This window comes from Nuphar pumila, chromosome 6, assembly GCF_984573655.1.
Source record: "Nuphar pumila chromosome 6, dmNupPumi1.hap1.1, whole genome shotgun sequence".
Lineage (NCBI taxonomy): Eukaryota > Viridiplantae > Streptophyta > Magnoliopsida > Nymphaeales > Nymphaeaceae > Nuphar > Nuphar pumila.
The window spans coordinates 132,881,384-133,025,562 of NC_143254.1; the positions used below are offsets into that span (position 1 = coordinate 132,881,384).

The following is a 144,179-nucleotide window of genomic DNA, read 5'->3' on the forward strand; positions in this document are numbered from 1 at the left end:
TTCGTAACAAAGGCAAATCGTTGTGGCAATTTATGATTTACACATTTAAAGCAACAATGATTTATACATTTGATGCAGTAGAGATTTATGATTTATAAAGTTACCGAAATTTGTAATCAAGTTTGCTAAATCGTACAACGATGTTTAATGTTGAAGTCTAAACGTTACAACTATATGTACTTATGAACGTTGTGATATCTACATCGATTTGTACGTTGGAAGCAACGATTTGTACATTTAAAGGAGGAACCCTAAAACCCTTAATGCCTAAACCCTAACCTTAAAACCTAAAACATAAACCTAAACCTAAACCCTTAATTCTAACCCTAAACCCTTGACCTAAACCATAATTGTATAGCAATTACTGGTTTACGATTTATTATTTATAGCATTTTTTGTGATAGCAATTACTTAGTATAGCGATTAATAAGTATAGAGATTATGAAGTTACCATAAATTGTACTTACGTTTGCTAAATCATATAGTGATTACTGGTTTTGAGTTTATTATGTATAGTGATTCCTATAATAGCGATTACTAGGTAGAGCGATTATGAAGTTACCACAATTTGTACGTAGGTTTGCTCAACCATTAAGCGATTTCTGGTTTAGGGTTTATTATTTGTAGGATTTTCTTTAAGTGCAAGGAATGTCGCATAAGATTAGTTTTGGGTTTGGGTCTAGAGTTTAGGTAAACGTCATCTGACACACTACTGATGTTAAGCGACATGTCATTCATTTACACGTACTAACGTTGTTGCGATAATACTAGCAAATGAAATGACGTCTTTTATTTAATGTGTAATTTAATTAATTTATTTAATATAATCTTTGGAGGCAGTATTTTTGAAAACGGGTAGGAAGTGAAATGACGTGAAATGATTAACTTTGGTAGTGTGTTTCGCAAGGAACACACGACGTTTCCTTTAAGAGCAAGGAACAAGCGACGTTTCATTTTCTTGCTTCATGAACAACGAACAGAAAACCTGACGTTTCAGTTAACCACCGTCGTCGCAAAAACTGTATCGATGTCAAAGAAGGAAGTTGTGATTCAGTCGACCGTCCACAAAAAAGGTACCTTCAATTGCTTTAACCTGCCTCATTTTTTTTTATGTAGTTTACATTTCGCTTACTGAATACAATGCAACAGTTCCTTTACTAAATATTCAGGTGATTTCAATGCAACATCCGCAAAATAAGGTGTCCAAAAACTCAATAAAATGCTCAAAGAGAACATAGACCAGATACAAGATGAATTTGCAGAAGGACACACTATCAGTAATTTTGTACATATGAAAGCACTATCAATTATACATTTACGTATGTCATGGTCATGTATATTAACAAGTGCATATTTGTTGTAAACAGACTATACATGATTTCATCATGTATATTCAAAGCAATGGATTATCCATGCCGGTACACGTCGTCACTCCTTATTTTATGGTATATTGGTTATCTTATATGGTCATTTTCTTTTTTGATTTACTAATGTACTTGCATGTTTTAAACTTACTATTATTACTATTTTGTTCGATAGAGTATTGTCCGCCGAATGTCATATGCGACTGGATTTCTAGATGAACTACAATACTAGGGTGATGATGACCAAATGGAAGACTTTTCATCGAGTGAAAAGGTTTATAACCATATCGATTTGCAATCAATAAGATATCAATAGGAATTTACATATCCATTTAAGATATTGTTCTGATTCTTAATATCGATTTATATGTTGGATCCTAATATCTATTTAAGATATTGTTTTGATTATTAATATCGATTTATATGTTGATTCTTAATATCTAATTTAAGCTATTAATATGAATTTATATATATATATCAATTTAAGATATTTTTCTAATTCTTAATATCGATTTATATGTTGAACCCTAATATCAATTTAAGATATTGTTTTAATTCTTAATATTGATTTCTATGTTGATTCTTAACATCAATTTTCAGATATTGATTCCTACATTATGGCAATCGGAAAAGCATTGGGTCTTATACATGTTAGATGTACGAAAAAAAATATGGTTATACAACTTCTTGGACTATAACATTGATATAGATCATGACATTATGCATTTGGTAATTTTCTATCTATAAGATTATTGTATCTTCTACCGTGGCCCGAAATTTACTTATTTTTGCATAAACCACAGGTTGGATTTTTCAGAGACATGTTGGGTGTCGATATTAGCCCATGGAGGATTCACGTCGTCAACGATGCTCCTTTACAAAATAATGGCATCGATTGTGGTGCCTTTGTAATGAAGTATATTGAAGCAATATACTATGGACGAGTATCAGAGTTCACCATTGTATGTTGTACACTTAAACGTGTTTTATTATCCTATATTATTACTGAGTACATTTCTATATTGGTTTGACTATCGGTTTTTATTTTTTCAGGATGATATTCCTAGATTCCACACAAAACTATGCAAAAAACTGATGGATTTTCTAATTGTGATGGATACAAAACCCCAGACTGCAGGAATACCTAGAAAACAATGAAAGATGCGAGACCCCCAGGAGTAAGAGGAAGCCATTTTAAACGTCTATCTGTTCTTAAGGATAACATGAAGAGGGTTACGTTCTACTGCTGAGAGAGAGAGATAGCAATTTTTTGTTTAACATTCAATTTCCTGAACAGAAGAAATTTTTTGTGTACAGACATTTGTAACAGATTTTGTAGACTGTGTATACAAATTTTATAAGACTGTTCAAAATTTACATTGATCCATAAACCAATATTACACACTGGCACATGTATGTTGAATACGCAAATCGCCACTTCAAGCACGCAAATTGCAATAATGTCAATTGCGCAGGCACACATTTCAAAATCATAATACAAATATCTTAAAAATTGAAACATCTTACAAAATTATGCAACTGACACTTGTTAATATCGATTAGTAAGATATTATGTTGATATAGTGTCGATTTGTGAGATATTGTTTTGTTTGTTAATATCGATTAGTAAGCTATTATGGTGAATTGCCGTATATTGATTTGTAAGATATTATATGTTTTCTAGTATTGATTTGTGAGATATTGTTCTGTTTGTTAATACCAATTTGTAAGCTATTACGTTGAATTGCGGTATATCGATTTGTAAGATATTATGTGTTTTCGAATGTCAATTTGGTGATATTGTTTTGTTTGTGAATATCGATTTGTAATATATTATGTTGATTTGTCGTATATCGATTTAGAAGATATTATGCTGAATTATCGTAAATCAATTTGTAAGATATCAAGCCAAAGAGAATTATGAGTTTTCTTAGAAATTATCACTTTTAGGTCATTAATTGATGAAATAGGAAAATGTTCATCAACGGGTTTAATCTTTGGCTTCTTAATGTCAGTCTGATAACTGTTTTTGTTAGCACGCCCTCTCTTCTCTTGAGGAAATTGATGAGACAAAACCTCATCCGCAACACGCCTTTTTTAGAATGAAGCTTTCCGATATAGTGTCGATTTGTTGATATTGTTCTGTTTGTTAATATCAATTTGTAATATTATGTTGAATTGTTGTATATCGATTTGTAAGATGTTATGTGTTTTCTAGTGTCGATTTGTGAGATATTTTTTTTATTTGTTAATATCGATTAGTAGGCTATTATGGTGAATTGTCGTATATCGATTTAAAAGTTATTGTGTGTTTTCTAGTGTCGATTTGTGAGATATTGTTTTGCTTGTTTATATCGATTTGTAAGCTATTACGCTGAATTGCGGTATATCAATTTGTAAGACATTATGTGTTTTCGAATGTCAATTTGGTGATATTGTTTTGTTTGTGAATATCGATTTGTAATATATTATGTTGATTTGCCGTATATCGATTTGGGAGATATTATGTTGAATTGTCGTAAATCAATTTGTAAGATATCAAGCCAAAGAGAATTACGAGCTTTCTTAGAAATGGTCACTTTTAGGTCATTAATTGATGAAATAGGGAAAGGTTCATCAGTGGGTTCAATCTTTGGCTTCTTAATGTCAGTCTGATTACTGTTTTTGTCAGCACACCTTCTCTTCTCTCGAGAAAATTAATGAGGCAAAACCGCATCCGCAACACGCCTTTTTTAGAATGAAGTTTCTCGATATAATGTCGATTTGTTGATATTGTTCTGTTTATTAATATCGATTTGTAATATTATGTTGAATTGTTGTATATCGATTTGTAAGATATTATGTGTTTTCTAGTATCGATTTGTGAGATATTGTTTTGTTCGTTAATATCGATTAGTAGGCTATTATGGTAAATTACCGTATATCGATTTGTAAGCTATTATGCACAATTGTTGTATATTGATTTGTGAGATATTATATGTTTTCTAGGGACGAGTTTTATGATATTTGTAGTATGATTTCTATTGTAGAATTATAACATTATAACAAAGAATTATAGATTTACAACAAAGAATTATAGAATTACAAAAAAGAATTATCGATTTACAACAAAGAATTATAAAATTCCAACAAAAAATTACAGAATGCTAAACATTACAACGATTTACACTAATGAAAGTTAAATGCTACAACTATTTTGTAGCTGAAAAATACACACATGATTGATGTGTTGTGTTGCTCACTTTTGAATTGAACTGAGCCTGTCATTAAACAGAACAATATCAGGCACTACAATAAGTTTAACAAGAAATGCAAACATCATCCCAAAATTGGTATATACCAAAAGACTTGTCAAACTCATGCCATCATTCCACTCAAACAAGTCGGGTGGATTGCAGGTTCTAGCGTTGTAATGCATGTCTGTAGGGTATTGCTGCATGTTGAAAATTACAGAAGTTAGATATTGATAGGTTGCACATAATACAATTTACATAGGAAGCAATATACTGTATTACATATATGTTCATGTGAAGGGCTTGGTTGCTTAAGGGTTAGTTGTTTCTTAGATATTTTCTTGCAAACCAATTCCAGTGAACCCTTTGTCTTCCGATGACTATGATCATATGCAAGTTTCCTTTTAATACCCTTCGCTAGGTGAATATTTTCATCATAATCTACAAGGTTTATTCCTGACTTGTCGACGATGTTTACGTTTCGGCGCAACTTCTCACAAGGGTTAGGGGAAGCATGATTTTCACCTATGTTGTTCGATCCTGTTATCTTAGATTGGTCTTCACGAGCTGCAACAGACTCATGGTGAATTAACTGCACTTTTTCAAGCAATTTCCTTAACATTTTTCTCATACATATATAGGCTTCTTCACTTTTCGATGCCAAATCTGCAACATGCATAAGTAACCTACATAGTTGTTGGTAACGGGAGGCTATGTGGCACTTCTCATCAACACCAAATGGACTGACATTATTTTTATCCAGCAGTTCAATCTTTACTTGTTTCGTCCATCTTCGCATTATATATGACTTAGGTTTTTCTTGTATCATCTCTTGATTAGGTGCCTTTAATGCATGACGACATAAAATACTTTTGAATTCAAACATTTTGCACGTACATTCAATTGTTTAATTGTCAACATTGTACGTAACATGTGCTTCTTGCCTTTTTTGATGCTCTTCGCCCACCTATACAACATGGTATTTGTGCATATTCCTATATTGCACACATCCTTCTATGTTGCAATTTATGACCTGTATAACCTCTTTCTTAGTCCATTTAAATACAGTTAGTGTATACAGATCTGCAGGTAGCATCTATATTTTCATGCCCAAAAGTTACAGGGTAGGTGTTGAAGCATTTCACATCTTGTTCAAGCTCATTGTGTCTAAGACCGTCTATAAATAATTTATATTGTTCCATGAAGCAAAACATTATTAAACATGAATACAAGGTTTTTTCAGTGTGATATGCATTGATTCAGTTCTTTGTGTGCTTATTATACATGCACAAAAGTATTGTCTTCCATATGCCAATGCTCACTTCTCTTTGTCTGCATAGGGTGTTTCTCATTCCTTGCCTGTGTAAATACTCTAAATAACCACTCAAAAGTTTCCTTGGTCTGGTCATACAACTACCTAATATGCAACTCCATGAGTAATGGTTCACTCCAACAAACTGCACAAATGGCCACTGTTCTGTATTAATCTTCACTGTCATATAAAAAATAAGCACATCATTGAAGCATTCATAATCTACTATTGACTTTGAATCTTCCCAAAACATATTCACAACAAAACCATCTTCATCCAGTTGCATTGCACTAAAAAAAACATAGTCATTGCTTGAATTCTTCTATAGGTAATCAACCAAAGAACATATTTCTTCATTCTTCATGTTGTCTGACCTCTCCCTTCTCGAATGGTTTCTTAGATCCATAGGTGTGAATGGTACATTCTTGAGACCACCATCTATGTGCACGCACAAATTGTATATCTTTCTTTGTGCAATATCGGCGCTATCAGCTATTTCAGCAACTGCAACATGCACTTCAGTTACTTTACGATGTGACCTTAACATAGGAGTCATAAAAGAAGAGGTTAATTCATGGTTATGATCATTGATTAAAGTATGAACTACATATTTTCCATTCGAAAGTCGTCTTAACACCATTATTGCTAGACAATCACATCTTGAATCTGGTTTGCTCCTTGTTGAATTTCCACTTAACTTCTTCCAACCTTGCTTAGAACAAACATATGCCTTTCTCACCATGACACCCTGTGCATTTTTTGCCCAAGAATACCTTCTAACACTGAATCTAAGTTTTAAGGCATAATCATTGTAAAATTTGTATGCAACTTCCTCATTATTAAATTGCAGTCCCTCTAGGGGAACATAGTCAAGTGTAATATCATGTCGACTTGAGGTGCCTGCACCTTTATCAAGTGCATTGTCATGATCGTCTACCTCATTATCAAATTGCATTTCGTCTGATGGAGTAGCATTATCGAATTTCATTTCGTCTGCTGGAATATTCAAGTCTAGAGTGAATTCAATGCCTGCACCTTTATTATCATGTGCATCAATAGTGCACATATTCACTTCTTCAGGTGCGTCGATAGTGCGGATGTCTGTTGCTCCATGACTTTTCAGTGATTGAGACACATCATTTTCACTGCAACCAGTTGATATGCTCAACACTGTCCTGAGCAAAACATTAATTTGTGTTAGTCAGCGCATACATTTACAGCAATTCAGAAAAATATATTACAAATCGATAATAACAATCAAAACAATATCTCAAAAATCGATACTGAAAAACAAATAACATCTTATAAATTGATTTACGGAAATTCAACATAATATATTACAAATCGAGATTAACAAACAAAACAATATCTTATAAATCGACACTAGAAAACACATAATATCTTACAGATCGATATACGACAATTCAACATAATATATTACAAATCGATATTAACAAACAAAACAATATCTCATAAATCGACACTGGAAAACATATAACATCTTGAAAATCAATATATGGAAATTCAACAAAATATATTATAAATCGAGATTTTCAACCGAAACAATATCTCATAAATGAATCTAGAAAATACATAATATCTTATAAATCCATATACGACAATTCAGCATAATATATTATAAATCGATATTATCAAGCAAAAAAAATATCTCACAAATCGACACTAGAAAATACATAATATATTATAAATTGATATACGACATTTCAGCATAATATATTACAAATCCAAATTAATAAAAAAAAATATCTCACAAATCAATATATATATGTTACTACAACCACAATTCACGTTATATTGAATATACTGAGTGAATGAACGATACCGAATGGGGTAGAGGCCCTTGCTCGCATCTGTAACCAAGCATTTTTGTCAACAGATCCCAACGTCTTACAAATGTCTTCAAGTTTCCAATCGTTAAAATAATAAAATCTACCTCCAATAACAAAATAACACCTTAATGATACTCACCACGACATACGTTCTTCAACAATAGCATGATGACATGGAAAGATACTCACGATGTGACCTTAATGGCACTTATTGGAATGTTTGTGCATCATTGCTTTTTTTCATACTGCCTAAGAAAAATGAAGAAGAAGAGAAGACTGTAAAAAGAGATGGCCGACAAATCCCCCTATGACGCCCACCAATGATCAAACCAGTCGTTCAATTTATAGTTATCTCTATGAGGTAGGAATGAACCCGAAAAAGTTTTCTATCTAACACAAGGTAGGAACGAGAAGGCGACCATGTGTTGTAACAAAGGCGGAACGTGCAAATCTATTTACGAGGAGCGGGAGGACATTTTTGTCCAACGTATATCTATCTTACGAGAGGACATTTCCGTCAAACGCATATCTACCTTTTTTATATGTTTATTTTATTATAAAGTCATCATGGGCAACATTGGCATATGAATTATCGCGGGTCCCAAAATATTCCTCTGTACACACCGGAACACGCAATTTGTGTTCCGGGGAGAACACACAACACCCTCCCCCACAAGGGTCGAAGGACTCACAGGCAGCAGAGTCCTCATGGAGAGACTTTCACCCCTTACAATGCTACTGATGGAGGGGAATCGATGACAGGGAGTCATCGTCACCGACGACATTTTATGCCAGTCACCGGTGCTGGTGATAGTGAGTAGTATGAACGGGGTCGACATGCAGAAATCCTCATCTACTATTGGTATTTTTTGTCAGTACTATGGTAGACGATGCGTTTGTAGGCGCCATCGCCTATCCTCGTCAGCTGGGCTGGCGACGGCAAGCCGCCAATGGCAACAGCAGCCCTAGCAGCAGTATACATCAAATTTTTTTTTGTTACAAACCCTTACCTGCGGCGATCCGACTGTTGTTGGAGGGGAAGGGTGTTGATCGCCGTTGCCAGCGAGGTCCACCCAATTCCCATTGTCGACGGCCTTGCCAGTCATCGTTGCTAGCGGCTTCGTCGGAGTCGTCCTCTGCAATTGGGGAGGGCGACAACTTTTGTTTAAAGAAATGCAGGTGGGGGTGCAATTGCCCTGATCACCGTCACTAATGAGGCATATGTCAGGGATGGAAGGGAGAGTCGGTCATTGTCGGCCTCACCGGTGCCATTCTCTACAACGGGAAAGCGAGAGGCTTTTGCCCTAAACCAAAATGATCAGTTTCTCATAAATTGAAAGGGCAAACTCATTCTTATCGTTCCCTGGTCCCGGTGGATTGGGCGCAGATCCGGACTCGACATCTGGACCCAATCCCGAAGACTGGAACAGACCCGTTCTGAGGATTTGGACCAGACCCAGATCCATTTGGGATCTTGGGTCTAGGTTAAATCTGAATCCCTCGATAAGACCCAGAATCATTTGGGTTTTGGGTCTGGGTTTGATCTGAACAATGGGTCGATGATCTGATCTGACCCGATTGGATTGGACTTGGACCCATTTGAGTCCCAGGTTTGGTTTGATTTGGATAGATCGAGTCATGATTCAGATCCAATCAGATCTGGGTTTGGTCTGATCCGATTAGACCATGTAGAGATCCAGATTCGGGTAATGTTTATGGACCCGACCCAAGTCATGTTATGGACCAGATATGGATCTGGGTTTGGATCATTGGATCCAATCTAGGACCCAATCATTATGGGTCAGTATTCATATTGGATCCGAACCAAGGAATCCAATTTGAGATCCATTAGAATTGGATCTCGAGCCGAATTGGATTGGATCAGATCTGAAAACCAGTTTTATGATCGATACGACACTTTTCAGGATCGGTTCAAAGTCATTTTTGATTGGTTCCTATCGATTTTTCATCGGTTTTGGGATGTAGAGACCTTATTTTCATGAATCTGTGAAAGAACAATTTTTTTTTCATTCGGTTATAGGGCTTTATGAGATTTTTTCATGTTTTAGACCGATTCATAAGTTCCAAAATCGGTTCAGACCCTTAGATGACCGGTTCAGGGTCATTTTAGATCGATTCATATTACCTTTTAGACTAGTTCCAGCTTAAGGACCTCGGGTTTTACCCATAAGTGTATGAATATATTTTAAGTAAAAGATTTTGATTGACTGACTCATGCAATCATCAAAGTAATTTGAGTTGTGTTGATTGAGGATTCTTTAGACCGTATTGAAATTCGATATTATGATTGTATGTGATTTTATGAAACAATGATTCTACCCAAAGGTAGGTGATTGTATTCTAAATTTACACAGGGTTAATAGTAGATGTGTATATAAGCACATGAAGCATGTTCGTACCCAAATGTATAATGTTTAATTGACTATGATTACATGATCTGCTACCAATTGAAGTCAATTCTTTATGAATTGAGGAGACAAAACAACTATAAGTATTATCGTTTTCACCAAAGTGGAACGATAATGACCCAATTATGCTTGTCTCAGAAAAGATGAATAATAAGGAGTCTCACATTTACCTTTTCAATATAAATTTTGTATAGAGCGATAAATCTCTCACTCATATGGAGAATAGAACATTCACTATAAAGGTTGTCTATGAGAAGTAAGAGCGCTTAAAAGGATGTTTATAAGAAGTGAGAGTGCTCGAATAATCTTAGCATGTTGCTTTTGCAATCGTTAGTGGCTAAGAATATTCGAGGTGCCATATCTCACTGCAGAACAGTGAAAGAATTTCTGAAATTCATTGGGGCAAAAATTATTGATTTTATAAAAGATCTTGTCTCAGGCCATGTGAATTGGAAGCTTTATTATGGATCTTGAGATTGTTGACTCTATTGAGAGACCACTAATGATCTTTTGTGATAATGAAGTAGTTGTGTCATTCTCAAATAACTACAAGAGTTCAACCTCGTATCGACAAATGGAGTTAAAGTACTTTGTTGTTAAAGAAATGACTGAGAATCATCTGGTATATATTGATACAATCGGTATGAAGAAAATGACTGTGGATCCCTTTACTAAAGGGTGAGTGAGATTATATTCCTAATATATAAAGGGGATAGGTTTGTTTGACTCCTTCTGATATATGAAAATGCATTATGGTTACATGTGATCACATTTGTAAAACTAAATTGATTCTTTATAGCTTTATGTATTGTTGATTTTGCATAAAGGATCTCTCATTTGGCTAGAGAGAATAGCAAAATAACAATATTAAAAGAATCAATAAAATGGGTTAGAGACTAACATATTTATAAAGATAATTTAACACTGAAAATAAATTATATTGTAGTACATGAAAATATGATATTTCATAAAAAAGTGTTCATTTTCATGACTCATATGATTCATTCTTGTGATACTGGATAACATGTGAACCCATATGAAGAATTAAGTCGAGATAACGGCATGAACCTCGATTTTGTGCCTTTATGTGTCAATGGGTCAAGTGGGAGAATGTTGGATATTTCGGATCGGGTTCAACCTTATGTGTGACCCGGTTTGACACTAATGAAGGGGTTAGTGTGTAATTAGTCAGAATTAGTGGGGAAGGGGTTATATGAATGTGAAAGAGATTCTGTAGCCCTCCACTTTCCTTTCACTATGAATAGAGGTATGGTTGCTTGATGAGTGTAGCCAAGGTATCCTTGTTTTTTTAATTGGATTCAGGGTCTTGGTCACCATCGACTTAAAGGCCTGGGCTCATCATAGGTGTTGATAAGCTGAGGAGAACGTCATGCACCCACACTTCGCTTCGTCCACGGTGTCTACCGATATGTATCATTTTCACATTCCGATTGTGTTTAAAGATATGCCAACACATTTGTCCCCTGCTCTTTCTTTTTTACTATTTTTGCTCTCAATTTTTTATTTACTTATAATTATAAATCTTTTTTGCTTTCTAATCCATTTTTTTTAATGGCTAAAGCCCAAGGTGGCTCATTAATTGGACCGGGTTTGACCCAAACCATTAAGATCCAAACATGGATTAGCCCAAGAAAAAGAATCTCTGTCATAGGGATGCGCCATCTTTTATGTCGCGTCCCCCCAATAGGAGAGGACACACTTCTAAAAGAATGTGGGCCCTATTATATGAACCCTCAAGGGTTTGACGTGAGCCACTACCAAATCCTATAGGGTCAGGGTTTGGTGATCATAAATAACAAAGTCTGATTAGAATTTGGTTCGGACTCAAAAGGTTCAATTAGTATATGTATCCGGGTATGGTTTGTGAAATTTCATAAGAACGACAAGTCTGACTCTAGTTCCAATTAAGATCTGTAATTTTTCAATATATATATATATATATATATATATATATATATATATATATATATATATATATATATATATATATATATATATATATATATATATATATATATATATAATTTTACTGAGAATAAACTGGGTCTCGTTCATGTTATCCTTATAGGACCCGGGTATGTTTTTTCTTAAGATGGATCCGATTGAAACCTAGGTCCAGACCCGGTACCAGCAGCTCAAATTCAAATCCAAGTTCAGTCTCACCTGAGTCCAAATCAAGATCTGATCCATTGACATCCCTACCCACGAGGCAATCCTTTTACGGTTTACCATATGCTTGTAAAAGGCCCTCTTTCGTATTAAAGAGGGCCTCTATCTCACGTTTTGAGGTGAAACTGTAGGACCCGAATCCAGCTATCATGACCTGCTATGAAAGTTGGATTTCGTCTCATAGTACCAGACATGAGTCACACCAGGATACACCAGAGACGTGAGGCCCAATACTCAGCCTGGTATTTGGATTGCAGATCTTGGTGAGTCCCGTGTTGTTGGATCTGATAGATCCAAACAGTTGAAGGTTGGACTGATTGAAAAAAATAGCATAGCATTGAACACTTTGCAAATCCTTGCACGTAAGATTATAGCCATCCCCATTTGTACCTGGATCCAGGTCCAGATCCGCTTGAACCCAATGGGTACCATTGATCAGTACGCAGAAGAGGAACAGAGTAATCCTAATACTTGGAGTTGCAATTAGGGCTGGAAAACAAGCTGAGCAGCTCGTGGCTCAGCTCATGTTTTGGCTCTTAATGAGCTCTTTCAAACTCGTAAAATAGGCTCGGCAAGCTAAATATGAATAATAGCGACACAGATAAACTCCTATAAGCTCCTTGTTAGGTATTAAAATATATATTTTACATATATTTTTTTTGTAATCCTATTTCTTTCCGCTCTAAACCAATGTATTTTTTCTATAAACAAGCTTCTAACTCAGCTCGGTTAACTCAGACTCACTCTGAGCTTGAACTTGGAAATGTTCTCCACAAGAATGAGCCAAGCTTGAACACTTCAAGCTCAGCTCGTTTACCAATCCTAGTTGAAACGGTCATCACGGTGACAACACAGAATATCTTGGCCCACCCACTCAAGCATACCAACCATTATGAGTCTATCGACGTGCCAAGTATGGCCCGAAACCATCTTGGACCGGGTCATATATTGATGATGGTGCTTATATAGGATAAAGAAAATAAAAGTTTGAGCCTAACCCATATTTTAAAGCATCTAAAATATATAATTTTACTTAAAGACACGTACAAAACACTTGTGTTTGCAAGGTCGTGCCAAGATATCTGACAAAAATTATAGCTATGACCAACATTAATCGGGTTGGATGTCGGCCATTCATCATTCTATGTCTCTTTCAGAATCCCTTTCTGATTCGACCCTTCAAAGCTTAAAGGCCAGATCCACTAAGCTTTCTTTGCTTCTGCAAACCTGGCAGATCAAGGATGAAATTCGACAGAAACAATGGGTGAGAGTGCATTGACTTGCGGCTGGTGATGACAATACTAGATTCTTCCACTCCTACGTTTCGCACTGCCACAGGAGGAACGTTATTCCCTCTATTTTCATTGGGAGAGTCAGCTACTCAGCCGACAATGTCTTACCAGCGGTTTCTCACCATTTCAAGACTCTTTATGCTGCCCAGACCTTCGTCGATGGCACTATTGGTCCTCGTCTAGTCCAGGCTATTGATCAAGCTCAAGCCAGAGCTATGCAATCTAAGTTTGCTGACGCTGAAATCATTTTGGCTATCAATGGTCTTTCAGGATGGAAAGCTCCTGGCTATGACGACTTTTTTCGTAGATTTCTTTCGTATCTTTTGGTCTTGCATTCAGCATGACGTTATCAATGTCTTTGCTGAGTTCCATCACAACTGTCGGCTGCCGATTCACACGCACTTAGCCATTGTCTCTCTCATCCCGAAGGACGTGGCAGCCTCTTATATCTTGAGGTTTTGTTCGATTTCGATTATGAGTGCGCTCTACCGCATTATTGCTAAGGCTTTGGCCAATAAGCTCAGAGCCGTTACTGTTTAAATCTTCTCAGACTCCTAGTTCGCTTTTATCCCCCACAAGCGGATTCATCACTCCTTCATCTTGGCCTTGGAAGTTCTTCACTCTTTGTATATTAGCGGCCAACCTTTCTTCTCTCTCAAGCTTGACATAAAGCCTTTGACTCAATCCATTGGCCTTTCTTATTTCACATGCTAGCCAACTTCGGTATCGGTCACCGTTTCTCTTGATGGGTGCACGAGCTGGTTTCAAATGCTCATTCTTTGATTAAGCTTAACGGAGCAAGAGGTAGGCAATTCAAGCATGGGCACAGTATTCAACAAGGTTGCCTTCTCTCCCATTTGTTATTTAATGCCATTGCTGAGGGCCTCGTGGTGTTGTTCAAGAGGGCTGCAGATAAAGGCATTATTGATCCCATCAGCATCCAGGATTTCTCCCATCATATTCTCACCTATGCTGACGATATGATCCTTTTCGGTCGCGCTTCCGTTCAACAAATGTTGAGATTCAAGCTCACCCTTTACCTTTTCCTCTCTCTTTCTGGTTTATCTCTTAATGACAGTAAATGTTGTCTATCCATGTTCAATGCCCCCTTCATTGCTGACCGTCGGATAACTCATTTTTAGCTGCGTAACTTCGGATTTACCTATTTCTTATCTGGGTCTCCCTTTGCAAATAAAGTGTATCCCCTCAGCCGCTTGGACTGCTACTATCCAAAAAGTCTAGACCAAGATTTCTTCCTGACAGGCTTCCTACCTTTTCATCGTCGGTCGGCTTACCCTTATTAGGCACGTCTTGTCCTCTATCCTGAAATTTTTTATGCCCATGATTCTGATGCCCTTAGGTGTGGAGAAGAAGTTCTCCCATTTGATGGCAGATTTCCTTTGGTCTGGCTACCAACCTCGAACTAAGTGCCACCTGGTTGGATGGAACTCGTTGGTGTTACCAAGGTGTATGGTTGATCTTGGAATCGTTGCTCCCAGACTAAGAAGTATTGCTCTCATCGTGAAGCAATGCTGGATGGCGCATCGTCCAGGCAATCCGTATGCTCCTCTGCTCTATGCTAAGTACGGTTCCCTTGAGTCGATCCACTTTAGTCCTTATCCCAACAGACTTAATATTTTGCACCTGCGTCACATGTGGCTTAAGGCCATGTCTTTCGTCCTCATGCAAGATGGTGATTCCAGACCTGACGCACAACTTTTGCAATGGACAATTGCGCCTAGCGGCGCTTTTTGCACCAAAACTCTTTATCGGTCTCTTCTTCCTCCTGGGGCTGACTGGCTTCCTGAGTGTTTTTTATGGGCTAATGGCTCAACTCCTCACTCTCGGTTCTTAGCCTGGTTAATTTTGCACGACAGGGTCCAAACAGACAGCTTCCTAAAGAAGTTGTGGGTTTTCAGTATCCGAGTAGGTGCGTCCTTTGCCAAGCGGCGAAATAATCTACTTACCACCTCTTTTGGACTTGCCCAATTTTTGTGGATCTCTTTAAAAGTATGTGGAATCAGCCTAAAGACATCGTGAGACAAGAATCCTTTGCGCTCGACCTTCTATGAGGCCCACCGCAGGTTCGTAGTTGCAAGCAGTGGCGACTGATCTGGAGAACTTGGCTTTTTACTTCCTGGTGGGTTGTGTGGATGACTCGCAACAATGTGATCTTTTGTGTTGCCTTAAATAAGCTCGTCCATTGCATCTTGGCTGATGTGTATACAATTTTGCACCTCTCTTCCCATGTTATCTACCCCCTTCAGCCGCCCTCTCTTCCTAAAGACCCTTACTGATCTCTGTGTTCTTTTTTTTTCTCTGTTTTGCCTTCATGCTTTCGGCCCTTTGTTTTAGGTCTGTTGTTTGCTTGCTGGCTCAACTCTTTGTTGATCCCCTGCCTTAGTAATGTTGATGTTTCTTTTGGCTCTCTCTCTCTCAAAGTATTGGAAGTTTTATGAAGGATGGATGTGAAAGCTTCCAAATTAAAAGGTGGTTCTCACCACTAGGGTATCAACGGATCATGTTTATTTAGACCCGACCCATACCAAACCCTTACCTGTACGGATTTTCTCCCCAAACCCTTTTCTCTCTCTCCCTCTCTAAAAGTATTGCGAGTTTTGGGAAGGATGGATGTGAAAGCCTCCAAATTAAAAGGTGGCGACCCATACCAAACCCTATAAGGTTCAGGTACAGTGATAAATAATAAGACCCGATTAAGACTCGGGTCTGGGCTCAAAGGTCCGATTAATACATGAGTACATGTATAGTTTGTGAAATTTTAGTTTGGATTAAGACCCACAAATTGTCAATGTAAAAATAATAAAAAATAATATTTTACCAGGTATGGCCTGGGTCTGGTTCACGTGGTTCTTATCGGGTTCGGGAATGAATTTTCTTATGGTGAGTCCAATTAAACTTAGGTCCGGACATGATACTATAACCGAAAATCAAGATCAGGTCTGATTCTACATGGGTCCGAACCAAACCCGATCATACTCACCACCAACGCCAAAACTAACAACACCAACATGGTGGTCGAAGGCCTAAAACCGGCAAGCCCACCGAGAAGAACCCCCAAAAAACTGATAGCCAACTCAAAATATCATCACCCACTAAGCCTCTTCTTCCAATTGAGACTGCTATGAGGAGGAGGAACCGGAAGGGGTGGTGGTGGGTGAATCTGGTTCAGAAAACCGATCTTACCAACCTTTCAAGCAAGAAAACGTGGTCCCCAAAAGTAAAGGTGCTTCCTATTCGTATTTGATCTATGAGGCCAATCTCGCTCCCTTGGGCTTCAAGGTTCATGGTTGTCTTTTTTCAGTTTTCTGATTTTGAATGATTTTTTTTTTGTCTCTTTTCATGAAGTGAATAAGTTCAATTTCTTGAGATGGGTTCGTGTGTTTTGTATATTTTGTTTTTGGTTTGGATTTGCAAATTAGTTCCTACCTTATTAATGTTTTGCAAAATGGTCCTCGGTAAAAGCAAAACTGTCAGTTTACCTGCTCTACCGTCAGAAAATATAACAGATGTTAACCTCAGAGAATAATAATTTGCTACACTTCATATAAAGGTGAGAACCGAATTGCAAAATCGCAAAAGCCAAGTATTGATTTCCAAATCCCTGAAAAAGGCAGGCACCATTTTGCAAAATACCCTAATATTTAAGCCAGAACTTTTATGTCGAGACCCAAGTATATGACTCGGGTTAAATCTGATACCCTACACAAATCCAACCCAAACCCGCCTGATTAGGCCAATGGAGATAACTTTGTTCTGCTACTATTTTATAGAATACAACAAGGACATTCAGATCATCAATCTTGAGAGAGAAGACTATAGATACTGTTATGCAGAACTACAATCAAAATGAAGCAAACCACAAAATAAATAAGAGAAGACAATATTTACGTGGTTCAACACTCAATCTTACATCCATGGGGAAGGGAGAAGCGAAAAATCTAATAGTTAAAAATTCCTATTGTATGGTCAGCAAAATATTTTTAGACCGGGTCATGGATCAAAAGGGGTTCAGGCTTCAAGATACCCACAACAGATATGCACTAGGATTGAGATCTCCATTTCATCAAAAAATGTCAGCTTGCAATATCTAAGACACCGATAGATACAAACCTTTCTCATTGCTGATTCCCACAATGAATCTGCAGGCCATTTTCTATGGCCCAAGAAAGATTGTGATGAAGCAGATCAATGTCTTCAATGATATAGGGACCATAGAACACAAGATCTTTAGCCCAACAAACGATTGCACCTGCTACCCCAAAGGGGTTTGGCGTAGTGGGATGGGGGCCTAGGCCTCTAGACGGGTGGTATAGGTTCAAATCCTATAGGCATTACTTCCTTGTATTGTAACCGAAGCAAGGCAACTCCTTGAGTATTGAGGGGTGCACTACGGTTTTACGCTGTCGGAGAAGCGATCACATGTTGGCCGGCACGGCCAGGTCTCTCACTCCGAGGGTGGTTTCTCCATTTCTCATGGAAAAAAAAAAAATGAGTGCACCTGCTTCTTAAGTCAATTCATAGGATATCAAAAACAATTTGTGTGGACACGAAAGACGTGCAGACACAAAATGCAATGAATGAACAAGAAATCAATCAACCACACAAGACACCGTCGACGTGGTTAGACAAAAACTTACATTCACAAGAAGAGTACAAAGAAAACTTTATTGAAACTGATAAGTATAGAACAATAAAAAATACATTAATATGCAGCTAATGGGGATTATAAAGAATCCTCAAAGACTTCTCCTGGAAAATCGTTTATTGGAACCACTCTCTATACCTCTTATATATAAGTATAACACTTGCTTTTCAAAAAAAAAAGTCTTAACACTTAGTTTCCAGAACAAAGAGGAAAACCCCTAATACAGGGTTTCTCTTTGCCCCAACAATTTGCAAATGACCTATGTAATTCAGCCAACAACTTGGATTGTGTATTTCATCAAGAAACTCCATTTACTTCCACTGGTTATGTTGAGGAGTTTCTTCTTAATTAAACAGTTTGCGAAGAACTTGTGTCGAATGAGATAGCTGGATGGTTAAGTCACTCTTTCATAACCGAGGGGTCTTGGGTTCAAATAATGAGGTATATAGCAACACCAACAACTAACAAATAATGTGGTGAGACCAACGTTCTTGATGCATTCACAAATTTTGTGCAATGTGCCTTCCCTACTGACAAGTGAAAAACTTCCCAATATGCTCCTCCAAAATCAGGAAAAGTTTCACACCCTCAAGAGCATTCACCTTACCCCAATCACCAACCATGACAGGGTACTTGTGAAGATGGCCCCTCATTTTTGTCACATCTTCTGCCACATACTGTTTCCAGTTCATCTCTGCCAGCTGCTTAACTCTTCCTACACATGCTCCGCCCAAAGTGACATTCTGTAGCCATAAGCCTTCAGGCACGCAATCAATTAATTCTATGACAAAAATCATGAAAGAGTTTGAATGTTTGAATTTTTTAATAAAATTTTCTTCCATGGAAAAATGTTTGAATAATGAGAGAATCTCACAGAGGGCAGGTTGAAGAATTTTGTGGTTGTTTTTCCAACTGCAATATGCTGCTGCTTGCTAAATGTGTTTTAGATTCTATAACCCTTGTCTTAGAGAAGTAATCTGATCAAGTGGTAGGATTGAAGATTCATTTGTATAATCTGATAAGTTCAGTTTGTCATGAAATGGCAGTTCATCAGCTTATTTTTATAGGACATAGTTCAACTTTACCTGTCCACATGGATTAGTTTGCCCTCTTGACCACGTATGGCGCTGCTGGAATGCACCAATTCCAATCTCAGTGTCTACTGCCATCCAATGAGCGTTGGTTGATATTTTCAGATCCCACGATTACATACTCATCATCCACTGTCATGCCTTTAGAGTGCACATAGATCATGAAGTGGCGATTTTTCTGAGCAAGTTGCTAGATTAACAACACAGACTTGCACTTTTCATGGATCAGAGTAGAATCAAGAAACATAAAAAAAAATCACAATACATGATTTTCCAAAACCATGAAAATAGAAGTGATCATCGCATCAGACCATCTATGATTGGATCGTGAATCATAAAGTTTTGACAATGGAAGCCGCAGGGGAGTTGCAAGAAAAGTAAAAGAAAAGACAATTGGAACAGGAAAAAACTGTACTCACCACAGACACACCTTCATCATCAGCAGCATTTTGGTACACCATCTCATGAATGGTTGCTACAGATGCACTTGCATAAGAAGAAACATTTTGGTCTACCACCTCACGATTACGAAGGCAAAAGAAAAGCTAGTAATCTTCAGGCTCATATATCTTCTAAAGTCTTGCAGCTTCCAAAGCTTTGTAGATTGTCTCATACATCACTTGCATAGTTTCATGCTGCAGGTATCAAGAGAAGAACTAGACTATAGCATTTCATTTGGAAACAGCCAATGAGCATCAAGCTCATGGATCATAAGATACTCAGAACATTTGAAATCACAGAAGAAAATCTGAAAACTCATTTTCCCAAGGATCTTGGGAAAAACACATGATCATAAGATAATACATACATATTTTCATTTTTCAAAATGAAAGCATATTTTATGTTATCATAATGATTGAAGATATTGGTGTCGTTTTTTACACATTCGTAGACATACCGAATCTCACCTTTCAAAAGAGAATCCGCTGCACAGAAATGTCTTTTGGCTTACCCTCAAGCCACATTGGAATAACAATATATGCTGCAAATCTTTCGTTTGATTCAATTTTGCTTGCTATTTTAAGAGTCATAGCTATTAGATTGAAGGCATCTGCAATGATAATAAGCTTTTTAATACCTAAGAATGTAAAATTTGGGAAGTTAATATGCATTTTTCAAAACTTTTTTCACCTGTAAGATGAAAGGATACATCTCCACGTCTACAAGACAAAAAAGATAAAAAACCAAAAATGGCCCCAACTAATAGAATAATGGCTTAATGAATGCTAATTAAGCAAGATGAAATAGAAACATAAAGGATCCAAAATCAGGCAAAGAATGTGCTGGTTCTCAGAATCGGGGAAAGGTATACAATAGGATCTGGGGTAATGATGGATCCAGAGAGTGTCATGTTGGGTATGAATCTATATTGACGGTACGAGATTCAAGATTATTTTATGAGATTGCATATGATTGGTTGGTCCATATTTGGATCCTATTAATATAGTAATTCAATTCACTCCATGTTTTATGATCGATCTGGATAAGGTAAAACTTGATTAGTTTTGGACCTAACTATTCATGTTGTTAAATCCATTTGATGTTGAATTCTAAGGATATGTATTTAGACAATATTTAAATCTTATATGACCCATGGTTTTGCTTGAGCTATGTAAACTTGCATGTAGATTCATTTTGATAGCACCTAAAATGATTTTTTGCATAATGACTCATAAATCCATTAGAATGTGTATGCCAATATTATGGATTTGGATTATAGTTAAATCCTACATGTTTCATAAATGAATGCATGAATAAGATAAATATGTTTTAAGTTTGATTAAATATGACATTATATCCATTTGACTTGGATGATAATCTTATAGATTTGGATTATAGCCAAACTCTATATGACCTATGGTTGTATTTTGAAATAAATTTGGACTAAAAATCTTAATATTTAATAGAATAAAATCAAATTTAGGTCCAATGGTTGACAAAGACACATGGTCTAATTTAGATACTTTATAAGGGCCTTGTTTGGCTTGATGAGAATATCTCAAGCTCGATCAATATAAAATGATTTGAATCCAATGAACTTGTGCTTGGATGTATATATGGATTTAAACTAAAGATTTAAAGGCTCATGTTTTTATTTAATTATTGATATGTTAAAGCCTTAAAAATAAATTTATAGATTTTGACATAATCAAGTGTAATGAGATGGAAAAGGAAAATTCTCACCAGGTTTGGATCTAATTCATATCAAATTGATTTTGATTAGAGGACTTGGATGATTTATCAAAACATGATTGAATATATTCTTTTAAAGGCTCTATGCATGGTTTGCAACATGGAGAAATTTGTACTTTTATATAATCTAACTCATGATAATTTGGATATGGATAAATATCGATCCAAAATAATCATGTATTGATGCATTAAATCATGTTTGAAAATTTACATGATGCTTATTTCTTTTAATATTTTAATTGATGCACACATAAAATGGGAGTTTGGTTTAGTGGTAAATATTTAGATATGTTATTTTCCCACATGATGATTGATAGTTGTCATGGATCCATGGATTGCTGAAATTTTATAATTTTTCACTTATGTGTAACTGACTTAAAAAGGACAAATTTCAAGTATTGATGCATCAACAACAATTGGCTAATTTATACATATGAGATTCATAAAGATTTGAATATATGAGGTAAGACAATGTTGTCGATATATGATGTATGAGCAAAAATGTCAAAATTCACTATGGTGGAACTCTTGCTAAGAGTGTATGCTTGTTTGCTTTGTTGAATGCATAAGTTTGATACATTATTTGCACTAAGGGTTATAATAAAAAGATGTTGAAAATTTTATACATTGCATAAATCATGATGGAAAAAGCGTGCAAAATGCCTGGTGATGTCATAAAAAATCCATAATGTGTGAATAAATTTAAATCATGTTTGAACATGAAAATTCATAAATCTTGATTATAATCCTACTCGAGATATTTCAAAAGATTTGATTCATACATGAGATGTTTGGAAATGATTTTATAAAAAATTTCACATGGCTATATGAGAAATGATGAAATGATTAGCAGCTAGTTTTATAGCATGTATGAATATCTTGTAACTAGATGGGTTAACCTTTTTGTGATGCACAACTTAAAAGTTCAAATAGCATTGGATCATATTGTTAGGAAAAACCACGAGCAAGAGACAATCAAAAGGAAACAAAGAACAAGAACAATCAAACAAAACACAAGAAGAACACAGATTTACGTGGAAAAACCTCTCTTCAAATCCGAGAGAGAGTAAAAAACCACGGCCGCCCAGAGAGAAATTTTATTACCCTTAACAGACAGTTACAAGTTCGGGAAAGAAAAGCAAGAATATAAACAAGGCAAGGGCGACAACCCTAACCCTAACCAAATCGGGTCGGATCCACTGAAAATCGGGTCCCAAACATAAGCCCCAGAAAAAATTTCTTCTGGGGGGGGGGGGGGGGGGGGGGCGGACCCCCTTCCCGCAGGGGCAAAAACAGTAAATCAGGCTCCACAACTCATCACATATTTCATGTGCATTGGATGAAACTCATATTTATGAGTAAGGTTAGTGTGCAAAAGAAAGCTCACAAGTGGAAGAAAAAATTTGTAACACTATTCTCAGTTTATGGCCAAGTGAAAGATGTTAGAATTATATGGCCATAAGTGTAAAAAGTATATGAAAATAAAAAATACATGATTGTTGAGAAATGGCCTTTGTAACAGTCAAAAGATAGAAACTAAACAAGTCTATGGGTGTGCATGTACACTAAGGGTGCAATCCTATTTGGAATGGGTGTTTCCACAACTGACATGATACCACTTCAACCTCTCTCATAGTCTATATAAAGATAGAAAATAATCATACTATCCATTAAATTCGGCACATTCAACAAATACCTACTAATTCGCTAAAAATCTTTGCTTATCCGAAAATGTTGATTCTCAACTTTTTAGACCATTTTATCCTTCATAGGTGCTTTGTGAAGACCTGAGACATTCACACCAAGATGATGTGAATCTCTTACCCAAAGTGGAATTGCACTTTTACAAAGAATGTCGATGGATGTATTTTGATCAACGTATCTTTAGTGCACATCTCTCCTGTGAGATTTGAAGTTTTTTTAACACACTTGAAGAAACTTGCATATATTAGTTTCAGATGTGACAATATTTAATAGAAAGTAAGCAAATTCATTTTATTGTTTTCAATCCAATCACTTGTTCATAGGAGATCAATATTTATTAAGCACGTAGTTAATGAGATCAACATCTATTAGTTTTATATATGATTATATTTAATAGGATGTTAACAGATTCATTGGATCATTCTGAATTCACTCTCATTCATAGGAGGTTAGCAACTATTAAACATGTAGCTGAAGAGATGTACATCTATTAGTCTTAGATGTGCTAATATTTAATAGGAGATTAGTGGATTTATTGGATCATTGTGAATTCACTTATTCATAGGAGGTCAATAGTTATTAAACGTGTAGCTGAGGAGATGCACATCTTTTAGTTTCGAAGATATGCATGTATTTGTCTTAGACTTGATGTTATATATACTCTTAGAAAAAGGCATTCCCCATTCAAACTTTCACAGTTGGTTACAAATTTTTTGTGCGGTGAATTTGTGGTCCCAATCCCCAGTCTAATTATCGGAATTGATTTTTCAATCCCTATCGTTTCTCTTGTCGGCGGGGCCATCGACATTCCCAGGTATCATTTGTCCTTCTTTCAGCACTCCTATAACACATTGTCAACAAGTTTTTGTCCGATAAGCACATCATTCACATATTTTTTGGAATAGATTTTTGTTTTGGCTGACAATGCTCTTAACGCTGTAGAATACTTGAGAAATTCAAACAACAATAAGCAATTCATGCAAAAGGAATATAGGGAGGGAGGGGAGATGATGAGAGAGGGAATAAAATCTTCAGTAGATTTGTACAGAACCTTAGACATTCGCTAAAATATCACACAAATGACTGACATACTAGAATTAAATAATGAGATCTGTCAAAAAAGAATGAGATTTATAGTTATTTTGTGTGTACCTACTGACATTTGCACTAAAACCTTACGAAAAAGAGGTTCACAAGTACTAAAACATTATATGTGCAATATCTAACATAAGCTAAAACAAGTTGTGAATCTCTTTGAGAGATGCATACTAAATATACATTTATTGATATACTTGAATTAAAGAATGAGATTTGCCCAAAAAGAAAGAGATTCACAATTGTTTTTTGTGTACCTACTGATACTCACACTAAAACCTTACGAATAAGAGCCATGTAAGTATTAAAACATTATTTGCATAACATCTAAAATTAGTTGAAACAAGTTGTGAATCTTACAAGGGAGATGTGCACTAAAGATATGTTGATCTCTAGACATTTGTTAGTATTCCTTATAAAAATGTGAATCCACTTTGGGTAGGAGATTAATCACATCATCCTGGTGCAAATGTAGTAAGTTTGTGCAAAACACATGAGAAGGGTAAAATGGATCGACATTTTTATGTAGACAAGAAATTTTGATGAATTAGTAGGTATTTGCATGAATGCACCAAATTTTGTGGATAGTATAATCATTTTATGATATAAAGACATCACTGGAATATTTAAATGTATTGTAACACAAAGAATTGTTGATGAGTAGAGGCTATAGGAAAACTTTGTCTTTAGTTATTCCTAGTGTCACCGCACACTCTCCTTCATCTACTTGGGTCTAACCTTGTGTTTCCTTTATATCATATGCTAGATTAGAAACATCGAAGTAAGCTCGATGTCTTTTTTGTTTTAATATTTGAATTGGAGAGACCTTAGTTCAAGCGGTGGGCCCTAAGAGATAGGAATATAGATGATTTAGATTTGTATTAAATGTAGCCAATACCATATTCGACTAATCGGATATTGGATAAAAGGATTTATATTCGGATGGTGAAAAGCTCATATCAAATCTGCCTATTTAAATGTAAACATATTATGATATTTATTAAATTCGAATGTTTGTCAGATTGGGAAGCAAAAAATCAAAACTATATATGTATCCAATTATAATTGGATATAGTTTTGGCTTACCAAATGTAACTAAACAAAATTTAATTCAGTTGAATATCAAATAAAATATTGAGAGAAAATGACATTGTGTTGCATGACCCACCTCCAAGTGGTTAAAACCCCTTGGATTCTCCCCTCACCCACTTAAAAGCTTGTTGTTTTGTAACCTTGGACAAAGGAAGCATAATGGTAACCCCCACCTAACTTATAGTAATAGAATTACATATCTTACTGAGCCTGAATTTATATCTTGCTATCATCTTGACTAGCAAGTCCTAACCCCTAATATTAGACTCTCGACCAAGGTTGTCAGACTAGGAAGCATAAGCGAAAAACAATACATGAAGTAAAAGCAAAGAGCGATGCAATTTAAAATGTATAGGAAACAGAAAGCGATTAATAGAAAAACAATGCAAGGATTGAATGCGAATCAAAATAGAATGCAAATAAAAAAACTAAATAAAAGTGACTATTATTAAATTTCATGATTTTTTAGTGTAAGAATTAGATTTTTAACAAAATCTAAAAAGTTACTACCAATTTTAGAGAAAGCACATGGAAGTGAGTGAGAAGCATGAGATAAAACACATAAAAAACAGAGTATCATGTTTTTGAAGAATAGATGAAGTGTGTGAAAATCATAAGAGAAGCGTAGAAGAATCGAGATTCTCATTAAGTTTCAGAAACGAAGAATATCACATTTTTGAAGTGAGTTTTGAGAAACGGGCTTCCCACCTATCTAAGAAGCTTATGATAACTTTGCTCTAACATCCTTTAGCTTGAATGCCTTAAGCTAACTTTTCTAAAAATTATATAACCATGTATAAATTCTTACAAGTCCATCAAACAATAATGACCCAAACCACTGATAGCACATTCAGGTTCATGTTTGCTATGCATGATCATAACTATTAACATAACAATGACTGAACCCACTAATAGCACAATCAATTTTATGTTTTAAAACTTGAAACTTTATGCATACCAAACACAGTTGTACCATTAGTGGGTAGGGTGATTAGTGGGTTGATTGGATTGCTAGAATTTACAAATAGTTATATAATTGTTTTTTTGTTTAAATTATCAACATGTGTGTATTTGGTATAGTGGTTAGATTTTTGTTTTATGTTAAAGAGGTCATGAGTTCAAGCATCATTTAAAACGGTGTCAAACTTCTAAAATAAGGATAAATTAGTAGTTTTATCTCATATATAAGGGTAAAATAGTAATTTCAAAACATGAGTTAGTGTTAAACCAAGAACAACCCAATGTTAATTCATGATTAGGGCAATTTGATTAACCCATGTAAAAACTTTGGTGTGAATTTGCAAACTTTCAAACTTTTTGTATCAGCATGAATTAGACTAAAAAGTTTGAGGGGTATTTGAAAATTTTCCTAAATTTTAAGATGTTTGAAACATTTTTTCAAGTCTTTGCATCATAAGATAAACCTATGTCATGAACACAACATTTTGGTGGCATGTCCTTGGTAACACAAGCAGACACGTGGACATAGACACTGACACACACTCCCTATCTTTTAATATTAATTTATTAATTTTTAATCTTTAAGTTTTTATTTCAATTAAAATGTATTTTTAACATTAAAATATCATAAATTAGTGTTTTATTGATTAAAAAAATTATGTGTCCTCGTGTCCTATTTTCTAAAAAAAATTGAACTTTCGTGTCGAACCCGCATCACCTAACTTGGTGTCCATATGTCTTTTTGACATAGAGATAAACATACACGTCTCCATAAGTATAAATAAAAAAATAAATAGGTAAAATGGCCCTGAATTATGAAATAATGGCTAAATGAATCCTCGTCAAGAGAAAATAGAAAAACAAAGAATATAGATCCAAAAATGGGTCAAGAATATCTTGGGTCTTGTCAGGTATTGGGTCCAGAATCAGTTAAACATATACAATAGAATTAGGGCAGTAATGGGTGTAACTAAGGGTGTCGATGGGTCGGGTTTGGTTCGGATTCAGGTTTGAACTGTTGACATCCTTGCAGTTAAATTTGAAGCAGCCCTTAAACTCGGGCCCTGAGTTTTGACTGGTTGGTCCATGACTCGGCTGGGTTAACGAAACCATTGAAATTAAAGTGTCTGCCTGCTAAAAAACTAGACATTGTGATTGCAAACTTTTAGTGTGTTGCTGCACCTCATCGCCTTCCATCATTTTTTAGGCTCCACAACTTACAATCCCTATCTCCAAGATGGAGGGTGATCAGGTACAACGGGCACACTAAAAATGTGCAATCATATTACACCTGATTTTTTTTTCTCATAGCTGATAGGTTATATCAACGACAAATCAGGTGCAAACACATTGCACCTGTAGGCAGGAGAAAGAACTGTAGTTTTACACCGCTTAAAACAACAAATCAAGGTTTGAATTAATGTGGCACCTCTTGATCCGTAAGCCAAAATGATGGTTTCTCCCTATTAGAGAAAAAAAAGAAAGTAATTTGTTTTAACTTATCAGGATTTGCGTGGGGTGGATGCACTTTTTTTTATGACAAAGTTCCCTGCCCAAGCAGCTCATCTTGGGGTGGGGTTGACGACAACCAAGCCCTTATGGAGCTTACCAGTGAAAGTGTAAAACCCACGTTAAAAAAAAAGGGTTTCGGACCCGGGTCAGGGCCAGACCCGACCCAAGCCCATTAGGGTTGTAAAACCCAACGCAGGAGTGAGGGTTTTTAAAAAACCCTCTCCCCTGTGTGTTGCACCCCGCCCGTGCCGCTTCCCCCTCTCGACCGGATAAGGGAAACCCTTGAGGGTTTCCCTGATTATCGCCTCCCCTGTGCCTTTAAGAGCACGCAAGGGGAGGGGACGCCTCACCTCCCTGCGTTCCTCCTCCCCTCCCTCTCGAGTCTCCTCTCTTCCGCTCTCGTTTCCTACACGCGACAACACCAACCGACGACACCGACCGACACCACTGATCCCCTCCCAGGTATGCCCTTCCCTTCTTCTTCTTCTTCTATTGTCGAAAGGCCGGCAGGAGGCCGTGAGCCCCTTGTCGTACCTCCCTCTTCTCCTCCTCTCCCCATCTTCTGGTTCTCCTCCCTCTCTTTGTTGTCTCCCTGAGAGGCCAACAGGAGGTCGATGGCCCCTGTTGTGCCCTCCCTCTTTCCCCTCTCTTTGATGGCGCGTCGGAAGGTTGACAGGAGGCCCACGACCCCTGCCGTGCCCTCCCTCTCCCTCTGTTGTCTCGCTGGGAGGTCGGCGGCCCCTCCCGCTCCCTTTGTGTCCGTCGGAGGGCCGACAGGTGGCCGATGGGCCCCCTGTCGCCTCCCTCCCTCTCTCTCTCTCTTGTGGTTTGCCAGAGAGCCGACAGGGGGGCGGTGGCCCTGCGACACCCTCCCTCTCCTGTTGGTTATTGGAGGGTCGACAGTCCCCATGGCATGCCTTCCTCCCTCTCTCTGTGTGCAGGAGGGGTCCAGCAGGTGGCCCTTGCCGCCCCTCCCCCTCTCATATGGGGCCTGCCTAAGGGTTAGCAGGTGGCCGGCAGCCCCTGCTGCCCTTGCCCCTCCTCTGTGACCTGCCAGGGGGTCGGTAGGTGGCCCCTATCGCCCTTCCCCCCTCTGTTGCTTGCCAGGGGGCAGACAGGTGGCTCCTGCCGCCCCTGGTCTCTCTCTCTCTATTTGTCGCTGGAGGTCCGACAGGGGGGATGACGACCTCTTCCCCTCTCTCCCCTCTCCCTCTCTCTTTGATGTTTTTGACCGGCAGGGGCTTGCCCCTAACACCCTTTTGTTTTCAGCAGGCAGGGGCAAAGCCCCTGCTGCCTTTCTGTTCCGACAGGCAGGGGCGATGCCCTTGTTGCCCTTCTAATCCAGCAGGTAGGGGCTGCCTGCCGAAAACAAAAGGGTGGCAGGGGCAAGCCCCTGCCGCCCTCCTATTCCAGCAAGCAGGACAAGCACTCCCTGTCTGATTCTCCTTTTAGTGGAACCAAATGGGTTTCCGCATGTGCTGTTTGGTAAAAGCTGTTAGAGCACGTAACTGCGTTCAAAACCCTATGGTGTTGAATGTTGGATTGGGATCGACCCCAACTCAGCCAACGCTTGCGATGTGTCGATAATCACGTTTTGTTTGTTTGTAGTTCGTACGATGAATCGTGCTCTAGCTCTGCGGCTCGAGCCCCGTATCACCTACACTCATAGGCGCACGCAGCCACATAACATCTCGAGGTAGGGAAAAGTCGCACGAGGATTTTGGATGAATGAAATAATGTATAAGGATTCTGAGATAGAATAATTTATTTTGCATACATGCTTACATGTAGAACAATATAACTTGTAATTGTCTGTTTTGTGTTTCCTCGTTCCTACTCTTCTAAAATTACATGCTTGATGTATGCTATATGGGTAGGCTCATTTCTACAGTGATTCCTATTACTGGATTTCTATACTTGCTCATTGTTGTGATTGCATTGTAGATGCTTTGTTTGTTATTACATGTTAGATCTTCTTGCCGCCCTCAGGTAAGCGTCGTAGGGTGTGCAGGTACACATTTTAAAAATAAAAACTCTTATCTTTGAAAGGTTTTTCGTCAATGTTTTCGAAATCATAAGTTAAAATTTTAGAGTGTTACAGAAAGACACTCACACACACACGATGTAAGTACTCAAACCTGAGAGGGCTCAGCCTCACACCCGCTACCACTTGGGTGAACCTGGCTGGTGTTGGATTGGATGTACTTGAAAGCTCTATTCAAATATGAACTCATAAAAAAACCATTAACCAGCAAACTGATTGTTCAAATTGGATCTTATATTAAAAAAAAAAGACTCGGTTAAAAGAAGAGAACTTTCAACTTACAAAACTTTCAAAATTACTAACTCCCCACGACTATGTCTCCATCTTAAGGTGCTTTTTCTTTGTGATAATATAAAAAAAAAGACAAAAAAAACAAAAACAAAAACAAAAACAAAAACAAAAACAAACAGTGCCAACAACTCCTTGTTTAGCCTCTGCATTGAATGACTATTCTTGTGGGCATGAGATAACACAAAATTTTTATGAGCTTAAAATGCAAGAGGAATCCTTCCCTTTTCCTCAGTATGAATCACCAACTCTACATGACTGAATGCCACGTCCGAACCCGCCTATCAAGACTTTTTTATATGACAATGATGGGACTTCTAACAGTGTGAACGGAGTCTGACCATGTGAGAGAAGCCGACCTGATGTAGTCGGTAAGGGAAGGCTGTGCTCTAACGATGACCATGAAGGACCTCTTTTGGCGCGGGCGAGTGAAGGCAAGAGCAGAAGGCTTCACAGTGATAGAGATGCCGGTTGGGGACTCCACTTTAGCGTTGTAGACTGAGTGCGTGGGCCCCACATTGGTGACTTTCCGGACGAAGATGGCCGTCGTCGATCCCTGGGTCTGGTTGCCGCCGGGAAGGGCCATCATCATGGTGGGGTAGTTCAGGCCGTCGGATCCGGTCGCCTTGGGGAAATGGGAGCAGTTGATGCTCTTGTCTCCGGTTATGATCCGGAGATCGTTGTCTTTGACGTAGCCCTGGCTGCATAGGAAGCTGATGTATGCGGCCTCGTCCATGTTGTACACCAGGCCTGGGTCCGCGGCTTTGGCCAGGTTCAGTTGACCCGAACCATAACCTAATTCTGCATCCTTGTTGCTTTGTGGGGTCATTGGGGTTGCTGAAACGCAAGGGAAGAAAGACAAAATGAACATCAATTTTTTTTTTTGTGTGGACGAGAGAGACATATATGAAAACCTATCAATAGAAAACCTCTCAAACTTAAACATTTATTAGATTTTTGGTATTTTTTTAGAAATTCCCACCTTACCATTGATTTGCCAAAAATTGACACTTGGATCATGCATTTTGGATGAAAAAAATGGTACCCTTGATTTTTGAAACCTTATAAAAACATATCGATGCATCTGAATCAAATGCTCCAAGAACTGATTCCTATAAAAAGCAAACCATAGATCTATGTAAGGTCAGAATAAAAAAAAAACACCAAAAACCTGATAAATATTTTTTATTGAGTAGGTTTAGGAGGTTCTCTATTTAGTAGGTTTTCATTCCCCTACATATATTATCAAAATTGATGTTAATTAGATTGAGTCAGCCTTTAACCAAATGAGACAGGGGGTCTATTCAACCTTATTCAAAGTGTGGGCCGAATCGCCTAATCAAACCGATTGTGCCTCGAATTGGTTGACTAAAATGTTTTTAAGAAATATATTTATATAAAATAAATTTAAACAAAACCAAAATTTGAATCGACAGATGTAGATGACACCATTCCATGTTTTGGCTGAGACAGAAAAGATATGACAAACATGACCCATTCACGAATTAAAGTATGACACATATAGCCAATTGATTTTTTTTAATGGTGCTTTACTCTTTTAATGCCTTGGTCAAACCACTTGTCTAAGTTATCTGAAAAAATCATGCTCCATGACTTCGACAAAACTAAAGAGCAAAATTATTAAAAAATAATAAATAAGCCATGTATGTTATATTTTCTAAATCACGATCAGTTATGGTATTATACTAAAAATTAGTGCCATCTACGTCATTTTGAGATATTTGAAAAGGTCCAATTCAAAACGTTTCCCATTTGGTTCATACCAACATGAGGAAGCATATCATATTAACATATATGCAAGTATAGTCATAATCACAGATCTTATTCTCGGTAAAATCTTGCGATATTAATTTCAAAATTTTGATTTTTCTGAACAAAGTCAGAAAAATATCTATATATAATTTAAATTATAAAATATAAAAATGTTTAGTTAAAAAACATTCCAACCTATTAATATCATGCTAAATTTGAATATACTATGGTTCCCAGCATTTACCGTTATTTGACTAGCATTAAAAAGCCTTCGCTTCCATTTCATGTTTAATGGTGTGTGTGTGCGCGTACGTGTGAAGGTGTACTAACTGCTCCTACCAAACAAGCGGAGCTCCAGTTGGTATGGATGACAGTGGACCGGAGCAGGGGACAATGTCTCCAGAAATCCTGCCCTCCATCCTCGCATGGGTTTTGCTTTTAAATTTCATCACTGCCTCCATCCCCGGTCTAAATGAGAGAAGGCGGGATGGGGCTCCGTTTTCCCACGGTCCATTGCCATCCCTAAAGAAGGATTGGGGACAGGGTGCAGCAGGGATTGGAATGGGGCAGGAAAAAGCATAAGTCCATCCCCGCATGGGTTTTGATTTTAACCTCCATCCCAATTTCATGTCCTCCATCCTCAGTCCAAGCGAGGCGAGGCAGGGGCGGGGCCATGTTTCTCCTCAGTCCACTGCCATTCCTACCAGATGGTCAAACTAAATGTTCATCAAGAAGAAAGGGAAGGATGGGAGGCATTCAACCCTCAATACATCTCACTCAAAAACCTTGGGATATGTGAGAGTGGGCCCATGAACACCTTCATCAAGTGAGATGTGCGGTAGTGATGAAATATAACGTCATATGCAATATGACAGTAACTGCTCTTCCAAGTGATGGATGCCTCTACCTGTAGTCATGAGGGCTGATTTTATCATAGCAGGGGTCCAATTTGGGTGCAAGGATTTGACATATGCAGCTGCTCCAGCTACATGAGGGCATGCCATTGATGTACCCGATAAGAAATTGTACTTCACAATGCGCGGATCATCAGAGTCACCAGACACTGATTTCTTTGTGGTGTAGGCGGCCAGGATGTCGACCCCAGGTGCTGCAATATCCGGCTGTAACAACACTAACGTTGTCAGTATCCGTGTGTATCCTCAGAAAATCGATACGCTCTACCCCTGGATAGGTTAATTTTAAATAAATGTAAAAAAAAAAATACTTAAAATTAATTTTTTTAATATTGTTTTAAGATTATTTTAATGGCTTTAACACTTGTCACGTTCTGATTGACATGTAATATATTTTGGCTGATTCAGAAATGATTCGCTTGAGTATCGTTACGATAAGTGGCCGATACCGGTACTGACAACATTGAACAACACACAACCATACACACACAAAACCATCCACAATCTTTAGAAAAATATTGCTCATCTACAAATTTTGGCAATCAGTACTATTTGTTCAGCCAATTGTGCCCAATTGGCGTCTAACAAACGCCACGCCTAGGACGGGGCCTGGGAAACGAGATGAGCTGCTGTTGCTCGTGTTCGGCTGGTTATAAAAATCACATCCAAACTCATGAAATAGGCTTGACAAGCTGGATATGAACAGGAGTGTTTGGCTCAGCTCTGCTCATATAGGCTTGTCCACAAGTAATAAATATATTTCACATATATTTTATAGAGTACAGCAGGTCGAAACGTTTGGTTTGCAAACAACAATAGCATGAAATTTGCTGTAAAGAAGCACATCACATCGCCATTGCGCTGTAAAAGAGCATAAGTGGATTTTTGTGATGGTAAACTCTCATATCACTACTCATATATTGGATGAAATCATGCAAGCAACTCAAAAGTTCATCAATTCTTCAAGTTGTTTCTAATGCAAATCAGCATCCCTTGAACAATGAAAAGGATGGTAGCTTACCGGTAACCCTTCATTCTTTTTTCTTACGCTTCCTAAGCGTTTTCTCTTCTAACTAATAGCTAAAAGTGAGTTTCCTGACTGGTATGGATGGTGCTAGAAACAATTTTTTTTTTTTTTTTAATGATGAAGTTCCCTGCCGAAGCGGGTTTAATTTCTTAGTCATTGTTATTAGTGCACATCTAGCACCACATCAGACTAATCAAAGTGGGATTTTAGTGATTAAGATAGATTCAAACAAACACAGTTAGCATTGACACTGGCACAATAGGTTAAATTGCAACATGGAAACAGTTAAAACCAATGTTGTCCAAATCGAAGCGACCCGGTTTGGCCGATTCGAATAGATTTCTTGGAAATCAGCTCAGTTGTTTTCGTTTACAATTTTATATAATAATTACAATATTTATTGGCTATTGATTGTTTAGGCATTAAATGCATATTGTAGAAATTGATTGCACCTTATAAGTCATCATTTACTTATATTTTTGTACTGTAATAATTTTCCTGATTTGTATGTTTTCACCCCTTTTTTTTAAAAATAAAACATTTAAAGAGGCCGATTCAAGACAGGATTCGATTCGATTCTAAATAGGCCAATTCTTTGAATCTTTTTTAAAAAACGATTCAGTTCATAAACCAATTCTAACAACATTAGTTAAAACTAGAGGCAGGATCATGCTTACCTTGATGACCTTAAGAGAAGTAGGGGCTGGGCCACGAGATGAGAAGGAAGCTACAAATGGGGCTGTAACATTGAAGACAAAGGATTTGGAAATGAAAGCAGTCGGATTCCTGCATCATCACAACTTTGTTCAGAATCTCTACTTGCTTAACCAGTTTGAAGCAGCACAAAAGAATTCAAGGACAACTAAAATAAGCCATCAGTGTATCTAATTAGTTGCCTGATGTAAGGACTTGAAGAGAAAAACTATCCTAGTACAATTTATTCTCATGATCAGGGGCGTAGCTAGGGGGGGGCAGGACTGGGCTGTAGCCCAGTCCTGCCTCCCCAAACAGTTAATTTTTTTTTTTTAAAGCCCAGTCCTAGCCCTGCCCTGATTCCATATGAAATAGATTTTTATCCATTTTTTAGCCCAGCCCAGTCCCAGTCCCAGTCCCAGCCCTGACTGCAGCAAATAGTTTGATTTGTCCATATGAAATAGATTTTTATTAATAATTGTAGCCATTTTTTATTTTATCTCAAAAAAAAATTTCCGGGGGCGCTGCCCCCGAACCCCGACTATCACAAATAAATTTTTTTTGCTACACCCCTGTTTGCCCCCCCCCCCCTCACATGAATTCTTTCCATAATCATCTCTCCCTTGTAAGCCAAAACCAAAACTATCCGTCCCTTATTCCATTTTCCAAAATCAATCCTCTTTTTTTGCCGATGTTGTCAGTATCGGTATCAGCCCTGAATCGTTTGGCCACTGATTCAGCTGTATCGCCTGATACGCGATACTCGGGCCAAAAACAATAAAAAATTAATATGTGTCATTCATAACATGACATGTGTTAAAACCATTAAAATAATTTTAAATTAATATTCTTAAAAAAATTGGTATCTTTTACATATATTGAAAAATAGCTGATTCAGGCTAGCAGCATATCGATTTTGTGCCCGTACGATGTGTATCGGCCATAAGCACTGATACTGATAACATTACTTTTTGCTGGGATAATATTGGCTACTCTTGATTGTGCTGTCCCATCCAATAGAAAGTTAGAAACAACCTGTTTCTTTATATTTCCATTTTTTTTTTGTGGATCAAGCCATACCAGTATGATCCACATGATTGTGCAGTAAAACAAAAATAGATAATCTATATTATATAAGTTGATGTTTTAAGGACCTCATATTTCAACAGTCCACAACGCACCAAAATTTCACAATTGACAAAATCATGTTTTTGTGTCTAAACCAGTCCATCTAAAATGCATTTCTTGGTAAACTAACCATGCTGAATACATCTTTGGGGTTAAATTTGTAAAAATAGAGCCTGCGCCAATGAGTTTCAGCTAGAGAGTATGGTACTCTAGAGTGTAGCCAATATTTTCCCCTTCTTTCCAGTCATGGCAAAACCATCACTAAGGTAACTAAATGTCACATGAAAGAAGAGCACATTTGTTCTAACATTTTGAAATGCAAGGGTGATACTGGAAAATCCAATGTAGTAGGCATGTTTTTTTGGTGTTGTCCATAATGTGAGGACCATTATGCAAAAAAAAAAAAAAAACTCTAATATATTTCAAACACTTTTGCACATGAGAAAAACGTGTCAGTATCCTAAAGCACGGTGGTCATGGGCTCCACCCGGGGTTTTTCCTCTCTTCAGCGACGGTTTCTTGTAAAAAAAAAAAATCTCAGAGCTCCTACATAGGCTGCACTCAACTTGTAGGGACGACTTGTGAATGTCACCAAGTTGGAACCGCACAGGTAGTGTCCCTTGCTGCAAGGTCAAAGCTTGGTGTATTCCCCGGTGGGTCGGGGGGGCTCAAGGGTTTTACCAACGGTAGGTCAGCTAATGTGCGGTCAGAGATTTGGGGGTAGAAGTGAGTTGATAGGTTGCGAACAAGTCACCTGGTAGAGTTGATGTAGTTATTGATGGTTTTCCCCACACGCCAATTGATGGTTGTTCCGGGTATTATATAAGGCGATGCTGTATCCAATTTAACGACACTCTCAAGAAGGATACCTGCAGCTCCAAGATGCCTTAGAAGTCGATCCGCACCAGGTTCGAGCAGCTTGCAACGCACAATCTTGCCCTTTACCTTGGCTTCGTCAAGCATCCCAGACATGCAGAACCTAAAACAACAAAAGTATAGAGAACCAGGGGTGCGAACGGGTCAGATTCAACCTGATCTTGCTAGATCCTGCAGATTCGAATCCAAAATGTAAACAGTAGATCCTAATCATATCCGAGAAGGTAAGGTCAAATCAAATCCAAACCGGTAATATTGGATCCAGAAAAAATAGAACAAAACTAGCTCTTTACATGTACAAAATGCAACTGGGTCGGATTTCAATTTGGATCAACTCCATATCTGACATAAAATGCTGATCCGAATCCAAAACTATACGGATTGAGAAATGAGGTTTAAATTATAATTTTGAGTACGACAAAAAGTAAAAGCAGCGAAGAATTTAAATTGCTTACACATTTAAAATAATATGCTTATTTTAATAAAAAATGCACGTTGAGAAATAATAATCGAAACTGAATTTGAAGACCCAAAGAATGTTATGCTTAATTACTATGTTAATGATTTTCTTGTGCACTTAAAATATAACTTACTAATAAAAGAATGGACAATCAATGCTTTTATAACATCTCTAATCCATAAAATACAAAAAATTAGTGAAAATCGATATCATGCTATTCGACAAATTAAATAAAAAGGTCAAACTATTGCATAGGTAAGGTAGGATTGTAAATTTAAGGGGTTTAATTTAAAATTTGTTAATATTAATGCCCTAAATAACTTGAGAGAAAAAACAGGTGAAGTAATTATCCAAAAAAATTGATCCCAAAAATGTAGTTATCTAATAAATAATAAGCAGAGAGAGGGTGTAACAAATGTGTCATGTAAGAAACACCTTTTTATTTTTAGAAAAAATTATTTGTATGACAAATTTATAATCACATTCCCAAAACATATATCATTCTTGAGAGACCAAAACATATACTAAAAATGTCATTTTGGACAAAGTTATAAAGAATTAAAATTTTGCCATAGGCTACCTTGTTTATGTTTTTATATCATTTAGGTTAGGTTAGGATAGGATAGGGTTTAGGAAGGACTAGGATTAGGGTCGGATAGTTATACTGAAAAACTTCATAAAACGGCCGTATCCATGCGGTGTAATCAACAACGGTTCCGGCATGTGCTTAGTAAAAAGCACACAAGTCAGAAAATTATCTTTAAGCCTAACAGTGCACTGAACTACTGTCATGTGCTGCATGTTGCATTAAGATCATATAATAGATAGGCCCCTTCTTTTCCCTTCGCTCGGCCCGGTGAGGTCGGAAGAGATCAGATCTCTCGAACGAAGTGTAGTGATAGTAAGAGAACACTGCAGGCATGAGAGTTCTTCTCTATTCATTACACCGGGCGGATATATATATGAATCAAATGAAGCAGGAAATTATCTGCTCGCCGACGGCAGAGGTGGTTTAATTCCCGCATTAAAGATTTAAAACTTGTCGTCCATTTCCAGGAATTGTTAAAAATAGCCGGAAGTTTAAGGTTAAGTAGGTTTACTCATTTGACGCGGCGTGAGGTGGGGCGAGGTTGATACTGTTGGCCAGAGGGTAGGAGTTCTGCTCAGGAACAACTGTGTTTATTCCAATTCCCTGCAAAGTCATTTCACCATGGAGAAAGTTAGTGGCCCAGTTAGTTGTTTATAGAAAGTTCCAAAGCTGGATTTTACCATACAAACACTTGAAGCTTTTCTTGGAGGTCAAAAGTTGGATTTTGTTAGGAGAGTAGACCAGGTGATAAGCCAAATCACTATCTTTGGTGTTTTGGAGTTGTCAGCGTCCAGTGAAAACATCAATGGCTTTCACTAGGCGTCAATGTCATATGGCGATCTGTGTGGGCTCCACATGTTTACACAATGAATGATGGTGATAGGGGTGTCAATGGATCGGGTTTGACCGGACCCCACGAGTACCGAGCCCTATAGGGTTAGAGTTTGGTGATAAAGGAGGAGGACTGATTAGAAACCAAGTCAGAGCCAAAGGGTCCGATTACTATATGGAGTTGGGTAGGGTTTGTGAAATTTCATACTAGACCCAGGTCCGATGTGAGTTCCGATTAAGACTCATGATTTTCAATATAAAAAAGATAAAAAGTATTATTTTACCATGTATGGATCATTGCATCTGCTTCATGTAATCTCGATAAGACCTGGGTGTGGTTTTTTATAGAAGACTCGATAGGAACCAGGTCTGAACCCGATACCAGTACCTGAAAGACAGATTCGGGTTTGGACTCATCCGGGTTGAACCAGATCCAATCTGTTGACACCCCGATATGGTGGCAACACAAAAAACCGAGGATAAGTGATTTAGCATATCACGAGATCCGATCTAGTTTGTTAGGGACATTTGGGGGTTGCTGAGGAAGTGGAGGGAGCTCAGAGAAGGGTGCACATGAGGCCAACTTGTTTCTAATTGTTCATTCAAGTTGGTTCACTAACCATTGAACTTGAGCTTGAATTAGGCTCGACTTCTTAAGAACAAAGTCGAGGTCAGATTCAGTAGAGTTCGAGTTTGAATGGCAAACCTTTAGCTTGATTAAATTAAGCTCGAACCAACTTATTTTTTTGAATTATTGCGGCATATATATAGGGCAATTGGTTCTCCCAACCAGTTTAGGAATAAATCGATTAATGAACCATTTAGTTTTCAATGTTTTATCACTTATATTGTAAATCTGACCTATAAATGCGAACTTTATTGTTTATTTAATAGAAATATATATTATATTAGAGACTTTTTCATATTTTACATGTGTCATTGAAGGAATCCAAAAATCTACTGCTTGTATTGAATCAAAATTTTTTACATAAAAATAAGAAACTTTCATCGAAATAATTTGGATATATATATACATATATAGTGATGCAAACATGCTAAGTTGGTTTTTTTTCATTTTATTTGTAAATTATGACCATAAAGATCACATATCTACTTACTTAATTTTATAGGGATCAGCTCTTGGAGAGTTTGATTCTGACATGAGTAGTTTTTCATAAGGTTGGAAAAATCAACGATATAAAATCTTTGTAAGATTTTGAGGCACCAAATATCATTTTTTCATAGAAAACACATGATCCAGTTGTTGATCCCTAGTAAATTGACAGTGTCGAACACATCTACACGGGTCGAAATCGTGCAAAAAAATACTAAAAAAGCCAAAAAACCCATTTCACATGTTTGCATCACTATATATTTATAGCATACGTGCTAAATATGACACATTACTAAATGAAATATTTTACTGGATTTCTGGTATTCTTTTGAAATTCTGACAGTACATATGTGATTTATGTGATTGTTTTTATAAGAATATGTTGTTGGAGCATTTGATTCTGATGCATGGGTAGGTTTTTATAAAGTTTCAAAAAATCAATGGCGTACAATTTTCACAAATCTTTAAAGTTTCAAATACCATTTTTTCATTCAAAATGCATGATGCAAGTATCGATTTCTAGTAAATCGATCATGCCGAACACATCTGTTCAGTCAGAATTTTGAAAGAACACCAAAAACCAATAAAATGTTCCATTAATTAGCACTGTTTCATATTTAGGACCAATGTTGTATATAGAAAGAGAGAGAGAGAGAGAGATATACCGCAAATCTCTTGCCATTGCCAAGTATGATTTTGCTTCTGAATTGTCTATCCATGGCAGTGGCACCAACAGTTAAGATCCATGGAGCATAATTCTGAACTGTTCCGCGATCTGGTCCATCGTTACCAGCAGAGCAGACGGTTAGGATCCCCTTCTTCATCGCATGGAATGCGCCAATTGATATAGTATCCGTTAAGAGATCATTGGAATCACCGCCAATCGACACTGAGATTATGTCGACGCCATCAGCAATGGCGGCATCAAATGCCGCAAGCATGTCCATATCGGAACAACCATACCCGAGCCAACACACCTTGTACATGGCAAGCCGGGCCGATGGAACTGCGCCTCGAGCCGTGCCTGAACCGAGCCCATAATAGCTAGCGCCCTGTACGGTCTCACCAGCGGCAGTGGAAGCTGTGTGTGTACCGTGGCCTTGCACGTCTATCGGAGAGTTGAGCTCACCAGGAGCCTCATTCTTTTCGAGGTTGAAGTACTTTGCACCAATCAGTTTACTAGAAAAAGTGTTCCAACAAAGAGGTTACTCAAATATCACAACTAATGCACACTTCAATCACTAGGGCACGTTTGATAAGCGGATGGGGGTGTTTAAATCAATCGAGCAGCTCGTGTCTGGGCTCGTCATGAACTCCATGATCGGCCCTTATAGCTGGCAAGCCCAGCCATGAGCAACTCGTTTAGCTTAATTGAGTGGAGCCCAAACACAGGGTGTTCGGCTCAGGCTAGCTCGTATAGATAAAATATGTACTTGTTTTTAATTTGTAATGTATATTTTACATAAAATAATAATGATTAACTAATATATATATATATATATATATATATATATATATATATATATATATTAGAATCACTAAAATATGAGAACTGGAAATATGAGAACTAATGTGTGAACCTCTACTTTTATAGATTTTTTGTTTTTTTCTCTTGAATCTAAACGTAAGAATGTGATCTACATGTTTGGTTTTATAAGTACCCACTTTTGAGTCATCTGATTTTGTCTTGTAAACATGATTTTTTTTAAGGTTTTAAAACCAATGGCTCATAATCTTCATAAATATTTAAGCATTCAAAAATTATATTTTTTCATCAAAAATACATGATCCAATGGTTGATTCCCAGCAAATTCACCATGCCAAGCATATCCACATGATTGGATTTGCAAAAAAAGTGTTGGAAATACCCATATTTCTAGTTCTCATATTTCAGTTCTCATATTCTAGTTACTCATATATATTGTAAATTCTATTTATAAATAACATAAAAAATATTTACATGAGACATCTCTTGTTCGGGGATGAGCTTTAAACACGAGCATGAGCCCTGACATGAGCTCAGTTCATTAGTAAAAGAGTCAAGCATTAACATGCCCTGTTCGGTTCATTTGGCTTGTTTACCAGCCCTATATGTGGATAAAAGTGATGTGTGTTGGCTTGATGTGTTAAATATGGCTAAAATACTAGGACTTGACCTTAAGATCATATCTTTTTGGATGAAAAAATGTGATTCATTGCATATATTAGATTGTTGTTTTTTCGATACTGAAAAATCTGACATATACGTTAAAAAAATATGATGAAAGGCTAGTTTCTACTAAAAAATGTAGATCACATTTAGAGGGTTACACGCGCAAAAAAATAAATAAATAGCATTTTTCACTTGTAGGTTTGTAACCCATGACTATAGCCAGTATTTTCTCGGCTTTGGACATACATATGTGATTTTCTTATGCTTCTTCTTTAGTAGAAAGCATTTATTAGACTAGGAGATTTTGATATTTAGACAGAATTTTGATTACAAATATAGAAAATATTTATAAAACACCCTTATTTTTGTTGCAATACTTTACTTTTTATATATAGTTATTAAGTCGATATCTGTAGTTATTTTCTTGAGATGTTCTCAAAGAAAAAAAACCACAATATTAATTTTACCTTAACGATAAAATCCCGATATATTAATATTTGTAACATTGACTTATGATCTTAACTGGGAATCATGTGTTCAAACCCCCACCTCTTGATGATATGTGGTGATGAGATCAAAGTAAGTTACTTGTTGCATGAGAAGTCGGTGTAAGGGCCGCAGCTCCCGTTCCATCTTGCAGGTGGGGGTCCAAATCCCTTGTCGTTGAAGCTCTCAGAGGTATGTTCAATTCCTGTAATTATCGAGATATATATGGTGTTAATGATGTGCTCTCTCTCTCACACACACACACTCACACACACACAGAAGCTCCAACAAAGTTTGTTGTAAACTGTCTTAAACACTTCTGAAAACCACAATTGTATGTATTTTTTTGCTTAATCCTAACCTTGAGATTTATCATTACTTACTCACTAAAAGCCATACTTTGAATGGAGAAACCTTGATTTTACTTTCATCAAGTTTTGGTGCAGTATGAGCTGTTGGTTTTCAATCACTTTAAGTACATCTAAACAGGAAAGATGCTTAATCCAATGTGTTTTCTACTAAATAAGGTATAGAGAATACATCTATGAATTCAAATTAAGCAAGCATTGTCTTTTGAAGCCGTTTAAGAAGTACTATTTAGAAGATAAGGTTGTTTAGCAGATGCTCATATATATAAATATAGCCATATAGGGTGGGGAGTAGGTGCCTACTGCAAGCAGACAGATATTAGGGGTGTTTTTTTTTTTGTATATTTGACCTTGCAGATGTGTTTGGCATGGTTGGTTTCCTAAGAAATGACACTTGGATCTTGTTTTTAGATAAAAAAAAACATGATGTTTAAGTCTTGAATATTTATGAAATTGGACAGTTGATTTTCAAACCTTATAAGAACCTATCCACTTATTGGAATAGGATGGTCCAAAAATTGATTCCTGTAAAATCAAGCATATAGAACATATATGTTTGATCATATTTGATAAAACAAAAAAAAACACCTTTACAAGCCCGATATGTTGTGGTAGGTAAGCAGTTGGCCCCATCTCTCTCTCTCTCTCTCTCTATATATATATATATATATATATATATATTCTTCTTTCGGCTCTCTCTCTCTCTCTCTCTATATATATATATATATATATTACAGCTTTTTACTATACACATACCAAAGCAGATTAAGTCATGTTGCATTCGTTCAACCTCCAATGCACCTCTCACTTGGAAACCGTGCATCTTTTTGGTACTGTAAAAAATGCCTCCGGCACGCATCTCCATCAATTGAGATGTGCGGTTATGATTTGAATATAACTGATAAATATCAGTTGCATTCAATTTGATGAGGTACCCTTCAAACGTATCTTTGACAAGCCACACAAACATATCTCTCACAGGACATCTCACAGGACATAGTCGTATTACCTGTGTCCAAGACACCCACAATGATGTCACTCTCTGATTGTAGGTTCCTTTGTGCATTCAGTGGAAGCCCAATAAAGTCCCACGATCTTGTTGTGTGGAGTTTGTGGTATCGGTTGGGGAAGACCGTGAGAACTTGCTCACTACCTGTCCATAAAGGCAGCCTTGGTTTCAGTGTAAGGAAAGACAACGTTACTTGCACACTACATGAAAGAAGACCCAAGGAAATTTAAAAAAGTATATATATTTTTTACTTTAAATACATATAAGATACTCGAGTCGATAACTGACCAAAAACCCTAACTCAAACCCACTGCACATATTGCTCAGGTCGGGTTCTTGTCAACCTCAATTTATATTTGGTTCACCATTTTTATGCCCGAACCTGGATATTCAGGTTTGGTTTTGGTCAGGCACCCGACGCAAGTCCAACCTATAGACAGCTGTTATAGGAATGTAGGGATGCAAATTAGGGGTGTCAATGGGTTGGGTTTACCCGGACCCAGACCCGGACCCGACACATATATGGTGATAAATAAGAAAACCTGATTAAGACCCGGGTCCAGACCCGAAGGTCGGATTAATACATTGATCTGAGCATAGTTTGTGAAATTTTATACCAGACCTGGGCCCGACCCATGTTTTGATTAAGACGCGCAATTTTTTAATGTAAAAATGATAATAAATATTATTTTACCGGATATGGCTTGGGTCTGGTTCATAAAGTTCCTGTTTGGTCTGGGTATGGTTTCTCTTATGGTGGATCCGATTAGGCCCCGGTCCGGACCCGATACTATACCCAAAAATCGGGGCCAAGTATACTTCCACCTGGGTCCAAACCAAACCTGACCTGTTGACACCCATAATGCAAATGGGTTCGAACCAATATAGCGGTTTTGCAATTTTTGGTTGTTGCCGGATCCAAATGGACCTGACTCCCCGATATATTTAGCTGTTCTGGGTCCAAACCGTTTGCATCCCTATATGAATGATGGCCATTCATAGAGCTCTGAGAAATAGGGATTATATGGGTTGGATACAAATTGGGATAGTTGATCCAAACTTGAACCTGAGCTAATCCAAATCTGAACCTGGATCCTGTTTAAATCAGGCAAAGCCAAGTTGAATCTGGATCCAAACATTTTGTGCTAATAATATCAAACCAAGAAATTTTTGAAAATAAGGGTTTTACATTAGAGAGAAAAGAAAAATCCCTCAATTGAGAGGTTGCAGTTAAACTCTTTATAAACAACCCCCATTCAAGTTCCATGAGCCCATGTGTTAAGAGTTCACTGCAAGTAACCTTTGATAGCCTGAGCCTGCTGCGGCGTGAGCTTTGCTACAAAAGCATTGAAACTGTTCTTGTAACTGTGCACTATGACTTCCTTAGCAGCGGCCGTGCTGTGAATTAAGAGTCATCAGCTTCAAAACCCCAATCATCATGTCATGAAATCTACCACTAGCAGTGAGAAACAAATGGTTTAGCTTATGAATCGTCGGATGCAATGGTCCCGGACAACTCATCCTGTACCATTGTGTCCCGGACAAACATGTCCTACTTGGGGGGATCCGAATTTCGCGTGCAGCTTTGGCGGGCTGCAAGTGTTATTCGTGAACACTTGTGTCCCAGCAGGAGTCCCGTGTTCGATGCGGGACATGACACAATGGTCCCGCGGTCACTTGCGCCCCACAATTCAGGCACTACCTTACGGTTGGCCTCAAAAGAAACCCTCTGTATGATCATAACTCGTAAGATAAATGTGGTAACAATGGAGATTGTAGTTCCTGTAATTACCTTCCAAGAACACCAGACAAGACACCGTAATGCATCTCAACAGCGGATGTGCTCATGGAGTTGGGCAGATCGCCCATGTAAACAATGTAATGCTGCAACAAACATTTTACAATGAAAGAATTGTTTGATGTCACTACTGTTGATCAAAACTTTTATTCTTTTTTTTTTCAATAACCGAGGAGAAAACCGCAGATTTTCTGGTCGCAAACAGAGCCCTGTTTTCTGATGACCACGCGGTAAAAAGCCTACAATTATTTTATTTTTGTGGATCCATGACAAGGTTACTAAAATATGTAAACCAACTAAATAAGTAAACCGGTATGCACCAAGATTTTCATAGTTTTTTTTTTTTTAATTTTACTGTAAGGATGCAATCTAGATGCTTGGTTTTATAAAAAAATACTCTTAGATCATTCTATTGCAATGTATAAGAATCATCTTTTAAGGCTTGAAAATCAATAGCTTAAATTTTTTGTAAATATTCACGCATGCAAAATCACATTTCTTGATCGGATTATAATGATCCATTAGTCTATTCCAAGCAAATAGACCATGTTGAATGCATCTGCAGGGTTAAATTTATAAAAAAGACCAACAAAAATCTTGGTTCATACTAGTTTACATATTTCAGTTTTCCTCCCCCGACAAACCTATAATTTGAATTCGTAATGATGCACATGTTGGGCATCATTAGACTGTAGGTATAGCATAGCAGGCTAACACCAGCACGACGACGTCTCTGATTTCAGATGTGGTTTCTTCACGTAATAAACTAAAAAAATACAGATCGTGAATGGGCCTTCAAGAAGAGGGCATTCAGAATGTGAAAACAGACCTCTTTGTCTACTACTGGATCATTCCGGGCCGCAACTACCAAAGTTGCTGAGAAGAAAAGAAGGAAAAGAAGAGAAAAGAGCAGAATTCCTCCCATCTTCATTGTTGGAGTGGGTTGAGGAGAAGAATGAAGGCACCGGGAATCTTAATTAAATAGCAGAACCGGTCTACGCCTCTATGTCCTCTTCAAGTAAAAGTTATGTTAACTGCTTTCCCTTATATCCACAAAATTTTGTGGGGAGTGGTTACCCAAGCATGGTTATATGGTGACAAAGATTAACACCCGAAAATCAAGGCTACCCTGTTAAGTTACCACTTCAGCAAGACCAGAGTAGGAAGTGCATTTGGGGAGAAGGTTGTTTATACGTGCCAGAAGCCGACTGCAGGACTTATTTTTAACACACTTCTATTTTTCCACAAATGAATGATGGAATGTGCTCAAGAAAACCGTTGGGGAAATGTATGGCTTGGGTGCTTTGGTATATATCCGGGCATTGAGGACTCGGTCCAGACATTTTAAGGTATACCGGGGGTCTAGCAAAGGAGTGCGGATCTGGGCATCTGGACCCTACCCGGGTCCGAGAAGTTGATGGCCTACTAGGTGGGCACAGCAAAATAATGTTCCTAAAATATTGTTATGAAGTTATAAAATAATATCGCTGTATATAATTTTATAAAAATATATATGAATTAAAATAGTTAACCTTTGCTTAATTAATTAATGGTTGTTGTATGGTAGTATCTTTACAAGTCACTTAAGGCCTTGATAGTGAGATTGTTATTTATGTGCAAAAGAAGTTCGATATTCATTTATAATGTACGAGATACACAATTATACTGGAGATGGTATGAGCTTTTTAAGTAATTGAGACAAGTTTCTTATGTTAGAACTAGTAGCTAAGAATATTATTCTCTTCTAAATTTCTTAAGAAAAGTGAATTCACATATTTCTTATGAAAAGTGAGTACACACTGCGCATTATTCATGAAGTAAAACTTTAGGTGCTGACCCCTTCTTCCCATGTTTTTCTAATGTTGCTAAAAAGAGACCTTGTCTTACTGCTCAAAACAAATAATGATATTGATCATTAAAAAAATAGGTCTTACTTTAGGGATGAGCACAGGGCTATATCTATACTACTATTAAAAATAAAAGAAGAGCATTGATATACAAAATTTCTTGCTTTAAGAACTTTTTAAAAATTCCCCATGACGCACCCATTGACAGAAGGGTGAATTTTTGTAGTATTGGATCAATGAACCGGTAAGGTCTGCCTAACCCTAGCTTGACTATAAAAAAAAATTAAAATGAGGCAAAGGTTATGTTAGGTGTAGATCTCTTTTAAAATTGTTTAGAAATTTCATTGTAATGCCGACATCACCCATCAGATTACCAAGAGAGAGAGAGAGAGAGAGAGAGAGAGAGAGAACTTATATTTGGTTCCAAGTCCTGCACAAATTTGTAACAAGATTCTGTTCCACCAAAAATTCATACACATCACATGGGGATGAGTTCATAAGAGACTTAAGACAAATTTTGGAGAGAAGTGGACCTGGGCTTAGAGATCAAGGTTGGTACAGAATTCCGCTCGTGAACCAATTGGGTCAAGTGCTAGGTTGGGTTAGACATGGGGCTGAATATGGCCTACTTGAATCTGGTGCCTTGGTGAGGCTAGGATCAAAATTTTGATAAAGTATGGGCCAGATTTCTTCCAAAATTGGAACCATATATAGGACTGATTTAGACTAGGGTTAAGGTCAAAACCTGAGAAAATCCTCAACAAAAAATATGGCTCAGAATGTATTTAAAATATGTTTTTCTTTTATTTAGATAACAGATATAAACACCATATAGAAAGTTACCCAAGTTAAGGGACAGCATGTTGAAACTTACATTGAACTCTTACTTTCTGACATAGGGACGCACATGGGGATGTGAGATTACCATGAGAGAGAGAAGTTAAATTATGGATAAATTTTAAAGTTACAAAACCTACTATGAATATTTTTTAAAGTTAGAGGGAGAGTGTGTGTTATGAACAATTTTAAAGTTATATACCAAACCTATTATAAAAATGTTAAAAGTTACCAATCTAGTATTACATAATAGGTTACCAATCTAGTATTACACAATAGGTATGGATGCATCTTTCTCTCTCTCTCTCAACATCATTTTTATGTCGATATGAAACAAAGATCTAGGTTAGAATTGGTCTTTCACTTCAAAAAATCTGTGGATTAGTGATGGCCGCAATCTGTCGCTAATCCATCGTCAATCCCTCGCTGTAGAGTTTAGCGACGGATTAGCGATGACTAACTTTCATCACAAATTTCTAGTCACTAATTAGCGATGAAACATGTCTGTCATTACTTTCATCGCTAAATTGCGATGAATTAGCGAATGCTATGATTCATCGCAAGGTTGTCGTTAATCTGCAGAGATTTGAGTTTGCGATAGATATGAATCCGTCGCTATTGTAGCGGCGAAATTGCGATGGATTAAAATCCGTTGCACAACATCAGTCGATTCAGTTTTGCGATGGTTAAATATTCATCCCTGATATGTCGATAAATTGGAAGCTGATACTAATTAGCGATGGATAAAATCCGTCGCTAATCTGTCACGAAAAATTTAAAAAACAATAAAAAAATTTATTTAAAATATAAATATAAAAAATCTCGTGATACAATTATATATCCTGTGAATAAAAAAGTAAAGTACACATAAAAAATATATATACAAAGCAACTACAAATAATTTATCGATCAACTATAATCCTCGTTAAGTTTTAATTATTTACAAGTGAACATTTAAAAAGAGTTTCTTTTGAAACAATAAGAAGGTACAACAAATTCAACGCATGAATCTAATCATCGCCAAGATTCTGTGCGTCATCTTCTTCATTGTCTTGATCTGCCCCTTCAGCTTCTCTACGTTGATTATCTCCAGCATCCTATAAGAGAAAATAAAGGTTAGTATTGATAAACAAAATATAATAAAATAAATTATATGTAATGCACATAAGCTAAGGCAATTAAAGTAACATGAGTGAATTACACATAGTCTAGCTAACAATAAAGTGAATGATATTAACAGAATTCTGATATGTTCTAAGGCTGACAGAAAAAAATTCATAATGATTCAATCATGCAAATATGTGTTCTAAGGTTGTCAAAAAACTCTCATAGTGATTCAATCATGCATATATGTGCTCTAAGGTAATGAAAAAACTTTCATAGTGATGGGATCATGATTATTTGCGTTCTAATGTAGTAAAAACTTTAATAGTGATGAAATCATGCATATATGTGTTATAAGGTAGGAAAAAAACTTTCACAGTGATGAAATTATGCCCATGTGTGATGAAATCATGCATATACTAGCTTGAAATCTAATGATATGAAACTTTCATACTTGACAGACACCTGCAGACGAAGTTTCCTTATCACAAAAAAAGCAGCACAACTCATTACGAACAACGTCAGAAATTGCTTTATGTAAATAGTCACACATTGTGTCCTTAACAAGATGGCAGACACCATCCCAAGAATTACGTTGGTCAGTCGAATGCTTGGAGCTAATGCTAGCAGGAAAACTTTGAGAGCCGTGACTGGAGGAGACAACGATTGGTGAGGTGTTCATATTACTCTCAAACCCAAACACACGACCCTTTTTGGGTTCATCTATTGCAGTCACCCATGCTGCAGGATCAAAAGTCGGATGCTGAGTGGAGTCATCGTCATATTGCTCTACCATCTGTTACTCGTATGACTCCTACAAAGTAATGATTACGGTATGAATTAATAATTAAGAATTACAATATTTATGATAACTTATATATTATAATATTTATTAATACAATAAATATATATCGTTTTCGTTCTCACCTTCTCTGATACGAACTCTTCTGTGGTCTTACGTTTATATGTTTCAACAAACATAACCTTGTATGGCACAATGCCTCCTTTTTCTGCTTTCTACAAAGTTAAATGATAAAAAATTATTTAACAGATATGCAACAATACCAATACATTTGACAATATATATATATATATATATATATATATATATATATATATATATATATTGATGAGTTACCATTTTCTTCAGGTGGCTCCCAAAAGTTCTAGATCCACCTGTGTGTAGATGGACATCAGGCATCTTCGCTCGGTTTTGTGCAACTTTTGCTGAGCGGTTTATAATTCATGCCCCACCCACTTGTCGCACATTGCATCCCAAACATCTGACCTGATATTAGGAGGGTCATGACCCTTCCACTGCAGTGGATCATCTATCCCATCAGATATTTTTCTTACTGCAGTCTTCATATTGTGTAGCATGTCTGCAAATCGACTGGTAGTCACCTTCCTCGCGTTCTGCTCCTTCATCATAGTCGCAAAGCGATTCGAAACCTACAAATAATTTCAGAAAGTTAGTAGACATGACTATAACAAAAAATTAAATATGTAACACATTAACTATGAGAAACGATTGTATATCATGAATGAGGATCACAATCTGTCCAACACCTCATTCAGGTACTCTTTCCATTGAGTGACCGGTCCTGGTAGATGTTGAACTAGTGAATGTCTAATCTCTCATATTACTTTTTGTGACTCAAACCTCGCACTGCATATGAATTGGTACATATTAACTATCAATATACAATATTTATAAGATAAGTATAATATAAGTAAAAATAAAATACTTACGGTCGATGATCGATATACACTATTTGAATGAGTTATCGTATGTCAGACTGAGAAGACCCTGCATCCGGCATTGTCTCGAGATGTGTATGAATAGCTGGTGTAGATGGGTTATGTGTAGGCGAAATATCATCTATAGAAAAATGAGTTAGAAATTCACACAATGCGCATTTAAACTAATCAAGTATACAATTAGTTAAATGATATACCTATTGAAGCAGCCCGTGAAGATGAAGGCCGAGACTGACTACCACTGGGTGCTCGACCACTGTGACCTCCACGAACCATATTCTAACAAATAAAAAACATCATACAATACATTCAAACATTCAAATCATTGTAATACATTTCAATACATTCAAATCATTTAAATCATTCACATCAAATATTACAATACATTTCAATACATTCAAATCATTGCAAAACATTTCATACATTCAAATCATTCACATCCAATATTGCAATATATTAAAACATAAGATATGACATCACTTGTTATTCATGGATAACTTATCCTTAACTTGCAATACAATTGGATCAGTTATACAACTCTATATCTTCATGGATATATAATCAAATAAAAAATAACTTCATGCAAGACATTCAAATATTGCAATACATTCAAATCATTCAAATCATTGTAATACATTCAAATCATAACTCTATACCTATCAAAGATATATAATCAAATCAAAAAATAACTTCATGCAATACATTCAAACATTACAATACCTTCAAATCATTTAAGTCATTGCAATATATTTCAATACATTCAAATCATTTACATCAAATATTATAATACATTAAAATATAAGATATGACATCACTTGCTAATCATGGATAACTTATCCTTAACTTGCAATACAAGATGTATACATTCAAATCATTCACATCAAATAGAGGTATGTATTACAAGATGTATTTCACTAGCTCGAGAATGCTTCCTCATTACTTGTTTGACTTTCATATTCTTCTTCTTTCTCCTCCTTTTCTTCGTCATCTTCTTCTTCTTCATTGGTCGACCATCCACTTGGTATATCATTTGGATCATATTCTTTCATGCATGTGCTATCAGACAATAGAGATATGACATGCATATCATGTGCGACATCGTAATTATAAGAGAAGTCATACATATCATCTGATTGATAGTAATCACTCTCTTCAGTTAACTTGTCTTTCTGTAACTGATTATATTTGGTTTATAGTTTAGACTTCACCTTGCAAACTGCCCACCATTCATTTCTATTTGACTTTCTTGTACTCAGATATGAAGTATAGTAAACTTGTTGAGCTTGCGAGGCTAATATGAATGGTTCATATGTTCCAAATATTGATTTATGATTCACCTCCACAATGCCTGAGGCTTTGTCGACTCTTGTTGCTGTGAGATCAAACCAATGATACTTGAATAAAGTTACCCTATTATTTATGCCTAAGTAAGTCAACTCCATTATTTCTTCTATAACACCATAGTAGTCATGTTCATTTTCACTGTAGCTGCTACCCTTAACGCACACGCCACTATTCATCATTGACTTATTTACACCATAGTCTTTTGTATGAAATCGATAATCATTTATGATGTACCCGTTGTAACATTGCACAACTTTGGTCAGACCATTTTGTAAATCACACATTCCTTGATCTTTAACATCACCATGACGGACCTACAAGCATAAACAATGTCTGTGATCACGACCAATTAAGTAACTTATTGTTGTTTACACAAATAGAATATATGTCATCATCCTTACCAACTCTTTCAACCATGCCACAAACTTATTTACACGTTCTTTTTGTACTTCTACATCAGTGAGATGTGGAAGTTCTCTTCGCAACTCTAGATCAAATCGTCTATACTTAACAAATACTTATATTACCGAACCATGTACGCACGTATAAAACTTAATGTTACATATTAAGTATACTTACTCGATGTATGGGTCGATCGTTGAGCAATTAAAAAGGATATAGATTTGTGTTGTGTCTTGCTCTTGATCTTCCAAGAGTCTTGACCGACAACTACCAAAAGCATGCCCAAGTGGTTGAAATATCAACAGTTTGTCAGCTACATTAAATTGTTCATCATCATTACAAGGTGGGCATGTGTAACGTGTTAGAATGTGAGGTTTAAAGTACATAGATGAGAAATTTAAAATCTCTTCTAAAGTGTACGCCTCACAAATAAAGCCATCTACTCTTGTTTTTATCTAGACCTTTTTTTTTAGATCAAACATGCATCTGTCAACAATATATATCTCGGATTATAATAAATTTTTCAATAGCATTGAAGAGAAAAATATAAAAAAATATATACCTTTCAAATTGGTACATCCACCGATATTGCATAGGACCACCAAACCGTAGTTCATATGGTAAATGTATGATCACATGTTCTATAACATCAAAAAATGCTGACGGAAATATCTTCTCTAGTTGACAAATAGTAGTGATGACAAAATCCTTGAGATTCTTTACCTCAGATACTACGACTTCCAATGCGCACAATGTTTTAAAAAATCTACTCAACTCAGATAATACCCTCATATAGGTTTGTCTAACATATCACGGAATGCTAGAGGTATCAACCATTGCATAATGACATAACAATCATGGCTCTTCAACCCATATAATCGTTCATCGTCTATCTTCACAGCCTGATCAATGTTAGAGACGTATCCATTTGGAAATCTCAACCATTAACATACCTGCTTTATTTGATATGGTCCAAGCACGTACCTTGCCTTTTGTTTCAGTACTTTGTCATTGTACTCTTTGAGTTCTAATTCTGGTCTTTTAGATATTACTTTTTCATACACGCCTTCAGATTATCTTTCATTTTATCTTTGACATTCATTACCGTATTGAACACATTATCAAACAAAATTTTCTCCACATGCATCACATCCAAATTATGTCGTATCAATAAGGTTGGCCAATATGGTAGTTCCCAAAATATAGATTTTTTTGTCCAATTGTGATCCTTCTTAAATCCAAGGAAGGGCATCAGGCTACAGGCATATGTCAGTCCATATGAAAAGTATCACAATCTTTTTAAAATCTTTATGCCAGACAACCTTGTAGGTGGACCTTCCATTTCAGTTGTGCTTGCTCAAAACATATTCCTTTGTCATCGGAACAGATGGTCGCTTGGTAGAAATCGACGATGACAATCAAACCAGCACGACTTCCTTCTATCCTTTAATCTAAAAAATTTTGTATCCTCCATGCAGTACGAACATGCCAACCTCCCATGTGTGCTCCAACCAGATAACATACCATATGCAGAGAAGTCACTGATTGTCTATAGAACAACAACCTTCATATTGAAGTTTTATTTTTTGTGGGCATCGTACGTGAGAACACCGTCATCCCACAGTATTTTCAGTTTATCAATCAATGACCTTAAATATACATCAAAATTTTGGTCCGAAGAAGTCGGTCCAGGGATCAATAGAGACAATAAAATATTTTGACACTTCATACACAAGCTTGAAGGAAGGTTGTATGGGGTGACAAATACTGACCAACACGAGTATGGAGTTGATCTTCCACCAAATGGATTAAATTCATCTGTACATAAACCGAGCCTAACATTTCTCGCTTCCATTGGGAAGGTCTGATGAGTATTATCAAAGTTCTTCCAAGCTTCCACGTCAACATGATGCGTGATCTTGTCTTCATTATGTCAAACTTTATTTGCATGCCATCTCATGTGTTGTTGTTCTCAAAAATATATACAATCGTTGCAATCTAAGGGTGAGAGAGAAGTAACAAAGCGACTTGTATGACACTTCTTTTGACCTCGTGCTATCATTGCCTCTTGTCTTTGGCTTGAACCGATGATGCCCACATGATGAACATGATCTGTTATTTTTCTGATCTTTGAAATACAACATGCAGTGATTTGGACATGCATCTATCTTTTGATACCCCATACCTAAAGCGTTGACCATAACCTTCGCACAATACAAATTTTGTGGCAATTTCTCATCTTTGGGCAACATACTCTTCACAATAGAGCATAGATGATCAAAACATGATTGACTCAAATTAAACTCAAACTTCAGATTCAGTAGTTGAAGAACTGCAAACTAGATAGTTTGACCGTCGCAACCATTCCAAAGTGACTCATCAACATCTCTAAGTAAATCATAAAATCTACTAGCAGCATCATTTGTTGCTTCTTCCTCTACCCGAATAGGTACATCACTAGGACCCATAGTAGAACCCAATTCTGGTCCTGCGACATCAAATATCAAATCCACATATGGATTATCGTGCACCACATCCACCCGTGTGTCAAAATTGTTCTTAAATTCTTCACCATGAAATGTCTAATTTTGATAATCATTCACAAAACTCTTCCTGTATAGGTAATGTCTAATGCCATGAGGTTCTATAAATTAATTGTTTTTACATATCGTGCAGAGGCACCTAATCTGATCCTTGGGATCTACTGTACTGACACTTTCTGTTGTAAATTCAATAAAATTGTCAACACATCCATATATTTAAGTGATACCTCATTGTCAACTATTCTACAATACATTCATTCACGGTTTACAGTCATTTCGTCCTATGATGTTACAAATATTATCCTAACCAGTTAAAAGAGAATCATTAAAATGCTATGATGAAGAAAATATCAAATTTATTATGCATTCGTGGTAGATGTAATGATTTGATATATCACACACACACACACACACATATATATATATATATATATATATATATATAATGTCATTCAATCACAAGAACTATGATACATGCATTGATAACTTAATATTTTCATGTGCAAAACCATTCATTTAAAGCATGTTTGAAGTATTAATAACTTATCATTCATTTTCATGTGCAAACTTATTCATAACATGATACATTCATTTGAAATATGTTTTTATGATACAATTTTACATGGAAGTCATAATCAAATTGAAAGTAACTTCGTGCAAGTATGGATACAATCACATAAAACATTGCAATACATTCAAATCATTCATATCAAAACAGTGTCAAACATGTACCTGCAACAAACACACTTCAATATCCTGCTAACTACCATGACTAGCATGAAATCCAAACTCAAAAAATAAGAACACTTCTATTTTCATATATTAAAATCATGCTCAGCATGATCTCCGAAGTCCATCAAAGCAATCTTAGATATCCATAACTAAGTGAGTGTGTGAACAAAAAAATGTTGCATCCAAGAAATTAAATAACCTGTGATGCACATGCATCACTTACTCACCACGGGTATTTACCCGATTTGCATTATTTTTGTCACTTACCACGGGTCGTGGAACACAAGCGGGATCAATTGCAGAATCTACATGAGACACTGTGTTAAAATAAAGTTTATTACCCGATGACAAGGATGATGATGATCCCTGTCGAAAACGAGCCCGAATAGGAAGACGCGACCTTCTGCTGAAAGCGAGATAGGCAGGGGCGCTGCCCTTGCCGACAGTAAGGTTAAGGCAGGGAGCGAAACCCCCTGCTAAAACATTCACAGGAGGCAGGGGTGGGACCTCCCCGAAGGGAAGCATCAGGAGGCAGGAGATGAGCCCCCTGTCGAGAATCAAAAATGAGGCAGGGGGTCTCGCCCCCTGCCGAGGCAAAATTTCCCAACAGGAGGATCCGCCCCCTGCCAGGAAAACAGACAAGGGGCATGGGGGCTTCTCCCCCTGTTGAAATTATCGAGGACAGAGGGGGCGAAGCCACCCCCTGCCAAGGAAAACAAAAGGGCAGGGGGCTTCTCCCTCTACCGATCATTCTCTGGCAACGGGGCAGAGCCCCACTGCAGAAGAAGCCAAGAAGATAGGCCCTCCTGTCGGCATTCAAAAGGACAGGAAGAAGCCCCCTGTCATGCCAGAGATCGGGGCAAGGAGAGGGTCTGGCAGAGGCGATCGGGGCCTCTGCCAGCCCCTGCCGACTACAGAGGGGTGGGGAGTGCCCAACAGAGGCTATCGGGCCTCTGCTAGCCCATCCGACAACCATAGGGGGAAGGGGGAGGCTCCAGCATAGGGGAAAGGGTGAGGGTTACCTGCGGGTGGACTGGGGTCATCGGCCCTCCGACAACCAGAGGGGGAGCAACAAGAGAGAGAACAAGAGAGAGAATGAGAGGGGAATGAAAGAGGAAGTCGCCGGACAGGGGCTCACCGAAAAAAATGGAGGGGGAGCAATGAGAGAGAGAATGAGAGAGGAGTTCGTCGGTCGGCGGGCGGGCGACGAGAGGTCGATAGGCAGCGAGCGGGCGATGGGCTGGCGACAGATGAAACAGAAAGGAAAAATGGGCTCGCATTGGAGATTTACGGAAAAAATTAGTGACAAAACAATTTCGTCGTAGCGACGGAAAATTTCTGCCGATGATCCCTCACTAAAGTGCGATGGAACATGAGACAGAATTTTTGCGTCGCAACTCCGACGCCAAATAGTGATGGAAGTTTTCCGTCGCTAATTACGCAAATGTTAGCGATGAATAATTTTCTCTAGCTAATCCATCACAAATTGGCGACGAATTATTTCCGTTGCAAACGTTGGTCACTAATTAAAGTTTTTCTTATAGTGTTTTCCGATTAGAGGTGAAAATTAATTGGATGAGGCGTTGATCACATATGGTTTAAAAATAAACTGAGGTCGTAAGTAATGTGTTTAATCCAGATGTAGAGTAGATTGAGAACTATTGACATAGAACTAAATCCAGATCCAAACCTTTTTTTTTATGACGAAGTTCCCTGCCAAAGCAGGTAATCTCAGGGTGGGGTCATCGACAAGCAAGCCCTTATGAAGCCCACCAATGAAAGGCACCTGCACACCCAGTGGGAGTTGAACCTGGGATCCAGATCCAAACATTATTATGATGATATTTGATCATATAAAAAATGGTTGAAAATGAGCACTTCAAATGAAAAGATTGCAAATGAATAATCTAAATCTCATACCGGACTTTACATATCCATAATCCTATTTGTTAAAAAGGACGTGGCTCTTTTAGATTTTTAAATGGTTAAGCTCCCGAAGCGTGGTGACTCCCTGGAGGCAAGGGGTAAACCCACAGTGTACGCTGTCAGAACAGTGATTGTAAATTCGGCAGGTAGAGCCAATCCGGCTAGGTCTCTGATTCTGGGGGGCAGTTTCTCCGTGTAAATATAAAAAAAAAATGTTTAAGCTGTAACATAACATGTCTTTCACCCATGAAGGCACCTCTCATATTGTCAAATGATAAGCATTGTTTTAGAGAATGAAACTTCTTAATTTTACATGTTGTACCACACTTGGAATCTGTTTGATTGTGTGGACAGGACCGTATAGAACAGTTTTATCTAAACACTGCTGACCCGGGCGTGGAGGTATGTTGAACAAGTCGAGTTTTTGTCCTATGTGTCCTAGACACCATGCTATAGGAGGAATAGTGGAACACTACGAGATACCCAAAATGTGTCCAGTTGGATGTGCAGGACGGCATATTCGAGGCATCTTTTACATCTGCCGTTTGCATTCGGAGGGATGCAGACAACAGCAGCCTGCGGACGCTCCTGTCCGCCCAATCAAACATCCCCTTCACATTTTCCTGCAAAAAAATGGTTCTCCAAGATGAGGCACGGAGAAGAGTTTTCATATGAAAACCCCAGGTCCAACAAGAGAACATGTAGCACACATGGTCCTATTGCAAGACAGATTGGCCAACAGTAGTTTCCCTATGAGGCGTCTTTGTTGCACGTCTCGCGGGAATATAGCCACTTTCATATGATGCCTGCCTTTCTTGTGAAACAACACTCTTAATTTTCCTATCCCTTCACAACTAACGTTCCAAGGCTTTGATCGAGGGGCAGAATTCCGAGGGAACGAGAATTCTCATATGAATTCCAAAATGAAACCAAAAATTAATATGAAATCTAAAAAATATCATGATGTTGTCAAAATATCATGATTGTATAGTTTAAAATAACTTATTATGATTTTATTGAGATGTACGTGTTTCAAACAACAAAAATATAAGTAGGGATGGCAGTGGGGCGGGGCGGGGCGGGGGACAAGGTTTCCACCCCCGCCCCGCCTCAAAATTTTATCCTCCACCCCCACCCCGCCTCCGCGGCGGGGATGGATTTTATCCTCCACCCCCGCCTCCATCCCCGTTTCATACCCTTCATCCCCGGTCCAAACGGGGCGAGGCGGGGCGGGGCCCAGCTTTCCCCCGGTCCACTGCCATCCCTAAATATAAGAAAGGTTTTCACATGCTTTTAAATTTTTATTCTTCTTTGAAACTAAATTTTGTATTCACATTGGCAAGATTTCCCCCAAAAAACTGAGAAATATGGAACTTTTAAAAATCCCAGGACCGTTTCGAGGCCGATAAATTGCCGCTGTAAATATTATCCAAAGGTCTTGGCTAGGGATGTAAGCAGTTCGAATTCAGGTCATACACCCGTCCAAATCCAAATTCCTTTAGTCAGATTGGGTAGCTAAAATCAGATCCAATTAGTAATCAGTCCAGGCTCCATAAAGTTTTGCATCCTAATCTAACTAAAATCCAAACCTGAATACATGTAATTGTCGTATTTTAAGCCAAGTCAGATCCAGATTCAGTTTTAGTTGATGTCATCCAACTCCAAATACGAGCCCAAATACGAGAAAAAACTATCAAGTTGGATTTGGATTCAGTTTTGGTTCTCATAAGCCTTCAAATTGAAATTCAAATCTGATTATGCTAAATTCGATTAAATCAGATTCAGTAATGCCTAGATCCGATCCGTTTATATCAGTAGTCTCGAGTGTGAACCCCAGTTAGAGCAATTCCCAGCTTTGGCTATAATTTATTTATTTATTTATTTTTATGATGAAGAAAAACAAACCCTCACTTAGAACTCAGCCACTTAGTTGACCCACCTCCCTGCGAGCTATGTCACAAGAACACAAGTAAAAGGATACCGGACACGCCATTTTTGTGTAAAAGGGTACGGGACAAGTAATATACAAAGGGAAATGACACTAGGGCAAGTCAAAGAATCCCTGTGATATAGCCTGTGAGGTAAAACTCTGGGTCGAGGACACGACCACTTAGCCTCAAACATGATAAAGCAACAGCAGCCCCATGTCCCAGTAAGATTCGATCCTGAACCTTCAGATTGACACAGGACCCCGCTGATCACATAGGTAACCACCGCGGTGTTAGCTTTGAGTCCATAATTGTTGATCTTTCGCGAAGTGCGATTTGGTTCACGAACTTGTTCACAGTTGCGTAGTTCACGAACTTCGTCACGTTTCTGTTCGCGTAATTACGAGGTGAGAAGAATAAAAAGGTGGTAGCAAAAAAGAGCGGCAAGAGAATGGCCTTCTTGAGGTCGCCGATTCTCCCCGCCGCCATTGCCGTGGTTGCGCTTTCTTCCTCTTCCTCCTCCTCCAGATCTCTGCAAACCCTCCCTCTGGGGTTCCGATCTCCCCTCTCGTTCAGGAACTTGGTGCGCGCTTCCGTGACGGAGAATTTGAAGCCCCTGAGTGCCGCCCTCTACATGGGCACTCCGACTTCAGTGGGCGATCCCTCCGATCAGAAGGAAGAGGTACGTATTGTATTGCGGCGGCGAAGAACGAATCATCGTGTTCTCGTTCGGATGATCTCGGTCCCAGGCTCGTTGATTTAGGGATTTCGATCGGTTTGTTGTTCGGATGCTCGATCAATTGGTTTCTAGTCGTAGTTTTGTTTCTTATCTTGCTCGATTTTAGGGGTTCCTATCACTGTTTTGAGTATTAGGTTGAAAATTTTGGTAGTACAAGCCGAGAAGTTATTGTTTTCGTATCGAAAGATTGTAAATTGACCAAAGCTTTAGCTCTAGATGGACAGGAATGGAGAAATAGGACTCATAAAGCTGACCCCATGTAGTTGGGATAAGGCTTGATGATGATGATGATGTCACTTATTCTGATATTAGGTTTTTGTTTGCTGAATTACCTGAATTTTGCTTCCCGATCGATTGAGTTCGAGAAATTTCAGTAATTTTAAGTGGATTTATTATTAGTTTGGTATCTGGAATCGAGTGGTTAATATTTCAGGATTTTGTTTGTGTAAGCACCTGAATTTTACATGGCAACCGATCAAGTCTGAGAAAACATTTTAGTAATTTCAGTGAATTAATTGTAGGTTTAGTATCTGAGATATATCGGAATTTTTATTTTGTGGATTTGACTGAATCTGTTCATGTTGATCAAATTTGTGAAAAGTTAAGCAACCTCATTTTGTTAAGATATCAGAATTTCGTGTTTAACATTTACCTGAATTTTGCAACCGTGTTTGACCTAATTGCTTCAGTTTGCACAAGTTTTTCTTCTTGTTTAATTTCCTCTTTGGGAGCCATAGTTTGGAGCGGTGACGGGGGGAATTCACCGACTCCCAAGCATCTCTGTGGATTGGAGCCACCGTTTTTGGGAGGGGAGACGGAGATGGGAGTGGTGTGGGGAGGGGAGAAGGCATTATAAATGGGCGGATTTCAACAATGTCCTCGTGAGGATGATGTTGCCAAATCCACCGATTTCATCACCACTGTCATCACGGCTCCCAACAACGGCTCCCAAACAGAGCCTTAGTACTGTTTCTGCAACTTCTGGATGATATGGAAATGAGGCTATATTGACATAAGCATAGAAGCTTGGATGTATTTCCTAATAGGAATGGAATGAATTGAAAAGTTTATTCTTGCTTCATCAAGTATCTCCAAGTTATAAGAATAACGCTAGTCTTCAACGTGGTTTGTTTAGTTACATATGTGTTATTATAGCCAGAATTAGACATTTTGCCGTGTTATCAATGTGCCTTTATGAGTGGACTGACATAATTTTACTTGCTGTCTATATGCAGTCTCAAGGAGTATTGCCTGAGCTACTGGTAAGTCTGCATCCAGAAAGGAACTTTCTGTTCATTCTGTTGAGTTGTTCTTTGCGAATTTTTGGTCTCATTAGGCATAATTCATACATCAGTGGCAAAATAAAGGACTGAAGAAAAGAAACTGCATCCTATAAGTTCAATGAGGCATTTCGTTGCAAACTTCTTTTAAAATCTGCCCGCTTGTTTGGCCAGGCCTAAATAAATCAAGTTTATGTAATTTTTTATCACAATAAATAAATAAATAAATAAATAAAGACATACAGATATGTATATACTTAAAACACAATATAATATACAATTAAATAACTAAAGAAAATAAATACCCTTTTATATGACTTAATATATATTTAAATTAAAATATAACAGTCCATCCATATGGGTGGGCCTATATAAGATAATTTTTTATGACAAATAAGATGAATAAACACAGAATTATGTTGAGGGTGTTATGCATGGGACTGTCCAACCCCATGTATAAGTTTTTTCTTTAATGGCCAAGGAGGGAGAGAGATGAATGATTTGTGGAGATATTTTGAGAGAGAGAGAGAGTTTTATATGGTAACTGAAGAGTTTTCTTTTTTGAAAAAATTATAAGATTTTCATGTAACACTTTTTTTTGGGGAACGCTATATAAAGAGTGGGCAAACAATTTTTTAATGACATTGTCAGAAAACATAGCAAGGATATCAATTTAGAAAAAGTAATGCATCCTCTAATTTTTGGCACCTATTACTCTTACTTCTGCTTTTATAATATGTATGATTAATATATATTTTTAATTTAAGGTTGGTTTTAGTTGCAGTGCTGTAGATTTTTCAGGTACCAACCACTTTTGATCTGTCTAAAATCTGATAAGAAACTTGGGAGTTTAGGATAAAACATTGTTGCTGAGGGGTCCTATGTAAGCATGACCATTGTTGAAGATATGTATTGGGGCTAACATTTAAATCTCAATAGATAATCCATGGGCTTTCAAGGTTTTGGGCTTGCATGTTCAGTCATCAGCTGAAAGGTGCTATACTAGTTGAATCCATTTCATGATTTATTTATTAATTTTATTAAATATATTTTTCCTGGAATCTTCTCTCCCCACTCCCTCCCTTATTTGAAGATGTTCTGTAAAGAAAATTGGTGAACTCCTGATATTCTCCTTTTTCCCTCAGATGGAATTCATGGTTGATATGAAGTGCGATGGTTGTGTTTCAGCTGTCAAGAACAAATTGCAAACACTTGATGGTATGGTTCTTCTAGTCATTTTTAGCACTTAAAGTATACTCAAATCTCTTCTCTATGTTTTGTCTTTTGGTATTGTTTTTCGTTCATTCTCTTCAATACATATTACTTTACAAGTTCAATCATCATTCATTTCATTGGCAGGTGTCAAAAGAGTTGATGCAGACTTGACTAACCAAGTTGTAAGGTTGCTTGGCTCTGTTTCTGTGAGGACTCTGACAGATGTTTTAGAACAAACGGGCCGTAAGACTCGCTTAATTGGCCAAGGGAGACCAGAAGGTTGGTATTTTGGTAATGCTCTGGTGTGGTTTCAGGTTTTCTTGTAAGCTGTAGCATATTTTCTCCCCAGTTCTTAAATATATATTGTAAAAGAATTGTATGTGTCCATCAAAATAAAATTTTAAATTATATGGATGTTGGTGACATGATTTCCTGTTTGTTTCTTTGGGGTATTGGTGTGTGTGTGTGTGTGTGTGTGTGTGTGTGTGTGTGTGTGTGTTTTGCGGGGGGTGGGGGGGCGGGGTGTCAAAGTTGACATGTGCCATCATGATGCAGATTTTTTAGTTTCAGCTGCTGTTGCTGAGTTTAAAGGTCCAGTTGTTCATGGTGTTGTTCGGTTTGCCCAAGTAAATATGGAGTTGGCAAGAATTGAGGCTAGCTTCAGTGGCTTGTCACCTGGTACACACAGCTGGTCCATAAATGAATATGGGGATCTGACAAAAGGAGCAGCTAGCACGGGGAAAGTATTCAATCCTTCAAATGGAGGCATTAGTGGAGAGGTATGCTTTTATATCATTTTCAGTACTTGAGCTGTATGATGTTAGGGTAGGATATATGTTCTTCCTTTTTCTCAAGTTAAAAATGTATCAAGCTACTAGTACCATTGAATTGATTTCTCTCTCTCTCTCTCTCTGTCTCTATATATATATATATATATATATATATATATATAGGGTGCTTATATTGTGGTACTGTACCACTATAACTTACTTTAGTATACACTTGATTTACATAGATTTAGGTTGCAAAAGAAAAACCTAACCTTTGGATCATGTTTAACATGCTTTATTTACTATATTCACGTGTTAAAGTGGAGTGGATTCAAATATGATGTTTTATAGGATTTTTAAACCACCCTTATCTTCATGAATTGTAAGCCATTAATTTTTCACCATCTCAAAAATAGAATCTGATGGTGTATTAGATATGATAAAACCTTCTAACCAATGTTGTGAAAAGCGTTGAAGCATAGTGAGGCACTCCACCTAAAACTGAGGCGAGGCATAAGCCTCGAGGCGTAAAGCGTAAGCCTCAATATTTTTTTGAAAACATAAAAAAACATCTAAAAATACAACAATAACAACAACAACTACGCCTTCATCCCAAAACAATTGGGGTCGGCGATATGAACCAAAAAAAGAAAATCATTCTAGGTCTTCCACATAAATCCTTCTCCTCCAATCATTTCTATCCAATGCCATGTCCTCGGTGAGGTTCAAAGCATTCATATCCTTTCCTATCATCTCCATCCAAGTCTTCTTAGGCCTACCCCGACCTCTTTTAACTAATATATTTTTCTATTTCTCCATCCTTTTAACTGGAGCATCATTAGGCCTTCGCCGAATATGTCCAAACTACCGTAAACGATTCTCTCTCATCTTATTTTCAATGGATGCAGCGCTTACCTTCTTACGTATCTCCTCATTTCGAATCTTATCTTTTATTGTATTTCCACACATCTATCTAAGCATACGCATCTTAGCTACACTCATTTTTTGAATATGATGTCTCTTGGCAGCCCAACATTCTGAACCATATAGTAAAGCAGGCCTAATTGTTGTTCTATAAAACTTTTCCTTCAACCGCAATGGCATTCTACGATCGCACAACACTCTAGTTGCACTTTTCCATTTCATCCACCCAACCTTTATCTTATGATTTACATTTCCATCAATTTCTCCATACTTTTGAATGATAGATCCCAAATATTTGAAACAGTCATCCACCGGTATTTCTTGCTCACCAAGATTCACTACACTCCCATCACTACTTCGTTGCTTACTAAACCGGCATTCCATATATTCTGTCTTACTCTTACTCAACTTAAAACCTCTTGCTTCTAATGTCTGTCTCCATAATTCTAACTTAGCATTAACCCCAGCTCTAGACCCATCAATCAAAACAATATCAACAAACAACATACACCACGACACATTTTCTTGAATTGATCTCGTAAGCTCATCCATCACTATAGCAAATAGGAAAGGGCTTAATGCAGATCTTTGATGTAACCCAACCGTTATAGGAAAATTGGTTGTCACCCCTCCACAAGTGTGGACATTGGTTACTACTCCTTCGTACATATATTTAATTATACTAATGTACTTGAGAGAAACACCTTTCTTCATCATTGTCCACCAGAGAACATCCCTAGGTACTCTATCGTATGCCTTCTCCAAATCAATAAAAACCATATGCAAATCTTTGTTCCTCTCTCTATATCTCTCAATAAGTTGTCTAAGAAGATGTATAGCTTCTATAGTTGATCTTCCAGGCATAAAACCAAATTGATTCTCCGATATCATGACAAGCTTCCTCAACTTATACTCAATCACCCTCTCCCAAAGTTTCATAGTATGACTCATGAGTTTTATACCACGATAGTTTGTGCAATCTTGTATATCACCCTTATTCTTATATAGAGGCACCAAAGTACTCTTCCTCCACTCAGTAGGCATCTTATTTGTCCGCCAAATCTTGTTAAAAAGATTTGTCAACCATTCTAAACCTTTCTCACCCAAGCATTTTCAAGCCTCGATAGGTATACCGTCTAGGTCAACTGGCCTTTTTTATTTCATTTTCTTCAAAGCCTTTGCAATTTCTTTCTTTTGAATCTTGCGCATGAAGTCACGGTTCATGTCATGAAAAGGAATGGAGAAGTCTCCAAGATCCTGAGCATGACTTCCATTAAATAGCTTATCAAAATAATATTTTCATCTTTCCTTAATCTCCTCATTTTTGGCTAAAACCCTTTGCGTTTCATCTTTGATACATCTAACTATACCCAGATCCCTCGATTTCCTATCTCTCATCTTTGCAAGCCTATAAATATCCTTCTCGCTCTCTTTGGTATCCAACTTGTCATAAACCTCCTTATATACCTTATCCCTCGTGTTTCAAACTACTTTTTTAGCTTCTTTCTTTGCTATCATATACTTCTCCAAATTCTCATTATCACGACTCTTACTTAGATTTCTATAACACTCTCTTTTAACTTTAATAGCTAATTTGACGTCCTCGTTCCACCATGATGTATCCTTACCTAGCGATGCACCGCCTTTAGACTCACCCAATACCTCCTTAGCCACCTTTCTCATGCCACCCACTATCTTATTCCACATTGATTCTGAATCCTCCTTGAGACACCAATCAGCTTCCTTAACTACCTGCTCTACAAACATTCCTTGTTTAGCTCCTTTCAGTGTCCACCACTTAATTCTAGGATCTATCCTATGTCTATCCCTTTTGCGGCATTTTCTAATTTTAAGATCTAAAATTAAGACTCTATGTTGTGTAGCTATATTTTCTCCCGGTATAACCTTGCAATCGATGCAACAACCCCTATCTCTCTAAGTAGGAAAAAATCTATCTGACTCGTATTAACCCCACTTTTAAATGTTACTAGGTGAGACTCCCTCTTTCTAAACCAAGTGTTTGCTAAGATCATATCATAGGACAAACCAAAATCTAAAATCATTTCTCCACTTTCGTTTCTTTCTCGTATACCATAGCCTCCATGAATACTCTCAAATTCATCCCTACTAATGCCTACATGTCCATTAAGGTCACTGCTGATGAAAATCTTTTCTCCATAAGATATCATTTGTACTACTTCATCTAAATCTTCCCAAAATTGACGCTTAATGGAATCATCTAAACCTACTTGAGGTGCATAAACACTAATAATATTAATAATATCCGCACCTAATACTAATGTAATAAGTAAAATCCTATCACCCTTCCTACGGACCTCAACTATATTATCTATAAACTCACGACTAATAACAATCCCTACTCCATTCCTATTCCTATTTATTCCTGTATATCAAATCTTATATCCCCAAGGTTCTATCACTTTTGCTTTCTGACCTACTCATCTAAAAATACAAATAACTAAATAAAATGCTTTATTGACGAAGCAACAAATAATAAGAAATAAAAAATCTAAAATAAATACTAAAAAATATGAGATTAACATGTAAAAGTAATTGAGAAACTGATTGTAAAGCGTAAGCCTCAAAATTTTTTTTGAAAACTTAAAAAAAACTATAAAAAATATCAAAAAATAAAAATAAATAAATAAAAATAAAAAATGCTTTATTGATGAAACAACAAGCAATAAGAAATAGAAAATATAAAATAAATACTAAAAAATATGAGATTAACATGTAAAAGTAACTGAGAAACTGATCGTAAAGCGTAAGCCTCAATTTTTTTTTTGAAAACTTAAAAAAAAACTATAAAAAATATCTAAAAATATAAATAAAAAATGCTTTATTGATGAAGCAACAAGCAATAAGAAATAGAAAATCTAAAATAAAATACTAAAAAATCTAAAATATATACTAAAAAATATGAGAGATTAACATGAAACTGATTATATAACTTAGAAAAAAAAGTAAGGATTAAATTATAAAAAATATCTAAAAATACAAATAAATAAAAAAATGCTTTATTGATGAAGCAACAAGCAATAAGAAATAGAAAATCTAAAATAAATACTAAATTAAATACTAAAAAATGTTTTTTTGATAAAGCACACCTTAGGCCGGCGCCTTGAGGCACGCCTTTCGCTCCTCAAGGCGTGCTCCTCAAGGCACACTTTTAACAACACTGCTTCTAACATAGTAAATAAATGATGCTAAATACATCTGTATGCTTACGGTCCTCAAGGTGCGCTTTTAACAACACAACTTCTAACATAGTAAATAAATGATGCTAAACACATCTGTATGCTTAGATTTAATATTTGGTGGCTAGATCCATACAAACAAGAGTGTGTACCACCGATAGTATCATGTTACAAAATCACCATATACATATAAAAGACTAATCTGGTCTATGTCACAGGGACTCTCCAACTAGGTGCTGCACCTGCGTCGCACCTGCACCCGCACCCGATGCGGTCAACCTGACCCTGGGTGCGGTCAATGCACCCAGGGTCATTTATGTTCAACTTTTGGACTTTATATATATATTATATATATTATATATATTATATATATTATTTTTTATATTTTTGCCGCACCCCTGCACCTCCGCACCCAAGTTTTTTGAAAGTGCCGCACCCGCACCCATGTGACATAGGATCTGGTTACTCTTGAAGAAGACAACATTCTAAGTTGTTGCAGCAGGCAGAGGGATTTGTAACCTAGTTTCTAATTTTAGGTGGAGCAGTCATGCTACTAAATGAGGCTCAAGTCAGTTTGGAGCTAAACTGACATCATAAATCAAACCATCATTAATGTTAAAACATATGTAATAATACCATAATACCCGATAGGGGTATTATGGTCATTTCACAAAGTACCCCATAGGGGTACTTATTTTGTTTCTCGTATTTCACTATTTTTTCTTTTTCTTTTTATTTTTATTTTTGTATTTTTTGGATACCGAAAAGGGGCCCCACAATGGAGTCGTTGGGGCCCCCAACGGTCACATATGTGACCGTTGGGGGCTCCCAACGACTCTATTGGGAGCCCCTTTGGTCTCCTCTTCTTATAAATAGGGGGAACCCCCCATGTATGTTGTATTGCTCTTGAGAGCTCCTCTTCAATAATAGTGATATTATTTTTCATGTGTGTAGCCTTTTTATAAGGCCCTTTGTATATCCCTTAGTGGATTTTCTCTCTTGTGCTTGTTGCATTTGTCCGTGTGGGACATATTGAATGCTTTAGCATTCTTGGTTTCTTCCGCTTATTTCATTACATGGTATCAGAGCCATAAGATCTTCTAAAGGTAAAATCTTGTTTCTCTCTACTTCCTTTCTTTCTCACATCTTCCTTGTGTAGCAATGGAAGTCAAGATCGATCTATCATTCAAACTCAATGGAAAAAATTACATGATGTGGGCATCCGCAATGGAGAATAATCTCAAAGGCAAGAAGCTTTGGGGTTATGTAATGGGAACCGTTCCGGAACCCCAACTTAAGCTCACAAAGATGGAAGGAGATCAAGAGAAAGCACTTGAAGGCGATGCTCGTCTCAAGGCCATTGAAGATTATAATCATCAAATGGAAGATTGGGAGAGCAACCATGCAAAAATCCTTGCATGGTTTATGAATAATGTCGAACTTAAGGTATGTGCAAATATTGCAAAATTTCGCCGGGCAAATGAAGCTTGGTTTTTTATGAAGGGTATGTTTACCCAAAAGGATCTTGCAAGAGCTTATTTCTTGCAAGAAAAAGTAAGAACCACAAAACAAGGCGACATGAGCATACAAGATTACTATAGTGCTCTAAATCCTTTGTGGGATGAATTGGCTCTTTTAGAGCCTAAATGGGTATCTATGGAGGATGTGGTTCTAAGACAAAAACAAATGGAACAAGATAGATTGTTTCAATTTTTATTTGGGCTTCGTCCCGAATTTGAACAAGTGAGATCCTCACTTCTCCATAGATCCACGTTTCCTCCCTTAGAAGAAGCTATTGCCGAGATTACTCAAGAAGAGACTAGGCATAGCATGGGTAAAAGCATAGAGGAAGTTCTTGCCGTATCTAAACCCGGCAATCATGTTAAAACATACAAACCACTTCATTTTGGTAAGCAAGGGAGTGGTGGAAGAAAAATGATTATATGTCACCATTGTTATGAGCCGGGACATATTAAACCCGTTTGCCCAAAGCTAAATGGGGCATTCAAGCCAAAGGTGGCTTCCGTTGAAGAATCCACCACCAAAGAAGATGACGGCAAGAACGGGGATCTCAAAGACACTCTTGGACAAATCTCCTTGGCTCTTCAACAAATCTTAAAGGTCACTTCTTCCACCTCCGGTGCCGCCATTGCCTCATCATCACCTCCCGGTACGTACTCTTGGATTTTAGATTCCGGAGCTTCTTTTCACATGACCCCTCATGAAAATGCATTAACCAACGTGCACACCAATTCAAAAATGTCTTGTGTCTCTACGGCCGATGGAACTTTTCTCAAAATAAATGGTGTTGGAACTCTTGATTCTAAAAATGTTCAAAATTTCCTTGTTCCAAAAGTTAGAATAGTTCCAAAATTAAATCTTAACCTCTTTTCCGTTTCTCAAATAGCCGACCATGGATGTGAAATATCTTTCTCATCCCAAGGGTGCTTTGTGCAGGATCTCCGGTCCGGGAAGCGGATTGGGCAAGGCCATAGGAAGGGAGACCTTTATTTTATGGATAATTTAATGCTTCCAAATACCTCATTTTGTACTTATGTCCAAGACAAAAATATTGAAACTTGGCATAAAAGGCTTGGACATCCAAGTTACTCTAAAATGTATCTTTTTCCTTTTGGACACAAGTTTTGTAAAGAAAAAGATATCAATTGCAAAGATTGCATTTTTGGCAAAATGAAGTCTACTCCTTTTCCTATTAGATCCTTTGTGACAACAAGACCTTTTGAATTGGTGCATTCCGATGTTTGGGGGCCATCTCCGGTTCTATCTAAAGGTGGTTATTCATATTATGTTACTTTTATTGATGATTATACTAGATATGTATGGATTTATTTTCTTAACTTTAAATCGGAAGTTTTTAACTTCTTTAAAGAATTCCATGCAAAAATTCAAAATCAATTTCAAAGTCAAATATCCATTCTTAGATCCGATTCGGGTGGAGAATACTTATCAAATGATTTTCAAGCATATCTAAAACAACATGGCATTTGTCATAAAAAATCTTGCCCAAGAACTCCTCAACAAAACGGTCTAGCGGAAAGAAAACATAGGCATATTTTGGAAACCACTAGATCCTTACTCATTTCTAAAAATATTCCTAAAAATTTTTGGGCCGAAGCCGTGTTAACCTCCACCTATTTAATCAATAGGATGCCATCTTCAAAATTGAATAATATCTCTCCTTATGAAAAACTTTTTAATATGACACCCGACTACAATCGTCTTCGGATTTTTGGGTGTAAATGCTTTGTTCTTTTACATAAAAGAGATAAATTGTCACCTAAAGCAATAGAATGTGTATTTTTAGGATATGGTGAAAATCAAAAAGGCTATAGATGCTTTGATCATAAAAACAATAAGTTATTTGTCTCCAAAGATGTAACCTTTTTAGAAGATGAAAATGGATTTGACATATTGGAAAAATCAAATGAAATTGATTATATGTTTATCAATGATCTTTTAGAAGATTCAAATGATGACTCTTTGAGTCATCCGGAAATTTTAGAAAATACTCATGATTCTCATGATGATGATGTATCACCAACTAATGGTGACAATCTCCAAGTATACACTCGGCGTGAGGAAACCCAACCTATTAGTGCTTTAGAAAAATTCTTGCGGCTTAATGAACCCCTAGAAGAAACCTCCCTTAGGCGTTCTTCTAGAGAATCAATTTCACCTAATAGGTTTGTCTCATATGAAACTCTTTCACCTAAATATAGAGCTTGTCTAATAGCCTTGCATTCTTACTATGAACCCTCCCATTATAATCAAGCAAAAAGTATACCTCATTGGGTTGAAGCAATGAAAGTTGAACTAGATGCTTTAAATAAAGCTAAAACTTGGGAAATAGTTCACCTTCCTCCAAATAAGAAAGCTATAGGATGTCGATGGGTCTACAAAGTCAAAACAAAAAGTGATGGTTCCCTAGAGCGCTATAAAGCTAGATTAGTTGCTAAAGGATACTCACAAGAATATGGCATCGATTATGAGGAGACTTTTGCTCCCGTGGCTCGCATGACAAGCGTTAGAACTTTAATTGCGGTAGCATCATCTAAGAAATTGCCTATATTCCAATTAGATGTTAAAAATGCCTTTCTTAATGGTCAGTTGAATGAAGAAGTATATATGGATCCTCCGCCGGGAATCAGTGTTAACCAAGGTCAAACCCTTCGGTTATTAAAAGCCTTATATGGTCTTAAACAAGCCCCTAAGGCTTGGTATGATAGATTTAGTGCTATCATGTTTGAACAAACCAAAACTTTTGAAGCTGTTTGAACAAACCAAAACTCTTGTAGGTTAATAAGTTATCTTCAATCAGGAGAAGCTCTACCACCAGGGATGACAGATCTTGATATACATCTTTGCTTATGGATTGAACTATTATACCACCTCATTCCGTGCAATCAATGAGAAGTACTGTGATTGGGAACAACGGGAAAACACCTATTTGCAAAGCTATAGTCTTTCATCTACAGGAATATCATTAGAGATTATAGGTGCTGCTATATTTTTTATTCTTGGTTTGGGCTGTCTTAACTGAAGGCTTTAAATGTGGATCAACCAAGGTTGCCAGACTAGGAAATGGAAGCGGGAAACAACATGGGAAACGGAAGCGAGAAGTGATGCATTTTAAAATCTATAGGAAGTGGGAAGCTAGGAATAAAAAAAGGCAATATAAGCATTGAATGAAAATAAATATGGAACACAAATAAAAACTAAAATAAAAGTGACTATTCTTAGTATTTTTAAAAACATGCAAAATTATTTCCGTCCATCATAAAGACTTGGGGTTGAAAACTTTTTGCATTAAACTTTCTAAACCATCACGAACCAGTACTAGTACCTATACTTATTCTTATGAACAACCCTTTTAAAAGCATGCAAAATTATGTCCATCCATCTTAAAGATTAGGGGTGTTCAATGTAAAAGTATCTCCAAACAAGATACTAAGATCAAGATCTTAATATTCTTGATAATAAACCCGGCACACATGCACAATAAGAACACTTTAGAACACTTGTGCACAAAAGCACAACTCACAAAAACTCACAAATGCACAAAGGTATAAAAAATATTGGAATCACTTTATTGAGCACTTGGACTTTGACTCAGAGCCATAAGAAATACAAGAGGGGGAAGCCCCTATTTATAAGGAAGCAAAGGAGCAACATAGGGGGCTCCCAAGAGAGTCGTTGGGAGCCCCCAACGGTCACATATGTGACCGTTGGAGGCTCCCCAACGACTCTTTGGGGAGCCTCCCTATGTGACACAAAAAACAAAAGAGCAAAAAGAAAAAGTAAAAAAAGAAAAGGAAAAAGAAAAAGCAAATTTACAAGCAATTCCAAAATAGAATATGCGTAAAACAAGAATTTACAGAAATACCCTTTTGGCTGGATAAGAAAATATATATATATATATATATATACATAGTATATATTTATATGTATCTATATATATGAATATAAATATATATGGGATTACAAATATCGATACATAATTTAACACCCCCCTCAAACTTAGGGCAAGATGACCGAGATTTTGCCAAGGAGAAAGTTGAATCTTGGGGCACATAAGGCTTTGGTGAAAAAATCTGCCAATTGATATTCTGAAGTAACATAAGGTAGATCGATGACTCATTTTAAGTAGGCTTCACGAACATAGTGATAGTCCATTTCAATGTGCTTAGTCCGCTTATGGAAAGTATGATTTTTGGCAATGTATATTGCACTCTTGTTATCACAGCATAGCTTAGTGGGCTCTTCAATAGTGATCCCCATGTCTTCAAGCAACTGATGAATCCATACAATTTTCATGGTAGTAGTTGCCATGACACGATATTCAGCTTTAGTCGAAGATAGAGAAACTTTTTGTTGCTTCTTACATCTTCATGAGATTAAAGAATCACCTAAGAATACACAAAAACCAGTGGTGGAGTGACGGTTATTTGGGTCACCTCCCCAATCAGAGTCAGTATAAGCAATTAATTTTAACTCAGAAGAGGATGATAGAAAACTCCCTTATTAAGAGTACGCTTTAGGTATCTTACGACACGTAAGACGACACTCATGTGAATAGAAGTTGGTGCATGCTGAAACTGACTTCCGTATGCACTGCATGTGAGATATCTGGTCTGGTAATACTCAAGTACATCAACGATCCTACAAGTTGTCTGTAGGGAGTAGGATCGGAGAGAAAAACACCATCATCAATCTTCATTTTAGCTCCTACTATAGCAGGAGTTTCATAAACTTTATCATATGTAATACCTGACCTGTCAATAATCTCAAATGCAAGCTTAGTTTGAGACAGAAAATACCTTCTATGAGAGTATGCTACCTCAATACCCAAAAAATAAGTTAAAAATCTCAAGTCAGACATTTCAAATTTATCCTTTAAAATTGATTTTATGCTTTTAATCCCTTTAGAATCGCTTCCTGTTATAAGCATGTCATCCACGTATAGAAGTAAAATAACAATCCCTGTATTAGATTTTCTAACAAACAAAGCAGTATCAGTAAAACAGGATGAAAAACCATTTTCTAACATTACGGAGTTAAACCTATTATACCAAACCTTGGGGGCTTGTTTCAAACCATAAAGTGCTTTTCGAAGGCGAAACACTTTTCCTTTAGGAGACTCCATTCCAGGAAGAGCATCCATATACACTTATTCGTTTAGATCTCAGTTTAAAAAAGCATTTTTAGCATTCATTTGATAGATGTTCCACTTGTTGATTGAGGCAACAGTTATAAGACATCAGACAATGACCATTCGAGCTACCGGGGCAAAGGTCTCTTCATAATCAATCCCATATTCTTGATTATATCCTTTTGCAACTAAATAGGCCTTGTATCTCTCGAGGGACCCATCACTCTTAGTCTTAACCTTAAACACCCATCTACACCCTATTGCTTTCTTATCTTTAGGAAGATCTTGAAATTCCCATGTCTTTGCTTTCCTTAGAGCTTCAAGTTCATTATCCATAGCAACTATCCATTCAGGACATTTTTGTGCTTCCTCGAGGTTTCTAGGTTCTATGTAAGAGTGAATGACACTTAGACAGACTCTATATTTAGGTGAAAAAGACTCATATGAGATGAACCTAGAAGGGGGTTTTCTCTATCTTTCGATCCTACGAAGGTTTTCCTCACTTTGAGGAGTAGTCCCACTAGCATCATCATATCTTTCGAGGGCACTTCTGAAAGTATTTCTATCTCTATGAGTGTAGGTTATGGGATTTCTATGCGGTTCCTCATTGACATGTTGATGAAACGTTGGGGGCACAGAATAGGTTTCATTATTACTTGAGTCATTCTGATTCGACTCATCATCACTAGTATCATCATCTTCAGTCAACAGATCAAACAAAAAAGAATAGTCTATATTCTCGTCATTAGATTCAAGTTTTTCGAAACCACTGATATTTTCCAAAAAGCTTACATTTCTGAAAACATATAGTTTATCATTTTTAATATCATAACAACGAAAACCTTTTTGAGTTTTGAAATAACCAAGAAAGGCACAATGAATGACCTTGGGGGAGAGTTTGTCATTTTTATCAGTAAGGACAAAACATTTACATCAAAAAACCCTTAACCTGCTATAATCAGGTTCTTTTTCGTATAATTTTTTAAATAGGGAAACATTGTTCAAGTTTTTTGATGGGAGTCTATTTATGAGATAGACTGATGTAAGGGTTGCCTCAGCTCAGAGTCTTTTCGGAATATTTTGTGAAATGAGCAAAGTTCGTGTTGTTTCAATGATATACCTATGTTTTCGTTCAGCCAACCCATTTTATTGTGGGGTTTTAGGACAAGATTTTTTATGGAGAATACCATGATTTTCAAGATAACTTTTGAATTCATTGGAAATATATTCACCACCCGAATCGGTTCTAAGAATTTTTAAACTTCCATTGAATTGATTTAAAATCATCATATGAAATGTTTTAAAAATCGACAAAACTTCATGTTTATGTTTAAGAAAATATATTCAACTAAATCTAGTGTAATCGTCCACAAAGATAACATAGTATGAGAAACTTCCTTTAGATATCACCGGAGCCGAACCCCATACATCGGAGTGAACAATTTCAAAAGATTTTGTTGTAAACATGGATCTTTGAGAGAAAGGAAGACTTTTCATTTTCCCAAGAATACATTCATTATATACAAAATTTTCATTACAAAGATGCTTAATAAAAGGCAAATAAGAGATTTTAACAATGTTGGGATGACCCAATCTCTTATGCCATACATGAATATCTTTGTTTTGAGCAACATTACAAAATTTGGTTCTTGGGAATTTTGAGAAAATCAACATAGTAGAGGTCTCTTCTCCTAGAGCCTTCCCCAATCAACTTCTCGGACTTGCGATCCTGCATCCAACATTTATTAGAAGAGAATTTTATATCGCAACCATAGTCCGAGACTTGAGAAACCGAGAGTAAATTTAAGTTTAGTTTTGGTATAAAACGAATTTTTGGAATAAATAAGTCTTGCTTTTCAAAACTGCCCATTCCTTTAATTTAAAGATGTGTTCCATCTGCCCTTGAGACAAAAGATGGAAGGTTTTTTTTAGAAAAATTAGAAAGAAAACAAGAACTTGGAGTCATGTGAAATGATGCACCGGAATCTAGGAGCCAAGATGTCTTACCGAGAGATGAGGAGGATGACATAGCGGCTCCGGAAATGCCTCCTTTGAGAAGAGGTTGAAGAGCATCCACAATTTGTTGAAGGGAAAGATGCTCATTTGATGTAGAAGGTCGTTCCTCTGGCTGAGATGCCATAGCCGCGGCAAGAATTTTCTTCCATTTGGGGCAAATGGGTTTGATATGCCCGGGTTCTTTAAAAAAATGGCAAGTTAATTTGCTATAGTCTCTTTTGCCATATCCGTCATTTCCTCCTTGATTTTTGAAATGAGGAGGTTTGTAGGCCTTCATATTATTCCCGGGTCTTGACACAGCATTAACCGCTTCATAATCATTTTGAGAAGGTGCAGCAAGGATGCTAGGATTATTTTTACTAATCCCCATACGGGTTTCCTCACCACTTAGCTTAGTGATAACATCTTCAATAGAGGGAGATGTGAAGACGGATAGAAGAGAGGACCGAATTTGCTCAAATTCGGGTCTAAGTCCATTTAGAAAATTGAAGAATCGATCTTCCTCTAGTTGTTTGTGTCTTAACTCGATTGCTTCTTCGCTCCATTTTGGTTCGAGCATAGCAAGCTCGTCCCAAATAGATGATAGTTCGGCAAAATATTCCCGAATAGACATCGTTTTGTTGAAGGGTCAGTGCCTTCTTTTGGAGGTAATATTTGTGAGATAAGTCTCTTGAAATATACATTTTTTCAAGGTACAACCAAGCTTCAGAGGCCTTTTTGAACTTAATGATGTTGGCGTTGATCTTGGTTTCTACGGATGAAAAAATCCAAGACAAGATTTTGAAGTTCTTCATTTCCCACTCATCATGCCTTTTTGAATAATCTTCTAGGGCTTTTTGTCTATCTTCACCTTCAAGAATCTTAATATCCCCTTTTTCTATGATTGTAAGTTTGGGTTCGGGTTCCGATATTGAACCTTGAAAATACCCTCAAAGACCTTTCCCTTTGATATGGGCTTCCATATTGCCGGCCCAAACATGATAGTTCGAACCACTAAGTTTAAAACCAAGGGAGAAGTGAGTCTTTTTCACCCATTAGAGAGGGAAGAAGATAGAAAATAACACGTACTTCAAATGATTTTCAAATCTTTCTTGACAAAAGATGCTTCTAAAAAAGTGCCCGAAGGAGATGATCCACTTCAAAACTTCAATAACTTGAAGGCACGTTTTTCGAGACACTTCAAAAAAAAGAAGAGATGCACGATCCTCCTTCTTCAACGAGGCTCTGATACCATGTAAAAGTATCTCCAAACAAGATACTAAGATCAAGATCTTAATATTCTTGATAATAAACCCGGCACACATGCACAATAAGAACACTTGTGCACAAAAGCACAACTCACAAAAACTCACAAATGCACAAAGGCATAAAAAATATTGGAATCACTTTATTGAGCACTTGGGCTTTGACTCAAAGCCATAAGAAATACAAGAGGGGGAAGCCCCTATTTATAAGGAAGCAAAGGAGCAACATAGGGGGCTCCCAAGAGAGTCGTTGGGAGCCCCCAACGGTCACATATGTGACCGTTGGAGGCTCCCCAACGACTCTTTGGGGAGCCTCCCTATGTGGCACAAAAAACAAAAGAGCAAAAAGAAAAAAAGGAAAAAGTAAAAAAAGAAAAGGAAAAAGAAAAAGCAAAGTTACAAGCATATTCCAAAATGGAATATGCGTAAAACAGGAATTTACAGAAATACCCTTTTGGGTGGATAAGAAAATATATATATATATGAGATTACAAATATCGATACATAATTTAACAGTTCAACACATATGGGCATATATGATGGGGCATGATTTTTTAGTGTAATAATTATATCTTTAACACACGAAAACTAGAGTAAGAAAACATATAAGAAGAATAGATGATGCATGTGAAAAGCATAGGAGAAGCGTGGAAGAATCGAGATTCCCATCAAGTTTTGGAAGCGAGGAGTATCGCGCTTTCGAAGTGAGTTTCTGGGAAGCAGGCTTCTCACCTATTTAAAAAGCTTCTGGTAACTCTGGGATCAACCCAGTGCTTAACTTGTATATACTGCTAAACTCATATATACTCCCTTTGTGATGTCTCCTGTTGTTTTTATATTCTTTTTTCAATAGGTGATATTTCATTATGCATTTCCCAGCATTTTGGCTGAGATCAAGTGTTATATAATATGTGATGCGACTGTTAAAATATGTAATCCATCTATATATATATATATATACATATCTATGTCACATAGGTGATGGTGCAGCGATGCGGCACTTTAAAAAAACTTGGGTGTGGGGGTGCGGGAGGATATATATAAAATCTTGGACAGGCTATACTCAGACTGATTCAAACCTGTGTTTACTTTGACCCAGGTCTGAATCAGACTGAGTCAAAGCAAACCCAACAGACCTAGGTTCAATTCAGACCTAGGTCTGCTTTGGCACAAGATTGAGTTTGACTTGGGTCAAAATATGTTCAAGTCCGATTCGGATCTGGGTTGCTTTGACCCAAGTCTGAAATCAGACTTGAGTCTAAACAAATCCAGGTCAATCAGATCTGGATCAGACCCAGGCTTTGGTCAAACCTGAGTTTGACCCTGTTAACACCTGGTTGCTTGCTTGGGCCAAGTGTTGTAAAACTATAAAAACATAAAAAAAAGAAAAAAAGAGAGAAAATTTGAAAATGAGAGAATGAGAGAGAGACTCAGTGTGGATGCAACATAGGAGATGGAGGAGGGGGCGGAAAAAGAGGAGAAGCAGGAGAGGAGGAAGAAAGATACGTACCTCTCTCTCCTAAAATTTCTGCGTCCCTTTTAGCGACCCCACCATTAAGATACCTCTCTCTCTCTTGTTCTGCCTCCTACTACATTTATTCCTCCTCTCCTGCTCCCTTCCGCTTCTCTTTTTCTGGCCCCTCCTCCTCCATCTCCTCTTTTGTTGCATCCATGCCGAGGCTCTCTCTCTCTCTATATCTTGTTCTCCCCTTTTCCCTTTTTTTTATTTTTTTATAGTTTTACTCCCTCCCCTAAAATTTCTTTTTTTAAATGGACCAAAATGGTCTCGGTCAAAGTGGACCGGGTTCATTTTGGACAAAGCTGCACTTGCATCTGCACCCACGTCGCGTCACGTCGATGTGGGTACGGCGGCCTATTAGGGAGTCCTTGTGACATAGATACATGTACATGTACATACATACTTATGTATACTTATGCATATATATACATATCATATTTTCTTTTCTTTCTTTTTATTTTGTTATTATATTTTTGGTCAACCAAAGTTGACCTTGACTAGTCGTCTAGAAAGTCTCTCTTCTCTCTCCCTCTTCTCTTTTATATGTATAAATAGGGCTCTCTCTCTTCTCTCTTTTATATGTATAAATAGGGTTCTTCCCCATTCAAAGTATGCTTTTTGCATACTTGAGTTGAATCAATAAAATAATATTTTTATATTGTGTGGTTCCCTTTGTTGGTTTGTGTCCTTAGAGGCCACTTTTGTGTTTGTCCATTATGATTCTTGGTGAACATTTTGGTTCATGATTGAAGATTCTTGGTTCTTTACAGTTACATGATGTGAAAGCAACTGAGTCTGCTGCCATCATCTTCTTCTTCATGGAACTCAAGTCATGCGCTAGTGATTAAATACTGGTGAATTAACGTAACCGTGTATTACAGATATCAGAAGATTCTGCATCTGACAAGATAGTATGATAGTTGAGTTGGTAGAGCTTGGGGACCTGAAGTTCGAACCTCACTTGTAGGGCTTGGAAATGAGATTAGAAGCTCATTACTCAGTTTGGCTTGGCCCATTAAAAGCTCGGTTAACAGGCTTGGTTCTAGCCAAGTCATGAGCTGCTCATGAAGGTTAGATGAGCCACACATGAACAATGTCTGCTCAGCTTCACTTATTCTGTCACATATAAAAGTGTAGAATAGATGGTTGAGGCACTTGGCTTGGAAAGATTTGGTCGGGTGTTTGATTCCTACTGTTATCAACACTAAAGTTCCTATATGTTTTCAAACAAGCATCACGAGCTTTGGGCTAGGGTCTGTTCTTCACTTACCTGAGCTTAAGATCAATCAAGGGATCCCTAAACAAGCTTGAACAGTTCAGAATTGGCTCTTTCTGCTTGTTTACAGTCCTCTCCTGGGTGATACCACAGCTTGGGAAAAGAGAATAAAATGGTTGTGATGCTATGTGTTATATCTTAGTAGAACTTAAAAACCACAATCAGGAAACAAAATGATTTGCTTTTTGAGCCATTAATGAACTCTATACTGTTTCACAATGCTGTTACTGTGTTGTATCATCTGATATTACTTTTTCCAGCCTCTGGGTGACCTGGGAACACTAAATGTGAGCGAGGAGGGAGAAGCGTTTTTCTCAGTCTCAAAGAAGATGCTCAGAGTGGTAGATCTCATTGGTCGATCTGTCGTGGTATATGAAACTGAAGATAAATCCAGTGCAGGAATAGCAGCTGCGGTCATAGCAAGAAGTGCAGGTGTGGGGGAGAACTACAAAAGGATCTGCACTTGCGATGGCACTATTATATGGGAATCAAGTAACAGTGATTTCTCGTCCAGCTAATGCTAATTAAGTGCGCCCTTGTAGTATCCTTTAGTAAAGCACCATGTCCTGCTCAGGAACAACTTGGTAGTTTATCTTATACCCAACGTTTTTTGGTTATTCTTGACGTTGCTTAAAGTTTATGAAAATCTGGATTTTGATATTCACCTTGTCCATTTTACATTAGCAATGTGTGTGTGTGTGTTCATGCATGCAGCTGAAATGAAGTGCGCCACCAAGGGGCTATAAGGGATCGCAAACACACAAAGACCACTGTTGGGTCAAATACAATCTCACAAAGGAGTCGCACAAGAACACATTCTTACAAGAGCTCCATGAAAAAATAAATATTTTTATATCCCCACATATATGCTTGTTAAAAGCATAAAATACATGTAGTGGGGCTCTATTTATAGAGCCTCACATAAAATACATGTTTATGACTGTTGTGAGCAGTCCAACGACTTCCCGACAGTCATATTTGACTTACAAATAAAAAAAAACATATAATCCCTATTGGACTGTATTTATTATAGGACATAAAATGACTAAAATGCTCTAGATATACGTATATTGTGTAAATGTATGTGTATCAGCTATATAAGAAAACATAGGCAGCATTTTAACACTTTCTCTCAAACTTACGGTTAGATCACCAAAAGTTTGTTAAGAATAAACAAAAATCTTGGTAGAGGTAAAGTTTTGGTGAAGAAGTTTGCAATCTGAAACTTAGACTTAACATATAGTAAAATAATCGTTCTTTTTAAGTAATCTTTTCAAACATAGTGGCAATTAATCTTGATATACTTTGTTCTTTTATGAAACATGTGATTGCTGGTTATATAGATAACACTCTTGTTATCGCAATACAACTTTGAAGGTTATGAAACATCAACACTCATATATGAAAGTAAGGATCTCATCCATACGACCTCGGTTGTTGTTGTAGTCATCACCTTATATTAAACTTTCGTGAAAGATAAAGATACTTTCTGTGTTTTTTGCATATTCAAGAAATGAGAGAATCACTTACAAACATAAAAAAACAAAAACCTGTGGTTGAGTGTCAGTTATTGAGATCTTCTCCATACTCAGAATTAGTATAAACAATGAAATTTAAAGATGAAAAAAAGAATAAGAATAACCCTTTAGATATAGTCTTCTTGATGTATCAAACTATTCTTAACACGACACTCATGTGAATTGATGTATGCATATCTTGAAACTGACTAACAGCATGTATTGCATGCGCAATATCCAATCTAGTAATATATAAGTACATTAATGATCCGATAAGTTGCTTATAAGGAGTTGGTTCATCTAATAAGACCCTGTCTTTAGCTCGTATTTTAACATTTATTACTTGAGGAGTGTCAGTATATTTTGTGTTTGTGATTCTCGAATGCACAATGATATCAACTGTAAACTTTATTTGAGACAAAATGTATCCTCTTGGCAAATATGCTACTTCAATACTTAGAAAATATCTAAAAAAATCAAGGCGAGTCATATCAAAAGATTTCTTAAGCATAATTTAAATTTCTTCAATTTTCTTATGATAATTTTCAATTATGATTATATCGTCACTATACAAGAGCAAAATGATGAGTGAAGTGCTTGCAGATCTTACAAAAAGTATAATGTTAGTATAACATGATTTAAATCCAAAATTTATCATAGTTTCACTAAATTGATTATACCATGTTTTAAGAGCTTGGTTAAACCCATATAAAGCCTTTCAAAGACGAAGAACCATATCATTTTCAATAGTCTGACCAAGGAGAGGATCCATGTAAATTTTTTTATTTAAATTTTCATTTAAGAAAGCATTCTTAACATCTAACTGATATATAGGTTATTTCCTAATGGATGCTACTGCAACTAGAGTCCTAACTATGGTTATGCAAGTTATTTGAGTAAATGTTTTTTCATAATCTATACCATATTCTTGAGAATATTTTTTCGCAACTAATCTTGCTTTACATCTTTCTATAGATTCATCACTTTTTTTTTTACCTTAAATACTCATCTACATCTTATTGTCTTCTTCCCCTTGAGTAGATGTTGGACTTCTCAAATATGGGCCTTATGTAATGTATCTAATTATATTTTCGTAACATTGACCCATTTTTTATGTCTGGTCTCTCTATAGTTGGATGATTTATGATATGAGTAAATTGATAGAAGGCATGCCCTGTAATTTAGAGAAAATGATTCATATGTAACAAATCTACTTAAAATTTTAAGTATTCACTCAGATCTTATAACACTACGTTCTTCTATATTGAGTGGTTGACTATATTTTTCAAAAGACATGGATGTTCTTCATTATCACGTTTAAAATATTGTACAAGGTTATGAGTCCATTCTCTTTCTTCTCTTGGTTTATTATTTTGCTCAACATTATCACTAACTTCATCATCATTATTATCATAATTAGACTTAGGCAATAAGTCAAACAAAAAAGGCATATTCGGATTCTTCCTTAGGTTTTTCAAGATCAATTTTTTTTTCAAGGAATATAACATTTCTAGATACATAAAGCTTATCATTTTTTAATTATAACATCAATAGTCTTTTTTATTATCGACATATACATTTAATAGCTTTAGGAGAAAGTTTGTTGTATGTTTCAAGAAACACAAAACATTTACATCAAAAAATTCTTAATCTTTTCAAATCAAAAGTAGTCTTAACAAGTATTTCAATTGGAGATTTGTTTTCTAAAATTTGAAAAGGCATTTTATTTATTAAATAGACCACGATGAGAGCAACTTCAACCTAAAACCTTTTTGAATCTTCTTTTTAAATAAATAAAGTCCTAGTAGTTTCAATAATGTGGCGGTATTTTCTTTCAGCAATTTCATTTTGTTGAAAATCTTATGATATAGTTTTTAGAGCAAAATACCATGGGTTTATAGGTAAGACTGAAATTCATTTGAAATAAATTTTTCTCTGAAGTCAAAGTAGAAGATTTTAATATTTGTTTTAAATTGATTTTTAACAAGATTATGAAAAACTTTAAAACATGAAAAAACTTCGAATTTGAGTCTAAGGAAGTATATTCAGGTATGTGTACTAAAATTATCTATGAATGTAACGTAATATGCATAACCATCTTTTGACATAACGAGAGCGGAGCCTCATATATCCAAATCTACCAATTCAAAATTTTCATTAGTAAAAAAAGTTCTAGATCTAAAAGGTAATATTTTTCATTTTTTCAAGTATACAATCTTTACATACATATTCTTTTTCCTTACATTTTTTTTCCTTACAATTTTTTTTCAAAAAAAGAAAAGAAAGAGAGTTTGGATATACTTGGATGTCCTAATCGTTTATGTCAAAGATCTAAATCAATTTCTTAGGCATGATTACAAAAATAATTTTTGAGTATACGTAAAAAATCCATATAGTAAAGGTCTCATCTTCTATGGCCTTGCCCAATCAGCTTTTCTGTCTGAGATCCTGTACCCATCAAGCCTTAGATGAGAATAAGACCTTGCACTCATAATAAGAAATTTGAGAAACTGAAAGAAGGTTTAGGTCAATTTTTGGAATAAGTCTAACATTTAGAATAAAAAACTTATTTGAATCATTTGGAGTGTTATAAAAATTTTCTTTACTTTTAGCTTTTAAAAGAGTACCATCGACGGTTGACACACATGAAAAATATGAATTAGTGTAATTTGATAGTAAGAACTCATTATGTGTCATATGAAAAGAGGCTCTCGAATCCAAAATTCAAGAGAACTTACTCAGAAGAGAAGAAGAAGAGACAACAACACCGAATGTAGAGGAAGTGACTTTTAGGATTTATGAAACGACCTTCGCAATTTGGGCAATCATCAAATCATTAAAGTTGTTGTCCTTTCTTGTTTCTTCATGTATTAACGACTTCACTTAATACAATTATTTTTTTGAGTTTAGCACAATCCAACCTTATATGTTTTAGTTCTTTACAATAGTGACAAGTAATTTTACCATCCTTTATCCTCTATTATATCCTCTCCCATTGTATCTATCCCTATTATATCCTTTTTCATTGATTTTTTCTTAAAGTGGGTAGATTTATAAGTCTTTACAAAGTTTTCGGGTCTTGATATGGCAAGCACCTCATCACTAGACTTGTGCATTCCAAATCTAGTTTCTGTTTGACATATTTGAGAAAGAGCATTACTTATAGAATGAGCCGAGGTCCTATGAAGTAAAGATGACCTAACTTGCTCAATTTTTGGTTGAAGACCATATAAGAAAGAAAAACAATTTTCTTTTTCAACTTGTTGTTTTCTAATCTAGACAATCAAACCTTTTCATTTTGGTTCCAACATAGCTAACTCATCCTAAATCAGAAATAAGAGGTCATAAAAATCTTACACTTTTATTTCCTTGTTTAGTAGTGCATACTTTGTCTTTAGAGATAATATAGCCTAGCTATGTCCTTTTAAATGAATGTGCTCTTTAAGAAAATTCATGCATTACATGTTTTTTTGAATTTGATATTAGTGGCAATTTTGAACTCCATGGTATTTATAAACCATGAGAGTATTTGATGGTTATTAACCTCTCAATATTCTTGCAAAGTTTTCTTCTTTTATTCTTTAAAGAGAACTTTGATATGATCTTCTCTTTTAGTTAGCTTTAGTTGAGGTTCATTAGTGGTTCTATTAACAAAACCTTAATTTTTTTTCCTTTTGATAGGATTTTTCAAACAGTAGCCCACGTCAAGTAGTTGTTTTTGTTAAGCTTGAAAGAAAGCATGTTTTCTTTAGCCCATGTTGGAGAAATAAGCATTGAAGAACCAAGCTTGAAGAAAGAGTACACCTAAGATGTTTTTCACCACTGTATGAAATGAAGTGAATAATCACAATGAAACCCCCACCAAGGGGCTACAAGAGATAGCAAACACATAAAGACGGGTCAAATAGATTCTCACAATGGAGTCACACAAGAACACAATTTCACGAGAGTTCAATGAAAAAATAAATATGTTTATAACACCACACGTATGCTTGTTAAAAGCATAAAATAAAATACATTAAGTAGAGAGAGGCAGTCCAACAGTCATATTTAACTTATAAATAAAAGCAAAATAAATAAATAAATAAAAAGACTATAGACTGTATTTATTACAGGACATGAAAATACCAAAATACCCCTTATATAAGTATATTGTATTCATGTCCATATAAGTATATCGGCTCAGTATTTTAACAGCAGCAATGATGCAGAAAGAGTTCAAAATGCCCCGATTAAAAAGCCAGTAAGGAAAAACTGAAATGAATTGGCAGGAAGAAAATCCGACAGCAAAGTGCTCTGAAGAGATGATGAGATACATCTTATTCCGCTTGACGAACAATCTAAACCGATAGTGTCCATGTGACAATGACTGGGCTTCTTACGTTGTGAACTCCATCGGTCCATATCAAGGCACCAAACTGGGGCGCAGGTTGCAGGGAAACGGTGGTGAAGGTCACCTTGAACGATAGCCTCTGGTACTTCTTGGTGAATTGCAAGGTTCTTGGCTCGACTGTGATAGTTACACCTTTGATCGGTGCCATCGCAATGTGGTATCTCGAAACGGGGTTGCCCACATTAGTGACTGTCCGTCTGACAGTCAGAACAGAAGGTGCAGGCGGCTCTGGAAACATGACAGAAATGGCCGGATAGTTGAGATCGCCGGGAGAGCTCCGGCCGTGGTGGCAGGACAGGTTTGACGACTTGGCGAAGATTTTCAGCTCAGCAGGAGTTAGCTTGATCGAGCAGAGGAAATCAAAGTAATCTTGTGGGCTTATGTCATAAACTAGGCCTGGATCTACAGCCCTGGATGGGTTTATATGACCTGCACCATGCTGGAAAGGGGTGGATGGAGCATTTGATGCTGCATCCTTCATGGGGTTATTGTTGTTGTCATGAACATATGCAGTGGTCATAAGAGCAGATTTAATGGCTGCTGGACTCCATTCTGGGTGGACGGACTTCAGCAGTGCAGCTACCCCACTTACATGGGGGCACGACATCGAGGTGCCGGACAGAATGTTGAACTTCACTCGCCGGCGGTCCTGCTGCAGAGTGGTCGGCCCAGCCTGTCCAGTCCAGGCCGCGAGGATGTTAACACCCGGGGCAACCATGTCTGGTTTCACTACTTCCGGAGTGATGAAGTTGGGCCCTCTTGATGAGAATGCTGCAACAACGGGAGACGGCCTGACCCCCAACTTGGTTCCAGCAAAAGACAGTGTGGCTGTAGGACGTGGGCTGGTCTGCACGTATCGCTTGATCGCTTTCCCGGCAGTTTCGCCGACTGCGGTGGCGGGAAGGAGGTGACAATCTGCCACAAGCTCCTCCCCATTTGCTTCAGTGTTGGCCAGGATCATGCCTACACCACCTGCTTCTTTCACCACCTGGCCTTTCTCCGTCCTCGGATTGATTCCTCTATCGCAAACTACGATCTTCCCAGCGACAATGTGGGGATCTAGAGATCCAGACAGGCACAGCGCGCTCGGAGTCGGGCTACTGATATTGTTGCCCATGTAGACAACGGGGTACTGTTCATCAATGGAGAGAATGCGCCGGCCTCTGTAAAGGGAGACGCCACAGAAGATCCGGCCGTCTCCCAATTTCACACTTGAAGGGAAATCTCTATCCATTGTGCTGGCTCCGATGGTTGCAATCCATGGGGAGACATTAGTGAGGCTACCTGGACCAGGTCCTCCATTGCCGGCCGAGCACGAGACAAAGACCCCCTTCTCCATGGCTCCGAAGGCAGCAACAGACAGGCTGTCCCTGTAGTAGGAAGAGACGCCGCCGCCCAGCGAAATGGAGAGCACATCAACGCCGTCGGCGACAGCCTGATCGATGGCAGAGAGTATGTCCGAACTGAAGCAGCCATTAACCCAACAGACCTTGTAAACGGCTACTCTGGCTTCCGGCGCCATGCCTCTAGCGGTTCCGGAGGCGTACCCCAGCAGGTTGGCGCCTTGCACTGGCACGCCAGCGACCGTTGCAGCGGTGTGAGTGCCGTGCCCGTCTTGATCCCTCGGTGACTTGAACTCTTCCTTCTCGTTGATGCTTCCGGTGGCAGCCTCGTAGCCATTGAAGAACATGCGGGCACCGATGATCTTCTTGTTGCAGTGGCTGGTGGTGAACCCGCGGCCGGTTTCGCAGGTGCCCTTCCACCAAGCAGGCCGGGCTCCCAGCCTGCTGTCATTGAAGCTCAGGCTCTCTGGCCATATTCCGGTGTCGAGCACCCCGATTATGACATCATGGCGAGAGAGAGGATTGGACCAAATGTCTCTGCGGCCTCTGATATCTTGTTCAAGGCCCAGGAACTCAGGGCTCCTGGTTGTGTGAAGTTGGTAGACTGTCTCTGGAAACACAGCCACTATACCATCTTGGTTCAGGAGTCTCTCTGCTTCTCCCTTGCTAAGCCTCGCTGCAAAGCCATGGAAGGCATTTTGGTAGCTGTAGATGATCCTCTCACGCCCATTTTGGAGATCTGGCTCGTCTGCTATTGAGCTCAGGGTGAATGAGTACCAATCAAGATGGTTGGTGAAGGCTTCTGGTAATTGAGATCTGTCTGTGTGGACAACAAAGATCTTCCATGGAGTGTAATCAGTAGAGATGAAAGTGAAGGCGGTAGTGAGATAGCAGCAAGCCAGGCATAGCCATAACCATCTCACTGATGGTCTCCCCATCAGTACTTTCAGAGAAAGAGAGAGAGGTGCTTTCAAGTGGGAATTTTGCTACGAGGCGATCGTGGTCTGTCTCCCAATCCCCACACCGACTTCTTATTGACTACTTTTCAAGTATGTCTTTAATTTTTGTTCCCTAGGTTGATGGGTCACATTTAATACTACAGTAGTCCTCGGTACTACTAAATGGATCACTGCTAATTAGTAACTATATGGTTCAGTGTGAGCTGTGTTTCGGCGAGAGGCAAGGAATTGAATGCCATTCAATGTCACTGGCAGCTACCCTCATAGGCGGTTGCACTGCTTCAGTAAATGGTGTCGCGGTGGGTGGCACCCTCTTAAATACTTGTGCCACCACCCTTACTTTCCTTTGCTTTCTCACTGCTATCTCCATTTCCCCACCACCCTCAGTCAACAAAATCTGGCAGTGCAAACAAGAATTCGGTGCGGGAGTCGGGAAAGGCCTGGGGATTGTTTCTCAGCTTGGTCAGGCTTGCAAGAACCCAGACCAATGAGATGGTGTTTGATACAGGGGTCAAATCACTAAAGACTGCAAAATTTCTTTCTCAGGTGAGTGTTCCCAAGAAAATGAAAGCAAAAGCTGAAAAAGACTTTGGTAGGAGGTCACAGCCAGATTTATCTGGACAAAGCGAGTCTAAAAACCCTTTTTTTGGTTATACATGAATGCATGCACGGTACGTGTGATCATATTGCCTCAAAACGCATTACCCATATTTGGTTTGATGGTGCTAAAAGTTGATCGCCACTTTAGGTTAGAACTAGGTTGCAGCGGCAAGCAACCCTAGTCCAGATCAATGTTGTCAAAATCATATCGAACTAGGTTGTAGCGGCCAGCAACCCTAGTGCAGATCAATGTTGTCAAAATCATATCGGCTATCTAATCGTTTGGCTAAGATTTAGGTGAATACGCTGATACAGAGTCTCAAGTGAATCGTTCTGAATTGGCAAAAAATAATTAAAAAATATTCTGTGTTAATCAGAACTTGACACACGTTAAAACCATTAAAATAATAATAAAATTTAATTTTAAGTATTTTTTATATTTATTAAAATATAGCCGATTAAGGTAAGTATCGCTGATTCAGGCCAATTAGCACCAACACTGACAACATTGGTCCAGATGTAGCGAGGGCCATGGGTCCCCCAATTATGGTGGCCAACTACATGCCATGCACCAAGGTTCTCTCCTCTTTCCCCAGTATGGGCATGTCAGACTAAAGAAGCAGAAGGTACCAGCCATAATGCCATATATTTTAAGGTGGATTATGACACATTAATTGAGCTAGTAGGATATTAAATATAACCGTTACTTTTCGTATAGAACACAATAATTTTGGGATTTAATTGGTGGAATGACACCATGAGGATCAAGGATGTCAATGGATAGGATTTTACCGGATATCGGACGACGGATTCCCAACCTATTTAATAGGATTTGGTACGCCAAAATGATATCCGATTATAATAGGATGTAAATACGGTTTGATTTTTTGTTACTGAATCTGACAAATATCTGAATTTGATGAATATCATGTAAAAAAAACGGACATGGCACCAGCCTTTCACCATCAGAATCCATATCCTAATTTGAATCCGTTTAACCAACATCAGATTATTTGAATTTGGTACTGGGCTACATCCCATCTGAATCCGAACCGTTTACATCCCTGCATGAGGTGTAATCTTTACCAATTAAAAATAGAAAATCTGCCTCAGTGTGCGATGTGATTTAAAATTGGGTCATATGGAGGCATTATTGAGTGACACGTAATCGGATATTGCCTGATGGAGTCAGGCAGATTAAGAAAGAAAAAAACAAAAAATCAAAATCATATTAGCTCAATTTTCACTGTAATATAGGATATGTAGCTTTAGGTGCAAGCAGGTTAATTCTTTTTCTTTTTCCCAGATTCAGGCATAAAAATATTTGACTGATTTAACCAATCAGATCTGTGACCTTAGACCAAACCCTAGTATGGCCCGGACGGGTTTGACACTGTCGAAAGGACACGTTAATTAGCTGGGTTCACTTGTTAAGGGGACAACGTACGGCACATGCCACATGACATGCTACATAGAACACATCTATACCACCATTTTTTATTTTTTAAAAGACTTTTCATATATTAAAACTATTAAAAGTATGATTTTGTACAGCAAATAGTAAAAAAAAGTCTTTTTTTTTCTTTTCATAAAACCAGCCATTCTTTTTTATGCCAACCTGTGAGAGGTATAATTGGTCAGCTTAGGTATGAAGCTGCACCTGAAACGATTGGAAGGAAAACAGGATGTCAAGTCAGTCTTGGGGAAGAAGCCGGCTAGAAGCCCAACCCTCTAATATTCGATTTATGAACCGCCGCTATTGATAGTTATAAAATTATCTGACTTGAGCAAGGAATTTGTTGAATAGTTCGATACATCAAGAACCAAATGTTTAGCTCTACTCTGTTCCCGGGGGCGGTTTCTCCGTGTAAATAAAAAAATGTTTGGCTTTTCTTGAAGAGATTTGCCTTGCCATGAAGTCCAACCAAGTAGCAGAAATTCTTTTTTTCGACAGAGAAAACTGGGGTTAGACAGACCCCTACCAGTTATACAACCATACCAATGGGATTCGAACTTGCGGCGCCCCCCCCCCCTCCCCCCGAAATCTTGCATTTGGAGTCTGACAGCAAAACCAACCTGACAGCAATGTGCTAGTGTAGACAGTGACTGAAAGCCAACCATGACAAGGAGTCCAACGGTTAGCAAACAACCAACGATGGAAAATTGGCCCCAGAGATCGATTAAGAAGAGGGACAATGTATTCGCGAACTGTATTCAAACCATCAATTGGGCACCACCGAGGTGGTATCCCATGTGCGGCGGCTTCCTCTTCAGTGACATGCAAACGGACGGACACCTCATCCCAAACTTGTTTAGAGGATAACTATGCAGATCCTTTCCACGTGAGAGTATCTAGCTGATAGGAAAATGCAATAGTTGGAGGAATACTATTGATGATTTGATTTCCCACCTGCAAAGAAATAAAGGTACAACAAAGAACACTTGGCCGTAAGGATTTGATTGCCCCATGAACGGAGATAAAACCAAGGTCTTTGTACTGATTTCACTCTAGAGAGTTGTCCAACACAACAGCCAATGAAAACAAAATTCAATCCTAAGATCACATCCGATCTGCCATTAAGAATGGGACTACATAGAATTGACACCAGATCTAATGTTGGGCAAGCCATAAGGAAGCTAAAGGGAAACCCAGGCTTGCATACGACTACAACAAGAATTGTTAGCATAAGCAACCTTAGCCAATAGAGAATTATTAGCATTCGATAATCTTCTGAGACCAAAGCACCTTCAGAATAAGGCTTACAAACTGTGTCCCATGTAATTAAATGGATTTTATGGCCATGAAGATCATTCCAAAGAAAGTTGTGCACAATACTCTCTCCATTGAATTAGTGACCTTGGTCGGTAACTTAAAGCAAGACATCCAAAAGATAGAGAGCACAACTTTGACTAAAGTAATTCCACACGAGAGAGAGAGAGAGAGAAAGAGAGAGAGAGCAAAAAGAAATTTAACATTACCACCACTCATGAAGATCAACAAAATGTTGAACCCAATGAACTGAACAAGAGCAAAAGCCAAAACCAAAACAAATAAAAGAAAGCAGAAGAAAAAGAAATCAGACAGACAAAATGGGCTCACGCAGAAGCTGTTGGCCCAGAGGGAAGCAAAAAAGGGGGAGCGTCAACGGGAGGGAGCGGAAGATCACTAAGATGCATACTTGAAATTTATCCAACAATTGTTAAGATTGGTTTCCACGTTCACATTTGTTTCCTCATTTGACGGATGATCTCTGGAGGATCACGGATGATGGATCACGTCTGATTCTGTTTCCTCATTTCCTCAAGATAAGCTTAACTGTATTCCCATTGTAATTTTATTGTTTTACCAGGTTGGCAGCTGATTGTATATAAAAGGGACTGTCTATGCAAGATGCAGAATATATAAAATATCTCATTTTTCCAGTTGAGAATTCTAATCATTTTTCTTCACAACGATTTCTACAAATCGTTACTCGAGTCTAAGTGCAAATCGTCACATAGGTATTGTAGGCTGAGTGCAAATCATCACATAGGTATTGCAAGCAGAGTGCAAATCGTCACATGATATCAAAGCTATAAGATCCAGTCCTTGTTGTGCGTCTTCGGCTACTCTTGTTCGTCCATATTTTGTTTGGACAACTGTGGGCAGAAGCTCACAACCTGATCTTCATTCCTTATTGTGCTACCGTATCGTCCATCCTCGTCTTGACTTTGATTAATGGTGACTGAAGAAAGTGGAGTAGGTATCACACCGACGTCTTCAATGAATTTAAGTTCAGATGCAGTAAGACCATATTATCTGCATCATTCAGATAGTCTAGGCTCAATCCTGGTTACTCAACTACTGGATGGTGACAATTACCCTACGTGGAGCAGGGCCATGACAATGGCGTTAAGTGCAAAAAATAAAATCAACTTCATAGATGGTACGCTACCCAAACCAGACTCTTCTTCACTCGAATCATTGGTATGGATGCGTTGCAATCATATGATCCTCTCTTGGATTTTAAATTCTATCTCGAGAGAGTTGGCCAACAACGTCATTTATGCTACTTCGGCTAAAAAAGTTTGGGATGATCTCAAAGCGAGATTCACTCAGAGTATTGCTCTGAGAATCTATCAAATTCAATCTGCAATTGCAAAACATCAACAAGAATCTAGTTCAGTTGCAGCATATTTTACCAAACTAAAAGGATACTGGGATGAGTTGTCATCATATTCCCTCATGCCAGTATGCACTTGTGGAGTTGCTAGAAGTATGACCGAGAAACTTCATAAGGAATGAGTCATTCAGTTTCTAATGGGGTTGAATGATTCGTTCCATACAGTGAGAGGACAAATACTGTTAATGGAGTCATTACCTTCCATTGCAAAAACCTACTCGTTGATACTTCAAGAGGAGAAACAATAAGAAGCTTGATATGGGAACGGTCAATCAATGGACAGAGCGGCTTGTGTTGTGAACTCAGAATATGCAAATCGATTGTCTTCAAATAACTTTCAAAAATCAAAAAATCGAAATTGGAAGGAAAATCAGAAAAACAGACCAGTGTGCTCTCATTGCAACAGAGTGGGACATGTGTTATGTTCTTCATGGGTATCCTCCTGGATATAAACAGTATAATGTCAGTCAAAGAACCAGTGGAGCCGCAAACTCCATATCACGAGATCATAGTGGCGTTGTTTCTGACGGAAAGACTCCCATTGGTGATTTGGTTAATAACCCAAGCTCAATGGTTCCTTCATTTATAATAAAAGAATATCATCAGCTTATGTCTCTTCTTCGAAAAAATGCTCCATCAGCAAATCTTGCAGGTTTGTCAGTTTCCAACTCTGAATCACACCCAGGTAAGTGGGTTATAGACTCCAGAGCAAGCGATCACATGGTTTCTTCCCCAGAATTCTTATCGCATTCCTTTCAAAATACTTCAGTTCCTCTAGTCAATTTACCAAATGGTAATCTCATTCCGGTATCTCACATTGGTTCAACCACTTTAAACACCAATATGAACGTCCAAGATGTCTTGTGCATTCCTTCTTTTAGATTCAATTTACTTTTAGTTAGTAAATTGACTAAGCAGCCCAATTGTTCAGTAACATTTTTGTTCAAACTCTTGTCTTATTCAAGACCTACAATCGAGGACAACGATTGGAGCGAGTGAGGAAAAAGATGGCATGTATTACTTCAATCGTTCTCTACCTATTCCATCAACATTATCATCTCATCAAACCACAACACATCTCTGGCATTGGCGCCTCGGGCATCCATCTCCTTCTCGTATGAAATTTTTTAATAACTATGATGATAGTATTCAGATAAATAACTTATGTCATTGTGAAATTTGTCCTAGAGCAAAACAATCAAGACTTGCTTTTCCATTGAGTGAAATTATCACAAAAAAACCATTTGATTTAATCCATTGTAACATTTGGGGACCTTATTCTCAAGCTTCTTTAAATGGTGCTCACTATTTTCTAAGCATTGTTGATGACTTTTCTAGATGCACCTGGGTATATCTAATGAGATATAAGTTTGAAACTCACAATCTATTGAAATCTTATTTTTGCTTAATTAAAACTCAACATAAAGGCAAAATCAAAACCGTCAGAACTGACAATGGTTATGATTTTTTTTACATGAGATGTAAGAGTTTTTCTCCTCTTAAGGAGTGGTTCATCAACATTTGTGTATTGCAACGCCTCAACAGAATGGCGTTGTTGAAAGAAAGCATTGTCATCTTCTAGAAGTAGCCAAGGCATTACGCTTTCAAGGAAATCTTCCTTTAAAATTTTGGGGTGAATGCATTTTAATAGCCACGTATTTTACCAATCGCACACCCTCTTCCAAATTGGGAGGCAAACCTCCGTTTGAGAAACTTTTTCAGAAAAAACATAGTTACACAAATCTCAGAATATTTGGATGTTTGTGCTATGCTATCAACACTAGTGAAACCAGAGTGAAATTTGATCCACGTGCCTCAAAGTGTGTTTTTCTTGGCTATGCTCATGGACAAAAAGCTTACAGAGCTTTTGATTTGGAAAAAAATAAAATATTTTTCAGTCGTGACATTATTTTTCATGAACAAATTCTTCTATTTCATACGAGTAAAGAGATACCACCTGAACCGGTGTTGTCTTTACCGCTTTTGGACTAGTATGACTCCTCTCATCCCGCCCCAATGACATCTCTAAACCTTTATTTAGATCAATCTCCTTCAGCGTCTGATTCACATTCATCAAGTGAACACTCTTCTGACACAATCCCTAGTTCTCTGCATACGTCCGACACCTCATTATCAACCCACTTACGATGGTCCACTAGAGACCGCCAGCCCTCTATCCGATTGAGGGATTTTTATTATGCATCGATTCAATCCTCATCTCAACCATCGTCAAAATTGATTGGAGGTATGCGCTTTCCTTTGTCAAATTTTGTTTTGTTTGCCAAATTTTCTCCATCCTATAAAGCCTTCCTCACTACCATATCCCATGAAGTTGAACCCACATCATTCACTCAAGCTATGAAGCATTCCTGTTGAAGAGAGGCTATGGCTGCTGAAATTTGGGCACTTAAGCCAACCATACTTGGACTATGACTAAATTACCACCAGGGGTCAAACCTATTGGAAGCAAGTGGATCTACAAGATTAAGTACAAATCTGACGGGACCATTGAACGCTATAAGGCTCGGTTGGTTGCTAAAGGGTACTCTCAACAAGAGGGCCTCCACTATCATGAAACCTTTGCCCCTATGGCAACACAAAACTGGATTCTCCAAAAAATGGATGTGCATAATGACTTCCTTCATGACGATCTAGAAGAAAATGTTTATATGGCTCTACCGCCTGAATTTGCTCGACAGGGGGAGCATCATCGAGTATGCAAACTTCACAAGTCCTTGTACGGGCTTAAACAAGCTCCTCGAAATTGGTTTGCCAAATTCTCCTCTGCATTCCTCACATTTGGTTTTCGTCAATCTCCAGCGGACTACTCCCTATTTACTTTCCAACAAGGTGATGCTTTCCTCGCATTACTTGTGTATGTTGATGACCTCATACTTGCTGGGAACAAGGCATGTGTCATTCAGACAGTTAAGCAATACCTTCACAGTCAGTTTCATATGAAGGACCTGGGCACTTTAAAATATTTTTTGGGCATCGAGGTGGCTTGCTCAAAAGAAGGTATCATTCTATCTCAAAAGAAATATGCCCTAGAATTACTTGATGAAACTGGTTTATTAGGAGCTAAACCTGTCAATGTCCCTATGGAACAACACCAACATCTCACAAGTACTGAGAGCAAAGTGTTGCATGACCCAACCCCATATCGACGGCTTGTTGGGCGCCTCATCTATTTGACCATAACTTGGCCTGACATTCTATACTCAATCCACATCTTAAGTCGGTTCATGCATACTCCTCAACAACCTCACATGGATGTCGCTCTTTGAGTCGTTAGATACTTGAAGCGCCATCCGAGTCAAGGACTGTTTTTATCTTCCTCCTCTTCTCTTCAAATTCATGCTTATTGTGATTCTGATTGGGCTACGTGTCCAGAAACTAGACATTCAGTGTCTGGCTACTGCATTTTATTGGGCTCTACACCAGTGTCGTGGAAGACCAAGAAGCAGCCTACTGTGTCCAAATCATCTGTGGAGGCAGAATATCGAGCCATGGCAAATACGGTTTGTGAGATTACTTGGCTTCGTCTTCTGCTCCTATCTCTCAAGGTTTCTCATGATTCACCCGCAAATCTCTATTGTGACAATCAAGTTGCGCTTCATATTGCGACAAACCCAGTGTATCATGAACGTACAAAACATATCGACATTGATTGTCATATTGTTCGCGAGAAACTGTGTAAAGGACTCATTCATACTGCTTATGTCCACACTTCAAGTCAGCTCACTGATTTGTTTACCAAGCCTCTTAGACAAGATCTATTTGTGAGATTGACTTTCAATCTGGGCCTTCGTGATCTTCATGCTCCAGATTGAGGGGGAGTGTTAAGATTGGTTTCCATATTGTTAAGATTTGTTTCCATGTTCACATTTGTTTCCTCATTTGATGGATGATCTCTGGAGGATCACGGATGATGGATCACGTCTGATTCTGTTTCCTCATTTCCTCAAGATAAGCTTAACTGTATTTCCATTGTAATTTTATTTTTTTACCAGGTTGGCACCCGATTGTATATAAAAGGGGTTGTATATGCAAGATGCAAAATATATAAAATATCTCATTTTTCCAGTTAAGAATTCCAATCGTTCTTCTTCACAACGATTTCTACAAATTGTTACTCGAGTCTAAGTGCAAATCGTCACATAGGTATTGCAGGCTGAGTGCAAATTGTCACAACAATGGCGAACAAAATTGATAGGACAATTTACTTGTAAAAATAGGAGCACCGAGATAAAGAATTGAGAGATAAACAATCCTTCGATTAGTAAGTTGGTGAATACCTTAGGTTCTTCGATTATCAACCCTAAAAGGAATGAGAAGTGATTTATTTGGGTTTATTTGTAACCCCGACTTTGCTTCAAAATCCTGCATAATACGAATAAAATTACCAACTGAATTGAATGACCTTTGTTTCTAATAAAAAAGAGGGCATCATCTATAGAGAAATTGTGAATTCACTTGAAAGACTAAATAACTGGTGAAATTCTGCCAACTGAAGTCGCTGAGAGAGACGTTCCATAACAATTAGAAATAAATATGGACTTTGTTTTAGAAAAATCAGCAGCCAACGATGGCATGGCAGATTGATGGGCTTTAGTTTTCAGCAAAAATGCAACTGCTGCTCCAAGTTTCTTTAAGGTAAGATTGATTTCAGAGCGAGCCCATTTGCAACCGAGTCCATGCACATTCCAAGCAACAAACTTCATCTTGAACATTACATAATAAGAGCTACATCCTCCAGACTTGGAGCCCAAGCAACAAAACAAAGAATCAAAATTATATAGATAACAAAATTTACCCGAAGAACCCACTCTTAGGATCAGACCTAGCCATGTTGGCCTTACCTACTGCGCTTATGGTTGCTGTCCTAGCAACATAAAACTCTATGGGCTTACTGTTGGGATAAACCACCAACTAGTGGTGGTGTTACCCACGATGTGGATACCCCCCACAGAAGATGCTCCTTCTGATAAACTCGCACAAAATCAGGAGGAACGATTACGCAAATTGTTTCCACTCTGTGCCTATAAAAGGGGTATCATGAGCGACCCCCAAACACGGTGAATACATAGTGTAAAAAATGGAAAAATGAGAGAGGGAATCAGGTTGTATATCTTATCTCTCCATTCAGGGTTTTCCATCTAGTGAGGGAACATATCCAGCTCACCGACTACATCCAGCAACCTATGCTCGTGGAGGGCAGCAGTCAGGCTGAGAAGAAGCTTTTCCCTGCTCCAGCCACCACCAGTGGCTTCCCTTGCTCCAGCCATTGATCCCAGCTCTTCGATGGCGGCCTCAAGTATACCCTGCAACTGCATGCTTGGTTTTTGCATTAGTTGTTTGTTGTCTTTGTGTGCAGGTTGTTGATCCCAACATTGGGTTATGGACCTACCATGTTTCCGCTGCGCCTATGCCCGTTAGACCAAAATTTTTTTCGGCGGGATCGCCAGCTGAAGGCTACCCAACAATCCCTTTTTTTCCTTTTTTTGTCGACCTTGACAAGGTCGATTTTTAAGGGTTGAAAGGGGGCAATGCCTCTGGATGGGTTCAGACAGACAATCTGTCGCCTTTCTCTCCAATGATGTCGGTTGTATTGTCGGTTTCTTCCTGAAAATGCAAAAAAAAAATGTTTCTTACCTATGATTTTGGGCGTCAGTTGAGAAGAGCAAGCCGGTTGTTCCTTCTTTTCTCTGTCAGGGTGCTGCAGAGACGTCGGGGCGGTCGCCGACGATTTTTGAGTCGTTGGACCTCTACAACGAGCCGGTCGTAGTTGTTGTCACCCCACCGTCGAAATCAAGTGACCATTGGGCCACTGACGGTGGTGGTTACCACTTCCTTGCCACTGGGGTCGCCGACGATCATCTAAATGTCGAACCGCCAGAGCCAGCGGTGGCGATCTGCATCAGGGGAGAAAATGAGAAGAGGCAAAATAGGGTTTCTAAAAACCCTATTTCGCGATTTGGGTTCTTTTAAACTTCTTCGGGTCGGATCCAAGTTTGGATCCGGACCCACCCACCCGAACCAATCCATAAAGCTATCTGGATCGGATCCGGGATTTAGGTGGGGGACCCAAATTTGTAAGAATCCATGACCCACAATGATTTGGGTTCAGATCAGGTCTATAACAGGATCTGATCCATATTACCCATTCTAATCCATAAAAGTCATTTTGGATTGGATCTGGCTCTCGGGTAATGGATCCAAAACCCTTTATGACTCTGACCCACTTTGATTTTGGATTCGAATCGGGTTTTTGAAATCCGTTTTGAATTTTTGGAACCATACCCGATCCACTTAGTTCTTTTGGATCGGGTTACGGTTCATACCTGGATCTGTTGACCTGTACCAACCCATGATATCAATCCGGGTTGGATCCGGATACAGATCTTTGGGTCTTATATTTTGAATCCGAATATCAATCTCTGTCAACCGGATCCGGTTCTTTCAGTGGCAAATCCAAAATCTGGTTAAAACCGGATTATACGATTCTGGATCTGTCAGCCTGACAGAACCGAATCCGAGTGGTTTATAACAGAGCTCGAACTGTCTTAGCCGGTTTGGCCTATTTCTGAACCGATCCGGGTCTCTCTGGAATAGGTTCTCAGACAACTGATACCAGTTCACTATAAGAGAGACCGGTTCAGACTGTTACAGACCTGGTTCAGTGTATTCTGAACCAATTCAGAGATTGTTTTGATCGATTCATCTAGTTTTGACACCGGTTTGGGGTCATTTGAGCGGTTCATCCATTTTTAGGACCGGTTTGGGGGTCTTTTGACTGGTTCATTTAGTTTTGAGATCGGTTTGGGGGTTCTTTTGTCTGATTCTTTGCATTTTGAGACCGGTTCAAGGGATTATGTCACCAGTTCAAAGGTTTTATATTTGGTCCATAAGGATTGAAAATCGATTCAATAAATTGGTGACCGGTTCAAGCTTTCATTTCATCAGTTTATTAATTTTTTGATATGGATATTGATTTTTTCTTCAACCTATGGGCATAAGCATTAAGTTACAACATGTTTAAAGTGTTATTTCATTATTTTATGAATATTCAATATTGGCATTACGGATAGTTAGATGATTTAGTGTATTCACGTGACTGAATACACGTATGTTGTCGAAAAAATTCTAGTACTATCATACAATTTTAGCCAATATAAACATTGTTCTTAGATTCGTGAAACGATAAATGACCCAAAGAAAGTTTTATCGTGTTTAAAATTTAAGTAGAGGTAAAATAAGGTAAATATGTCAAGATACATTGCACACATATATCCAAAGGTACCTTGTGTTGATGGTCCAACTTCACAAGAACCTTAGTTTTATCAAATATGGTCGGTAGGCGAAGTGGTTTCGCGTGTTGGAGCTCTTACCAAAGTAAGGCTTCAATGACCCCCTACACTCGCCTGAAAATAAGCATATTAAGGCCTTTATTCATTTGTTTTTTCCATTAAGTTTTGTCTCGTATGAATGCCTTTTGATACATGTCTTTTGTCGTGCAGTTTCTAGTCCTATGATTTTAGATGATTCTAGTTGTATTCCCTTTCTAGATAGATCAAACTTTAGTAATTGAAAAGAGATTGTTCTCTTTACATTAGGGTATATGGATTTAGATCTGGCCCTGAGGATAAATGAACTCGCTGTCCTGACTGATCAAAGCACTGCTGAACAAAAGAGTGCTTTTGAGAAGTGTGAGAGTTCGAATAGGCTTAGCCTGTTGCTTCTGCAATCTAAGGTGGCTAAGAATATTTGAAGTGTCATCCCACAATGCAGGATAGTGAGAGAATTTCGGAGTGCTATTGAAACATAATTCATGAGTTCAAACAAAGCCAGAGCTAGTACCCTGATGTCAAAGCTCATATCTATGAAATATACTAGAGGGAGAAACATTCGCCAACACATTTTGGAGATGAGAAACATAGCGTCTCAGCTGAATGACATGAAGCTGATCATTTCTTATTCTTTCTTAGTGCATTTAGTTCTAGTGTCCTTACCCTTAGAGTACGGACCTTTCAAAATCTCTTACAACACACATAATGATGAATGAACGTGTAATGAACTTATGTCCAAGTGTGTTGAAGAAGAAGAGAGATTGAAAGGAAAGAAGGTGAAGAGTGTGCATATGACTTCTCATGCACCCAAGATAGGACCAAAAAAGAATGCATTCAAGAGAAATGTTGGGAAGAAGCCAACAGAGGATAAGACATCCTAAGGCAAGCAATCTGACTCTGCTCCCATAAAGTGCTTCTTTTGTAAGAAAAAGAGACACAGGAAGGCAGATTGCATAAAGTACAAGAAGTGGTTGAAAAAGAAAGGTAATTTATCATTTATTTCTCATGAATGTAATTTATTACAAATTTTTGAAAATAGTTGGTAGATTGATTCTGGTGCTACTGTTCATATTTCCAACTGTCTACAGCTCTTCCTGAGCAGAAGAGAACCAACAATGCATGAGAAGAGCATCTATTCGGAAAACAAAATGTATTCGTATGTGAAGGGTATTGGGACCTGCAGGATTACTTTATATACATTCATAGATTTGGATCTTCTGATGTCTTTTATATTCCATCATATAGTAGAAACTTAATTTCAATTTCAAAATTGGATAAATTTGGATATTATTTTAAGTTTGAAAATTTCAAATTATTCATTTACAAAAATTCAATTAAAATTGGTTCTGCATCGGTTTATGATGGTTTATATAAATTGAACGTAAAGATCCAAACTCAGGAGTCCTTAACTTCTGAATACGCATTGGTTGAAAATAAATGTAGCTTGATAAATGATAAATCCTACATGCTTTGGCATTGAAGGTTGGGTCATATCTCTAAAAATATAATAAAGAGACTTGTAAATAAAGAGATCTTGAAATCTCTATATTTTACTGACAATGACCCGTGTGTTGATTGCATAAAGGCTAAGCATACAAACACATATAAAGAAGGTGTCAAACGTAATAGTAAGATATTGAAGATAGTCCATACAGATGTATGTGAACCTTTTACCCCTTGTTACACAGGCAAAAAATATGTTGTCACCTTATTCATAACTATTCTCGGTATATGTATCTTTACTTAATCTTTGAAAAATCTAATGTTTTCAGATGTTCAAAAAATTTAAAAAAGAAGTAGAGAAACAAACCGATAAAGTTATTAAAATAGTCAGGTCTGATAGAGGTGGCAAATATTATGGTAGGTTTACTGAGATGGAGCAAAGAGAAAGACCATTAACGTGATTTCTCAAAGAGAAAGGCATTGTGCCTCAATATACCATGCTTGGTAGTGGCTACGAGAATGATGTAGCTGAAAGAAAAAATCGTACGCTTAAAGAAGTGGTCAAGGCCATGTTGAATTATTCAACACTTTCCGTTAAGTTATGGAGTGAAGCCTTAAGGACAGCTCTGCATATTTTAAAAAAAGGTACCTATAAAATATGTGCCTAAAACTCCTTACGAGTTGTGAACATGTAGAAAACCATCTTTGTCTTATATGCACATATGGGGATGTCATACAGAGGCTAAGTTGTATAACCCCCATATTAAAGCCTTTGATCTAAGAACAACTAGTGGATATTTCATTGGTTATCTAGAGAGATCAAAAGGATACAAGTTTTATTGCCCATCTCACTCACCATAGATTGTTGAAACGGATAAGGCTAAATTCTTAGAAGATGGTTCAGTAAGATTAAGTGAAATTCAAAACCTTGGTTTTGAGGAAGTATATGATCCAGTTTCATCACCTGTTAAGAAAAACACCAAAAGATAACATATTATTATTCTTAATAATGATGTGGTTGATCATCTGGTTGTTGATGCACAAATCCAAAGTATGCCTATTGTGGATAATGCAGAAGATCATGAACATGATGATCAGGTTTAATCTAAGCTTGAAGAATAACCTGTTTGGAGATCCACAAGAATTAGGAGATCTGCCACACATCTTGATTATGTAGTGTATATTCAGGAGCTTGGTGATTTCATAGATATAGATGATGACTCGTTGACCTTTATGGAAGCTATGAAAAGCAAACAATCTACACACTAGATAGAAGCCATGAAAGAAGAGTTAGACTCTATGGCTAAGAATCAAGTGTGAGATCTTGGCGAATTACCTAAGGGAGTAAAACTCGTAGGGTGAAAATGGGTCTTTAAGACTAAGGACTCCAAAGGTAACATAGAGACATAAGGCAAGATTGGTTGCTCAAGGATTCACCTAGATGGAGGGCATTGACTATAATGAGACATTTTCTCTTGTCTCAACTAAAGAGTCAATGAGAATAATTTTGGCCCTCGTAGCTCATTATAACTAAGAGCTACATCAGATGGATGTGAAAACAACGTTCCTCAATGGAAATCTAAATGAAGAGATATATATAGATCAACCTCTTGGTTTTCTGAAAACGATCATCTGGTTTGCAAGCTCAACAAATCTATATATGGACTTAAACAGGCCTCTTGACAATAGTATATTAAATTTTCCCAAGTCATTGTGACTTTCGAGTTTACAAGAAACATTATTGATCAATGTATATACCTTAAGAAAAGTGAGAGTAAGTTCATTATATTGATGTTGTATGTGGATGACATTTTACTTGCAACCAACAATATAAAGTTGCTTCAGAGACAAAACAGTTTCTTGCATCACATTTTGATATGAAAGATATGGGTGAGGCTGCTTATGTACTTGGCATTGAGATCTATCGAGACAGAGCAAAAGGTTTTCTAGGTCTCTCCCAAAGATTCTATATAAATAAGGTGTTAAAGCGATATGGGATGAAAAATTGTTCTCCTAGTTCAACACCCATATTAAAAGGTGACAAGCTAATCTTAAAGGATTGTCCACAAGACGATATTGACAAAGCACAGATGAGTGTTTATCCATATGCGTCAGTTGTTGGCAGCTTGCAATACGCGTAGACTTGTTCTCGTTCAGATATCTCTTTCGCAGTAGAGGTGCTTGGTAGATTTCAGTCTAACCTAAACATACCCCATTGGAAGGCTGCCAAGAAAGTCTTGCGGTATTTGCAAGAAACAAAAGACTATATGTTGACGTATCATAAAGTTGATCACCTTGAGGTCATTGGCGACTCAGATGCAGACTTAGGAGGATGCCTTGAGAGTAGAAAGTCTATTACTGGGTACGTCTTCTTACTTGTTGGGGGCGTGATCTCTTGGAGGAGTGGGAAGCAGACGACCACTGTTGCTCACACTATAGAAGCAGAATTCATAGCATTGTACAAGACTACCTCGTAGACCATATGGTTGAAGAACTTTATATCACAGTTAAAGGTGGTCGATTCCATTGAGAAGTCACTGAAGATCTATTGTGATAATGAAGTTGTGGTGTCCTTTTCGAATAACAATAAAAGTACTATGTCATGTAAGCATATAAAATTAAAGTACTTTGTTGTTAAAGAAAGGACAGAGAATCATCTAGTGCATATTAATATTGGTACCAAAGAGATGATTGTTGATCCTCTAACTAAAGGGCTAGCACCGAAATTACATTCCGAACATGTATTGAGGATGGACTTGTTAAACTCTTTTTGACATATGCATATGAATAAAGTGTTCACATTCAGTTCATTGATTCTCGTTATTACTTGTTTGTTGTTAATCTCATAAGGATTAGATATTCAACTACGGATCTAAAGAATAGATCATAAAGGCCAATCTATTCATCAAGTCATTCTTATAAAATTTTCTTGTTAAGGGTTTACTGTCGAAACAAGTGAGAGAATGTTGGGATAAACCACTCGCCAATGGTGGTGGTTACCCACGATGTGGATACCCCCCATGGAAGATGCTCCTTCCGATAAACTCACGCAAAATCAAGGGGAACAGTTACGCAAACTGTTTCCACTCTGTGCATATAAAAGGGGTATCATGAGCGACCCCCAAACATGGTGAAAACACAGTGTGAAAAACAAAAAATGAGAAAGGAAATCGGGTTGTATATCTTACCTCTCCATTCAGGGTTTTTTCATCCGGTGAGAGAACAGATCCTGCTCACCGACTGCATCCAGTAGCCTGCGCTCATGGAGGGCAGTAGTCCAACTGTGGAGAAGCCTTCCCCTGCTCCAGCCACCACCTGCGGCATCCTCTGCTCCAGCCACCGCCAGCCATCGATCTCAACTCTCCGATGGCGGCCTCAGGTATACCTTGCAACTGCATGCTTGGTTTTGCATTTGATGTCTTTGTGCGCAGGTTGCCGATCCCAACACTTACCCCTTGCCCTCAAGGAGCCACCATGTTTCAGCTTGAGTAAGGAGTGATGCCCATGAGATTTGAACCTAGACTACTTTCTCAGTGGCCTAGGTGCCATCCCACTACATCAAACCCCTTTAGGGCATTTTTGGGAGAGTTAAAATGGACTGATTGAATTTAAAGAGGTTGAACATGAGGAAGGAGAAGTGCCACCTGCCACGTTATGAGAGAGAGAGAGAGCACCACCACCAGCAGCAGCAGCAGCTGCAAGCGTGTTGGCCTTAGTCGATGAATGTTTCAGTAGGTTAGCTTAACAAGACTTGAAGACCGTCTGGATCTTATACGTAATATCCTATCACATGCAAGGAGGCACTCTACGATGACTCTGTTGCGCTCTCGCAGAGTGCATTGCTCCATTATCCCCATCGCCGGTCGGGGTCACTTGTAAATATCAAATGAAAATGACAAAAACTAGAAAAAAAAATCAATCATGATCAAAAGCTATTAAAAAAGAAAAAATCCATAAAAATCATAAAATCCAAAAGAAAATCAATAAAAATCATAAAACCACGAAAAATCAATAAAGTTTCACAAAATCACAAGAAGTATCAATAAAATAAAAATATGAAAAATCATGAGAAAAACCAAAAAATAATGAAAAATTCTTAAAATAGAATAAATTTCCCCTTGTAAGAAGCGTTGTACTTGCAAAGAACATGATCTTTGAGAGTGAGAAACTGCCCCTTTTTTATCATCTGGTTCAGGCAAGTAATTTGTTTAAAAAAGCATGTCATTGGATTGTCCTGAAAAAAAGCCTTGCGGCCAAGGAGCATCTGTGCTAATTGATGTGTTTCTATAATCTGAGAGAATCCAAACATAATTTTATTTGACTTGTACCCTTCATCTTTTGCTAGTGGAGCATGTACACACATAACAGAGTCATGGTAGGATGTCGATGTGCATCGGCATCGACCCCCATCTCACTTGGATGAGTGTTCGGGAAACCTTGTGTGAAACAAGATGGTAACCTGGTCTTGGTAGAGCCAACGTAAGACGTTTCTGTGCACTGGCTTTAGTCCAGCAAAACCATCGTCTCACTTGGATAAACATCACAGGGCCCTCGGGTATGAACCAAGTCTGGTTTTATGTAATCTTTATTGGACCCAAGTATTGGTTTTTCCTATGGTAAATGCAGAGACCTTTCCAGAGAGGACTACCCAGAGGTTTTACATCCATGAGTGCTCATTTCCATGGAATCCCAATACCTAAGCCACATTTCAGCTTGGGCAAACAGGAGTAGGACATTGCTTTTTGTCATTCTATTGTACCACAGAAGAGAAGTACCCACATCACTGTTTTAAAACCATGAAAATTTCACACGATAAAAGACATGAACTCAGTAAGAAGAAGGCAACAATCTAAAATGAATCTGTACCCACCACAAACACACTTTGACTCACACCCCCCTCCCCCCGAAAAAAAATGAGCAGAATGTTGGACAAAAAGTCAGCCATAGCAATCAAGATTCTGATAATACTGGGGCTCTGTTGATCAGCTACCTCCTTACTGGTGGTGCAACCCCTCTTCCGGGAGCACCCGGGGCAGCGCGACCTGCAGCTTGTGCCTGCATAAACATGATCACATTAGTCTCTCACCATTCCACAGGCTCAAACAACACAACACGCCCTAGAAAAGGCAGATTTAAGAACATGAAACCTTTTCTCAAACTTCAAACAACAAATGAGGGAAACATCCACTGAACAGTTCCATTAACCGATCAAAATAGAACCACCTACGTATGTTGGCTTTGGAAAAAGAAAAAGAAACGGAAAAAGGATGAAAGAGAGAAAAAAGAAAGAGCTGACAACTTAATCGATACAATCACATCTCAGATTGACATGCACCATATCAAGTGACCATTTCTACCAATGACAGATCCCTCTTATGGTACATACTCGCATAAAGATACATCACACAAATTGCAAAAAAGAAGTTTCTTGATTCACCACTTGCTTGAATCTGAATAAGTGACCACTACCCTGCCTCGGCTACTCCCTATTTACTCATCTCAAAATGTTATAGCATGGTCATAATGTCCTATAAGCCAAGCATAGGAGAGGAGACAGAGCAACTGAGCTTCCTAAAGATCTATCATTGGGATGCCATGAAGCAATATCAATCAAATCCCATTGATTAACAGAGATAGTAAGCCTCCTCATATTACCATTCTTGCGATCACTACTATCTTCATTAAGATCTCTGCAAGCATTTTAATTGCCACCACCTTTCTCCACTGCAACATAACCTATTGCGGACTCTTGTCACCTTGACCAACTCCCATGGTATGCGTTGAGTGACCATAACCACAGAGAAAAGAAACTGCATAACCACAGAGAAAAGAAACTGGATAACCACAGTAAATAATATGTGTTGATATTATTTACTACATTCAAGGCCTGTTGGGCTGGTTTCCTTTACACCAAACTTCAGCTTCACAAGTATATTGCTCATAAAGAGACCACTTGGTGCCATGAGGATTGTCCAGCCACCAGAAGGCTGTGCTCTATCTTCCATCTCTCAATCAATAATACAAATTAGTCCTCTTCCTCTTCGACATGGATGATATTTTTTACCTTGGAACCAGAGGGAAAACATTTACAGAAATCAGAAACTCCAACAGGGCATGTTTGCTTTGCTATGTGATTCTTGAACTTTTCTCAGCTATCTATGAATTTTTATCACAATCACAGAAGAATCACAAGCTACACTAACATAAGAACGTGTAGCCTGCAATTCTGAAATCTCAACTGTGAAAGTTGGGACATTTTAACCTATGAAAGTTGGTCACAGGTCTGAGCCTGTAACCCACAACACAGGTTGAAGAATCACATGCCGAATGAGACACAAATGTGCCCTGAATGTATATCCATTTAGTCCAATATAGACCAATACATTAATATGTCATATTTAGAAAGACTGTCAACATCAACAATAGCAGTTCAAGGCTTCAAGCTATCAAATCCTTCCTGTGACAAATTTATTGAACGTTTTGAAGACAGCCTGATAGTAGGAGAACAAAAACAGACGTGATTGTCACAACTAAGTTGATTCCATCAATTTTGCAGTCTTTAGGAGCAGTGAGCACACATTTCCCACACATCAATAGTGGAGACGGCAAAAGCAGGCACCCTGGACAGATGATATTCATTGAGATCTTGGGAAGAATACAAATGGCTTGCCCTGGATATTATGCTTTCCCATGATCTCAAGGATGCAAATAGCTATAGGCTCTTTCAGGAATTTACAAAAGGAAATATATGACTAGAAAAATAAAGATCAGGTTCTACCAAAGGTAGACAGAACTTTAAAAAAAAAAGGCAGACGGAAGAAGCACTTTGTTGGATATTCTGTTTAGTTTAAATATTCTAATTATATTTATCTAAAACAGAAAAGGAGCCATCCAAATTATAATCACATAACCACACAAATGAATATAATTGATCAAATAACCACTGAAACAAAATGAGATTTACCCGTGCACGCATTGCAACTGCACGGCCACGGCCAACTCCCAGGGCTGAGCCCTTGCCCTGCAATAAATTATAATCAAATCAATGAGCAATTAAACATTGCTTCAAATGGATAGGAAGCAAGAAGTCATATGCATACTCTGATTCTTGCATCAAGGCGCTTGAACATTGGTGCATTCTTCAACATATCAGGTATGACCATGAACCTGCGCAAATTTTACCTTATGAGACTCTTGGTATAAGGAACACAGCCTCAAATACTTCAAAACCAACCTGACTTTGCTACCACGGATGAAAACATGCTCCAACTGTGACACCCTCCCATCCTGCCAAAAATAAGAAGTTCATGCCTGCAGATGTCTGAAAGCCCTTGAAAGAATAAAAGTTACAACCCTTGGATAAGAAATAGAAGAATATTGCTTATTTTTGCACAAACCTTCACAGCTTTTTTACTATCATTGAGTAAAATACATAATTTTAGTTTCAGGTATAGATAAATACAAATAAAGCCATGACAAGTTGCTTCAATAAACATAGAAACACACAAAATGAATGCCATGAAAGTGATGATATGTTGAGTCCAAAAAATGTCTAAACTCAAACAAAATGTTGTAATTTTGCAATTTGTGTAATCCCAAGAAGCAATCATCACATTATCACAAAGATTGAAGATATCCTTAAGATAACTATACAATAACTTTACAGATGGCAGACAAAGATTTCTTCAACTTATCTTTAATCTGACTTCCCAGTCAAGCATGGTTGGTTTGTATCACATATAAAGCAGAAAACATCCCACTGGCCCTTGGCTAAGAGTGTGCTGGAGACAAGTATTTCACATTGTCATATTGAAGTTGTGGCACATTCAGAACCACAACTACCATAATGGGGAGGTGATTTCGGTTTGTGCAGCAAAGAAGGAAGTCCGGCAAGCATGAAGAATGCATTGACAATTTCCTGAAGCTGCCTTGGCCCTCAGACCAGTGGCGTTTGGTGAAACTGTGGGCTAAAACATGAATCATTGCAGAAGAGTGAGCTCCTCTGCAGCATGCTGATATGGAGGTTCAGCCAGCTTCCATGAAATCAGGACAGAAGCTAAAGCTGGCCTACAATATGAGGGAGAACTCGGCGGATTTTGTGTGTGCAGGTGTGGTTCTAGCAAAGAACTATAGGCAGATGAAGCTCAAGTAACTGAAAATGGATTTGGCAGTTTTTGCATTGCATTCACATTAGGGAGGGGGAGCCTTTGATGGAAACGGGTATGCTCCTTACAGTGAGGCTTTACCATGAGGACAAACCAAGGTTGCCAAACTAGGAAGCGGAAGCAGGAAACGATACGGGAAGCGGAAGCGAGGCATTTTAAAATTTATAGGAAGCGGGAAGCGAAGTATCAATTTAAAAGCTAAATATTAAAAAAATGAAGCAATATGGTAATTGAATAAGAATAATACAAGAAACAAATAAAAACTAAAATAAAATTGATCATTCTTATATTTCATGATTTTTCAATAAAAGAGTTAAATTTTTGTTAAAATCTAACAATGATGGTTACTAATTTAAAGAAAGTAAATGGAAAGTGAGTGAAATCATGAGGAAAAATACATGAAAACATGAAAAGAAACATGCGAAAAGCATATAGGAAGCATAGACCATGTGTGTGGGAAGCAAAGAAGAAGTGTGGGGGAATCGAGATTCCCATGAAGTTTCGGAAGCGAGGAGTATCGCGCTTCCAAAGCGAGCTTCCCACCTACCTAAGAAGCTTCCGGTAACTCTGGGACAAACTCAGTTGGGGACACAGACCCAGTAACTGGGATCTGATGTCCGAGTGCAACTGCATTTTGTAAGTAGTGTCCATAGCATGATTCTTTGTATATAACCATTTTTGTTGTACATACTATTCTTTATCAATAAAGCTAAGGAGCTTATTCCCAGCTTTCCTATCGAAAAAAAAAACAGTCACACCACCAATGGGTCATTGGGTCCTTGCAACATATACAACAAAGGTTGTATCTTGTGGCATAGGAAGATCGAGAAAGATGTGCAAAAGATATAGTACAGGAAGTTTGAGAAAGGTAGTGTCACAGCTGCACACATAGTAGCACATCATTCAGAAATCATTTTACATGAAGGAACAACAAAAAAAGAAAAGAAAAGAAAAAGTGACAACACTGAAATGAAATGGGGATCTTCGAAACACGAGCTTAGATTAACAAGGGCAAGTGTCAAGAATGACACTAAAGCATAACCCTTAAAAAGGGTATAACTGGAAAGAAAATAAAAATAAAAATGTATTCTTTATTGATATGAAAAACCAATTGCTTAAGAAGCATTGGAATGAAATACAAGAGGGGCTGCACCCCTTTATATACACAAACAGCTCTATTTAGAGCTGTTGGACTGTGTCAGTCCAACAGCTCTATTGCTAGTCAAGTCTGGACAGGACTTGACTAGCAACGGTCATTCTAGTTCAAACTGAACTAGATGACATAAAGACAAAAAATAAAAATAAAGGAAAAAAATTACAGAAAAGAAAGAAATGAAAAATGTATATATATATATAATAATAATATAATATTATTATATATACATATATGTACAGTTTTACATTTTAACACTCCCCCTCAAACTTACGGTACAATGAGCGAAAGTTTGTCTAAGAGAAAGTGAAATCGGGGAGCAGCGAGAGGCTTTGTAAAGAAGTCTGCTAACTGATATTCTGAAGTGACATATGGCAAATCAATTATCCCGTGTAGATATTCCTCTCTGACGTAGTGACAATCCATTTCGATGTGTTTGGTGCGTTCGTGGAATGTTCTGTTACTGGCAATGTAGATCGCACTTTTGTTGTCACAACACATTTGTGAAGCCTTTGTTGCTTCAGCTCCCATGTCAGCAAGCAGTCGTCAGAGCCAAACTACTTCCATGGTCGTGGTTGCCATGGCTCTGTATTCAGCTTCGGTGAATGAGAGAGATACCTTCTGCTGCTTTTTACACCTCCACGAGATCAATGATTCCCATAAAAAGACACAAAAGCCAGTGGTTGAGTGTCTGTTATTGGGATCACCTCCCCAATCAGCATCAGTATATGCAATTAAATCAAGAGAAGAGGAGGAAGATAAGAAAAGTCCTCGTGAAAGAGAGGACTTGATGTATCTGATAATACGCATGACTGCTCCCATATGAACAGAAGTAGGAGCATGTTGAAATTGACTTGCTGCATGAACAACATGTGCTATATCTGGTTGGGTAATGGATAGATAGGAAAGTGCCCCGACAAGCTGTCTGTAAGGAGTAGGGTCTGCAAGAAGTTCTCCATCATCAATCTTCATTTTAACATTAACAACTTCTAGAGTGTCAACTTTCTTATCATCAGTAATACCAGACCTGAAAACAATATCAAAAGCAAATTTAGTCTGAGATAATAAATATCCTCTAGGAGAATAAGCAACTTCAATGCCTAAAAAATATCTCAATAAGCCCAAATCAGTTATTTCAAAATGAGATTTAAGAAGTGTTTTGATTGTTTCAACTCCCTGTTTATCGCTTCCGGTGATGATCAAATCATCCACATAGAGAAGAAGCACAATGATCCCTACATCAGAATTCTTAATAAACAAAGCAGTGTCAGTTAAACAGAATTGAAAACCAATATTAATCATAACACGACTAAACCTATCATACCAAGCTTTTGGTGCTTGTTTAAGTCCATAAAGAGTTTTTTCTAAGCGAAGGACTTTACCCTTAGGAATACTTAGACCAGGAGGGGGTTCCATATATACTTCTTCAACTAGCTTTTCATTTAAAAAAACATTTTTAACATCCATTTGAAAAATAGACCATTTTTTGATAGAAGCTAAGGCAATTAAGGTTCGGACAGTAGTCATACGAACCACCGGAGCAAAGGTTTCTTCATAATCAATCCCATATTCTTGGGCATAACCTTTGGCTACTAAACGGGCCTTATATCTTTCAAGAGTACCATCATTCTTGGTTTTAATTTTATAAACCCATCGACATCCTATAGTTTTCTTCCCTAGAGGAAGATCTTGAATATTCCATGTAGAAGCCTTTTCAAGTGCATCTAATTCAGCTTTCATGGCTTCTATCCATTTGATATCATTTTTTGCTTGAAAATATGTGGATGGTTCTTCATATGAGTGAATTAATGCAATAACTGCCCTATATGTGGGTGAGAAAGACTCGTATGATACAAACTTTCCTGGAGGCCTTGAGATTCGGGATGATTGTCTAGTTGGAATGTTAGAATATTTCTCAAGTGCATATGGAGGATTAGACTCTTGTCGTCTGGAATATTGAATACTAGTATATCTATGAACTTCTTCATTTTCAACATTAAGATCAATAATTCTTTGATCATCATCAAAGTTACAGTCAAGGTCATATTCATCAGATGTTGATGTTAGATCTAGCAAAAAGGAGTACTCAGTGACGTCTTTTAATTTTCTAAAATCAAAGAAGCTCTCCTTTTCAAGAAAGAAAACATTTCTCGACACATATAGTTTATTATTTTTGAAGTCAAAACATCTATAACCTTTCTGGTTTTCAGCATATCCTAAAAAGGCACAGGGAATCGCACGAGGGGAAAGTTTATCATTTTTGTCAATAAATATGAAACATTTGCACCCAAATATTCTTAGTCTAGTGTAGTCTGGAGAAATGTTCATAAGTTTTTCAATGGAAGTGATATTTTGTAACGAAGAAGATGGCATCCTATTAATGAGATAGGTGGCAGTTAAGGCAGCTTCTGCCCAAAAGTCTTTCGAGACTTGATTTGCTATTAATAAAGTCCTAGTGGTTTCTATAATATGACGATGTTTTCGTTCTGCCAGTCCATTTTGTTGAGGTGTATAAGGACAAGATCTTTGATGTGTGATGCCATGCAATTTAAGATAATTTTGAAAATCTGTGGATAAAAACTCTCCCCCTGAATCTGTGCGAAAAATAGTAATATCATTTTGAAACTTGTTTTTAACCATATTATGAAAAGTTTGAAAGTATGAAAATACTTCAGACTTATGTTTGAGAAAGTACATCCATGTATGTCGGGAGAAATCATCGACAAAAATAACATAGTAAACAAATCCTCCTTTAGAAATTACTGGTGCAGGACCCCAAACATCCGAGTGTATTAATTCAAGTGGTCTTGAAGAGAAAAAGGTTCTGTTCTGAAATGGTAATCTTTTCATTTTGCCGAGAATACAATCTTTACAATCAAATGATTCAGAGTTACAAAATTTCCCTAGATTTGGAAAATGTTGGATTTTGGCTATATGTGGGTGACCAAGTCTCTTATGCCACAGTTCCAACTCTATTTTTTGAATATTATAACAAAAAGCTTTTTTCGGCATTTCCAAAAAATCCATGTAATAGAGTCCTCCTTCTCTATGGCCTTCCCCAATCAGCTTGCCTGACTGGCGATCATGTACCCAACAACCATGAGAAGAAAAAGAAATATTACACCCATAATCAGAAATTTGAGATACAAATAAAAGATTTAAATTTAATTTGGGAACATGTCTAATTTCTGGAATAATTTTTTTTTTTGTTTTATAAATTTTTTCAAAATTTCCTATTCCTTCTATTTCAAGAGAAGTCCCATCGGCAGTAAAGACCTTTGACACACTTGTTTTATTTTTAACACATTTGGATAGACTTTGATTATTTGGGGTCATATGAAAAGATGCACCAGAGTCAAGAAGCCAAAAAATTTTACCTAGATCAGAAAAAGATGAGGCTGCTGCGCCGGTTGAAGCTTCAGATGAGGAAGAGGCACCTTTGATGAGAGGTTGAAGAATCTCCATTAGTTGGGCCAGGGAAACTGGTGCATCCTGATCTTTAGGCTCCGATCCAGCAATTGCAACTCTTTTTTCTCTCAACTCCTTAAGTTTGGGACATTGTGGCCTGTAGTGTCCCGGTTCATGACAGTGATGACAAATAACTTTCTTCTTATCATAGTCACCATTTTGTCGGTTAAAGTGAGGAGGCCTATATGATCGAACATGATTCTCTGGTCTAGACACGGCTAAAACGGAATCATTTTCAATTTTTACAGAACCTTTCCGGAGACGATTTTCTTCCATTGTTAACTCTTCAATAGTTTCAACAATAGAAGGAATTTTTCCCCAGTGAAGTAGGGCCAATTTAGTGGTTTCAAATTCCAGCCTTAATCCAGTGATAAACTAGTAAAAATGTTCAACATCGAGTTGTTTCTGACGAAGCTCGATGTCTTTGGCACAATGCCACTTTGGTTCTAAAAGGGAAAGTTCTTCCCAAAGTTCGGACAACCCATTGTAATATTCACGAATAGTTTTGTCTCCTTGTGTCATCATTCGAACTTTTTCTTGGAGGTTGCACACGTGTGCAATATCTTTAAGGGAATACATATTCTTAAGGTATTCCCATGCCTTATCGGCATGATCAAATTTGGCAAGACTTGAGCATTTTTTAATGTCAAAGCTATTGATAAGCCATGACATTATCTTCGCATGAGATATTCTCCATTCTTTCTATTTCTTCTCGTATGAGGCAATAGCCTTGATTTTCTCTTCTTCCGATAGAGGGACCTCTTTATCTCCCTCCTTTTTAGTAAGAGATAGCTTAGGTTCCGAATCGGAACCATCCACAATCCTCCATAAGCCTTTTCCCCATATATGGTGCTTCATGATTGAAGCCCATGTTACATAGTTCGTATCGCTTAGTTTCATAGGCATGATGGTGACTTTATCATTGTCATCCATCGATTACAAGGAGAGAAAAAATAGGGATAGAAGAGAAACAAGAAGGAAAATGAAAAAGAAAGAAAAAAAATACAACAAGATGTGAAATCTTCTCCAATGAAGTGATAAAACACTTCTCTTCAAGTGGCGAACACTTTTGCAAACGGGCACGGAAACCGAGGTAGCTTTTCCTCAAGATTTAGTACTTCCGCGGCTCTGATACCATGAAATGAAATGGGGATCTTCGAAACACGAGCTTAGATTAACAAGGACAAGTGTCAAGAATGACACTAAAGCATAACCCTTAAAAAGGGTATAACTGGAAAGAAAAAAAAAATGTATTCTTTATTGATATGAAAAACCAATTGCTTAAGAAGCATTGGAATGAAATACAAGAGGGGCTGCACCCCTTTATATACACAGCTGAAAGAAGACTCAATAGAGCTGTTGGACACAGTCCAACAGCTCTATTTAGAGCTGTTGGAATGTGTCAGTCCAACAGCTCTATTGCTAGTCAAGTCTGGACAGGACTTGACTAGCAACAGTCATTCTAGTTCAAACTGAACTAGATGACATAAAGACAAAAAATAAAAATAAAGGAAAAAAATTACAAAAAAGAAAGAAATGAAAAATGTATTTATATATATAATAATATAATATTATTATATATACATATATGTACAGTTTTACATTTTAACAAACACAACACCGTTAAACCTAAAATAACGAAGTTTAGCAATCAATGCTGCATGATAAAGTCCAGTATGATTCTTTGGAATTTTAGATATGACCATATTGCCCTCCTTACTTTTCAACCAACTTTCCAACACATTGACATCAGCCACCATTCCATAAGTCTCAGACCATATTCCTCATTGCAGCCACCAAAGTACAATGAGGGTATAATTAGGCAGTAGGATCCAACCCCTCCAAGTGCACGGAATGGAATATTTGCAAGCGTGTGTGTGCACATTTTTCCAGATCATTTGAACCCTAGAAGCAAGCACATACATCAATAGCCCTAGGAAAAGACCTTTGAGTTTGAGCTAAGTGCTGGTTGGGGAAGACATAGATCTGAGCATCCTCCTATAACCTTATTCACCATGGACATATCAGGCATCTCAAGTTACCATTTCAGATGGTAGTTGAAGTCCCAACTTCATGACTACAGTATGACTAGAGATAGGGAAATTGATGGCAAAATATGATAATATATCTCTGCTTAGCATAGGATCATAGACCCTAGATCCAAGCCCTTGGGACAAAGATACAGGATGCCCCCTTATCCCTCAAAGAAAAAAACAGAGGCATAAAGATAAGCATGCAGAGCATGAATGAGTCATTAACCAAACCAAAAACTAGCCCATGATCATTGTGAGCATCTTATCTGTCATGTTCTTCAGAGCAGAAAATTAGCATCGCACCAATCTTTCCAGATACCATTTCTCCCATCTCTCAAGTAAAACAAATCCACCCTTTTAGTACCTAATTTGCTTTTTACTTGAAACAGTGCATGTCCACATCCTTCATTAGCCAATGTCCAAAGCCACTTGGTCAGAAATGCCATGTTAAGCTCACACCAATTCCAAGCCCACATAAAATCCTAGGTATCGACATGATACAATCATACAAGCTAACAAAAAAGTGCCACAGACCATCCTCCCAGCTAATTTCGTCTTGGTTAAAACCTTAAAATCAATAATATTCAGAAAACACACAACACATGATTTCGTACATGATGTGATGAAACAGCATCGTACATAAAAGATGCAACGACCTCCAAGGAACAGGCTACTGAAAAACATAGTCTCAAAAGAGAGTATAGTTTTTACTTTTAAGATGATTTGAATTGGCCTTAGGATAAAAAAACATGAATCCTATATATTCTTCATTAGGCCAACCAAAAAGCCCATTAAAAAAGAAAGGATAAAAAAATGCAACACAATTTTGAAAACATGCACATATAAAACTATATAAAACATTATGATTTTTATGATATTATTATCAGATCTAGAATCATGAGCCTCCAGAAATTTGCAAACATGCACATCCAGAACTCTACAAAAAAAACAATTAAATTATTATTGATGATAGAGTTATGATATTCTAGATATTCCTATGCATATGTTCCCAAATGTATATCATCAAACCAAGGCACTTATTGCAGGAATAGGTCTCGGATAACCGACTACAAGCAGAAATCGCCATTGTCATGGCATTTCATGTCAATACAAAACCTAGTGTATGTTTCAAATACATAAGAAATAGATACTTGACCCTTGAGATTTCTCAAGAGAACATAACCATTTCACTTCAGTATGTGGGAAAATGCCTTAAGGTACCTCAAGCTGACCAGACCCTGGTTAAGAAGCTTCTTACTTTCAAAGGCTTCAATTCAACAGGCGCATAATCAAACAACACATTCCTCTAGTTTTCCTCTAGTTAAATAAGTGAAATCAGAAGTTGCCATAACCTAATCCCCAAATCCATTGGCAGAACCCTTTTTCCTTCTTCCTCCGTTCCATAACAAAAACCCCAAAACAACTCATTCATCAAATCAACATACCCCCCCCCTGCCATTTGTACTTTCCAAAGCATCACGGCATAGGTACCCATCTGAAGCTCAAACCCCCAACACCCAACCCCACCACCACAGAAACCCAAATCATACTCAAACCCAAAAGAATATATACTTCATACCAGAGTTACCGGAAGCGCCTAGGTAAAAGGGGAAGCGTGCTTCCCCGAAGCGCGAAACGTCGCGCTTTCGAAGCGTGAGGGGAAGCGTCCCCCTTTTTTGGGAAGCACACTTCCCTTTTATGGGAAGCGTGTTTCCCCCACGCTTCCCCATTTTTTTCATTTTTTCGCTTCCCCCTCACTTTCGGTTCGCTTCCTAGGTCGCTTTCGAGACGGTTCGGAATTTTCTTCTAAGTGGTCCCATGCTTCCCCGCTTCCTAAATTTTTGAAAGTGCCTCGCTTCCCGCTCCCGCTTCTCGTATCGCTTCCCGCTTCTCGTATCGCTTCCCGCTCTCGCTTCCTCGACTGGTAACTTTGCTTCATACCAGGTTTTTGTGTGCACCAATCATTCACAAAAGCTGGAATAGTTGGGATTCTGCACAAAAAAATCATAATACCAACTTTCCCAGTTTCACTGGATAAAATCGTCGACCAAAAACAATAAATAATAACACTCCCATGTCTTTCAATAATGAATAGGCTGATCAAAAGCCTTAACTACCACAAATTCTTTGGTTGGTCATATGGGGGGGAAAGGTTTGGTCAGACCCATGAGATATAAAATGCATATGGACCGAGTTTGATTTAGATTTTATACCAACTTCAGATCCGACCCAAAATTAAACTTAGACCTATAAGTTTTCATTATAAATTGCACTGGCCTGGTCTATGTTATCTTTATTCGGATCCAGACATTTTTTTTTCTTATGAAGGAATTTGTTAGAGCTAGGTCTAGGTCCAACACTAACACTCTTAATTGGATATGATTCTGAACTAACTTGCTCATTTTTTGTGAAAGTCCAACCTGTTGACACCCCTAATAGCTTCTTTTCGACATAAAAAGCAAAAAAAAAAGGAAGGCTAATAATCTATGTCACATGGGTGTGGTAAGGGTGCGACACGGGTGCAGAGCAATTTCAAAAATTTTGGACACGGGGACACAGCTATATATATAACAATAATAAGACCCGACTATATATATATATTAAAAAATATATAAAAAAAGATCAATTTTTTTTAGTTTTTATACGTCTTTCGCCCTAAAAAATGAACAAAAATAGACTCGATCAAAGTTGACCGAGTGCAAAATGTAGACGGACTCGGCCCCGGTGTGTTGACCGAGTCCGACACTTGGTTGACTGTGTCCGCACCCGTGTCCGGCCGTGTTGACGCGGGTGCGTCAACCTTATAGCCGAGTCCGTGTGACTTAGCTAATAATTAGGGATGTCAACAGTTTAAATTTGAGTATGTCGCGATGTTTAATTAATTTGATTTGATATTGGTTAATGAAATACAAAATCATATTCAGATTAACAAAGAAAAAGTCTAATATTGAATCCAAATATTTACATGTAATCATATTCAACTATTTATCTAAATTGGAGATCAACTTGATTTGATAGACATTTCTATACTAAACCCAAATCTGATTATTAATTGGATTTTTTTTTTACAAATGCGACTAATAAGGGCTGGAATTGGGTCGCATGTCAGATAGTATTTGACCCATTGACATTCCTAATGATAGTTGTTTTTTATGATGAGGAATCCTCACTGAAGCAAGGGAAAACCCCTGGTGCGGCCACACAACCACCCTGCCTTATGTGACCGGCCCTAAAAATAGTTATTTATCTATTTTTATGAAAATTTTTAAATACCCCCCCCCCCACCGTTTCGGCCCAATTCATCCGCACACCAAACATTTTGACTTTGCAAACGCTCACCAAAGTTTTTACTTGGGTTAATCGAATGACTCCAATCATAAACTAACATTCTTTGTTCTTGGGTTAACCTAACTATGAAGTTATCATTTTACCCTCGTAACTAGGGAAATAAAACACGTAGGGTTGTCAATTGAATGTATTTAGCAAAAAAGTTATTACATACAATAATACTTAAACCATTGACCGTCTTAACATAAACAACTCTAACCACTACATCACAAAACTTGTTCTTGATCATTTTCTAAAAAAAATGATGAATTGGATCCAAATCCAATTCTCAAGATCCGATTCAGGATGCGATCCATGGAAGATCCAATTGAGCACGACCATTTGGGTCCAATTGGATCTCCACGTACCCAGATTCATTTTTAATATCGTGCTGCAATATCTGAGATATTTTGTATCTTTCTCAGAGATTGTAATTTTATTTTTCGATTCCATTTTGTCATGTTACAGAATCACATTAAAGTTGTTTTTGTTTTTATTTTTATTTTTTAGGTGTCGGATTCTACGGATCTGGATAGTTCTAGTACCCTGTAAGATCTTTTTGTGGTGCTAGAGGGTGTATGAGGATTCAGGGTAGTCTTTTTATTTTTTCAGCATTTTAATTTTAATGCATTTTTTTATTGGATCCGGATTATCAGACGTTTGGATCTTACCCAAGATCCAAACCGCTTGGGATCCATCCTAGTTGGCGCCACTTCAAGTGGACAGCAAAGGGATCCAATCAAACTCCAAGTTTGACTTGGAAAAGGAGCTTATGGCTGTTGGGAGGCAATGATAGCATTTTTCAAAAGGTGCCCATGCATTGGGCAACTCCGCCTGTGTATAACTGTTTAGTTATACACTGCCGGTCCCAAGCCCGGATAAAGGAGGAGGGTTGCGGTAGACCTGTGACAGCCAACATAAAAACTTAGTCATACCCTATGAATATGAACCAATATGAGAATTTCGTTGGGGCGTTCCCTACTGAGCGACGCGCTGTACTCTATAGGCCCGGAGGCAGTGATAAATGGGCAAGGGTTGCTAGGTCGTCGCCCGGAAGCGACGCGTCACACCGGCGCCCGGGTGTGGTGTCAAATAGGCAAGGGTTCCTTCACTTTGTTGGACGGGTGGGGGTAAAGAAGTTAGTCCAAGACCAAAAAATTAGGTTAGCCACTTGGAACATAGGGTCTTTAACTGGTAAGTTGGTAGAGTTAGTAGATGTTATGTGTAGGAGAAAGATTGATATTTTATGTCTACAAGAGACCAAATGGGTAGGTGAGAAAGCAAAAGTGATCGAACCTTGGGGATATAAGATTTGGTATACAGGAATAAATAGGAATAGGAATGGAGTAGGGATTGTTATGAGTCGTGAGTTTATAGATAATGTAGTTGAGGTCCGCAGGAAGGGTGATAGGATTTTACTTATTAAATTAGTATTAGGTACGGATATTATTAATATTATTAGTGTTTATGCACCTCAAGTAGGTTTAGATGATTCCACTAAGTGTCAATTTTGGGAAGATTTAGATGGAGTAGTACAAGGGATATCTTATGGAGAAAGGCTTTTCATCGGCGGTGACCTTAATGGGCATGTAGGCATTAGTAGGAATGGATTTGAGAGTATCCATGGAGGCTATGGTATAGGAGAAAGAAACGATAGTGGAGAAAGGATTTTAGATTTTGGTTTGTCCTATGATATGATCTTAGCAAACACTTGGTTTAAGAAGAGGGAGTCTCACCTAGTAACATTTAAAAGTGGGGTTAATACGAGTCAGATAGATTTTTTCCTACTTAGAAAGAGAGATAGGGGTTGTTGCATCGATTGTAAGGTTATACCGGGAGAAAGTGTAGCTACACAACATAGAGTCTTAATTTTAGATCTTAAAATTAGACAATGCCGCAAAAGGGATAGACATAGGATAGATCCTAGAATTAAGTGGTGGGCACTGAAAGGAGCTAAACAAGGAATGTTTGTAGAGCGGGTAGTTAAGGAAGTTGATTGGTGTCTCGAGGAAGATTCAGAATCTATGTGGAATAAGATAGCGGGTGGCATGAGAAAGGTGGCTAAGGAGGTATTGGGTGAGTCTAAAGGCGGTGCACCGCTAGGTAAGGATACATCGTGGTGGAACGAGGATGTCAAATTAGCTATTAAGGTTAAAAGAGAGTGTTATAGAAATCTAAGTAAAAGTCATGATAATGAGAATTTGGAGAAGTATATGATAGCAAAGAAGGAAGCTAAAAAAGTAGTTCGGAACGCGAGAGATAAGGTATATAAGGAGGTTTATGATAAGTTGGATACCAAAGAGGGTGAGAAGGATATTTATAGGATTGCAAAAATGAGAGATAGGAAATCGAGAGATCTGGGTATGGTTAGATGTATCAAAGATGAAACGCAAAGGGTTTTAGTCAAAGATGAGGAGATTAAGGAGAGATGGAAAGATTATTTTGATAAGCTATTTAATGAAAGTCATGCTCAGGATCTTGGAGACTTTTCCATTCCTTTTCATGAGATGAATCGTGACTTCATGCGCAAGATTCAAAAGAAAGAAATTGCAGAGGCTTTGAAGAAAATGAAATCAAGAAGGGCAGTTGGCCCAGATGGTATACCTATCGAGGCTTGGAAATGCTTGGGAGAGAAAGGTTTAGAATGGTTGACAAATCTTTTTAACAAGATTTGGCGGACAAATAAGATGCCTAATGAGTGGAGGAAGAGTACTTTGGTGCCTCTATATAAGAATAAGGGTGATATACAAGATTGCACAAACTATCGTGGTATAAAACTCATGAGTCATACTATGAAACTTTGGGAGAAGGTGATTGAGTCTAGGTTGAGGAAGGTTGTCATGATATCGGAGAATCAATTTGGTTTTATGCCTGGAAGATCTACTATGGAAGCTATACATCTTCTTAGACAACTTATTGAGAGAAATAGAGAGAGGAACAAAGATTTGCATATGGTTTTTATTGATTTGGAGAAGGCTTACGATAGAGTACCTAGGGACGTTCTCTGGTGGACAATGATGAAGAAAGGTGTTTCTCTCAAGTACATTAGTATAATTAAAGATATGTATGAAGGAGTAGTAACCAATGTCCGCACTTGTGGAGGGGTGACAACTAATTTTCCTATAACGGTTGGGTTACATCAAGGATCTGCTTTAAGCCCTTTCCTATTTGCTATAGTGATGGATGAGCTTACGAGATCAATTCAAGAAAATGTGTCGTGGTGTATGTTGTTTGCTGATGATATTGTTTTGATTGATGAGTCTAGAGTTGGGGTTAATGCTAAGTTAGAATTATGGATACAGACATTAGAAGCAAGAGGTTTTAAGTTGAGTAAGAGTAAGACAGAATACATGGAATGTCGATTTAGTAAGCAACGAAATAGAGATGGGAGTGTAGTGAAGCTTGGTGAGCAAGAAATACCGGTGGATGATTCTTTCAAATATTTGGGATCTATCATTCAAAAGTATGGAGAAATTGATGGAGATGTAAATCATAGGATAAAGGTTGGGTGGATGAAATGGAAGAGTGCAACTGGAGTGTTGTGCGATCGTAGAATGCCATTGCGGTTGAAGGGAAAGTTTTATAAGACGACTATTAGGCCCGCTTTACTATACGGTGCGGAATGTTGGGCTGCCAAGAGACATCATATTCAAAAAATGAGTGTAGCTGAGATGCGTATGCTGAGATGGATGTGTGGAAATACAATAAAAGATAAGATTCAGAACGAGGAGATACGTAAGAATGTAGGCGTTGTACCCATTGAAAATAAGATGAGAGAGAATCATTTACGGTGGTTTGGACATATTCGACGAAGGCCTAATGATGCTCCAGTTAGAAGGATGGAGAAATGGGAAAATATATTAGTTAAAAGAGGTCGGGGTAGGCCTAGGAAGACATGGATGGAGGTGATAGGAAAGGATATGAATGCTTTGAACCTCACCGAGGACATGGCATTGGATAGAAATGAATGGAGGAGAAGGATTCATGTGGAAGACCCAGAATGATTTTCTTTGTTGGTTCATATCGCCGACCCCAATTGTTTTGGGATGAAGGTGTAGTTGTTGTTGTTTGTTGTTGTTGTTGCCCATGCATTGGGCAAGTGGGCGGCGACTTGGAGAATCCCACCCTCCTTTGTGGGTAATTGGAGCAAGTGGGTGGCAACATCATTACCCCTTCTTGAGGGCTTAAGTCCCTCATGGGGGTCGACCATGAGTGTAGCTTTTGTTTTGAGAAAAAAAAAAGAAAGAAGAATCCGAAAATGGAGTGGAGAAGAAAAGGTTGAAGACAGTCCCGGTATTTTGACCGTATCTTCCTAGATATTGGTCTAAATTGCATAATCTTTAGCTCGTTAAAAGGCTAAGATCCAGCTCTACAAGTTTTCTTTTTACCATTTGGCTTGATTCGGCTCAATTAAGCTGCTAAAGTCCATTACAAGTTGCATGCTGACGGCATCAAGAAAGTGGTGAGGTGTTTGCATTTTCTGTTCCATCCATTTTGTGCTTTGAACCTATTATTTTCTGTTTTTTGCAGCATGCAAGCATTTGTTTTATAGTGTTTGAATGAAATATTGATGTTTTTATATTCATAAGGATTCTTGAAAGTTGTTTTACATCCTGTAGTTTGTGGTTGGGCGATTTCGTTTTTTCTGTCAAAAATCGGAATTCCGATTCCAGAGTTGTCAGAGACAACTCCAAAGAATTGACTGTATCTGCTTAGATATTGGTCCAATTCTCGTGTTCTTGGGCTTTCTGGAAAGCCAAGACACAGACCTTCAACATTGTCGTTGAGGTCGCAGCCTGATTCGGCCGGCAGGGTCCCAAAAATTCTCTGTCAAACCGTCGGTCAGACAGAGCCTGACAGCTCCTGTCCAGTCCAGAACACTGCACATAGTGTTCCATATTTTTGGGATTTCTCACGATTTCCTCCATGAAAATGCATTCTGTTTGATTCTGTAGAAAGCTAAGACTGAGTTCTACAACTTCCATGTTTGCAGTTTCGGTTGAATCGTCTTGTAAGTCACTCGAAAAAGTTATTCTTAAGGTCTCTAGTTTTGAGTTGAACCTTCAATTTCCTGCCGTAGTTTCCTGCATAGGTCGTTGTAGATTTCAAATATTTGGAGTTCTGCTGCATGTTTTCTAAAATAGAAAAGTGGTTTGGTTTGCTAACATCCGGCTACACATCAGTGCAGTTCAGATTTTTCTCTGAAATCGTCATCTGAGTGCCCAAATCCGGGGTGATTCGAGTGCCCGCGTAGACCCCCTGTCGCAGGTTGTGACAGTTGCCAACTAGTTCGTTAAGGAATTTAAAAAATTTGTAGAGGCCCATAGAGTGGGCCAAAAATTGCGTATCATAGCTCGTTGGAAAGGTCTGAATCTGACCTACATTTCCTCCGTTGAAAGTTTTCGCAAACTCTGCCATTTGAGAGGTCAAAAACCCCTTCGAACAGACTGTCCACTGAGCCCAGAAGTCTGCCGCAGACTTGCCTACCAGTTCCGAGTTCGTGGAGCAGACATTTCTGATCTGAATCTAATGATTTCGGATTCGTTGAAAAGGTGCATGAGTCACGCACGACTTTCCTTTGGACCGCCTCTGCCAAAACAGACTGCACAGGTCCCAAAAACTCTGTTTCCCAGATTCCTGTTCAGACTCACTCCCGCGAAATGCTTTCGCACGTATCGAGATCCATTTGGATCTTGGATCGTGGATTGGTGCTTACCGAGTCCACATCAACAACTTTAAACTTGTTCTTGATCATTTTCTAAAAAAATTTATATATTTAGATTGTGATAAGCCAATACTCAGACCCACTATTTGGTTCCTCAAAAATTGATCCGATAAATATCTAAACACAAACTAAATGCATTTTCATTTGACCTAAAAGCTGACATGGTTATATATAGTTGACAAAAGTTTTACTAATTCAAGAATCAAAATCAATTAGCTATTGCTATGATAATAACTGTGAGTTTTAAGGTTTTCATTTAGATCTGACAACTTAATCCACTAAATTTTGAGACTATTATAGATTTGAAAAAGTGGTAGCTACCTAATACTTTTTTAGCCTATTGTGAGCCTATTACCAGTCAATAGGGGTTTTGGGTTATTTTTTGCAAATATGAGATGTGTTCAACATAGTTGATTTGCTAGAGAATGACACTTGGATAATGTTTTTTGATAAAAAAACATGATTTTTTAAGCATTGATTATTTTTGAAAATTGTAGACCGTTGATTTTTAACTCTTATAAAAACCTATGTGTCATAATTGAAAGATTCAAGAATCTATTCGTATAAAGTTAAGCATATAGATCACATTTGTATGATCAGATTTTAGTAAGTCGAGTAATTGTTGGGCTGATTGGCTTATCACAATCTAAATATAGAATTTTTTTCGAAAAACAATCAATAACATGCTTTGTGGTGTAGTAGTTAGAGTCGTAGTTTATGTTAGGGAGGCCAACAATTTAAGTATTATTGTAGGCAATAAGCTTTTTGCTAAATACATTTAGTTGATAGCCTTATACATTTTATTTTCCTAGTTACAGGGGTAAAATGATAACTTCACAACATGAGTTAGATTAACCCAAGAACAACCCGATATTAGTTTATGATTGGGGTCATTTGATTAACCCAAGTAAAAACTTTGGTGGGCATTTGCAAAGTCTCAAACATTTGGTGTGCAGATGAATTAGGCCGAAACGTTTGGGGGTATTTGAAAATTTCTCCTATTTTTATCTAACTTGGTCACTATTTTTCTCTCATACATGAAGGATCTTATGATGAAAGCCACACTTGATTCAATTTTTAAAGTTGGGTTTGGAGTTGAATTGAACACCTTTGTTGGATCGTTTGACGAGGAGAGCAAAAGATTTGCAAAGGCTTTTGATGATTCAAGTGAGCAAATTCTTCGGCGATTCATGGATAGCCTCTAGTGGGTGAAGAGGTTTCTGAATATGGGTACTGAAGCAAAGCTTAAGAAGGATATTAAGGTCATCGATGAATTTGTCTACAAGTAGATTAATAGCAAAAGACACCAAATGGCCAGCCAACGCCTTTTGAATTCATATGTAAGTTTTTCATTTATGCTTTTGTCAATTCTTTTCTTCTTTGTTAGTAATGTAAGAGTTTGTTTAGGATTCACCTATAGCTCAAAAATAGACACATTGCCTAATGCAGCGGCTTCGAAGGAGAAAGGAATAGATACCACCGAAAGATCGGGTGGCTTATGTTTTTATTTTCAATAATAACTCAATAACAAATGGAGAACAACGAACAGTAAATGAAAAGACAATAACTGAAAAAAAAAGGAAAAGAATGGAGTAAGCAATAACAAAAGGAACAAGATGTTGTCTTCTGAATCTTCTCTGTCTCACGAAACCCTAGGAGAGGGCCTTTTAAAGAGTATTGCTGGACCCGGGTCGCAGGTCCAGTCCTGGACCCGAATCGCGATCCGGGTCAGCTCCCATCGGCTGCTGGCTCTGTGATGTCCGAACCGCACCACGCCTGGAGTAGGTGTGCAGGGGTACTTCCCTGCGTCGCAGCTTCGTACCTGCAATGGGGTCGGACACGTGGATCCGATCATCTGCCCTTTGTGGTGGATCGGGTGGTGGCCCGATGGATCCAATCGGGTCCTGCCCTGCATCATTGCCTTATAACACAAACGGGCACAAGTCAAATTTCTAATCAAGTTCTTGGAACTAACCTATCTATACACACATGCATATGTACATATACATAAATAGGTACATGCATACCAGTGCCATTAACTAGCGCATGCATCATTACTATCTAAATATTGTGATGCTGAGATTAGTCACAAAAAAACAATTTATTAGTTCCCATGAAGTGTTTTAAGAGTAGATATGTTATATAAAGGGTGTGTTTGAAAAACGGGACAAATCCCACATAGAGACAAAACAGTTCTAATGAGCAGATTGTCTCGTGTTTGACACTTGTCCACCCTAGGGATAAAACAATTCCTACGGGGCTGTTATGTCTCATAAATTTTGGGATGCAAAAGTTGGACCCTTGGGTCTGATAATGTAACCCCCTCTGGTGATCGGGATAAGCGTTAAACGAAAAAAAAGGGGAAAGTCGGTTTCCCAATTGGGGAAAGTCGGTTTCCCAATTAGGGAAACCGCCTTTCCCACGAAAGAGCGGGGGATGAGGATAAACCTCACCCCCCAAAATCCGCGGAGGGTGAGACTTATCCTCACCTTGCGTGAGGGCTATAAACAGCCTCCCTCCATCGCACCTCAACGAGCGGCAGAGGGAGAGACAAAGAGGGTGAGAGAGAAGAGGCCGCTTACCGGCGACGGTGACGACGACAACGGTGGCAAGGTGAGCACCCTCCTCCTCTTCTTCACCTTCTTCTTTCTTTTCGTTTTCGGTGAGTGAGGCCCGACAGCCATGGTTGTCGGCGATTTACAAAGGAAAGAAAAAAATAGAGGTTAAGAGAGAGAGAGAGAGAGAAAAAGAGGAGGGGGCCGGCCGATGTCGGTGGCCGACCCCCCCCCCCTGCCAAAGAGAAGGACAGAGAGGGCCGGCTCCGACGGCCGAGCCCTCTCTGTTTAAGAAGAAGAGGAAGGCGGAAGGGGTGATGCCTCTTTTCCCCTTCTGTTAGGGTTTTATCGGGGAGACCGGGTCGGTCCCGGTGCGACCCAGACCGAACCGGGTCGGTCTGGGTGAGATCCAGACCGAACCCGTCAGTCTGGGTCGCACCCAGACCGAACCGAACAAGTGAAAAAAAAGGAAAAAAAAAAGAGATTCGATTGGACCTGTTCGAATTGAACCAGTTCATGTGGAGTCGGGTTTGGATCAACCCGAGTCCAACCGAACCGGTTCGATCTGACTGGATCTAGGTTCTTAGTGAGGATCCAGTTTGATCTGGACCTGTTCTAGATCCAGACTGACTGTTCTGGATCTGATTGGATCAGTTCTGGATTCATATCAGAAATGGGTCTAGATTAGACAGTTCTGGATTCAGTCAGACTGTTATGGATCTAGTTAGATTGTCCTGAATCCAGTTAGAATGTTCTGGATCCAATCATACAGTTCTGGATCAAGATGAGTATTGGATCTGAATCCAGTTGAACTGTATTTGATCCAAATTATAGATGGATCTGGATCGGATAATTCTAAAATTATACCGAAATTCGAAATGACCATAATACCCTTTTGAGTACCCGAGATCCATTTTGATAAAATGGACATAACTTTGCACCTCAAACTCAGAATTGAGTGAGGTTTGGTGCGTTGGACTCATATCGAAGAGAGAAATCTACTTATCCATTAGTTTTGGTTAAATTAGTGATACAAAAATTGAGATTTCATGAGTCGATTCGTGAGGGATATTTTGGTAATTCTGCTAGAAGTTTTGCGCATTAATACGAACATGTTTGTGTAATGACCAGATCATACTGATAGAGCTTCCTGAATCTTGATTGCGGTGAGAGCATAGCGTTTGCACTCGAGGTAAGGGATATTATAAGTAATTTTAAATGTGAATAAACATTTTTACGTTGTATGTTATTGTAATGTTATGAATGAATATGAGTAGCATGATAGTATTCGAGTGAGATCATGACATGCATAAAAATTTACATGCTTGACATTCTGAGTTGAATTCATATACATGTTGTTGTGATATGCATGTTAGTTGTGGTTTGTCATGCATGTTAGAAAGAAAATTGATTTGTGAATGCATGTCTATGTGATTATTAATATCATGCATTATGATGAGATTATGTTTAGATTAGAATCTCATTTATTCTATTCATGTTGTATGGATGAATATTTCGAGATCAGCATGCAGGACCCCTTAAATCCCAAAAGTGGTGACTTGTGACAAGGGCTACCTGGTTTGCGGCCAGAGTGCAGCTACCACGAAGAGTGGGTCATCAGTGATTTAACGATGTAGAGATACTACATCATTGCGTGCTTAGTAAGAGATAGTGTGAGTCCTAATATCATCATGAGATTAAAGAGTGAGATCCATCATGATCAGTTTACGACATCACTCGTGAGAGAATGAGTGAATTACGAGTTTGAGAATGTAGTTCAATGTGTTGAACTTAGATATGACTTAGGGTTACACTCACACCAGGTTTGAGACTCTGAAGGACCATGAATGGTTGATAACCATCATGCTTAGGATGTACCATGAACCATACCGAGATTAAGAGCTTGACCTCCCGGCTAGCTACCGGTGGGGTCTCCGTGGTGGTTCACTGCAGTGCCTGGTGGTCCGGGAACCACTGGGAGTGTATGGTTCATTTTCTGGCCAACATGTAGAATTGGGGTGTTCTACGAGGTTGCTACGCCTATAGACGGCTATGACCGATATAGCTGACCTAGTGATAGTTGTTTTGAGAGAGTGTTGAGAAAGTTAATGGGGGTAATTAAAATATACCAACTTGTGTGGTGTGTCAAAAACTAAACTAAGACTAAGGGCTTAGAACTAACTACAGTTGTAAGTTTAAATGTTTATTTGGTTATAATTATTTCTTACTGGGTTGTAGACTCACCCCCAATGTTTAATTATAACTATAGGTTCCAGGCATATTAATACAAACAAAACGTGAGCAGCTTCTTTGTCATCAGTAGAGTACTTGGTAGATTTCATTTTCTTGTCATTGAATAAAGATGTAATTGATTTTCTTTTGTTATGAATCATGAACATTGTAAAGAAAAAGTTGATTATGAGAATAAAAAAAAAATAGTCATGTTTTCTCTGTGTAAACTTTGAACTATTTTCCTTTGAAAAGTAATACCAACCGAACTCGGACTCCCGAGGTCCCATATCGGGGTGTTACATATAATTGCATTCTTGACATAAGACACAAGAGTCAACATGTGGCTTGTGTCAATGGAATCAAATGTGCCATAAAAGACATGATTATAATGGTTACCACATAGCAAATGTTTCTGCATATGCATAAAGGATTTTTTCTTTTGCTATTTTATTTATCTTACTTGTTTTAACTTGTTTCTTCCATGAATTTAGTTGGAGGAAAAGAAAGAAGATATACTATCAAGGTTTCTGCTCGAGAGTGAGAAGGACCCTAAAACTATGACTGATGAGTATCTGAGAGACATAATACTCAATTTCATGATAGCAGGAAGGGACACAACTGCAGGAAAAAATGTCTTGGTTCTTTTACATGATGTGCAAACACCCTCAAATACAACTTAAGGTCGCCAAAGATATACAGGATTCTATTGCCGCCACCAAGGATATAGAAGATGCCGTTGCTACCAACAATGATTACCAAGAACAGTCAACAGAATATTTCATCGAAAACTCGAGCGAGGCGGCTCTGGAAAAGATGCATTATCTGCATGCAGCTCTTGCAGAGACACTCCGACTCTATCCTGCTGTTCCTATGGTGAGTGTCTTAATTTATTCATTAAGGGTGATTTTGAAGATATCCACTCTTTGACTTAAATATGATATGAAACCCATGTTATATATATATATATATATATATATATATATATATATATATATATATATATATATATATATATATATATATATATATATATATTCTTAAGTTGAGTCAACCCCTTAGTACTATAAAAAGGGAGAGGGCCGTTCAAAAGTAACCTCGGATTTATGAATCTCTAGCTCAAGGTGGAGGGTTCAACAAGGAATTTAAGATTCTCAAATTCAAAAACTTTTCATTCTGTATTTCTCATGTAACACTATATTTAAGATTGAGTTAAAATCTTCGATTTGAGATCTTTGAATCCTAGAGATCATCTCATATTTGAGACCCGAAGTAATCAAACGCACCCTAGAACTCTTACAAAAAGGAAAATCGGAGAGAGAGAGGACCTTGGCGGTGTAGGTGATGTTCTCGAGTTGGCAATTCCAATTGTCCTCGCACTCGATCATGGATCCTCTGTAGAGCTCTCCGTTCTTCAGCTCCACCGTCACCACATGCCCCGCCGCCTCGTGCAGCAGCTTCACCGGAATCCCCAAGCTTCTGCTCATCCCTCCCTTCTTCTTCTTCTTCTTCTTCTTCTACTTCTCTGCGAAGTTTGAGAGAAAAAAACCCCGCAAAGCCCTAGCAAGAGAGGGAAAAAAAGAAGAAACTTGGGTACTTGAAGCGGATCAGTTGCATGAGGATGGTCCTCGTGTAATTTATATGATGAGATCATCTGGGCCGTCAATTTTGTAGAACCCAGGGTTTAGATGTGTAGTGGACCCATGTTTCAATTTTTCATGGAGAAGTAAAAGTTGCTGTAGGAGTAGGGACCTCAACTGGTCGGACTCTTGCTAAATTGGGTAGGTCCAAATCCGGATGTGGGTATCGGATTCAGATTCGAGTCCACCGGATTTTTCATAAGAAAAAACATACCCAGATCCGACAAGAATTTACATAAACCAGACCCAGTCCATACTCTGTAAAATAATATTAAATTTTTTTTTTTACATTGAAAATGTGTGGATCTTAATCCGAACTGGTATAAAATTTTACAAATCATACCCAACCCATTTAATAATAGGACTTCATGGGTCTTACCCGATTGGACCCCTTTCTTTATAAACAAACCCTAGCCCTATAGAATCCAGTACGGGTCAAGATCGGGTCATACTCAATCCGTTGACACCCCTATGTAGGAATCTTGGGGACAGAGAACAGCAACACAGTTGGATTGTGGAAGACCCAAATCCAAATTTGAATTTTGAAGATCAAGTCCTAATGAGATCCGGATTTGTAACAGATCCGATGAATTAAGATCAAATAGTTTACACTCATCCCCAAAGTCATCCCTATCTTCATACCCTCCTTGGAATTTAATCGATGCAAGTTTTTTTTTTCAAATGGGACTTCATGAATGTGATCTACATTATTCATTTAGGGAGGATTGACATTTAAATCCCCAAAATCCGACTTATGTGCAGGATTTTTTTGACGATTCCGACTGACAAAACACAAAAATTTGTGATTTAAAAGATCATATTTGCATTGAAAAAAATACGAACCAAGGATCAATTCTTAGTAAATCGACCACTATTGGGTCAGATTTGATCAAAACAACTTGGATCATGGGTAGAAGACGGGGGATGACATAGAGGAAGACTGGAACCCAACTGAACCAGGATTGGGATTTTACACAGCAAGTACTAAATCTGGTGTAGAAATTGTTGAAAACAAGAGTTTTGCATGTAAAAATATACAAAATGGACTAAATTAGATTTGGATCCAAAAACAGTTCTGACTGAAATGCAGGCGTAGATCCAAATAAAAACCAAAAAAGTTCTGACCAGATTAGTGCATAACTTCATATCCTGTTAGGATACACATTTGGATCTTGGACCTTATTTTAAAAGATATGCATGGGGTTTGGGTTGAGATTCCAGCTGAATCCAGTCCACTTGCAATGTTGCACACCCTTTACAGTCTGGTTCAATAAAAAAGTTGGAGCTGACCCGCATATATATGGGCACCTGGAAATGGTTAGGAGCAATGTTGTCAGTATCGGTATCGTTTGGTCAACGATTCAGGTGAATCGGGCCCAATACCGATACTCAAGTGAATCGTTCTGAATCAATTTTTAACCAGCAATTGGCACGTGTCAGTAAAATATTAACCAATTTTTAACCAGCAGATGGCACGTGTCAGTAAAATATTAACCAATTTTCAATCAGCAGATGGCACGTGTTAGTAAAATATTAAAAAACTGTTGAAAACTAATTTTAAAATTTATCTAAAAATAAGCCGAATCAGCTCAGTTTCGTATCGATTTTTTGCCGGTTAGAAATCAGCCGAATCTTAAGGTTGGACTTCAAGTAAGCAGGAGATATTGTCCCAACGGATAAGTGATCCTGCAAGAATAAAACCCCTAAATGATCCAAGCTAACTCTAAGTTGAACCCAGACAGAATGAATCTTCAACACTGAACTATGCAAATCCTAGCTGATCCAATGAGAATAAAACTCTCCAATTATCTAAGCTAACCCTAAGTTGAACCCGGACAGAATCAATCTTAAGAAATCGAAGAAATACTCTCTAAAATCATAATATTTAAGAACTAGAACCTCACAACATACTGTTAAAAAAAAAGACACAATTGGAATGCAGCAAACCACAAGAAAAAAAACAAGAGAGGACACAAGATTATCGGAGTTCAAAGCTTAAGCCTAAATCCATGAATGATAGAGAAGCTAAAGAAATCCACTAGCAAGATATGAGGAAATACAATAGCGAGATACAACTCCCAAACTCTGAAAATTCAATACACCTCAACTTCAAAAAGAAGAGAGGAAGGGCACAAAAACCCTCCGTAGCCATCACAAACCTCATTGAAAATTCTCATTGTACAATCTTAACATATTTTCAGATTGAGTCATGGATCAAAGCTGATCCAGGATTTTAGACACCCACAACAGATACTTTAGAGTTCAAAACAATATCCTTGGGTTTTTTCAGCAAAACAGTGCGGTGAACATAATGGCCCTTGTAATCAGCCCCTAGTACCTCTTCTTGCTCACCAGGAAAGTCTATCTTTGCAACATGGGGCATGTGCACCTCAAGTATCAAACTCTTGAAGTTCTCCAACATGAACACCTTAAGCCAATCTACCTAGCCAGATGTGTGGAGCCCTGCAAGTAACTCTTGATCCTTTTTTGCTTGTATTCTCAAATTCTGAAAACGAAGTCAAATATAGAAATGATGACTGATATAAAACCGGTGTTTTTGCTGCTAGGCATTGCCTCTTTAGCTGTTGCTCCACTCTTTTCCTGGCTAGCTTTCCATACATGAGCAAGTTGGCCTTTTGGAGGCTGCTTTTGGGAGGTGGGATCATGTGTGTGTCTGTTAGTGTCACACTGCGTGTGTGCGTCCTTGCGTGCTCACACATACAAGAGAGAGAGGAACAGGTCCAAGAATCTTGAATAAAAAACTGTCCAAGGCACCTTAGATGTCGTTCATCACCATGATAAATGGCACCCAAAAACCTAACAAAATTAGTGGTCCCTACCTTGATGGGATCCACAAGAATTTTTATGACATTTACCTTGTAGATTAATGAGCTAAGATCAGGTGCCATCAAATGGCACACTTTGAATGTGCCTCTGCATCTGGCCGCCCTCCATCTTTGGCTGACTGTCAGTCAGTTGTGGCTGCCCTCAATCTTTTGGGCCTCACAACTGATAGACTGTCAGCCAAAGATGGAGGGCTGTCAGAGTCCCACTCAAAGTGGGACATGTGATGGCACCTGATCCTGGCTCTAAATAAACAGTATCAACCATTTAGAAGTGAACCTGAAAAGATCAGGTGCAATCTGATTGCACAAATATTTGTGCATTAAGCACCTGATCACCCTCCATCATGGGGGCAGGTCTGTCAGTTGTGGTGCCGAAGGCCTGATGGAGGGCAATCAGTGCTTAATGCACAAATTTTGTACCATGCACCCGAACTGGACACGAAGTGTGAACCAATGGGGCTCGTCTGTTTGGTAGGAGCAGTTTGTGTAAGTCATCTGATGGGACATTGCAAGTTAGAACCCTACTGGTTTGGGTGGTTGAATAACTGCTTGAATGTATAGCCACCAGTAGGGCTTGTCTACTAGAAAGGAGGGAGCCTTAATGCCCTCAGCTTGATCATAAAAAAAAAAACCATTTAGAAATGAACGGTTGAAATTTATCCTAAACAAGAAGCATGTGGGAGGTTTTGGGTGCCGTTCATCTTTCTAATGGGCGGTAAACAATTCCTTGGACCTGTTCCTCTCTCAACTAAGCAACAACGAAAGCGAGCCAGGGAATTCCTGATTTTAGAACGTCTAGGGACATGGGCTCATAGACTTGTCATTTTCCACACTCTCTAGTTGGTATTTAGAAAACCCAGGATTACATGAATTATTAGTGGGATAAAGGAGGATCTATGAACAAGTCAAATGCAGGATTACCAATTCATCATTAATAGCTACAGATCACAGTTAATTTCCATCAATCAATCAGTATGAAAGAAGAATGAGAATGAACTATGACTTCTGACCCTTCCAGTATGGATCAAAGTGAAGGCCAATTGATGCAATCAAAGGCAAGCCCCAAGCTTCACTCATATGTACCAAAAAGCTGGAACATTTGAAATACATGACCAATGAGTGTTGGATCTTTTGGAAATACCTGACCAGCAAAAGGCTGGAACGTTTGAAATACATGCCCAACGAGTGTTGGATTTTTTGAAATACCTGACCAACAAAAGCTGAAACGTTTGAAATACCTGACCAGCAAAAGCTGAATCTTTTGGAAATACATGACCAACGAAAGTTGGATCCTTTGGAAATACATGACCAACGAGATGCTGGATCTTTTGAAAATACATCAAATTTAAGTCAGAACTTGAATTTTGTAAAAGAAAAGAATTTGATCAGAACACTAAATTTAGAAGGTTACCGGTGCGATGACTGAATTTTGAAAAGAGTTAGATTTTCAAAAAGATTTGAGAAATGAAGGATCCTTGGTGAGAATTAATGGACCATCACAGTTTAATTGCATGTGGTCGACTTTCAGGACTTATCCCCTCATCCTGAACGGGGAAAGAAGGAAGAAAATACCTCGTTAGCAGGAGGCATCAGGTTTATCCCTTAACCTAAAGGGGAAAGGAAAGAAATACCTCGTTAGCAGGAGGCATCAGGTTTATCCCTTATCCTAAAAAGGTAATTTGGATTTTCAAAGAGAATAAACCTGAATTTTGAAATGGACTAGCCGGAAGGCTGGATTTTGGAAGAATGTCCCGCCTGGCAGTTGGGGTTTTTTGAAGAAGAGAATCCGGGTTGGGACTCGTGTATTTAAAGAGGAAGATGAAAATAAAAGGGGAGAACCCGATCCGGGACCCGGTTGTTCAAGATAAGAGAGAAATTTTGAGTTTGGAAAACTCGAATTCTCGACGCAATCAATTGGTCTCAACGTGAGCATTGGATCCAAAAGGAAGTCCTAGTCGAAACTTGGAACTTCAAAACGAAAATAAAAGAGGAAAAACCCGAGCTGAGACTTGGATCTTCAAAAAATAAAAGATAAAAGAGAAACCCGAGTTTTAAAAACTCGAATTTCTAAAAAAATGATTGGTTTTCCAACACGAGCATTTGATTAAAAAAGAAGTCCTAGTCGGAACTCAGAACTTCAAACGAAAATAATAGAGGAAAAACTCGAGCTGGAACTCGGATCTTCAAAAAAATAAAAGATAAAGAGAAACCCAAGTTTTGAAAACTCAAACTTCTAAAGAAATGATTGGTTTCCAACGCGAGCGTTGGATTCAAAAGGAAGTCCTGGTCAGAACTCAGAACTTCAAACAAAAATAATAGAGGAAAAACCCGAGCTGGAACTCGGATCTTCAGAAAATAAAGGATAAAAGAGAAACCCGAGTTTTGAAAACTCGAATTTCTAAAGAAATGATTGGTTTCCAACACGAGCGTTGGATTCAAAAGGAAGTCCTAGTCGGAACTTAGAACTTCAAATGAAAATAATAGAGGAAAACCCCAAACTGGAACTCGAATCTTCAGAAAATAAAGGATAAAAGAGAAACCCGAGTTTTGAAAACTTGAATTTCTAAAGAAATGATTGGTTTCCAACACAAGTGTTGGATTCAAAAGGAAGTCCTAGTCGGAACTTAGAACTTCAAATGAAAATAATAGAGGGAAAACCCGAGCTGGGACTCGGATCTTCAGAAAATAAAAGATAAAAGAGAAACCCGAGTTTTGAAAACTCGAATTTCTAAAGAAATGATTGGTTCCAACGCGAGCATTGGATCCAAAAAGGAGAAGCCTGAGTCGAGACTCGGGTTTTTTAGAGAAAGTTTTAATCAAGATTGAGTTTTTGAAAATTTACCAGTGCGAGGACCGGATCTAAGATTGAGAATGACCATTTCGGGGACTGAATTTATTTGCATGTGATCTGACTGCTCCCTTATCTTGACTGTGGAGGAAATAAAATTTGAAAAAGAACTGACAAGAAGAGATAAAAATTGATGGAAGATTTGACAAAAGAGGAGAATCAAGGAAATTTTATGGAAATTGTCTTTGTAACAGAATTCTCACAGGTAGCATTGTTGCTCCTATGAGAGGTTTCAGGATTATCCCTTATCCTGAATGGGAAGGGGAATTAATAAAAGGCTTGATAAAGAAAAGAATCGACAATTTTTTTTTAAAAAAAAGAAAATAAAACTGATAAAACTGGATAGAGAAAAAGATTTGGCAGAGATTAATGAAGCTTTTAAAAGAAGAAGAAAGACATTCAGGACTATCCCTTATCCTGAAGCAAGAAGGACCTCGTAGGATGAGGGTTCAGGTTTATCCCTTAACCTGAAGGGGGGAAAGGAGAAGAAAGAATACCTCATTGAAAGGAGGCATCAGGTTTATCCCTTAACCTGAAAGGGAAAAATTTTGAAATAAGAATTGACAAGAAGAATTAATAAAAATGGGTGAATAAAATTTAATAAAATTTGATGAAGATGAATAAAACTGATAAGACTGAAAGAAAATTTGATAAATGAAAAATTTGAGAAAAAGATTTTATTTGATCCTGCCTGCATGTGGGATCTTATGAGAAATTTTTTTTTTTGGAAAGAGGATTAAATGTGAGAGTTGATCTTTAAAAGGGATCATTCATGAGAGATCATCACGAGGGTTAATTTTTTGAAGCAATGATTTGAAAACCAATTTTTAGATAAATATGATCAGCACGAGGGTTGATCTTTGAATGCAATGATTCAAAACTAATTTTTTTAGAAGATATGATCAACACGAGGGTTGATCTTTGAATGCAATGATTCAAAACTAATTTTTAGAAGATATGATCAACACGAGGGTTGATATTTGAATGCAATGGTTTAAAAACCATTTTTTCAGAAAATATGATCAACACGAGGGTTGATCTTTGAATGTAATGGTTTGAAAAACTAATTCCAGAAAATATGATCAACACGAGGGTTGATCTTTGAATGTAATGGTTTGAAAACCAATTTTTTTATAAAATATGATCAACACAAGGGTTGATCTTTGAATGCCATGGTTCGAAATCAATTTTTTAGAAAATATGATCAACACAAGGGTTGATCTTTGAAATGCAATGATTCGGATTTTTTTTTTTTTAGAAAATATGATCAACGCAAGGGTTGATCTTTGAATGCAATGATCAAAAACCAAATTTTTGGAAAATATGATCAACACATGGATTGATCTTCGAATATAATGGTTGAAAACCTGTTTTTTTTGGAAAAGATGATCAACACGAGGGTTGATCTTTGAAAAAGGTTGGACTAAAATATGAAAAATTTTCATGATTTTTGAAAGACCATCATAGGTAATATCATTTCTCTCATGAATGATGTCAGGATTGCCCAGCATTTTGAAAAGGAATTTAATGCCCCAGTATGGCAAAAGAATGAAGTATTGAACATCAAAGATATAAAGAAAATCTACATTTCATTGATAAGCAAAAACGAAACTGAATATTTACAAGTATTCTAAAAAGAGGTCACAAAGACTGGGTTGACTTGCTCCTATAAAGTGACTGACAGAAAGGGATGAAAGCGAACAACTTTTTTTTTTTGGCATTCTCAATTCTCTTAGTGGTCTGGGAATGGTTCAGTCGGAACTGCGGGCTGCTCCTCTCTTTCCTCTGGTACCAGAAGCTCTTTATCAATGTAGTCTTGCACAATGTTTTTGAGGACGAAGCAACGCTCCGTGTCATGCCCCCTAGCTCGATGAAACTTACAAAAGGGATCTTTCCATTTCCCCTTGGTGACAGAGGGATCATCCTGCTTTGGGAGTTTGATCATGCCTTTCGCAAGCAAATATTGTAGAACTTCTTCGATTGGCTGACCTAGAGGGGTAAGCTCGCGATCATAACCCCAACCCTCATGCTTTGCCTTCTTTGGCTTGCCTGACTTCTGTTGAGTGATGACCCCTGTCTGATAGCTGGACTGAGCTTGCATGGTTAGGAGATCTGGATGCTTTTCTTCTTCGTTTTTTACTAAGAGATTCTTATTAAGGCAGTCTTGGACTATATTCTTGAAGTCAAAGCAATGCTCAGTGTCATGCCCTATTGCTCTATGGTACCCACAGAATTGGTCTATATATTTTTCCCTGATTGTGGAAGGGCTGGCGGCTTTTGGGAGCCTGAGTAATCCGCTAAACATCATGTATTCGAGGAGTGAAATCTCGATCCTTGCTCCAATCCTTACGTTTTGGTTCTTCTTGCTTCTTGCCTTTTTTGCTGAGGACTGTATTGAAGAAGTCTATCCTGGTTTTCACAACATTTCCCAATCTGGCATTTATATTCTCCCAAGTTGCTGCCCCGGTTGCCCTGGTTGTTGCCTCTGCTGGCTTTAAAATTTTCTATACTGCTATTGTTGTTATTCATGGGGAAGGTGACATATGTCTTTCCTTCGGTGGAAGCTTTTCCGCAACTGGCTTCAGCTTGCTCTGATAATATCTCAACCATCATCCTTTTGAATAACCGATATATAGTGGGATCAATCTCACTTTTGCTGTCCTAAACTCCCTCTCTGACAGACTTTTGAGAATCCATTCCTTACTCTCTCTGCTTGTAACTAGGATGTTAGAACAGTGCAATCTTTGATCTTTGCCTCAAATCAACTGATAATGCCAATGCTCTCTCTGTAGGGCAAAAATGGGGGTTTTTAGAAAAGATCCAGGAAGAAATTTTAATAAAAGAAGAAATCACAATCTGAAAATGAAAATATCCCATTACGAGGGATCGGGTTGTCACCAAAATTTGCGACAACCGCATTGTTTTTCTGAACAAGTAAAATATGAACAAAGATTAATTTTGAAAAGGACATCTTCTGACAAAAGATATTTTATTTGAAGAAGAAGGTAAGGAATTTCAAAGGTAGATGGCAAAGATTTAAGATTTGAAGAATTTGCAGGCAGGATAAAAAAAGAATTAGAAAAAAGAAAAGAAAAGAAAAATATACCTAGGGTTTAAAAAGCAAAGAGAAAATTTTGAATAATATATACCCAGGGTTTTGAAAAATATATAAGGAAAATATGAAATATTACACAATCACAGATATACAGACAAAAGATGCGCAAACAGCACTCCCTAGAGGTTGATTCTAAATGCAAGATTTTGAAATGGTTGATAGGACGTTAATCCTAACTCTAGGGTTCAGATCATCTGATTTCAATCAAGATACGCCGATATACTCAAGCCAAAGCTCGAAGTACGTGGTAGGGGGGCGCGAACCCAAATAAGTGATCCAGTTGTGAGGCTCTCTCCCGAACTATGGTTCAGTGAGACAGCCCAGCAACGTGAAGACCGGGACAATATAGGTGGGGATGTTTTCAAAAACATGTTCAACATGCAATAAAACCAGAAAGCTCTAATGCAAGTCCTAAAGAGATAGAATTTAAATGAAAAGAAGCATACACTTGCATACATTGTTTGCATTCAATCCCTAAAATTGAGGGGAGTTGTATTTCAGACCTAAGTCTAATGTGAACATGAAATAATCTCCTCAATATGGTCCTACCAAACCATACTTAAATCCTATATGCAATGATGTCAGCTTAGGACAGAGTCTAGTTTCCTAAGGCTTGCATGAAAAATGTAGCTGACATTTTGAAGAATAAAGACTTAGATAATGTCAAAGCAAAAAAAAAAGACATTAAATTCGACTGGACGAAGACGTGTCCCATCTCGGTCGCCAAAACTGTGATCATCGCAAAAATTTTCCTCTCTTGTGGTTTCTCTCTCTTCCTTTTCTTTTCCTTTCTAACCTCTATTTTCCTCCTTTTTGAAGGGAGAAAAATAAAAGACAGAAAAGAAGAGACAAGAGAAAAGAAAAGAAAAGGAGAGAAGAGGAACTCTTTTGCGGGGTCTCACTTGACCTAAATTTTGAAAATATTTGGAAAATTACTTGCCTCCGTTTTGAAATTTTTGCAGGAAAACTGGGAGACGGGATTCGCTCGTCTGTACGAGGTTCGACCGTTCCTGGCTCCTTTACCAGGGGTAATCGAACCAAGGGTCGAATTCATGCCTTTTGCTTTGCTAAGAATTTATCTAAGAATTTATTCTAAGTCTAAATGCACAAAAAATCATGCTTGTGCAAATGCAAGGATGTATGCTCTTTCAAAAATGATTTGGGAATCTCCAAGTATTTCTGAGATGAATCCGATAATAGGGTGAAGAAAATGGTTTCTAACTTAGAACTTAAGATTTAAAGTTCTGAGTTTTTGAAATAATCAGGGCTTGGAAAAATAAATCTAGACTTTGAAATGAACGACTTTGAAGTTGAGATAAAGAGAGAAGAAAGGAAATTTCAAAGTCATAAATGGACTTTGAAAGGAATGATTTTGAAGTTGAGATAAAAGGTGAAGAAAGGAGAATCCAAAGTCATAAATGGACTTTGGTTTAGGATTTTGAATCAGAATGGAGATGGGATTTGGAATGTAATTTGAATTTCATTTGTAAAGTTTGAAATCAGAGAAATAGAATTGAGAGATGAAATTGGTTTTTGGAATTTTGGGAATCTAAACTTGGATTTTGAAATCTAGAAGAAATGGAATTGGATTCTGGATCCTAAAATGGAATTGGATCTGAAGTCTAAGATCCAAAGTGGAAGTTGGATTCTGAATCCTAAAATGGAATTGGATCTGAAGTCTGAGATCCAAGATGGAAGTTGAATTCTGGATCCTAAAATGGAATTGGTTCTGAAATCTGGGATCCGAGATGAAATTTGATTCTGAATTTTAAATAGAATCGGATCCAAGATTTGGAATCTAAGATAAAATTTGGATCTGAAATCTGAGATCCAAGGTGGAATTGGATTCTGGATCCTAAACTGAATTTGGATCTGAAGTTTGAGATCCAAAGTGAAATTGGGTTCTGGATCCTAAAACAGATTTTGGATCTGAAGTCTGAGATCCAAAGTAGAATTGGGTTCTGGATCCTAGAATGGGTTTTTGGATCTGAATCTGAGATCCAAGATGGAATGGGATTCTGGATCCTAAATGGAGTTTTGGATCTAAAGTATGAGATCCAAGAAGTAGAGATTTGTACTTGGAGATCAGGATCTAACTTTGGATTTGGGTTTTGAAAGTCCAAATGGGACTTCTGAAGATGGATCTGGGTTTTGAAATCCCAGATTGAATTTAAAACTTTAGAAGGATTTAGATTTTTGAGATTCAGAATCAATCTCAAACTTAGTTCTTTGAATTTTGAGATCAGAATATGGATCAGAAACTTCAAAGTTAAATTTGAACTTTGAATTTGAATTTTGAATTGATTTGGAAATCTGAAGTTTGAATACAAAATAAATCAAGTTGAATTTAAACTTTGAATTTTGATTTCAAAGTCAAAATTTGGATTTTAAAAATGAGATAAAATTGATAAGTTGAAATAGAAATTGAAGAAGAGATATTCACAATCACTTGGATTTTTAAAAAAGGAATTTTTGAAAAT

The 144,179-nt window shown here is 37.8% G+C and overlaps 3 protein-coding genes and 1 pseudogene across 6 annotated transcripts; 1 reads left to right on the forward strand and 3 right to left on the reverse strand.

Moving 5' to 3' along the window:
- Positions 1 to 18,863: 18,863 nt before the first annotated feature.
- LOC149836310 (subtilisin-like protease SBT4.14) lies at positions 18,864 to 60,022 on the reverse strand. Its single transcript, XM_090009751.1, has 16 exons — positions 60,011 to 60,022; positions 58,566 to 58,652; positions 50,678 to 50,773; positions 45,528 to 45,619; positions 45,036 to 45,133; positions 43,736 to 43,879; positions 42,461 to 42,563; positions 40,386 to 40,899; positions 38,287 to 38,378; positions 36,605 to 36,829; positions 34,707 to 34,815; positions 32,996 to 33,209; positions 30,675 to 31,152; positions 30,122 to 30,197; positions 19,847 to 19,945; positions 18,864 to 19,079 (listed from the first exon to the last, which is right to left on the reverse strand). Exons 1-16 carry the CDS (start codon positions 60,020 to 60,022, stop codon positions 18,864 to 18,866), a joined length of 2,655 nt encoding a protein of 884 aa, XP_089865877.1.
- Positions 60,023 to 60,296: 274 nt separating this feature from the next.
- On the forward strand, positions 60,297 to 81,501 carry LOC149836311 (copper chaperone for superoxide dismutase, chloroplastic-like). 3 transcript variants are annotated; one of them, XM_090010847.1, is made up of 6 exons: positions 60,297 to 60,639; positions 61,932 to 61,958; positions 63,122 to 63,194; positions 63,336 to 63,470; positions 63,756 to 63,970; positions 81,089 to 81,501. In XM_090010847.1, exons 1-6 carry the CDS (start codon positions 60,409 to 60,411, stop codon positions 81,344 to 81,346), a joined length of 939 nt encoding a protein of 312 aa, XP_089866973.1. In that variant the 5' UTR covers positions 60,297 to 60,408; the 3' UTR covers positions 81,347 to 81,501. The 3 variants fall into 3 exon arrangements, with proteins under 3 accessions (XP_089866973.1, XP_089866972.1, XP_089866974.1); XM_090010846.1 differs by having other exon boundaries at positions 60,298 to 60,639; positions 63,747 to 63,970; XM_090010848.1 differs by having other exon boundaries at positions 60,298 to 60,639; positions 63,762 to 63,970.
- A 5,091-nt stretch (positions 81,502 to 86,592) lies between these two features.
- Positions 86,593 to 89,080, reverse strand: LOC149836312 (subtilisin-like protease SBT1.3 pseudogene; annotated as a pseudogene). The gene has a single exon (XR_016432691.1). The product of XR_016432691.1 is annotated as a subtilisin-like protease SBT1.3 pseudogene (transcript).
- Positions 89,081 to 107,250: 18,170 nt separating this feature from the next.
- On the reverse strand, positions 107,251 to 132,815 carry LOC149836313 (small nuclear ribonucleoprotein SmD3b-like). The gene is made up of 5 exons (XM_090009128.1): positions 132,579 to 132,815; positions 109,830 to 109,882; positions 109,696 to 109,762; positions 109,560 to 109,616; positions 107,251 to 107,650 (listed from the first exon to the last, which is right to left on the reverse strand). The coding sequence occupies exons 1-5, from the start codon at positions 132,735 to 132,737 to the stop codon at positions 107,582 to 107,584; spliced, it is 405 nt and encodes a 134-aa protein (XP_089865254.1). The 5' UTR covers positions 132,738 to 132,815; the 3' UTR covers positions 107,251 to 107,581.
- Positions 132,816 to 144,179: the final 11,364 nt, after the last annotated feature.

Bases quoted from the DNA above. Each gene is read 5' to 3' on its own strand.
- LOC149836310 (XM_090009751.1), bottom strand. The intron at 19,946-30,121 runs GTTTGAGTACTT...CGTAATCGTGAG, and splicing joins GTGAGGCTGAGCCCTCTCAG to GTGGTAGACCAAAATGTTTC. The intron at 19,080-19,846 runs GTGAGTACAGTT...TTATGGCTACAG, and splicing joins ATGATGAAGGTGTGTCTGTG to AATGTCACTTTGGGCGGAGC.
- LOC149836311 (XM_090010846.1), top strand. From the start codon at position 60,409: ATGGCCTTCTTGAGGTCGCCGATTCTCCCCGCCGCCATTGCCGTGGTT. The intron at 63,195-63,335 runs GTATGGTTCTTC...TTTCATTGGCAG, and splicing joins CAAATTGCAAACACTTGATG to GTGTCAAAAGAGTTGATGCA. The intron at 63,971-81,088 runs GTATGCTTTTAT...TACTTTTTCCAG, and splicing joins ATGGAGGCATTAGTGGAGAG to CCTCTGGGTGACCTGGGAAC.
- LOC149836313 (XM_090009128.1), bottom strand. From the start codon at position 132,737: ATGAGCAGAAGCTTGGGGATTCCGGTGAAGCTGCTGCACGAGGCGGCG. The intron at 109,883-132,578 runs GTCCTCTCTCTC...TATTTTTGGCAG, and splicing joins ACATCACCTACACCGCCAAG to GATGGGAGGGTGTCACAGTT. The intron at 109,763-109,829 runs GTTGGTTTTGAA...AAATTTGCGCAG, and splicing joins ATCCGTGGTAGCAAAGTCAG to GTTCATGGTCATACCTGATA.